The 135,270-nt window shown below is 39.6% G+C and overlaps 6 protein-coding genes across 17 annotated transcripts; 2 read left to right on the forward strand and 4 right to left on the reverse strand.

Annotated features, from left to right (window-relative positions):
• Positions 1-2,573: 2,573 nt before the first annotated feature.
• Positions 2,574-12,551, reverse strand: mepcea (methylphosphate capping enzyme a). Of its 5 annotated transcripts, none has more exons than XM_040149877.1 (5): positions 12,359-12,551; positions 5,939-7,797; positions 3,630-3,848; positions 3,329-3,452; positions 2,574-3,233 (listed from the first exon to the last, which is right to left on the reverse strand). In XM_040149877.1, exons 1-5 carry the CDS (start codon positions 12,474-12,476, stop codon positions 3,199-3,201), a joined length of 2,355 nt encoding a protein of 784 aa, XP_040005811.1. In that variant the 5' UTR covers positions 12,477-12,551; the 3' UTR covers positions 2,574-3,198. The 5 variants fall into 5 exon arrangements, with proteins under 5 accessions (XP_040005811.1, XP_040005813.1, XP_040005812.1 ...); XM_040149879.1 differs by lacking the exon at positions 12,359-12,551 and adding an exon at positions 8,703-8,881; XM_040149878.1 differs by lacking the exon at positions 12,359-12,551 and adding an exon at positions 8,550-8,659.
• Positions 8,375-47,382, forward strand: LOC120802267 (serine/threonine-protein kinase PAK 3). Of its 3 annotated transcripts, none has more exons than XM_040149885.1 (18): positions 8,375-8,455; positions 9,683-9,754; positions 9,859-9,942; positions 35,056-35,249; positions 35,370-35,470; positions 36,895-37,048; positions 37,153-37,190; positions 40,077-40,139; positions 41,616-41,768; positions 41,856-42,030; positions 42,656-42,719; positions 44,099-44,147; positions 44,245-44,357; positions 45,476-45,593; positions 45,784-45,883; positions 46,113-46,309; positions 46,458-46,595; positions 47,219-47,382. In XM_040149885.1, exons 4-18 carry the CDS (start codon positions 35,078-35,080, stop codon positions 47,306-47,308), a joined length of 1,725 nt encoding a protein of 574 aa, XP_040005819.1. In that variant the 5' UTR covers positions 8,375-8,455; positions 9,683-9,754; positions 9,859-9,942; positions 35,056-35,077; the 3' UTR covers positions 47,309-47,382. The 3 variants fall into 3 exon arrangements, with proteins under 3 accessions (XP_040005819.1, XP_040005817.1, XP_040005818.1); XM_040149883.1 differs by lacking the exon at positions 8,375-8,455 and adding an exon at positions 8,623-8,719; XM_040149884.1 differs by lacking the exons at positions 8,375-8,455; positions 9,683-9,754; positions 9,859-9,942 and adding an exon at positions 21,558-21,727.
• A 4,832-nt stretch (positions 47,383-52,214) lies between these two features.
• Positions 52,215-64,884, reverse strand: LOC120803100 (calpain-5-like). Its single transcript, XM_040151433.1, has 13 exons — positions 64,693-64,884; positions 61,546-61,727; positions 61,226-61,357; positions 59,088-59,296; positions 58,617-58,809; positions 58,336-58,526; positions 57,920-57,997; positions 57,629-57,824; positions 57,412-57,534; positions 54,787-54,989; positions 54,111-54,232; positions 53,860-53,996; positions 52,215-53,117 (listed from the first exon to the last, which is right to left on the reverse strand). Exons 2-13 carry the CDS (start codon positions 61,708-61,710, stop codon positions 52,935-52,937), a joined length of 1,932 nt encoding a protein of 643 aa, XP_040007367.1. The 5' UTR covers positions 61,711-61,727; positions 64,693-64,884; the 3' UTR covers positions 52,215-52,934.
• A 7,934-nt stretch (positions 64,885-72,818) lies between these two features.
• LOC120802940 (neuronal migration protein doublecortin-like) lies at positions 72,819-99,374 on the reverse strand. Of its 3 annotated transcripts, XM_040151127.1 has the most exons (7): positions 99,186-99,370; positions 94,578-95,003; positions 91,105-91,445; positions 80,861-80,963; positions 77,563-77,652; positions 74,231-74,328; positions 72,819-74,107 (listed from the first exon to the last, which is right to left on the reverse strand). In XM_040151127.1, exons 2-7 carry the CDS (start codon positions 94,939-94,941, stop codon positions 74,051-74,053), a joined length of 1,053 nt encoding a protein of 350 aa, XP_040007061.1. In that variant the 5' UTR covers positions 94,942-95,003; positions 99,186-99,370; the 3' UTR covers positions 72,819-74,050. The 3 variants fall into 3 exon arrangements, with proteins under 3 accessions (XP_040007061.1, XP_040007060.1, XP_040007062.1); XM_040151126.1 differs by lacking the exons at positions 72,819-74,107; positions 74,231-74,328; positions 77,563-77,652 and adding an exon at positions 79,135-79,422 and having other exon boundaries at positions 99,186-99,374; XM_040151128.1 differs by lacking the exons at positions 72,819-74,107; positions 74,231-74,328; positions 77,563-77,652 and adding an exon at positions 79,135-79,365 and having other exon boundaries at positions 99,186-99,372.
• A 9,113-nt stretch (positions 99,375-108,487) lies between these two features.
• LOC120802819 (transmembrane protein 47-like) lies at positions 108,488-116,331 on the forward strand. The gene is made up of 3 exons (XM_040150988.1): positions 108,488-108,813; positions 111,530-111,670; positions 115,320-116,331. The coding sequence occupies exons 1-3, from the start codon at positions 108,597-108,599 to the stop codon at positions 115,499-115,501; spliced, it is 540 nt and encodes a 179-aa protein (XP_040006922.1). The 5' UTR covers positions 108,488-108,596; the 3' UTR covers positions 115,502-116,331.
• Positions 116,332-120,840: 4,509 nt separating this feature from the next.
• On the reverse strand, positions 120,841-132,769 carry il13ra2 (interleukin 13 receptor, alpha 2). Of its 4 annotated transcripts, none has more exons than XM_040151180.1 (11): positions 132,671-132,769; positions 132,253-132,351; positions 131,601-131,752; positions 129,832-129,988; positions 129,606-129,726; positions 128,504-128,688; positions 128,154-128,305; positions 126,969-127,113; positions 122,904-123,021; positions 122,748-122,806; positions 120,841-122,630 (listed from the first exon to the last, which is right to left on the reverse strand). In XM_040151180.1, the coding sequence occupies exons 1-11, from the start codon at positions 132,753-132,755 to the stop codon at positions 122,542-122,544; spliced, it is 1,362 nt and encodes a 453-aa protein (XP_040007114.1). In that variant the 5' UTR covers positions 132,756-132,769; the 3' UTR covers positions 120,841-122,541. The 4 variants fall into 4 exon arrangements, with proteins under 4 accessions (XP_040007114.1, XP_040007113.1, XP_040007115.1 ...); XM_040151179.1 differs by having other exon boundaries at positions 126,969-127,116; XM_040151181.1 differs by lacking the exon at positions 122,748-122,806 and having other exon boundaries at positions 126,969-127,116.
• Between the last annotated feature and the right edge of the window lie 2,501 nt (positions 132,770-135,270).

A 135,270-nucleotide genomic window follows, 5' to 3' on the forward strand; every position in this document is an offset into this window, starting at 1 on the left:
TTATACAGCACTGTCTATGACAACATGGAATTTCACATTTTCAGCAAAGACATGCTTTAGCTTGAATACCTGGACTTACAAGTCAGGCCTACTGGGTTCAAATCTGTAAGATACCGCTGCTGAGACAGTGAGGTGCAATCTTCAACATTGGTGGCAAAACACAAATTAGCTTTAAACAAATCATTTTTCCAAATAAAATGCTTATTATGCGACCCGCAAAAAGAAAAATGTTTGTTAATAAAGCAAAAAGCAAAATGCCCTTGAAATTACAGCAGTGGGCTGATCTAAGCCTGAGAATCCGATTGTCTTAGCTTAGGAGAAAGGTGTGATTTCGTGCGCCGTGTGTGTTGGGCCAACTCAGGATGAGGCCAATTCACTTTCAATTCAAAATGTAACCTGAAACTTCATTTCATAGGTTAATCAGTGTTCCACAACTTGTTGTTATAAAAAGTCTGATGGAAAAAGTAGGCAAGTTTTTCTCGATTTTGAAGAATTTTAAAATGTCTATAATGTGTCAAATTAAGTGAAATAAGAGTGCCTTAACACAAACACTCCTTTCAAACAGTTTATAAAAAAATAAAGAGCTAATCTAACAATCCATGTGCCTGCCAGGACAGAACAAAGCAAACACATCAGAACTTTGCAATGTACATGTTCATTTGTTGTTACAGAGCTGGATTAGCGATCAGTTTAAGGACGAAAACTCTGACCTGTGACTCACTCGCAAATTGGCAGCAAACATTTGAAAACAAGAAGAAAACAAATCCACTGGAAAATGACAAAAGCAGTTATGAACAGTAAAACAAAATTTTCAAACTTATTTACATTGATCATGTACTAAAATAGAGACATACATCACCCCTCATCTCCCACCCTAGGAAGCTCTAACCATTCACAAAAAAAGGAAGATTTTCTGTCCCAGCCACTTCAAATATATGAGCGATGCTCAGTGCACACCAATAAAGATACAATCACAAAGACTGACTACCTGTAACTCATAACTGTCCTCATTAGGCCAAAGACTAAGATGATGATGGCATATTTTGTCAAATTCAGGAGCAAAATACCCATAAAATGTTTTGGCAGCGCTTCAATACAAACAGCATATTAATATTCAAATTTGGTAAAAAGTCATATGGATATATTCCAGTCCTTTTAGTAACAATCCATTTTCTACAAATGCAAATTTTTGTTCAGCCTCTCTGAAGCTGAGTGTAACTCAGGAGCAATCTGAGCTGAGTCTGGCATCCACAAAAGCACCAGAGTACTTTAAATGATTCTGATGCTGTTTGAACTAATGCCTGTCCAGTAGTGACGATCAGACCACGCAAAACTATGCATGTGCCAGATTTATACAGCACTGAAGACACTGTATCAACTCCCTTCCAACAGGCGTCTGCCTTCAATTTTACTCTCAATCATATTCTCAGTCAGCACCTAATGTAGGACATTGTAAACAACACATAAGGTAGGGCTATGGCTTAACTGTCATAAAAAAAAAAGGAAGAAATAGATCACTGCACGCTACAGATCTACTTTGCAAAATAGTCCTTGTGGTCTCTGTGCTGAATTATCTTGAGCTGAGCCCAACACCCGGGCATCATCGCTGCTCAAATGTGCCCCCTACCATTAGGATGGAGCATCAAAAAGGCTTGAAGAACCCATGAAGTGATCTGTTGCCTGCTAAATGGTAAAAGTTTACACACAGAACAGCCCAAACTACTGTTATTGAAAATGTGGACGTGATTTTTCAACTTGCACTTGGGGATTAAAAACAGATGCCATACCAAGTATTCTTTTTCCCGATGACAGTAAGTGTTGTTGAACCAAATGTTGCCTCCATGTAAAGTGAAAGAATCTGATATTTGATGCCTGTATCGTTATTCAACATGGCAGTTTTTAAAGGGAATGGCTATCACTATGGCCACGGACTTACCAATTTGCCCTTCATTACTTTTATACAGCTCCTTTCACTTAAGCTGCTCAAAAGTTTGTATTGTGTGGGTAATCTGATGCTGAGAAAGACAACACATTTATAACATGGACTGGGTTAACATTCGGCATTTCACAGGACATTTGTCGTTTCGGCTGTTTTGAGTGCACGTTTCTGATTGTGCATCATTATCTTTATCACTTAGACAAGCCACTTTTCACAGGTCTTCACCTTGTGAAATTTGGCAGCTTTTGGTATTATCCATTTCAAAATGTGGAGTTATAGATTTGGTCAGCTGTGTAACAGATTAAAGTTCGTTCAGCTCTTAGGCCCATTTCGCAAAATAATGACAAAACAAACTAGACACTAGGGTTGGGAGATGGGACAAATAAATCAGCTATTACTGATACAGTGACTCACTGACACTGGCTGATGGACTTTGGCTGTTTTTAAAAATCATCAAAATATCTGCATTTATATGTCTGCTGCCACAGGATTCAAAGCTTCAAACATATTGCAAATATTTAACAACTAAGACAACATTTTCTATGCCATCAGTAGTCGCCATGGAGCCGAAAATATGGAGCTTCATTTACCAACAGCCTGCACAGTGTCCTTTACCTGCACTCGAGTGTGTCAGTGTAAAATCTGTTTATAATGGCTTTGTAATCCAGTGCTATACTGCAGGTTTGCAGTGAGCTAATTTGGTGAAAACGCCAGATATTGCCAGTTAAAGTGGTAACAGAGGCCAATTAGAAAAGTTTGCCTTATCCCCCAACCCTAATATGTATAATGTATGGTGATGTGGTGGCACAGAAAAACAACTTATGAAAATAAAGATATATGGCCAAAGGTATTCAAACACGTGTTATGGCCGTGCATCAAACTGCGGCATCATTAGCGCTAGGATAGTCCAAGGAACTGATCAAATGAGCACATCTTCCACAGTCTGGCCAAACTATGATGTCTGGCTCCAGGTTATACACTGTAAACTCCTATCTGAGTTCACTCCGTACTTTTTTAAGAATTTGTAGTCACAGAAAATTCTGATAGGTGCCTCTTCTTGACAGATCTCATCTTTAAAAAAAATTTATTCCACTTTTGGTCCCATTTCTCCTTTCTGAATTTCATCTTCAGGGTCTGAAAAGCTGGATTAACTGTTAAGGATTCACAATGATTCCTTGCAGTCCAGGGCAGCTGGCTGGCTTGTATGTATGGTGGTGGTTTAGGCTACTCACATTCAACAATCTTCAAGGCAGGAGCGGTCATTTGTGAAATAAGTAGATTGGCCTCTGAAAACCTGTTATGATGGAAAGAAAAGTTGAACATGGCATCAAGCTACAATGGTGAATAACAAGTAGGTCATAAACTTGCACTGGCAAATTACTGAGTTACCTCTTATTGAACATTTGGGGGCCCCAAGGAACTCGAAACTGGTGAAGCCCACCTCAGTTATAAGGTATGATGAAAACTGGTCAGGTCTGAGGCGGATGCTGTTATAATTCCTGCTAATATTATCCTGCCAGAGGAGAGAGAAAAAAATATTTCTTATATTTCAGTTAAACTACAAAGCTTTTATAAAAAAAAAAAAAAAAAAAAAAAAAATTCACTGAATGCTGCCATTATCCAGGCACATTTGCTTTGTTACAGAAGTCAGGGTTTGCATCACAACAGCCCTGTCATCTCAGTTTCTTACAGTCAGCTTCTTCCTCCTCACATAGGACTCCCACGGCTGAGGCTCGAGGATGAACATGCCTCCAGGACGGAGATGTCTGTAGACTCTCTTGAAGAGCCGCTTGAGGCCACTGTCTCCCCAGTTCAGGTGAACCCATTTGGTAAGGCTCAGGCACAGGATCACGTCATACTCTGGCCGCTGAGTCAGAAGCAGATTATCATTCTCCAGTACATAATTGGCCTAAAGGAGAGAAGAGGTGCGATGAGGAAAACACGGCCTTGACAGGATGAACACTGTTGAGCAATTCAACGCTATGGCTGTCATAAAGTAAAGACTATTTCTGAAACACAAACACATTAGGGTATGGCCACAGGTGTCAATCTGGAAAGGGAAAATCTCATTTGAATGGTATTCATGAAAACGTCTTGAATTAAGTTTTGGGTCTATTGGACAGCAGAGTGAAGTGATGCACAGGTCCATCCACTGATCTGCAATTCATCGTTAAATTTTCCTATCTGGCAAGTTTCAGGTAACAATGAGAAACCATATTGTTGGTAAACAGTAAACAATAAAAAAAATGAAGTCCATGAGACTGTGATGCTACACGTAAGATTTTTTAAATGCATCCTATAATTACATGTTATATAAAAAAGATTTAGAAGGAAGAAATTAAGTAACACCTGCTATATTAAATAAAAAAAGCTGCCCTTCAGCTTTTCCACACAGCTTTTTCTTTCAAATCCATCTTGTATTGTGCAGACTGAGGGGGCTCATGCGTTTGTCTTGAGGCCTTTCACCGATTTACAGGATAAACTCTGTGCTACACTGCCGTTATCTCTATTGCTCAAAGCAAGGGGGGGGGCAGTTATCGATTTCATTCAGATATACTACAGTTTCCACATCTAACCAACTCATGTAGTTGTCTACACAAAGCCCGCAGGCACAAGGCCAGTGGATTGAAAAAACTTCCTTAGAAACAAGAATAATAAAACCCTTAATTAGAAACCTTTACGGTGGTAAAAGAAAAGCTGCCAGAATATTTGAGAATTTCTCAATTATGGGTGGCAAGACAAAAGCTGATGCCATTAGAATAGACATCCATCTTGTGAAAAGACTGCTTCCTCTTTGCTGTTTCCATCTTTTAGTTCCTAACATCACCAGTATCTTCAGAGATTGGGGAGCCTTTAGTTGGAAAAAAATGCATACACCAAGGTTGGCAACACACAAAAATCTAAAGGTGACAAACTAAAGGGAATTCCAGTGAGGATAAACTTGTTAGCATAAATGAATTGACTCAGAAAATGAAAAGGGTGCAGATGCTTCCTCATTAGAGGATGTAACTATAAGAGATGCTGAACATGTTTGCTTTATATATTATTAGTACCTCTCCCACAGAGGTTATGTTTTCATCCATGCCTGTTTGTTGGTTCTTTTGTCAGCAGGATTACACAAAAAAAATACTGAAATGACTTGCACCAAACTTGCTGGAGGGATGGGGCATGGGCCAGGGAAGAACCCATAAATTTTGGGGCAGATCTGGATCATTTACTATGAATTTAAATTTTCTACTGAGTACCATTCTAGTTAATATATTGTTTTCTTAACCTATACAGAGGGGAGAAACCTTTTTAGAAACTCAGCACTTTGTCTTTTTGACAGAGCGCTGGGTATTTTTTGATAACAAGAAAACAGGAACTGTGGCCGATGCCCTGAAAGATCTATATGACTGATCCATCCAATTTTGGAGGCTTATAACTACAACTAAGACCTAATGACAATTATTTAAAAAAATGAAATCTATAAGACCCTGATAAATCAGTTAACCCTTAATTTTAATAACAGTTATACTTAGTTTCAATGTTAACTTGTCATTCCATTCAAAGCTTCTACTCACTTTCCTGGTAAGTTAATACCATATGCATATTGTATAGATAAGCTGTATGGTGCAGGCTGCACACTATAATGATACAGACTGTGCTGTTACAGTGCTATCCATAATTTAGACACAAGACAGTTATCATCATTCAGTTCCAGGGAGAATAAGTGGGCCAAAAATTCTATGAAGTACTCTGGTGAAGTCAGTGAGAACTCAGAGTTTCCCCTAACATGTAGCTGTTTTCATAAAAGGTCTGTTTGAGTGTGTTTAAGAGCTAGTTTCCTTACATAATGCTGTTTTAATTGTATACATATATGATGCAGACATAATGCAGGCAGTGCCTCACTGTGAAATACAGAATTTGATTTTACTTTCATCTAGGCTCCCAAGATGCAATAATATGGTAACCTCATACACAGTGCAACAGATGTTCACGCATTGAAAGCTGTCTTACCTTGATGAAGGACACATTTGAGGGGAACTCCCCAGGTTGTGTGGTGGATGTCTCTGTTAGTGGAGGTGCAGCAATGGGTCCCCTGGAGATCCGTAGGGACATAGGAAAAGAGCAGCTCACAGAGTGATCAGCAGGGGGTGAATCACAATCTTCCTGCTCCATTTCCTCTGTTTTGCTGTCCTGCCTCTGGGTCCCTGCCTCATCTGTGTGACACGAGTCATTGTCATTTACAGCCTCTGCAGGGCTACTTTCTCCTTTCACTGGTTTCCCATTTTCATCCCTGATCTCAGCTTCATTGTGCTTCTTTTCTGAGCCTTTGTGACTCTCACTTCCATTCCTCTCCTCCTGTTTAGAGCTCGTTTTCTCCTGCATTGCACGCCTGGCCTCTTGGGTCTGCAGCTCAGACAGATAATGTCTGATGTTCTTTCGGGCTGCATGTACCAGACCACTGTCAATATCCAGGCCCAATATGCGAGCAGGTCTTAGCATTTTGGCAATATAAAGTGTTAGGTGGCCTGAGTTGCATCCCAAATCCAGTACGTCTTTACCTTCAAACCATTCTGGACGAAGCACACGCACCCTCGGGTCTTCACTAGCGCCTGGGTTGCGGTAGCCATAATACTTGTTGTAGTTCCCATACTGGAACTTCTTCTTCTGTTGCTCCTTCACCTGGTTGTGGGGCTGCTGGTGCTGGCGGCCTCCTGTGCCTTGTTTAGGACCACATCTTGGTGTGTGGAAAGACTGAGAATTTCTCTGTCCCCCTGTACCAAAACTTCTGTCTCCACATCCTGACTTTCCAGTGGGGGTAGAATGGGTCACAGGGGCCTCCATTTTGCCAGAATTGCGCCTACGCTTGCGTCTGCTTGTGTGCTGGTTTGGTCCTCCCAATATGGAGGAAGTGGAATCCTCCATTGATACAGATGTCATCTCCTCCTTGCAGCTGCCTGAGTTGTCAGCTGAGTGCTCATGGGAATCCCCTGTGACACTGGACAAACTGCTGGAGTCTTTGGAGACATCTAGTGCAGAACATGAGGCTAACACACCTGGAAGCGGTGTGGAGGTGACAGTTTTAACCTCGTTTTTTCCTGATTCCGAGAGGTTGATCTGTGTGGTTGAGATCCCACCACCTCCACCACTTCCTCCTCCTCCTCCATGGTGTCTGTTGCGGTGTCTCTTCCTGCCACCACTCTTGTAGGGAGACACCAAAAAACTACTGTCTGCTATCCCGCTGTTCAGGTTCAGTGGATCTGTGATGTCTCTGGGGATAAGGATCTCCACAGGGTCTCGACTCTTCGCTGGCAGTGGGGAGGATTTGGGCGTCTCTGCATTCAGTGCCCTGTTGACCTCCTCATCCAGCAGGCTGTTGAGATTCAGTGGGTCAAAAATGTTCCCACCCAGAAGGAAGTTGGTAGGCAGGACGGAGTCACTCTCAGAATTGGCCCTTCGTCTCCTCTTGCCAGATGTCGGATGCTTGAAACCAGAGTTTGCTGTGTTGCGCCGTTTTGTTAGCTTTGTTTGTTGCTGTTGTTTGGAATGATGAAAGCTGTTCCTGCGATTGATGTTATTCTCGTTCCCTCTGGTTCTCTGTCCAGCATCATCTGAGTGGGTAAGTGTGTCAGTTGTACTGGTGTGTTTAGGTGAGGCTTCAGTGCCCGGGACAGGACAGGCAGCTGCAAAGTCAGGGGTGGCTGCAGTACCCTCCACCATTACAGATATATTACTGTAACCTCCAGTACAGTCTGAGAGCTGCAGAGAAGAAGTTGAGCTGGCCTGTGGACTGCCAGTTTTTACAGTATCCTCATCAACGGACATCTCTTTTGGTTTCAAGAGCTGATGCAGACATGGAAATTTTTCTAGATCTGAAAGTCACAGAGAACATCAGTTAAATGAAAACATTTGAAATAATCTACTGAATAGTAAAAATACTTTCAGGTATGGTTAACAGAATAACCTGAATTCAGCAACTATGTTGCTGCAATATCACACACTTGGAACTGCAAACTCAAGTCACTCATACCAGCCTAAGTTGGCCAGCATTACTACTACGTTATGCTTCTGAGATCCTGAAACCTAAGTCCAGGGACCTGGGGGCAACTCAAAAAAAAAAAGGGTCAGCTGAAATTTATGTCACGGTCAATCACTTTGTATTTTCAGACGGGGATGTCCAAGATAACCCTTTACTTTCAATGCCATTTCCATATTATTTATTTTCAATTTATAGTGTTGCACTTACAACTAAAGTCTCACTTTAATGTAGAGTCTCAAGGACTACACCATGATCAGACTGAGGATTTGACACCTAAAGCGTGTCTACTCTAGGGGTTACTGCCCTCGAAAGTTTGGGAGTCTCTGTGTTGGACAGTTATCTAGTTAGCAAGCTAGCTCATAGCTTCTCTATCGCGGGCCAGAAGACTGAAACGTCGCGTAAACGTTCTGCTCCACTCTGGCCAAAAAGCGTTGTTGGACAAACAGTCAAGTACCCACCTCGATACGCTGCTGCCTGAACCCCCTAAAACCGTGAGTCATATTCATGAAACTGATACTATCTCCCAGATGGCCACCTATTCGCGTACAGTCAACAGTGTAGTCATCATCAAAATAACAGTCTCACCTCGCAGTTCTCCCCGCCTCCGGCCGGACTGTCACTACCCCGCACTCCCTCGACTCGAGCTAACGTTAGCGTAGCTAGCACACAAGTGTCCCTACATCAATACAGCGGTGGCAAGCGACACAAACACGCAGGAAAACACGGCGCGGATTTTACATGGCACTCTGTCCGCGGTAAGGGCTCCTCTGTCCTCCAAACTGTCTTGTCGGCTCCTTCAGTCAACTCCTAGTCGCGCAGTGTCAAGCAGGTTGGTGAATAAATTATTCCACTCGCTGGTAGAGTCGGCATGGCGGCGCATCCGGGCTCTGAGCTGTAGCCCAAGATGACTGGGGCGGAGATATCTGACTGGTGCCAACAAGTTAGTGAGGAGGATCCCGTCTCTAGGATATTATAATGAGCCTGACTCAGTCTCATGCTGGTTAACATAATGGCTGCAACTACCCACTGTCTTCCTTATTAGTAAATAAAATATTGTTAGAATGAATAAATTAATCGTTCAGTTGGATTGTTTGGTCAGAGGATTCCCATCACAAGTTCTGAACAACAGTCCATAACTGAGGCTACTACAATATAAGACGGAGAAAAGCTGCAAATGCTCCCATTTCGAGACACTGGAATCTGGTGAATGTTGATTCATTGATAAATTGCTTAAACAATCAAAATTGTTGATAATTAATTTTATGATATCGATTAATCAACAAATCGTTCCAGTACTAACTCTGGTGTTACAGTATCCACAATATACATTTTTTTTTTTCAGTTTTCATTACAGGGTAACACATTACTGACAAGCATTAGCATTTCCTTTTTGAATATTGTAATCACTATATTGCAAGACTTTCTTGTCTGCAGCCAGGTCCTTCACGGCACTATACACATACAGATTTTCATATACTGATATATTATTTTTTTTAAATTTGTGATTATCTAACAAACAGGAACATTACACTGAGATGTTCCACAGTGTTTATTCACAAATGCAATGTGCAGAAAATGACTAAGGACTAGACTTTTATGTTTCAGAGTGCATTTTGAGCAGCCGTAATGAAACAGAATGATTGCAGCCTATTGCAGTTATATTAAGGAGACTAAATGTATCTTAATCTTTTTTACACTTTTGTCTTCTCTCTTCACAGATGGAGGAGTGACCTACTGGAGGTACCTTGGAGCGTGGAGGCATACAATGTGAATGCAGCTTCAAGCTCATGGTAAGGTTGTTCACAAAATCTTTGCCAAATTTGGGATGTTGCTATATGTCAGTTTTAAACTCAAAGACTTCTTGGTTATTATCTTTTTTACTACGGCATCGCAGCCGTGGCAACGGTCCACAAACCAGTTGTTGGTGCTTTGGTTTGATGACACCTTCACAGTCAACTTCATGGCCACAAACTGCAAGGTAGGCTTCTACATCCTATCATTGCTCCCCTGACCAGTATCTAGAGTAAGCCTGAAATTAGAGCTCTGAATGTGAACTAAGAGAAGATTCTGCTGAGGTAGCAGGGCAGCCTCTTGTCACTTCCATTTCTACATAATTGGGGTTTTTCAGCACAACAGCTGTTGCAGGGTTCGATAAAGGCCAGTGTTTAGCCCTCGGGTTGAAGATATACAGTGGTCCTGGTTTTGGGGCTGGTTAGTGCCGCTGAAACCAAACAAATTCTCTAGATGACTTAGGGCTTTTATACTATGACCCACCTGTCTCTGGATCATCCTCATGCTTTGAATCTTAACATCCTTGTTTTGAGGAATGAAAGTTTTACACCTTAAAGGTATAGATATAAATATCATTGAATACGCGTAAGTTATCAGAGTGAGGTTTTACAAGAAGAACTGGTGAAGATCTGCAAATAATCCCTAAAGTGTAAACAAAAGTATATAACTAAAGTTTTACATATGCAATTTCATGATATTTAGTTTTATTATGTTTCTTTCTTTGGGAACACACTTCAGACCAGTGCCACAAAAAGCACAAGTCATGTCCAATATAACATGCTGTATACCCTGAATGTTTTTGGCTTTGTTTTGGCTCCAAATTATGACATGAGGTTGGTTCACCATGATAAATGCCTTGTGATGAGTGACTTGTGCAACATGTTGATGAAATAGTTCAGTTATGTCAGCAATACTGTCTTTCTCTCTTCAATAGGTACAACTTAATATCGAATATAAGCTAATGATTTGTAGAAAATACATTTTGCGAGTACACTTACATTTTAGAGCATTTTATTGACAAAAGTAAACATCTAATACGTTTAAAATCCTCTGAATTCCCTCTCATTGTAAAAATGTGACCCATCCACTCCAACTCAAAGTATGAAATTGCGTGGCTGTACCCCACTTTTCCATGTAAGTCACATGCACAGTTGCTCCACTGTTTCCGGCACCTACTCCTTAAAGTAAATCTCAGATCAAGGTAGGTGGCTTTGCAATGAAGTAATTACATTTGGACTTTTTTCTGTTAGTTTGTGTTTTTCCTCAATGCTCCTTAGTGAATCTGGGACACACTCATTAACGAGATATTGTGCTGAAGGTGGTCAGGGGGGACATCAGAATTTACTGGAGATTTTAGAAGTCCTCCAAATAACCACTAGGGGGAGACAAGATATGAGTTTAACAATATGCAGTACACCATAGGTTGTATGTACAGTTGTAGAAATACACCTTAGCAGTGTTTCAGTTCTCTCTCTCCCTCCTTTTCTTTAGTCTTTTCTTTTTAATCATACTGTTTGGTTGTAGTCATAAAGATTTGATGATTGCATCGATGCAAATCCAAACTAAAAATGTTGCTGTTCAGCTTTCCAAAGACGTTGGTTTATTCTGGAATAAAAGAGATGAAGGAATACATTTCTTTTTAGAAAGTAATATTGGGTCATGAGAAATTCTCACATTGTGGTTGGCATGATTAATGAGTCAAAACAACAGAGCGGCCTCATTCCACCCAGAAAGAGGCTCCAGCCCTAGAAATCTGCAGCTGTGACAACAGGAATGTTTATGTTTTTAGGTAAAAGATGCCTCCAGTGAAAAGAAAGGAAAACACTACCAACCCTCAAGGAATCTGGCAAGGGTTTGTTTTGAAAAGCTAATGGAATCTGAAAGATATTTTTATGCAGTTTCTTTATTGACACTGTTCTCTGGAATTTTTGGTGTAGCAGGTTTATCCATATTATCAGAGGTTTCATAATCACTGTAAACTGAAAAATAGCTTTACCAGGGCCAGGAACACTGGGGAAAATCTAAAGTTGTTGCTGCAATATATTCTTGCTTTTTTAACAACACTTCAGTAAGTACTCTAGCAGCTTTTACTCTAGCTTTTACCTACTAACGTGGAAACCCAGTATGTATATCCACTTAAATCTGAGATTTATGCATATTAAAAAACATTTTAAGGATGTAACCACCCGATGGCATTTACATTTAAGGGTATAATTAAATATAAAAATCATACGACCTCTTATTCACTCAAAAATGACAGCAATCATGCTAACATCATAAAATTTTGTGGTGTTTAAAGCAAAAGCCTCAAATATTTTGTCTTCACCCATAATGCTCTACTAAAATGATAATCTTGAGTCACTTATTCTTGGAGGCTAATAAAAGATGACCTGGAACTGTTAAATATGGATAAGAAAACTGTGTTGATGCGCCTTTTTTTTTTTTTTTTTTTTTTCAACAGGATCCTTAGACTTGATATTCTCTGCTGTTGAACTGACAGCATGCTCCTATTTGGGTTCCAAATCAGTGCCACATACTCTGTTGGGTAAATGAGTAACCCCATCTCTAATCTTTATAGAAGGGGAAAATAGGAGAGAGGGTACCTGTTCCCCCGCCTCTGTCGCCCTCTTTTCTCATGTTAATTGGGGTGCGGTCCTCGATCCCGGACACCATCTGCCCTTCCTCAGGGTTTGGGCCCCAGGCACTCCAGACGTGTCCCATTGTTTGTGTGTGTCCAAGCAGAAAGTGGTGAGTACACACGGTTCTTGTGGCCCAAAAGGCTCCTCTATCAAGAGCACGAGCCTGCTGTTCATTAGCCTAGATGTGACAGAGCTCGCGTGCCCTGTGCGCAGCAATGTCAGGGCGACCCATCGTTTGTTCTGCTGTGAGTCCAGTTCAGATTTAATGTGTGATCTCACTGGAAGCAACCGTTGGGATCACTCGACAGGTCAACATGCCATTTCAAGTGTCTTTTTTTATCAGTACATTTTTACAAACTATCGTCATTACCATTACTTTTTACACTAAAATGAAATACAAAAATCACAAAAACAATGTAAACAAGGTTTATATTAGTGTAATAAGACAATTAAAAAGATTTGTTAATATCCATTATCCACTAAATGGTTGTCAGGGTCATAGATCCTTCATACACTGAACTGAAGGTAGTGGATGTGGAGCCTTCCTTGAGCTAATTAGTATAGTTTTGTTGACATGCATCATCCCCCTTGAGCTTAGTCAAAATTGGGTTTTTGAGATGTGACAGATGGATGAATCAACTGAAGGATAGAGTACTGCAGTCTCCCTTTCTCAGATTCATTCTTGTGGGGGGAGGGGATGATAAAATGACAGATCAAAATGTCATTTGCATTCTTGGGAAGAATAATTGCAGGCGTGCCATGATAACCTTTGATGTAATTAATTTGATTGCAATTCTGCAGATACTGAAAAAAAAGTTATTGACTAATCAATGTAGCAAATATTCAGAGTTAAATGATGTAAATTAGGATACAAATGTGCTCCCTAAGACCTGTGCAGAACATGCTGTTAGCTGCATAAAATTAAACCAGCAATAACTAAAAAGAAACATGTTTTGGTTAGGCTCAACACATCTTTGTCGAAAATGCCACCTCTTTACAGCTTCAGGATTATATTTTGTTTTATTTGGTTTTTCGTCGCAAAGGTGTGTTTGCCATTTCTGACCTATCTACGAATCCTCATGTGAACTGACAAGTTGCCCTACCAGTTACCCAACAACACTGACGAGCAGATTACGACTTTCCATCGGGCCTGCCCCCTTCATTTTCAAAGCAACATGCTGCTGGCTGCATTGAGATTAGTTATTGAACTGTCCAAGCAAAGGGAAACAAGGCCGCTTCAGAGGCACAGCACACAATAAGCCAGCTGTCAGTGGGAGGGGCTTGTTCAGACCAGTCTTGTCATGGATAGTATTTTTGTGTGTTGTGTTGCCCTCTGAGAGCCTATAGGTGCTCCTGCACGAGGCCGCCATGCACTGATTGATATTGACACAAGGCTTGATGGCGGACAGGCAAGTGAGCAGAGTTAAACAGTGCAGCAGTGTATGTTCAACACAGGATTGTCAGTAACGGTGATGTGAATATTGATACTCTGTGGTTAGTGAATACCAACTACGGAAGGTAACATTTGAACTGTGAGTTTTTGCAATCAACACTGTTGCAGATAACGACAACGTTAATAATAAGTTATATAAATAATAAGCATTGTTAGTGACATTGTGCTAAAAAATATTTTTGTGTCCGGAGATCTTGAATTGTGCTACGTTTAGCTGTACTGTATGTACAACTGGATTACTGACCACTGGCCATTAAGATTGTGATGACGTTCAAACCAACCTATCCTTTTCAGTGATACTTGTATAACAACTGAATAATAACCAATCTATAGGCAGACAAACGCTTCTCTCTAATCCCCAGAGGCCACTCATTTGCCTCCCCACACCTGTTTAACATTCAAAGGTGTGTCTCTGAGTGTCTTGTTAGCAGCATTAGAGCTGATGCCCTTGGTTAGTGTTTCAAATTACTTGACTGTGTGATTTCACACTACTGTCCTGAATGATACCCCTGTGCTGTTATGCTGCACTAAAACTGGAATAATATAGAACCAGAGTTGTGTGATTTTAGACAGTTCAGACATTCAGAAACCTGTATATATAGACGCTTACTGGCTTGTCTTACATCGCACATCTGGATTATAAAGAGGTCAACACAATTTAAGACCAATGTACTATTTATACGATCTTATAATGGCCTTTTTTACGTTTTATTTTGTTATCGGTTTCAAAATTTAGTTTAGTCCCCCCGATTATTACAGTCACCTGAGTGCTAAACGCCATTTTAAATGAATTAATAGATTCATATTTAATCAGCATGACTGATGGCTGACATATTTGTCGTTTTAAATGTATAATACAACCCCAATCAACTTTGTTTCACACGATAATAATATCAAACAATTTGGAGCTGCCCCATTTTAAAGTCCAATATAATTTAAGTGTAACATGGATTTGTATATTGTACATTCCACTGTCACACAAATTACATAATTAAAATCCCCAAATCCCTCTTAAGAAAGGATTTACCAGACTGGGTTACGATCCAGAGGTTATAGCATGTTAAATGATAAAAGTTGCATTGTAAGGATCTGAATACCACTCAAATGTTTAACAGCAGGATGAGACTGCACATCACTTCAGAAGAATAAAAACGAAGGTGCAGTTATGAAATGTATTTGTAGTACAGCAATTACCATCAACTGTGTCCAGGTTTCATACACATTTCTATAATTGTGCAGTTTATCTTGAATCATTTCCCTGGATGTGATACTACCCTGAGTGCAAATAAAACATGATTTTGATATCAATGTATTTTTTTCAGCAGAAATATCGCACATTGGTTTAGCATCACAGGTCATCATGTCTTAGATTTACAGGGAAACTACTATACCCAGTTCACATTAAACACATACCCGTACATACCTCACAGTCATCAGATAGAGCAGTCTATGATACTGCAAAATGTAAATAAGACCGCCCTCAACACCACCCTCATTGTGGGTAACCACAGATTAGCAGTGTGGGGAAAGAGGAGTTGTATTTGTTGACATGAACTAGCATTTATGATCCAAAAGATATGGTAGCAGGAGTCAGATGATATGCTCCCTCTCGGCCTTAGCACCGTCTTTGAGTAAGCATGTGGAAACATGTAACATAGCCTGAATTTAAAATCTTGGCAAAACAGCCAAGGTGTTAAGTGCACATTAAACTGCAATGTAATCTGTAATTACTGTGCTCGGCTGACAGTGCTTACATTACTACTGAGCATTTTTCCTTTCTGAAAAATGGCGAATAGACTTGATGAGCTCTTATAAGACGTGTTACCTATGAATAGGTTACCCATAATCAGTAGGATAGAGGCCTACTAACCTCAGTTATGTTGGTTGGGGGCTAATCTCTACTGAGCAAGCACATACAAAAAGTGAGTTTTTTCCATTTGTGAATGTAGCTGTAGCATGAGTGTGCGTGACCCATTATCTTTTACATGCCAAGTTACCAGCAGAGGGTTTACAGAAGTTAATCTGATGTGGTAAAATGAAGAGCATTTAATACACTGTCCATACCAGCCCTCTCGCTTCTGTTTTATCCACAGGCATCAGCACACTTAGACAAATACCATATGATGCTGTATAGGCTTTATGTTGCTGGAGTATTTTTTCAATATATTATCAAATCATTTTAACAATCAAAACAGCTGTCAAACAACATTTTGATTGCAACAAGTAATTGGAAAAATGTGGATAAGGTGTTTTAAAAGCTAAAATCTTTTGGTTCAGTTTTTGTTTATGCCGAACAGCACTTGATTTAAATGTGCTTGAGTCTCAATATTACTGCTATTATCACTGCAAAATATCAACTGTAATAAAACAATATAACTTGCACACTTCAAATCATAGCCTTTTTATAGGATACAGTGCAAAAAAATGTATATTTGATTTCAGTGACATTATTGTTTTTTAAAAACACTGGAAATTTGTGGTAGAGTCTCATAATAGAAAGACCCGCTCTGAGTAAACCACTGTTTCCTGTCATTCTTGTCATATTATTCTTGAATTTAGTATGAGAAACAGTATCACTTGCGACTCGGACATATTAAACCAGCAGAAAACAGACTTATTATAACAGTGTGTTTTCCTAAATTGCACGACCTGATGTCAGCATAGACTAAAAGAAAATTGCTTAGTTGTTGTGACAAGATGCACGCATATTCAGGCACAAGTAAGAAGAGAGATATTTTATTGATGCCCATAGCAGAAAGTGAAGTTTAGTTCAGTGGGATTCGCCCACACACTTCATCTCCTCTCGTATATCATCATTTCCTGCGAGGCTTGCAAGTCTCTCTGAAGCTTCCCTCTACCTCTGCTCCCATGGCACAGTGAGCGCTACAATAATATGATAATCTAAACCATGATTTGATATGGTTTATACGGTAGTGATTGACCAGTGCTATTATTATTTGATTCTAAACCAAATGACCTATCTTCTCAAATTTCTTCCTTCCATTTTGCAGAATGATACATTCTTCTCGGACTGATGAGGAAGGATCATCAGAAAATGCTGCACACAAGCAGCGATGAAATTTCACTCTCATATTGCAAACAAAAATTGTATAATGTGGTTGTTGATGGAATATATGGCTGGCCATCCCGAGTTGATAAACCAAAGGGATTCTTGAGCAGTTCCAAGTAGATACATTTGGATTGCTTCATTGCCATATAATGAGAAAACTGGTTTTGCACATTGTAGCAAGGCATGATATATCCTTTTCCCCAGAAGGCAAAACCTTCAAACATCCAAAGAACCAATAAAAGGTGCCCAAATCTTTGAATCCCTTATACTAATAAAAATATGATACAAAATAAACACAAACAAGACAAGTGGACTGCAGCCATGCTAGAAGCTCTGTGGGGCTATACTAAGGCACGCTGATGCTTTGAACAAAATGGAAAAATCAGCATGCTAACATGCTCACAATGACAATGCTAACATGCCGATGTTAGCAGGTGTAATGTTCACACTCTAAGTTAGCATTTTAGAGTGCTAACATTTGCACTAAATACAAAGTGCAGCTGAGGCTGATGGGAATTGGTTTTGGAGGTATTTTAAACCAAGTAATGGGCAAATTTAATCCCTAACGGCAATCTATCAAATAGTTGTTGAGATATTTCACTTAAAAACATAATCATCCAGGAAACATGAGTATCTGTTTTACATTTTGTGCCAATCTATCCAGTACATGTGGAGATATTTTGTTAGATTAGTGAAAGTACTGACCTGTTGGTGGCGCTAGCGGAAAAGTCGGGGAGTGACCAAAGTCATTAGGAATCATCTCCTGGCCACCATGAATATCTGTGCCAAATTTCCTTGCAATTTATCAAATTGGATGTGGAGATATATCAGTTAAAAAACAAAAATGTCAACTTCACAGTGGTGTTACAGAGGTGGTGTTCATCATCTGTGGACCACGAACATCTATACAAAATTTAATGCAAATTCATTCTCAATAGATGTTGTGACATTTCAGTCTGGAACAACACTGTGAACAGAGAAACCAACATAGCATGGCTCAAAAACAAATTTTATTTGACTAGATTAGTATTTTCCCTACTCTACCTTTGCATAATGCTCATGTTATGAAAATAGATGTAATACATGCTTGTTTGTAATTTTCTATATAAATCTTGATTCCACATTGATGAAAATAATTTTAACACCAACATGTAGTAAAAGTAACATTTCTTTGTTAAGTGAATTATGGGTTGCAGTGGAATAACAAGGCTTCTTTAAATTACAGCCAGTTAACTGTAAACTCTGATGAACATAAGATTACAACACTGTTTTTTAGGAACCTACTTGATTATGTTACTGTTGAGATTAGAAGTCAGGATATATGAAGGTTTTACAGATATGTGATTTACTGTATATAGATTTCATTAAGAAAGCAAATTTTCCTGACTTTGCCCATAACACTTGTAAATTCCAGACAGGGCTTATTACAAAATGTCACCACAGAGTTGTGCCCTGCCTCCGAGGATATTTATAGGATTGATTACATAAACCTGATCACTGACAGCAGCCTATGGATACTAGTAAATTATGCTCCTCCTCACTGCAGCTGCAGGTTGTCCTGTCAGCTCCTGATCTGAGCTATTACTTCCAAGCTTTAGGAAATCATCTCCCTCAAGTATTACTTGGCTAAGTTTATAAATAATTATCACATATTTAGCAGAATGTGAAATGGAGAAAATATTGCATAAAACCAGGGAGACATACATATTTCTGTCTGTTGTGTTAGTCTTTAATTAGGACATTTTATGCATTCTTATCTATGGTGATTTATAGTGAGGGAGCAGGTATGGGTTCAGCACTTCTAAAGGACACGACAACAACACACACGGTTGGGAAGGGACATGCACTGGCTGTAGTAGAAAGTCTGTGACCTTTCTAATCATTGTTGCCATCCCAGTTTTTCAGAGTACTACACGCCTGCTCTTCTCACGGAACAGACAAAGCATGTTAATCCAGTTGAGAGGTATGAACTTTTGTTCATTTCACCTGTTGAATCTGTTTGAATCTACAAAAATGAAGGCAAATAGAATCATTTGGAGCCTGTACATCAGTGCAGTCATGTAAGAAGGTGGTTATGTATGTGTTTCTTTGTTGGGTGGTGGGTCCAGATTCTGGCCAGGGCCACATAAATGTTAGGGCCGACCCTGTTGATTGGCTAAAAGAGGCTGACATGAAGTGCACGACGTGACAGATGGGTTACAGTTAGTAAACTAACAGCCCTTTATAATTTTGGAAGAAAACTCATTATATGATGACATTCACTCTGTGATTGACAGCATAAACACAGTTGACCATAAGCACAAAGCTGTGGTTGCTTCAGTCCATGGAAAAAAAAAAAGCCTTGGATATTTGAGAATACAAAAACCAGGAATTGATCAATGCTGTTTCCGGTTGGGGGAGCAGGGTTTCTTGGTGGTTCGCACTGTCACCTCAAGGGGTAAGTTCCTCTTGCTGGAGTTAGCCTTTTTCTGTGTTTGTATGGATTTTCTTTGAATCCAAAGACAGCTACTCTAAAAATTTCACGCTTGAGAGTTTTTGTCTGTCCATGTGTCGGACCTGTGACCTGTTTAGGGTATTTCATCTCCATCAACCGGATACCTAGTGGGACAGCCCAACTGATTCTGACAATTCGTAATTACAATCACGTGTGGGGGAGTCATAAACATAGAAAATGAATGAGGTAGTGGTTGCTGCTGTTTTACTTGTGGGAGGATTGGATTGGCAAAGTAAAAAAATATAGATGTCCAGAAATGATAACATTTAAGAGGCCAATTTTATCCAAGTATTCTATTCATGTTTTAAAGGCTCTGTCATGCAATAGGAGTTGTGTTGTTCCCAATCCAAGAGCATTTTGACATTGTTCTGTATTAATTGTGCCTCACTGCGTCTATGTAACTGTACAGTGATGCTTAGTGTCTGCTGTCAGGAGCCAGAGTAAGACCTCCTCTCTGTTTCAAAATGTTTGTGTGGCGCTGCTGAACTAAATTCACATTTGCATTTCTCTTTCTCATGTTGGCAGGGTTTAATCTGGTTTTCATATGTAGCCTGCAAAGCTGGAGAAAACTGTCAAGAACGATGTGCATGGGATTATTCCTAATTTTGAAGCATATAAAACGCCCAAGACTTCAGAAAGTTTCATATGATGGTTACCAAAAAAATGTAATTCAATTAAAAAACTACAAATTTCAGACAGTTACCGGCATTTATTGTATACTATATTCCAAATAATTTCAAAGCTCAATTTTTTTCACAAAAATATAATTGTGATTTATTTTATAAAATCACAAAGTCCACCTTCTGATGTAAATAGAGGATTATCAAGGGACGTTGTCTTCTTATAATCATCAGGTTCTCAGTTTGAGTGAGCACTGTCACAGAACAGCCATATTAATCCCCGAGAAGGAATCGACATTACAGGGGTTGTCAGGACAACCAGCCATGATTCACAGAGCCTCTGATAGGCCTCCACCTTGGGCTAGAAGCACTAGCCATGAGACTGAGCAGATGCTGTGACAGTCAGCCAATCACAGGTGAGGTAGAGGAAAAAGATGACATCATAGGCAAATTAGGGCAAATACAGTGAATATTTTGGTTGTCGTCCCTGCCAGCTTATGAACCTTTCGCACACTTTTATACTCACTTTCATACTAAAAGGAAATCTGTTGGTGTTTGGCTGATAAATCTTAAAATTCAGGAAACAATTTGGCTTTCTCCAGGTTTTCTCCAGGTTTTCTCCCTAATTTTTCTAAAAAGTTGATATCATACCAGCCCTGATTTAAAAAAAAAAACAAAAATTACAAAACTAAACAAAAAAGATCTGGTGTTATAGAAGCTGTGGTTTGCAAACTCTTCAGCATCTTAAGAAATAGATGAAAGGCACTTGGGTGGGTCTCACTCAATATCAATAGCAATTAACTTGTAGAAAAGAAAACCTTACACCTATCGCCAGAATTGGCAGAGGTTTATTGTTTCTGTTTATTTTGAGGTCTAAGATAATTCTGAAAGGAAAGAATCCCCTTTTCCTACACAAAATAAAAGTGTACTGTTCTGTGTATGAAAGCCAAATATCAACGTTCGGTAGGTGTTTGTGATACATTAGAGTAATATGCAGGGAGCTTAATCACATTTAATCACATTTCAACCTGTGATTAGTTGTTTACCGCTCTTGTACTCAGGACTGTTGTTCTTTTGCGGCAAATTATTATCATATTTTATGATATTTCATTAACAGATGCTTATTTATATGTTATATGCTTTTTCTTTCATGCAGTCTATACATAGTGAAACTATAACTGTTTTAGAGGACCCAGTGCATAAAACACAAAGCCCGTTCTTGTTAAATTCGCGGTTTCTGTGTCAAGTTTTACCAGCCCGCCTGAGGTACTAAGAGCTACAGAAAGCTAGACCACTGCCCTCCAAGTCTGCAAAAGGGAAGCTCTTGATCGGGACACAGGGTTCGTCCCTCCTGGCCCCTCTCACTCAGCAGGTTTGGTCTGTCAAACGGCAAACCAATTTGGTCTCGCCGCTGGCTGCCTCCTCCCCCAGACCCGCTGCCCGTGTTAATATTCAGCCTCTCGGCCAATGAGCAGCGCGGGGCCGGATGACATCACGGGCTAGGGAACAGTGGGCAGCCAGTGAAGCATCCAGCCTGCCGAACAAGCTTTCTTTTAGGGTCAGGAACTGGTCTGACAAGAGAATGGCAATCCTGCCTTTAAACTGTCGTTAGGACTACACGGCCGACGATGAATCTGCCACAGCCCCAGGCCCAAAGGCGAAACACCGAGCAAGAGAATGTGAAGACATATTTCAGGTAATTCCCTCTCTGTGTATGCAATGGGGGATGTGGAGGGGGAGGCAGAGGAGGGAGGAGAAGCTAGGAAGAGGAGGGGGGAGGCTGTGTATGTAGGGGTGCTTTGTAGCCTTTTTTTTTCTTCTACCATTCTGCATTCTGCCCTGCTAAGGAGGCAGCGGTTTCATCAGCAGTCCGTCCGTGAGGGCGCGATGGAAACGGATGCCTGCATCAGATGGGCTGGACATGTTTTGTATGATCATATCCCCCCCGCTGCATCACATCATCTCTGTATGTACTCCCTTGTGGCTCACAAATAGCATCTTTATTGATGGGGAGGTGTTAGAATCAATGGTGGCGTTTGTACAGGCCTTGTGTGTGTGTGTGTGTGTGTGTGTGTGTGTGTGTGTGTGTGTGTGTGTGTGTGTGTGTTTGTGTTTGTGTGTGTGTGTGTGTGTGTGTGTGTGTGTCAGTCCTGGAGAAATGCAGCAGCTGCAGTGGCAACACTGGAACAAAAAAGAAGCAATGCTATTTTGGGTCTGTAGACCCGAGGCTGAGGGATGGATCTGAGCTGTATATGCTGTGGATGGGGTGGGGGTGATGGATGGTTAATATGCTGATGGATGTTCTTTTGTCATCTCTGCACTGTCTCACTTATGGTCTTTCTAGGGAAGGTTTCATGAAGAAATGGCTTTTATTTCCATTTCTGTATTTCAGTGATCACACACACACACACACACACACAGAGCATAGACGTGTCTCTGTCTCCTGGCTTTAACATGGATGTGTGTAGCAGTTTCATGGCGGCTGTAGTGACAGGGAGATATACAACATCTGGTCACCTGACTTCATTGGGGATCGGAGTGGGGGTGGGGGCCGGTCCTGTGAAAGCTGAGCTATTCTGCCTGGGATTCTTCCACAGCCATCGGTGGTGGAGGAGGATGGAAGGGCTGGCTACAGTATGAGGTGAATGTGTGTCTCCCCATCACATCCGCTCATTTAGATTGTGCTGTCAGAGCTAACACACAGGGAGCGAGAGATCTCCTCTCCCAGGAAGCGCAGTCATCCTCCGGTTTGTGAGAAGCAGGGCCTGATGGGAGACCTGTTGTCTGGCTGTCGTGTGAAGAGGGATGTTAGGGAGTCATGTCAGTGATCGAGGGAGGGTGAGATGATAGTAGAGGGGAATTGGGGGATGGGATATTGAAGGTGCTACTCCCCTCAAACATTCGCCTGTTATACTGATATTGATACATGCTCTTCCGATCACCACTAATCTATCTGTCAAAACATGCACACCATCCTTCTTTCACTGTGTTCATCCCAGGGCGTCCTGTGCCTACTGCTCTATTTTTTGCATGGAAATATTAAGTGGCTAAAACATAAACTGTCCCTAACTGCCACCATCATGGCCCCTCCTTTGTCCTTTTTCACTTTAAGAGCATCATTTGATGAACTAAACTGTTGTTTTTACTTAAAACTCATTGGGAATTTTGTCAGTGCATAAAATAGTTTGTGCTAGTACAGCACATGACACAGCACTGGTCTTGGCAGAAAAGACACCAGGCCTACAGTAGTAATCTAATGCAGTGTCACAATCAGACAATCAGACAGAAATGCTGTGATATACCATTAGAGTAGAAGTGTTTGATATACAAACGCCCTGCCGTTCCACTGATCTGTGAAACTGTCGCTGGATAATTGGCCTCCACTCTGGGCCTTAGACGCAATGCTCCAAATGCCACACACATTATATATTTATCACACCTTTATTTACACAGGTCTGTTAAAAGCTTTGTATTTTCTATGTCTATATGGGTTTGTGCAGGGCTGCTTACCATCACTTGAAAGAATTCATACTATTGTCTCTGCATAGGTTTCATGCACCTCATGAAAATTTTATATGTGTGAAGACAAAACACAGACAGAAGCTGTTGCCAGTCAAAATGTGATGATGTGACTGGTCTGATAGACTGTGCATTCTGTATTCCTAAAAATAAAAGTAAAACTGCACCTTTCAGTATTCCATTTACAGTGTAGACATGTATTCTGAGGCAAAATCCAAGTTTATTGTAGCTTAGCTTTGACGCAAGTGTTATCACAACTGATGATCGACTAACCAAAACTACCATTGATTTTATTTTTATTAATCATATAATTTCAGCGAACAAGCAGCATTAGATAGAATGGCCCTGCGAAAATGAAGGGAGGGAAACATGGAGAAATGAAATAATTTAATCATCACAGGAAAGAAATACATAGTCTACACTTAGATTGTTATTTACAGTAGCTTTCTTTGAAGACTCTGTAATAGACAAGGGTGTGACTTTTCCTCCTACATTTTGCATAAATAATGAATGATTTTCCCTTAGCTTGATTTGTCAGGCAGGCATTTTGCAATACTATAAAAGGTATTGTTGAGGAGCTTACCAGAGCCTTCCTATCTCTTAGGATCATGGATAAATGTACTAGTAGATTTTTAATTTTCATTTGTTTTATTTATGTTTTTTAAACGATCATCTGCCCAGAGAGGTGAATAAAATTAAAGAGTTATTATCTAATCTGCCACCACATGTAACCATAATTTGTCCTGCACCTTTATTTAACATGGTCATAGAAGACAGATAATAAAAGTAGCAATCATTTTGTGCACTGAAACAATGTAAAACATTTCTTTTTTCAGTACGTCTGCCTGTTTGTCTCCTTGTGTATTAGTGTGCCGTTCTGGGCTTCCCCATGTTTTCCGTTGGCTAGTGTAACCCAACACACACAGCTTCTCTTACCTCACCTCAGCTAACAAAAGCAATAGACACAGGACCTCATCTTGGCCTGTAGCCGGCTAACTGGGCCCGCTGAAATATGATAGTAGGACACACACACGCAGACATACACATACAAGTAGGCCTCCATCTGTTGAGGACTTAGTCTGGGTGAGTTATGTTGCTATTGTTAAGTGGAGTTATCGTTAAGGACTCTTGTTGACAGTTTAGAAATGTGTAGTGGTCTCATGTGGGGTGTTTGTATGTGTATGCATGTGTTTAAGGGCATAGCTGTCTAGAGCGGAGCAGTAGTCTTGTGGTAGGTGTGTCAGGGCTACAGTCTGTGTGTTGTGGATTAGCATGTAGGATTGGAAGCCATCTGGCCATTTTGTCTCAGAAAGGGGAGGGGGGGAGTAAGTGAGAGAGATGGCTGGAGAGAGACAGGGGGAGAGAGAGAGAGAGAGAGAGAGAAAGAGACAGAGAGAGACAGAGGAAACACTCACACACTGACACATTGACACAGCTCCCTCCGTAATCCCCCTTCTTGATGTCTGTTGCTACTTAGAATAGGGTTGCTTGTCTGTGTGTTTATCTGTCGTCTGCTTGTGTGCATTGCAAATATAGATAGTCCTTGTGTGACTCGTACTGTTTCTGATGTATCAAACTCGAATTACAAACGGGGCTTCAATATAGGCAAAGGCATGTCTTGAAAAATGAGAAATCTCGGATTTGAGATTCCAGAAAGTAAGAGGTGTTAAAGCCTTTACAGTAAGATGATGCAATGGGTGAAGACGTTCCAGATGGAGAGAGACTGTGGGGCATCAAAAGATGAAAGGTTACAGAGGAGGACAGGGTTCAGGTGGTTTAAGAGATTACTAAGTTTCACTGTGTCAAGAGTTTGTAGAGAGTTGCAGATGGGCATCTGAACTTGAGTTTGTTTGAAGATGAACAGGTTTCACAATGTAAGATGTTGGAGGCTATCACGCGGGAAGAGTTTTCAGGGAATGAAAAGACTGCTGATGGCCTCAGATGTGCTTTACAATGTGACTGTTTCATTTATTCTTTAAAAACAATTGCTTTAACTGTAATAAATTCACATTTTGGACCTCTTGTGATGGATTTCTCTTCTGTTATGTATACGCTGTATTTCTCGAGGTTAGAACTTCACATATGTTCCAGCAGCATTATCTAAATTGTTGGGGAGACTTTAATTTCAACTGGGGTTTGAATGCAGCAAACCTTGTGTTTGATTAGGTCTGTCAGTCACATAAAACGATTATATATCAAAGATAGTCCATGAATTACTGAAGTCACAGTTTTGATTCAGCTTTATAGAAAAGCTGTAGCTATAACCACATGGTCCAAGTTTTGTAACTCCAGGTAGAAGGGAATTACTCATCTGTCACAAATAAATAACACCTTTTAACTGAAGATCATCCACAGCACTGCTGACAAAAAGTAGATTCAACCCAGAATAACCTGGAGGTGTTCAGTTTCTTTTCACAGCTAGTTGCCGTGAAGTATTGACACAAATATTGACACAAATATTAGTCTCATGGCAGCATTTATGCAAAGTCATAATGGAGTTATATAAGTCTGGCAGGGCAGAGGTTATTAAAATTTAATTCAAAGACAGTTGTAATTGTGAGAGAACAGTAAGATAATATTATGTACAGTATAATTGTAGAACATGCCACAGAGCCAGGCTTTTTAGATACACGTGGAGACACACAAATTAAGTTTTCCTCAAACATGAAAGATTTTCCACAAAATCTCAAAACAGTATGTTAACTGACCTTGCATGCATACAAACATTATACATTCCTGGAGAAAATGCAGTAGAGAGGGACAACATGTACACACCCTCATGCCCTACAGTGGGTTTGTTTTAACCCTTTCAACTTGACTCAGAGAAGGTGCACCAGCTGGTATGGCAGGAGGTAATCCACTCCCCTCTCTGCCCCCAGCTGGCACTCAAACATGCCCACCCATGCCACACTAATACAAAAAAAAAGGTTTTTTTTGAATTGAAAAAAAAAAGCATACATTACAAAATGAGCTTACCTGTGCTTGGTGCTCAAATCTTTATTGGACGGGGAGCGGTCAAAGTATAGTTTGGTCCAAGAGTTAATTGTAGTACGTCTTTGCTCGTCTTTTGATAATATGAAACCAAACCTAGTAGGTCTGTCTGACGGCTTACAATTTCTCATGCAATGCAAGTTCAAGGAAACTCAGAGATTCGCACAGTGAGGGAGAACGGCTGGGAACGGCTGAAAACCTGTCAGTCGTATCAACCACAGGGAACCATCAGTGTCTCTGTTTTGTCATCGTCAAAACTGAAGGCTCGTTACTTCCAGTGTATTAATTCCATTCATGTATTCAAAGTCACCAACATACAACCTTGAGAGTAAGTTGGAATGTCAAAAGTGTTGGGCATGTTCAAGGTTTTAGGCATCGCTGTGGACTAGGCGCATAATTTTTATTTGCACTGTCTTTGGGTTTTCCTTCTGTTTTCTTGACGTCTCCACTACCAACCATCACATTAAGAAAACAGACCATAAAAAAAGCTACCAAGCTGTTGAGTTGGTGACAGAAACCAATAGACCAAGCCAAGAGCAACCACAACCACCTCTGCATCAATCTTGTGTCTATATTTTAGACCTGAGAGAATGCTCGTTCATGATTACAATTTCTTAAATCTTGAACATAAGTGCAGGAGTAGAACCTTAATGCAAAAATACATCAAAATACTTCATATTTCAAGATGGACTATCAAATGTGCTTAGAAATAAGGCATCTCATTCTGTCAGGCAGATTAGAAAAGCTATCATAACGTAGTAGTATAATAAATTGGCTCTGTCAGGCAGGAAATACCCATCAAAATAAACTACTGGTTATGGAAATGTACTTTGAATAAATTCAGGCCTTGTCTCAAAACAGACAACCAGCCATATAAATTAGCTTAAAAATAATGTATCTAATTTTATCAATAGCTTTTGTCCACTTGACAGAATGAGCTACCATATTTTTAAGCACATTTATACTACTGGTAGTCCTTTTTTATGGAAATTCCCCACCTGACAGAATAAACTGCTTCACTTTAAAGCACTTTTATTCCACTGGTAGCTCATCCAGAGAGAGCAGCAGCTCAACTGTCAGAACACGGTGCACAGCAGTTTTGTCAGCTGTGACTGTTATATAGTGTTATCTCTTGCTTTTACTTTAATATTGTTTACTTTTGCTGCTAACGTATCATTGCTAAAAAAGGAGTGTGCCCACAGCAATTCAAATTACCTCGGAAAACACTTACCAAAACTATTATTTTGAGATGTTGATACAAAAATCTTTTGAAAGTGAGAAAACCAATGTGACAGGTTTAAGACATGAGGGCGAAAAAAGTGTCTGTCTGATATGAGAGAGCAGCACTGGGGCGGGTTCACCAGAACCTGATATTAAATGACAGAGCGAACTCTCAGGCCCCCACAGCAGGGGGGTTTGGGAAAGGATGATGCCTTTTAAAATGAGACTCGTGGTGGATTGTAGTCTGTGGGGAATAAATGGGTCCTGAGTGTGGCCTAACCTGCCTTTTTCTGCTTTGTTTCGATTATGAGAAATGTTATCGCACACCCTGTGAGCAGAGGGTTACCTAATAGTAAGTAAGTCAACCAGGGAGATATTGTGCGGTAAGACCACTGAATCCTTTGAATCTGGGAGAGTAGGCTAATTAGTGTGACCAACTGAAGAGAAAATAAGGCAGGTTTTTATCACCATGCTTTTTCAATCTCATTAGTGTTGTTGCTGATTAGCATTGGACAAGATCAATGTAGAATTTTAACAGTCAAACAAAAGCTGGATTGCAGTCATCTAATTTAGATTAAATGAGAATTGGATCATAAAATAATGGGTAATTTTAAAGCGGATTACTGATAAAACAACGTCTCAACTCAAACTGCTCAACCTGAGATATGTGGTGGATTAGGTTCTGTGCAGTTTAGGACCTTCATTTGTCTTTCATCTTTATATCCATGATAGACAATTCAAGTTTTGTAACTGCTGTATGACCCAGTTTAATTGCAGTGCAATTTTTGTGTAATATTTGCAAGGAAATTGAACAGTAATGCACAGTATAATAAGAATAAAAGGTGAAAAAAGTCACCAGTATGCATAAGCTCTAATAACACTGGGTTATCCAGACTTGCCTAGACAATCCAGAAAAAAAACTGATGGAAGCAAAACAAGATCACAGACAGACATCTGGGTGGTGGCTAATAATAGATCACTGGTTACTGATTAGGGACGTTTATACACTGTGCTGTGTGTAAAAAAAAAAAAAAAGGACTGGATAACATCACAACAATTGCTTGAATAAAATGAAATGTTTGTTATCAGGTTTTGTCTAGAAAAAAATCTAGGAAAATACACTGTATGTGAACTGATCTAATGGATGGACATTTAATGTGGAAGAGCAACTTTTGCATCCATTTAGGTTTGCCTTTGATATTGTGTAATCGTGCTCTAGTTGGCATATTATGAACGGGTATAAGCCTTTTATACCAACACGATTAAAAGATGTGCATGTTCAACATTTTCATGGCTTTTCCCCAAGGCATGTGTATCAGCTAAAAATAGAAGCTGGAACAAAAACTTTGATTTTGAATTTTTTGTTGAGTAATGAAACACATGATTCCACTGCTGAGAGGCGATTAACAAGCAATGAAAGAAACGATTTTGCTGTCTGTGAAAGGGGACAACAACTGCATGTTCAACCACCATTAATATGTTATTGAGTTTATATATATATATAATTATATATTATATATGTGTGTGTATATGTTTATTGAAAGAGAGAGATGTTTATTAAAAACCTTTGCAAAATTGTAGCAAAAATGTTTCTAAAATGCAGCTTTCCCCGTGAAAATTATAACAGCAACATCTGTACTTAAGGTGAGCTGAGCAAAATGTATTTTTGTAAGTTCTGGAGTTGAGAATAAACCTACACATCCCTGTTTCACCTGCCACCTGTTCTAAGAAAACAAATGAGGTAGTTGTGACTTGTCCCTTTCATGAACCAACCATTGGCAGCTGTATGCAAAGCAGAGATACTGAGTTTTGCAGGAGGGGGACCAAACCAAAGAGGTGGAGCCCCATCAGACAAAAGCTGCTATGGGAGAATTTTTTTATAGCACAGCAACCACAGTCACAGTCAACAGTTCTATGCTACAGTTGCCAGTGTTCTTGATGTTTTGGAAATTTCAGGTTTAATGTGTGTTTTCTGTGTTTGTCATACTTTATGGTATCACAGTGTCACTAATCTACAGATTAAGTATCAACCAGTGACATTTTTCACAGATAGTCACCTGGATTTCTGATATTGACTTATTCTATGTTCACTTTTTGAGCTTTAGAGGTGCTTGCATGCATCTTGTATCGATCTTCTAGTATATTTATTTATACTTAAGCAAAGTCCAGGTCTATGGCTGGATGCAAACTCTGGTACATGCCGGGGTGGGATCAAAAGTCCAAAGAAGTAAAATGCTTAGTCAAATGTTATTACAGTATTCTCAAAAAGACCCTTTTGCCTTATATTTAATTTAGATATTTTTATAAACTAAACAAAAACTAAAAAACTAAAAAAACCCACACATTTTCCTTGAGGATGCCGTGGCATGTTTGACCACTTGAGGTTTTGATCTTGTGACCATACATTCTACTCATGTCCCTTTCAGTGCCCTTTTAACAGAATTGAACACCAAACTCCTCCTCCTCCTCCTCCTCGCTCTCCCTCCATTTGAAATTAAAGGGGGATGGCACTGCGTGGCGTCTACACTGTGGCTTTGTGTGTTTTATTCTGACCTTGACAGGCCAGCCATGTGAGAGACGAATGTTTGTGCAGTAACATGTTGACATCTGTGTGTCGTCAGCCTCCAGTGCTTTAACATCTGGGCGAAGTGTCAGTTTTTTGTTGTGTTTTCAGATTTCCTTTGTGTTGGTGTGTGTGTTTTGTGTTATATGATGGTTGTCAAGTGAACTGATCTTGTCTTTCTGTCTCAGTGGTTATAAAAACACTCTACAGTGGTCAGTAAAATCAAGATAAAGAAGATAACAATGGTAAACTTTGGAGAATCCCCCCTTCCTCCTTATCCTTTGAATGTCCTCTAGCTGTCCATCCCATCCAAGTAATCAGCATCCTTCAAAGAAGCACAGCCAGAGCTAAAGCCAAGTCAAACAGAGAGTGTGTCCTAATCAGGGGCATGAAGAGCCAGATTTATGGAGCCCTCCCCCCACTGCAAAGGCCATTACTGGGCCGCCATTGGCTCAAGATTAGAGTCTCTTCCTGTGTTAGCCATTCAAATTCAGCATTAATGTTTGAAAGAGCAGAGAAAAGGCCTGCTCTTCATGGATAGATTAATATTTTATGGAAGACAAATGTGCAAACATCCCCAGTTATATCTGAGTACAGTTGGTGTGTCTTTGGTGGTTCGGTGTGTTTTTTGGACACTTGAACATTCTTATAATGCTGTCAAAATGTCACGTCCTACCAAAGCAAGCCAAGCAGAACGAAGTTAGGGGCTGTAATTTCTGGCAAATTAGCATCTTTTGGATCAGTGTTACAGCTGCAGTTTTCCAAGTTTACATTTACGCTATAAAAAAATCCAGCAACTCATGAATGGTAGAAATGCTCTCTTTTTTTCCCTTGTCTGCTGGAGTAGTTTAGCCTCATATAAGACCATATACAGTTTCAGGCAAAAGGCAGACATAGAGTTGATTTATGATGTAGAGAGACTAGCCTATGTGTGTTTCAGAAATAGGAGCTGCTTGTTTCAGGGACAGTGCAGTCACTGACTGCTTGCCTGCTCGTCAGTCTGCACGGTAAATAGGTCAGTGTTTTATGTGAGTGAAGAATCAGTAATGTCTGGGCCTCCATGAATTTGCCATCTTTAGCCGTCTGACTGCTCCGGAGCCGGCAGTCAGGTGATTAGCCAAAAGCCACACAGCAGTGAGGACCAGAGTTAGAGATTTATAATATAGAAAATCATTCGGTTCCTTGTGGTTTCCGCTTGTATTTTTCAGCTGTTGGCACAGACTCTCTCTGTTGCTTGATATAGAAATGACCGCAGACGCTGAAGAGTTTTTCGGCCTACATCATTCAGCCACGCTGCTCTCCAATGGCAGTTGTTCACTGAAATTATCATATTTATGAGCATGCGCTAGACCTTCACTGTTTTATGTGAGTGTATTTCGGGTTGCATGGTCCCAAGGAAGACACGAGAGTCCATGAAGCAAAGGAGTACAGTATGAAACACCCGAGAAACCTAAAGATAATATCAGTTTCATATTTAAAGGACTCAAAACCCCTTGTCACGTCGTCATTATTTGGTGTTGCAGCCACTGATTTTTTTTTTTCCACTGTATTTGCTGGCCAGACCTGTGACCTGATTGATTAGCTCCCAGTTACTGTTGTCCAGTTCTTCTTGTGCCACTTGCACATGTTAGTGAATACACTTCTGTGCATAACTATGAAAGCTGTATGACAAACTGTACCTGGCAGCAATGTGTTCACAAGATTATGTTTATGGATTAACAGAGGCATCAGTCACAGCTGCATTAGTCTCAACAGGACAGAACCACGTGTATGTGCCTTTGTAATGAACTCTAGACGAGGTGGATATATGTAGGGGATTACGAATGACATTTGAATGCTTTTTAATGCAGTTGAAAAGCTGAAACAGTTACAGTAGGTGTCTTTCTCTCAGTGAATAATCTGCTATGATTTCTGGGGATATGAATATATTTTTTTTATTTTTTAAAGTTCACATTGGCTTAAAATATGATATGCTGTGAGCTACCTGGTATCAGCTAATAAAGGTTACATTTTATTTCATTGTTATTTTGTTGATCATGTAGCCTCAATCCATAACTGGCGTTTTAAATGAACCCTTAAAGAGCATTTTGAAGCCATTGTTTGCCAGCACGGTGAAAATAGAAGGCTCAACTCTTGCTCAAATGGTCAGTTCTATACAGCATACCCTAACCTTAGCCCAGGTGGTGCAGTATTAAGCCGTATAGCTAAATAATCCCTATGATCCTTTAACTAAATTTGGGCTCATTTTGTCAGCTGGCACACACTGTAAGGCTTCCCACAAGTACCCACAATATCTCCCTTGTTGCCTTCACAATTTCCTGTTGCTTTTCTCCTCTCAGGTGTTATGACAGCCATGTTGTCTTGTCAGCAACTCCCTGTTGCTATAGCCTGTCAACTTTGTGACATTCCTTTATACACTCCGGAGTTCTGCCGGGTTTTGTTGTTGCTGACACGCCTAACCTAAAACCTAAGAGAACCTGTTTGCTGCAGGTGTCTAGACTCTCACCTGGAACTCACCCAGCATGGGAGAAACTGCCAGCAGGCTCAGCCCCACCGCCAGTACTATATCACATACCAGCCAGGAAATACACCGGGAAAACAATCGTAAAAATTTATTAGTACATTAAGACCATAAAGTGTTTCTCTGTAGCTGTCTGGTTATGTAAAAATAGCGCGTGCCCTCCAGCTAAGATAGGTCAACATCTAACTTTTATTATTATAGTTAACCAAGCTGTCAGGAGTGAGTCACCTTTTCATAAATCTGTCCTGGGAAGGAATAAATCAGTAGTTTCTCATGGGTACAGCTGATGTAATCAGTGAGGCTTTTTTTCACATGTTTATTTTTATCATGCTACACACTTCACTGTTGATGTCACTCTCTTGCTTGTTCAGTATATAACTTGTGCCCACCATTTGCTGCATCTTTAGACTTAGATAGGACAAAAAAATGCATCTACAACAAGCTCTGATACTGAAGGAAAGCACTGTACGGGCAGCTATCTAACAAATAATTTCCTGCAGTGATTATGGAATTGTTTATCTAGTTGAAAAGACCACAGTGCATTTTCTCTGTTAAATTCTCTTGTTAAGTGAAGCAAAATTCTTCTTATTCTCATCATACGAGAGCAGAGGATTGTCAAATATTTTGTCGTCTGGTTCATGAATATAACATTAAAAACAGCCTAATTAGGCATTATTTCGTATTTGTTATACTATCCGAGGGATAAAAAAATGTTAGATTAGATGATACACTGCTCAGCTGTTTTGGAGTCCAAATCGTACATAAACCTGTAGTTATCCAGTAGTTAATAAGGAAAAGACAGAATCTACGTTAAATAGCTTGGACAGGTTATCAATTGCCTATAAAGACGTTTATCAAAGAAGAGGACAGTAATTAAAATACCCATCAGTTAATGATTGCGTTGTTTTGTATTGGACATACAGTATAACAAGATCTATAGTCATAAAGTCACTGCAGAGCTGTAGAGACAGTGAATGCGTTCTGAGACATTCTGAGTATTGGTTCTGGTTGTCCTGTTCAAACAGGTTCCTGAGGAAATTAAACATTACTGACAAACATGTTTCACAAAAGGGCAAGTATCTTTTTCAAGATTTGAGGCAGCAGAAGGGAAAGCACAGAAGTCTTGTGTAATAATGCCATTACTGTAGACACATCTGACTAAATCATGGCTTCTTGTCATGTCACATCGTTCTGCTAATCTAATTACCTTCATTCAAAACCAGCTCTTTTGGAAAGTTAACAAAGAGTCGGGTGTAACCAGCCAGATTTTGTCTTGTGCAGGCAATGGTTATGTAAAATTGTAAAGGCCACTGTGAAGGCACATGTGTAGTTTGTCAGAGGAAGCGCGCGCTGTGTAAGAGCCAAGGAGGGCTCTTTGTTTGCTAATGTAGGTCTACACTAAGGGGGCGGCCTGGATGGCCCGCTTTCTGGGACGGTTGTGCTGCACATCACATGATGGGCTTGGCCTCAGGGTGAGGCAGTGAGGAAGTCTAAGATGTTAGTGGGATGTGGAGATAGAAGATGAGAGGATGAGTCATTGGAACGTTTACTCTTGCCAGTCTCTTTTAGAATCAACCTCTAGTTACCGTTTTTGCAGCTGAACAGACCCACTGGACATCAGACTCCACCTCTGTTCCAAATAGCCTCCATTTAAATAGCAAAGGGGAACACGATACGTATATAGTTTTTTTTTTTTTTTTTTTTAAACATCACAATGATAACCTTTAAATGTAAATAATATCTAAATCTGCTGTGCAATGTATCAGAAATGTTAGCAGAGGACTTAATTTTAGTAGCTTCTCTGTATTATATCATCGTAGATTTAATATCTTAGTGTTTTTGGATTGTTGGTCTGGGAAAGCAAGCATCTGAAAACGTTATCCTGGGGTTTGGGTTTTCTTATGGCCAATTTCACCATATTTTCTAAGCTTTTATAGATTATATTATAGTTATAGAATATGTATTTTGCTGTTGACAAAAACATTTCAATAAGCAGCAGAAAAACAAACGTGTGTTTTTCAGTTAAGTCCTTTGATATTATTGTATTTTCCACAATTGACAGGACTAAGCACTTGTCCAAATTCAAGGTCGGTATGTTTGGGGCATCCAGAGGGATTTTGTAACTTTCCTCACCTGTCACCGTCCCTGCTGATCTATAATCAGACTTTTTAACACTGAGCTCGTCCATCTGTCTCATTTTCTCTCATAGGACATTGTGAGTGCCACTAAAGATGTCTGATAGTGTTGATATTGAAGAGAAACCACCAGCCCCCCCCTTGAGAATGAACAGTAGTTCCCGAGACTCTTCGTCATTGAATCACGCCTCTAAACCACTTCCAATGGCTCCCGAAGAGAAAAACAAGAAGGTCCGCCTGCGCTCCATCTTCCCCGGGGGAGATAAGAGTGAGTATCCGTCGGCACGTCATTTCAACACTTTGATTGATTTATTTGCAATTTCCTACATTTGCTACGTGTAAAATATTACAAATCAGCCTGTAATCAGTTTCTGTTGGTCTCCTGTAGCAAACAAGAAGAAGGAGAAGGAACGTCCTGAGATATCCCTACCCTCAGACTTTGAACACACCATTCATGTTGGCTTTGATGCTGTAACAGGAGAATTCACAGTGAGTATCTCTTTCACCTGACAGTCAGCCATATTAAAAGGGATTGATATGCTTCTATAATTCTCCTCCAATGGCAAAGACCCAGGCACAAATTTCTAAAATCACAATTCCCTGAAGTGATAGAGTCAACTATTAATATTTTCCTCCACATGAAGTTGGTAATACAAGTGACTTGATTGACAATCACTCTATCTCCCCAGTCAGATGAAACCTGCACTGGAATCCTTTTAGCATTTCTTGGTAAATTACATTTTAGCTGCAGTTTCACTTTGCAGTGGATGTTTTAGTCTTGCACAAGCCTGGATAAACAATACCACGACATAGTACTTCCTTATGCTTTTATTTTCTCTGTTTGATATTTTTTACATTAAATTGACCGCGTGTTTTTGTCAAGTATTCATAGAGAAGATCGCAAAGTGTTTAAACTTTCTTGTTTTTATGCTTTATACGAACCCCAACCATCAGACACTCTAACCAGATATACTTTAGTAAATCAGGAAGAAATAAAACAATCTCAACATCTTTTTGACACAATCTATTGAGTGGTTCAATGCAACAGCCCAGAAGCAAGATTTATAAAACTTTTAATGTTCGATGTTTTTAACTTGAGCCCCTATTAAGTGGTGATTATTCAGTGTATTGCATTACATGCAGTATATTGAAAGATGCACTGTAGTTTAAATTTAGTTCTTACTCTATACTGTAGGGGAGGTTGTTGCAGTGTAAGTGCATTATATTGTATAAGTGTTGATGATAGTAATCAGTTACCCTTGAAGGGATCATCAGTAATGAGAAAAAGAATCAACATCATACAATAAACAATAAAATCACATAAACAGATATTCATGTACTTTAAAATGATTTTAATTTGGTAATAAAAATAACCATAAGGTAACACATGAATCCGAAATGGTTCCAAAATACCAGGAAAATTCTGTAACACAAATGTCTCGTCTTCTTCATTTAGCCAGACAGACAGGAATGTTTTTTGTTTCAAATAAAATAACAATTGAGCGCTTTACGACTTATCATTTCCCTCTAAAACCACCTGTACACTAAGGAATATGTACTCTAATCTATTTGACTTCCAAATGTGCAGCACTCAGTCCGTGACATCAGTAACAAATAGTTCCTTGTTCATTTGATAAGGTGTGTGTCTGTGACACATAGAGCCCCGTTAAGGCCGTTTTAAACGAGACCACTCTGGTTCTTTTATGGTTTTCTGGGAGGATACTGTAAAGCTGTAAAAATATGCAAAAGTTTACAAAGATGGCATGAACGAAACGCTGCATCCGTATCTGGCTGTGAGTGAAGGACTATTAACAACCCACGCTCTTTCCTCAAGACGAAACTTGCATATCGTAGCTTAAATGTTACATTTCACTTTAGAACTTGTAAAATTGGATCTCTGTCTATTTGTAAAGGGAATCCCAGAGCAGTGGGCGCGGCTCCTACAGACCTCGAACATCACCAAGCTGGAGCAGAAGAAGAACCCACAGGCCGTGTTGGACGTCCTAAAGTTCTATGACTCCAAAGAGACCGTCAACAACCAGAAATACATGAGCTTTACCTCTGGAGGTAAGCAACACCGGAATACTGATACCATGAAATAAGTTACCAATGAAAAAGACAAAAACATCTCATATTTATGTTAATGTCTCATGTTTTCTTTCTTGTTACAGACAAGTCGGCACATGGGTACATAGCAGCAAACACTCTGGTGAGTTGTTTTCTATCTAAAACTTACTTCGGTAAGTGTTGGTTATTTTTGTAAGCTTAAATCATATGTTTCATGATTTTTAAGAATATTTGTTAATAATTAAAAAAAAAAAATACCATACAATGATAATCTGACGAAATAAGTATATGCCAGTTAATAGTGCCTAACTACGATCATAGTTAGTTACTATTAACAACTGTGTTGTTAATGCTGCACTGCATATATTTTCCTCTTTAGACTGTCTGGTTGTTATTGTAAAAACTTTACAGTTACAAATCAACCCACTCGCTGGTTCTTAGCCATGCACCATCTCTCCCATATTTCATTGCTTTGGAAACTCTCTGAACTCTAAGTAATATATGGAGGGAAATTTATTTCTTTATGATTTAAACACTGTATCCATGTAAGAATTTAACAGGTAAGTTGCAGTATTATGTGGCTGTATTTCATCGTGTTGAACCTCAGAGCAGTTATACTAACTTTGTCTGGGAGTTTTTTGGGATCGACTGTGTTGCTCTCAAGCACATTCATTTCACAAAGACGTCTCCCTGTAATGGGCAAAATGTTTGTGTTCCCCTCTGGAGGCTCACCGTTCTGACTATGCGGCACAATCCCCTGAATTCTGCATACATGCCAGTCAGTTTTGCAGCTTGTGCACGGAAACGGTGACTGATGTGAGAGCTACTGCTGCTCATTGTTTATTTTTCCAATCTACTTAACCAGATTTTGAAATACCCATAGACAGGCTTCACTGTGGGCTCAACTGCATCTAGAAGGACTCCCGCTGTGCTGACCTCATTCCTGGCTTTGACCAGAGTAGTCTATGCTTTGAATGCCACGGCCTGTACACACTCAGCCGGGTGAAAAAGTGGAATCCAAGTCTGTTCAGTGGGATTCGCTGCCCCAGGCAAACTACACTGGGATCACTTCATGCAGGGCCATTGCTTGAAAGAGGTCTTTGCCAGTGACGAGCAAGCGGGTGTGGCAGTGAGTCTAAAAGGTTGTACGAGCCCAGTGAGGGTATTTGAGAGCATCTCAGCCTTGGACTGTTACAGCGGTCCACGGCTGCAGAGGTGGCTCAGCTATTGGCTAAGGTGCCACAGATTATATCTTAAGATTGGGTCACATTATCCGAGACAAACAGATCTGCAGGAGAGGTGCCTGTAACTGGTTTATAGAAGCAAACAGTCTCTTTTCTCAGAGGAACAGAAACCATCCTGAGCTACCTGATCCTCTCACATCGGCGGTGTTCTAAGATCAATTTTGTTGCCTCTTTATCGCTGCTTTAAGTGATCGGTAACTTGGTCTTTGTTTTTCTGTCCGAGCGTGACATGTGAGGAGTTTCCCATGTTAGGTCATCAGTTACGTCATGTGTTTGACAAACACCGAAGCTAAAAATCCAAGACCTCCTATTTGGTAGGAGAACTAAGCAGAAAAGCTCAAACGACAGCACTCATCTGTCAGCCAACAAAGACAGCCAGGCCACTGTTCATATAACTACGTTCACGGCATTGACAGTTTGTTTATCAGAGTGTGAGCTTTACCTCACATTGTACTTGATGTGTCATCTCTTGTGTGCTGTAGAAATTATTCCTCAACTCCACAAGAACCTGAGAATCTAGCATGGTTGCTGCATGGATGCTACAATTATGAGAAATGTCTCACGCAGTTTGGGTATTCTCACACAATACATGTGTGCCTTTGTAAACAGAGGAACAGCTGAATAATGATATGAAATGTATTTACAACACCTTAACAGTGTTGGGGAAATCAAGTCAGTATTGAGGTTTATATACTGTAGCAGTTTGGTATAATTTGTCGTTTCAAATATTTGATAATTCCGTCAGGTCTAAAAGCCCCATGGCTCTGACAGTCCAGTCATTGGTTTTCAGCTTCCAAATGTTCAGAAGTAAAAAACAACTGTAAGGACATGTTTAAGATACAAATCAATAAAATTTGCCATGCAAGCTGTAATGTTTTATTTGTTCATATTTGTCATTATTGTGATTTTGAATGCAAATGATTTTATAGTCTAATGGAAAACAGTATTAATCTGTTCAGACAAATGAAAGCAGTCACTTCATTTTCATCAGTGTTATGAAGCCAGTCTGTGACTGTTCCCTTTTATCAACAGAGAAACCATTTTCCTGTCTGAGTAACTGTTACGCCGAAGTATCTAAAACAAATATAAACAACACAAACACAGCAAACTTTCCTCACGTGGAATCCTGTGTTAATAAATAGGCATTTAACTTTTAAATTTTGAGCTTGTAGTCAGAGTGATTAGCACAAGATTGGTTTCAAATAATATAATAATGCAAGGTAACCTTGAAAACTGAATTGTTAGTTAAATCAAACTTAGTGATGTAAAGTTTCTAACAAAGGGTGGGCCAAAAAGTGCTTCACAAAGCAACACAAATACCGAGGAAAAGAGAGCTAATCCTAAATTTGAACACATCCGCCTTGTCAGTGGATGTGCTTATGTGTATGCTATGACAATAATTGAGTTGCAATCTCATAATAACCGCTGGATTGCATCTTTATCATGTGATGAGGAAATTCGAAAAACAGATGCAGGCAGATTAGATTGTCCCTATTGTAGCGTCCAAATAAAAGGTGACTAGAAGAACATTTTATAGAAGAAACTGTAAAGTGGAGAGGAAAGTAGGTTCTACGCTTGTGCAAGGAGAGTCCTCAGGTGGCATGATTTGTCTCTATCATGTCCTCTCCTCATGCTGTGTGTTAGAGGGACAATGTGTGGACTTTAATGTCCATCCCTCAGTAGCGGACCCCTGCCCTCCCCCCCTCCCCTGAAGTCCTCTTACTCTTAAACATTGTGTGGGTTTGTTTTGAGTAAATCCTCCCGTTCTCAACCTTCACATTCAGAACCGACTGCTGTCATCTGGGCCTCCTGTCAGCCTTAGAACCTGCAGCGCATTATTTGACAAGGTAACTCCTCCATATTACTTTCCACATGATGTATCTCTGCATTGGCTTTGAAGCTAAATTCCACTATTTGATCTCCTGATTTTGAAAATGCCACCTGGCTAATGCAAAATGCCTACAAATATTTGATTTTAGAGGCATCATCACTCTCTGTATTGAAATTTCATGGGCGTTATGATTGGATCTATTAGTTTAGGATCTCATAAATGTATTTATTTACTTCCACAAGAGCACCTCTTATCTTTTTTTGGACCGTGTCTGAAATGGCAGGGCAGGGGCGCATGCCACAGAGGGTTGTGATGACTGTCAAATTGCATGTATGAGCTCATATTCCTTACAATTCGATCCATATTGCCAATTATGTGCCTGTAACTTCATCACCATTGTAGACATTACCGCATGGCTCTGTAGAAAAAAAAACACATGGCACTGCTTACAGTTAGCCAGACACTCATTTCTGCACTGCAGTCTTGGCTCAGCCCTCCTTGGAGCAGGTCAGAGGCCCAGTATGTCTGAGTGAAGGACTGGGACTTTCCTTCAGCCAGACCCTTTCCTTTTAGTCACTAGAACTAAGCTGCACTAATTCATTTATGCATGAAGAAACTGGAAATGGATGAAATGTTTCCATTCCATAAGAGGCAGACGATCCAAGGCTAGCAGAGTTTTGGATGGGGGGAAATAAAGGCTGAGCATTTGGCATAATAAATATGTCTGAGGCATAATAATCATGCTTGTTAAAAGGTATCTTCCATATCAAGAGGATGTCTACAGTTCATCACTCTTTTGCACATACCTGCAATGTTGCAGCATGTTTTCTCCTATGGCAAAGGTGAATATAGAACAGTTTGTTCCTACTTAAAAATTCATTCTCATGATTGGTCCATGGCGCACCTGACCCCACCCCCTCAACTTTAAAACCCTCAATGAACTGCACTAAACGGCAACTCACGCTAACGTTTGTCTCTTTAGCTTTCACTTGACTCATAATGCTTTCCTCCACTATTAACAGAATTTAAGCTGATTCATTTTTGTTTTTGTTTTTTTTTTACACAAAATGTCACATGTACTATTCCAGCGTAGGGTATCACCACAAATTAACTGTATTTTGTTTATGTTGATCACACATGCTCCTTTTTCTGGCCACTTTTGACTTACGTGTTTATGTATATGGTGCATTCTTCATCTACAATAATCTGGATCTGTAATAGTGAATGATTGACACGATTTAAAAATTAATTCACCATCACTAGAGTGTGTATGAAAGACAGAGTCCTGTTTAACCTCAACTGGCCAGAACTCCAACTCTGTGCATGGCTGGTTTGGGGTTTGCAGGCTCTTTACTGAGGAAACAACTCATCAAAGAGAAAATAATAATTTTGTTTAATTTGGGGAAAAATTAGCGGATCTGCATCTTCTGTTTTTATGCCATGCTGCTGCGTGGCACATGCATCCAGACTCACTTACATCTCTACCCTCCAGGGTGCCAAAACATCATCAGAGCCCCCAATTGCTCCACCTGTATCAGAGGAGGAGGACGAGGAGGAAGAGGAGGAGGAGGAGGAGGAGGAAGATGAGGATGATGACGACGAATTGCCCCCGGTCATTGCACCTCGACCTGAGCACACCAAATCTGTGAGTTTATAGGGTGCGATTGGTGAAATCCTTCCGCTGCAAATGCATCTCCCTCTGCATTTCCATGACTCCTTTCTCCTCTTGCAGATCTACACACGCTCTGTCATGGACCCACCAAAGCCTCCCACCCCTGTGAAAGAAGTGTTGACTCCTCCGGAGTCGCAGGTCCAGCCGGAGAACACGTCCAACACAATGTATCGCCACACTGACCGCCAGAGGAAGAAGTCCAAAATGACAGATGAGGAGATTCTGGAGAGACTCAGTATGTGTCTTCAGAGCCACACGTTTTTATGTTTATCAGGACAGAGTGTTAGAAAGTTAGAAAGTCCAAATTAGATTTACTCTGTTCATTTATTTGTTTAGTTTTATTTTGATTTTGATTATTTTCAGAATGATCACAATCACCCAAAAATTGTAGAACGAAATCTCTTTCCAGGTTCAAATCCACACATGCCCAAAAACAACACTGAGGACATGACTTCAGTGTCCCTGATGTGTATCTGTGTGTGCTTGTCGATTTGTGGTTGTGTGTGTAACTTTATCAAATAATTCACTGTGTGGTAATTCAGAAGACAGGCTAGATATTCGATTTCCACTGGTGGTTTTCCACACATTACTTCCAGTGCACCAATTCTGTGTATTTAGAAGGATTATGCCCAAAAAAAAGAAAAAAAAATACAGGGACAAAGAAGTACTTTACCAGCATGCACCATGAAGTAGAGATGCATGTATTTAGAGCAGCCGCACTTTGAGGCAAGGTATGTCTGAAAAAGAAAGGCAGAAAAGGTTCTGCAGTGATGTTTTCTTTGTTTTTGTGTGAAGGCTGTCATGACGGTGTGTGCCCACACAAGCTCAAACATCATATATCTGTTTTCTCTCTGACTCAGGGAGTATTGTTAGCGTGGGGGATCCCAAAAAGAAGTACACACGCTTCGAGAAAATAGGACAAGGGTAAGTCCGTCCGTGATCATCAGCCAGTCGTCACGGTTATTGAAATAGAGCAATTTCAGGAGCAGTCAGTCTCACCAGGAGAGATGGAGCTATAGTGACCATTTCAGAGAGGCAGAGGGAGAGTTAGGTTAAATGACTGTAAGAAAAATAAGTACAGAGGAAATGAGAACTGTATCCTAAAATTGGCCAAGGGCCAGATTAGCTCAGCCATCTCTCTCTCTCTCTCCTTCCTTGTCTGTTTTTTAAGGCTGCTTCTTTTCTGTCACTCTCCCTTTTCACTACACATCTCCACACATGTCAACTCTGTGATTCTTAACTGTTTTAACATGCTCACTATTTCAACATTTGATCAGGAAGCCTTAACAGTAGATAACTGTCGATTTACTCTCCAGCGGGTTGTCTTTAACTTATTATTAAGCTGACAGCAGGAAAAGGAGAGAAAGAGGAAAAACTAGAGGCTTAAATGAAAGTTTCTGTACCATGAATACAAAAAAACAAAACAAAAAAACAAATAAGGTCAGAATGACTGCATATCTTTCCCTTGACCAACTATTGGAAACCATAAATTCCATGTGGATCCAGTATTTGTGCTCATCACTGCTAAGGTAATTCAATATAAATTAAGTTTCCATGGTGACATGAGCACATACAGTATGTTAATGAAGAACCAAAAAAAGAACTAAAAATCTGCAAGCCTCTGGCATTGAGTGTGACTGTTTTACACTGTGGTGTCACTGTGGTAATTTAGTATTTCATGGCATCATAAGGACTTAATTTTAGCTCGTGATATTTTAATATCCAAGGAATAAAGGCATTTAGCCAAGCCAACATGCTAACCCGTCCACTCAATCCAACCACGTCCTTCTATCACAGCAGAGTTCAGTTTCTCCTCTTAAGTTAAATCAAGTTATAATAGGCCAGTATGTGGTCTGAATATTAAATAACTAATCTGATGCATGTAATGTAAAATTGTTCTTGCAAAAATATAAAATTGTTCTTTCTCTAGATTAATCTGTAGAAACTAGATATATAAGTTGATCGCACTGTGTCTTTCTAAGCCTGTCTGAGAAAAAATTAGCATTTCTGTAGCTCCTGTAGTGGCAGCACAAAAACATGATCACCATAATTTTGTTGAAGTATATGCAGTAAGTCTCTTGAAACTTTTCATTAAAGTAGTCAATTTTCACTGCTACCTTACACTCTATAGACAAAATAGTAATCACATAATAACACCATTTGGTTTTGGTTCAAATCAGAGCTGTTGAATTGTGAATTTGTTGGATTTGATTACACTTCCTTATGATTATCGATGTCTATGGGTAATTTTAAAACACTTGAATGACCATTAACGTGATTTTGATCGTGCATTTTTTTTACAGAGCATCGGGCACTGTGTACACTGCCATCGACATAGCAACTGGCCAAGAGGTACAACATTCTCTAATTGTATATTATTCCTTTTTCCTTACTAAGCCACCAGGCTTACGCTTGTTCTGAGCTACAAATTCCTTGTCTGTGTTCTCAGGTGGCCATTAAGCAGATGAACCTGCAGCAGCAGCCCAAGAAAGAGCTGATCATCAATGAGATCTTGGTGATGAGGGAAAACAAGAACTCCAACATCGTGAACTACTTGGACAGGTCAGTTTTCACGATAACATGGACATAAAATTTGCTGCCACTGTATAAACCTGATGCTGAGGTCAAGACCGGTTATGGTTATTTTTGTTAAAGAATGTCATACTTCTGATCGCCAAAAAACCAAAGTGACGTCTTTAGATTGCTAGTTTAGTCCAACCAACAGTCCTAAAGACAATCAGTTTCCTGTCATATATAGTCGAGAGAAAAGCAGCTAATCCTCACATTGGAGAAGCTGAGACCAGCAAATGTTTTTGCATTAATGGAGCCACAAAGTTATTGTTAATACATTTTCTAGACTTCTAATTGACAAATTGTTTTAGCACTTGTAGTTTTACACATTATCTTTCTCCTGAACATATGGGAAATACAAGGGCCATACAAAGACCTCATAACACATTAGCAGGTATATGGCACTTTGTGATCATTTTTTCGTTTTCTAAGATGGTTAAAGGTTCTAACACAACTCACACAGCTGTATGAATGTATCTGATGTCATCTTGCTAATAGCAACTGAGCTGTAGTCAGAAGCTAAATGAGGTCAATGCCTGCTGTTACCATGATGACATTAAGGGATCCTCCGTGCCTTCTTTTCAGGTCTTCTTCTTCTTCCTCAACCGCTTCTTTTTCCTTTTCCCTTTTAATGGTAGTCGGCATTCATCTTAAGGTGCATCGCTGCCACCTACTGTGAGAAACTCAAATAAGAATTAAACTACGCAACCATTCGGTGTTGTAGTTTGGACCAGCATCCGGTCCACTCAGCTCTGGTTTCATTACAACTGTCCTGCTATTTTTTACGTCCGGCAGTAACATGCTTGAGTACCTTCTACCGCATGTGTCGTAACCTCAATCATCAAGCACACAGTGCACCTCAAACTGTAAAGACGTGTATGTGTGTTCTTCTTCTTGGGAAGTTATGTTCTCATTGTGTCACATTCAGAAAAGGATTCTCAGTTTGAATTATTGATCATTTACTGATTAACTATAGAGTGATTAGAATTTTTTAGGCTATCAAAGCAACAGCTGAACTGAAAACTACATTATGAAATGCATGCCACACTAGTTCAGAATCACGAGAATTATTCATTTTCCCTCGATTTTTCTTTCTCTCCTCTGTTTAGTTACCTGGTGGGAGATGAGCTATGGGTGGTGATGGAGTATTTGGCCGGTGGCTCGTTGACAGATGTAGTAACTGAGACCTGCATGGACGAGGGCCAGATTGCTGCGGTCTGCAGAGAGGTAAGAAGCCAAGTTTAGACATAAGCGATGCCGCCCACTACTTCTGTAGCTATGATGAGCTGACCCTTAAATTCAGGTGGGCAGGTACAAAAACGTGAACTCTTCGCAAGCCTGTGCTTAGTATAGGCTTCCCTTTGCATGTGTGGGTGTCGATCAGATATATTTTTAGCTTTTCTCTACCTCTTCATAGTGTCTTCAAGCTCTGGACTTCCTACACTCCAACCAGGTGATCCACAGAGATATAAAAAGCGACAACATCCTCTTGGGTATGGATGGATCCGTCAAGCTTAGTAAGTCTTTGCTTTTTTGACAGGAAATCTGAATTGGTTTTTAGTGTGGAAGAATTAAAGTAAAATGCACCATTAATGACAGACGAATGGTTAAGATTCAGTTTAAGAGACATGCTTTTGTGTTAAATGAAAGACCACTTGAATAAAATATGGGTAATTACAAAGGAAAAATGTAAGACTAAATGTTCACCACAATACTGCACCGTTCTCCCTCTGTCTCCCTCTGCAGCCGACTTTGGCTTCTGTGCCCAGATCACTCCGGAGCAAAACAAGCGCAGCACGATGGTGGGAACGCCCTACTGGATGGCACCAGAGGTGGTGACTCGAAAGGCTTACGGCCCAAAAGTGGATATCTGGTCTCTGGGAATCATGGCGATAGAGATGGTGGAGGGAGAACCGCCCTACCTGAATGAGAATCCACTCAGGGTAAAACACAAACTGCAGCCACAACACAGGACTCATGACGTTAGCTCCCTGGTGGTCATACAGTATGCGTGGATTTGAAAGATTCAGATTTTTTTTTTTCTATTGTGCCCGCATTTGATAATCTGTTTGACCACATCCATCTTTCCAGGCGCTGTACCTGATAGCTACCAATGGGACTCCAGAGCTGCAGAACCCAGAGAGGCTGTCATCTGTGTTCAGAGACTTCCTCAACCGCTGTCTGGAGATGGACGTGGACCGCAGAGGCTCTGCCAAGGAGCTGCTACAGGTAAAACTGAGACTCACTCCCAAACATGCAGGCATGTACACACAGTTTTACCACATGTAATATCTTGTACATCGACTACTACTTTACCATGTGGGTGATGTGGCATCAACCTGATAGTATTTTGATTTAAAACTAAATGTAGAACTGAAAATGGAAATGGAGGATATCAAAGGACAGAGGGGAAAATTGGACACTCATAGCCTCAAAACAATCTTATTATTTAAACATTTTTGAATCAAACTTCAAAATTTCATTAATCTTTCCTCTTCAGGGCCTTCAGGATTTTTCAGAACCATCTAGCATAATGCAGATGTCCATAAAACCAAAGAACAATAACAAAAATTGTATCCTAATCTAATTTAATGAAATTTATGTAAACATTAATAATTTAGTCATGTGTAAATGCACAAACACTGTTGAATAATGTTACTTCCTGGAATTGCTAATTAATAATGATAAAGATGGGTGCTCATCAAGATTTTATCTTTATCATCTTTGCCATCTTCTGCTCTCATCATGTGCTGCAGATGTTACCAAATCATTTCTAAATGTCAACTTTTTATAATTCTAATTCTGCACCTCTCTTTGGCTTCACATCTACATATCCTTTCTGTCCTCTACAGCATTCCTTCCTCAAGCTCGCGAAGCCTCTCTCCAGCCTGACGCCTCTGATTGTAGCCGCGAAGGAAGCCATAAAGAACAGCAGTCGCTAGGGAGTGCCCTCTGTCCACACCCAAGGCTGAAGACCTGCCTGCGTTGTGTGCATTCATGGGGGCAGGAACTTGGGTGTATGGGTGGTGGGTTACGTGACAGTGACAGCACAAGGGAGGGGGGGGGGTTGTGTGACTTACAGTGACAGCACAAGGACAAAAGACCCCCAGACCTCACATGTAGGACGGACATCTGGCCTTGCAGCCTCTCGGCCCATGCTGCTGAAAAGACCTTGCCTCTTCGTTTACTTCTCCAGCACTCTGTACATGTAGAGCAGTCCCTCACAAGTATGTGTGTGTGTTTGGGCGCGTGTATGTGCGTGTGTGCAAACTGTGCTCATCTCTTTGTGTCATATGTCTTGTTTGGGAGGCAGTAGCTCCCCAAACCCAACAAAAAAAAAAAAAAAAAAAATAGGGTGAAAAAATTGAAAAGAAAGTGTACTCAGTTTCAAGAAGAAACTTCTGGAATGAAGGGAGACACTAACAAAACTGAAGAGCCCTTGATTCCTTCCCTGGCCAGCTGTAGGCTTGGTTCTCTTTCCTCTAGTCCCTCCACGGAGCACGATCAGGCCACACCTGCAATTGCAGTGACCAGCTGATGTGAGAGAGTGACTCTGGACCCAACCTTTGCCTGCATGCCTATGGCTCTGTGCAGAAACCTTGCTACTCCTCTGCAGATTGTCACATCTCAAAGCGGTGGATTTGTGTGTGTGTGTGTGTGTGTGTGTGTGTGTGTGTGTGTGTGTGTGTGTGTGTGTGTGTGTCTGTGTGTGCGCGTGCGTGCGTGTGTGTGTGTTTGTGAATGAATGTGTGTAGGGGTGCAGCTACAGGGGAAAAAGTCAGGAATAATTTCACATGACCTATGCCAGTTTTAAACATCCTTCAATATTCTGCTTCATGTCAGTGGAGAGATACAGGTCCCGTGTTTCATTTGAGCCAACTTCTTTCAGACAGTCTCTTTCATAGAAATCACTGGAGTTCATGAAGGTTAGCGGCATGTAAATCACTGCTTTTCTTTCCAAAACATGCTACATACTATCAGACTCAATGTTCTGACTATTTAAAATATTGAAAAACTGTTGGTGCAGAGTTTCCCTGCATAAAATGTTGAATTCAACCAAAATTGTAATGCAGCGTCAATCTATAATGTTACTCAGCTGCAGATCAAACATGCGAATATTAAATTTTAAATACATAATACACATAATTTCTTCTCTGTTTCAAGAGGCAACTATTACATATTCGATTGTAAGGATTGTCATATTTGTGATGTAGTGACAGACACACGATTACACTGATATAAATCAACATTTCGGACTGAAAAATCTCTGTACTCCATGCGGCAGAACAACTACAGACTAAAATAGTGCAGAGTCGGTTTCATTACCAATGCAAGCATTTTATCTGCTAATTAGATTATTTAAAAATGCGTGTACACATACACTATGGCCTTCATTGTGTACAAACATCTCAAATAGGATTATCCATACTAGTATTTGTGGATTTCTTTTTTCTTTTCATGTTGTACCATGTTGTAAATAAATTGGGTAGACAACTGAACCTCTATCTTAATTAATGTCAGTGCCTTCTTTTTATTTCATCTGACAAAGTATGAAATAGAAGGAAAGGCAAATTGATAAGAGAGTCAATAGAAATATTCATGTTTTCATTGAAATATTTATATTTGGTGATGGTTAGTCCTTTTTAAGGTGCTGGCAGACAGTGGACAGTGTGTAATCCTAAATCCCAACATTTCACATTTTAAAAAATGAGCTATTTTTTTATGACAAACAGAAGGTCATGTAATTATTTACCTACAGTGAGTTGGAGGTTCAGTGCCACACTCTATTGCAGTTTCCCGGGATGTCCCCAGCATCCTTGTGTCCTTACACCTTAAGTGGGAAATAAAAATAAAAAAACACTGCAAACATAAAATACACTAAATAAATAAATAAATAAATGTATTCAATCCAAAAGGATCAATCAAAACAACAATCTGCAACAAGATGTTTAGGGAGATAGAAATTTTCCTCATCGTGTAATTTATCCATTATTTAAACACCTATTTGTGGTGACTGTTTAAATAACTATGTCAAATGATTACGAGAGACATGAAAGCTGTAAGGTATGAGCAGAAATGAAAAATGCAGATGAAAGAGGTTGTTTCATTCGCTTAGTCGTTCATTCCTCTATTTTCCAGGAGTATGAGCGTGAGGCATTAGCACATCTTGTGGTCTTATCATCCTAAATTGCAGAATACATTATATGTCTGTGACTGTACATGTTTGGACTGAATGCCAGCAAAATCCGGGCCTACCTTTCCAGGTGTACATGCTGAATATTCAACAACATGTCTGATAAGGCACAGGGCACCAGCTGTCCTCCTTACCCACCTGCCCCCTCCCTCTTCTTCTCCTTTGGTATTTCAGTGTGTGTGTGTGTGTGTGTGTGTGTGTGTGTGTGTGTGTGTGTGTGTGTGTGTGTGTGTGTGTGTGTGTGTGTGTGTGTGTGTGTGTGTGTGTGTGTGTGTGTGTGTGTGTGTGTGTGTGTGTGTGTGTGTGTGTGTGTGTGTGTGTGTGTGTGTGTGTGTGTGTGTGTGTGTGTGTGTGTGTGTGTGTGTGTGTGTGTGTGTGTGTGTGTGTGTGTGTGTGTGTGTGTGTGTGTGTGTGTGTGTGTGTGTGTGTGTGTGTGTGTGTGTGTGTGTGTGTGTGTGTGTGTGTGTGTGTGTGTGTGTGTGTGTGTGTGTGTGTGTGTGTGTGTGTGTGTGTGTGTGTGTGTGTGTGTGTGTGTGTGTGTGTGTGTGTGTGTGTGTGTGTGTGTGTGTGTGTGTGTGTGTGTGTGTGTGTGTGTGTGTGTGTGTGTGTGTGTGTGTGTGTGTGTGTGTGTGTGTGTGTGTGTGTGTGTGTGTGTGTGTGTGTGTGTGTGTGTGTGTGTGTGTGTGTGTGTGTGTGTGTGTGTGTGTGTGTGTGTGTGTGTGTGTGTGTGTGTGTGTGTGTGTGTGTGTGTGTGTGTGTGTGTGTGTGTGTGTGTGTGTGTGTGTGTGTGTGTGTGTGTGTGTGTGTGTGTGTGTGTGTGTGTGTGTGTGTGTGTGTGTGTGTGTGTGTGTGTGTGTGTGTGTGTGTGTGTGTGTGTGTGTGTGTGTGTGTGTGTGTGTGTGTGTGTGTGTGTGTGTGTGTGTGTGTGTGTGTGTGTGTGTGTGTGTGTGTGTGTGTGTGTGTGTGTGTGTGTGTGTGTGTGTGTGTGTGTGTGTGTGTGTGTGTGTGTGTGTGTGTGTGTGTGTGTGTGTGTGTGTGTGTGTGTGTGTGTGTGTGTGTGTGTGTGTGTGTGTGTGTGTGTGTGTGTGTGTGTGTGTGTGTGTGTGTGTGTGTGTGTGTGTGTGTGTGTGTGTGTGTGTGTGTGTGTGTGTGTGTGTGTGTGTGTGTGTGTGTGTGTGTGTGTGTGTGTGTGTGTGTGTGTGTGTGTGTGTGTGTGTGTGTGTGTGTGTGTGTGTGTGTGTGTGTGTGTGTGTGTGTGTGTGTGTGTGTGTGTGTGTGTGTGTGTGTGTGTGTGTGTGTGTGTGTGTGTGTGTGTGTGTGTGTGTGTGTGTGTGTGTGTGTGTGTGTGTGTGTGTGTGTGTGTGTGTGTGTGTGTGTGTGTGTGTGTGTGTGTGTGTGTGTGTGTGTGTGTGTGTGTGTGTGTGTGTGTGTGTGTGTGTGTGTGTGTGTGTGTGTGTGTGTGTGTGTGTGTGTGTGTGTGTGTGTGTGTGTGTGTGTGTGTGTGTGTGTGTGTGTGTGTGTGTGTGTGTGTGTGTGTGTGTGTGTGTTCGTGTGTGTGTGTGTGTGTGTGTGTGTGTGTGTGTGTGTGTGTGTGTGTGTGTGTGTGTGTGTGTGTGTGTGTGTGTGTGTGTGTGTGTGTGTGTGTGTGTGTGTGTGTGTGTGTGTGTGTGTGCGTGAGTGTGTGTGTGTGTTTGTGTGTGTTAGGAGGCTACCTCAATCTGCACTAGAAGATGCCTCACTCGTGTTGTCCACCTTGACTTTGAGGTGCAGGGTAGCTGCTTAGTCACATTGTACCTCCATTGTACAGCAAATGTACAGATGATGAAGGAGTGATGTTAGACAGGAGGATGCAACAGAATTCATGCATGTAAAACGAACTATACACTGTATCTCATCTTCAAATAGGTTAAGATTGTTAGGATATGTATGTATGTATGTAAATATGACGGGAAAACCCCCCTTTTTTCAGAATTATGTAACTTAAAATGACAATATTCAGGTTGCTCTATGGTATGTATCAATAAATGTTTTGCACCCTGGAAATCAAAAAAGAGAAAAACAAACACACACACTGTCTCTGCACTCCTGGATCCAGCTCTCCTGTTTGGGCTTTATCGGACACTCCTTCATCTGGAGAGTGAGCCGATGAATGCCGCACTCTGCGTGTGGGACCACACAGTCTGTCCTGAGTACCACTGCTGAGTGTTAGTACATGTATGTATGTGTGCGGTAGGTGTGGGTGGCCTGTCAGGAAGCTTCGCCGGCCCTAGGACGTTTGGCTTCTGCCCCATGTACAGGTCTGAACTATGAGCACAAAGGTGAATTTTGGGACAAGAGACACCGCTGACGTGCCCCTTTTCTGTGGTTGCGCCTGTACATTCCTATCTTCTGAATGTGTAAACCTGTACACGTGGTGTGAAAATTCCTCTATTAATGTGTATCAAGAGAATGGAACAAAGACAAAAATGTTACTTTTTAAATTATTATCATTATTATTATTATTATTATTACTCTTATTATTGTCTAGCTTTGTAAAACTGCTGATCCATCTGGCATACCTCAGCAGGCCTTTCCCCATCTTTGAAAACGGACAAATGATTGACGGGGAAATGAGGTTTTGGATAAACTATTTTTAATTGTGGTTGAAGCAATAGACTTTTTGAACTTTGAATTGTGCATGGCTGTGTCTTGAGTGTAAAAAAAACAAAATATTGCAGTTTGGGAACTGGACTGAAATAAAAAGAGGAAGAAAACCAGAGCTGTGACAATGCTTGTAGGCTGCCATGATTCTTAGGTTGATTTTACTTTAATTTGTTATGTCTTTCAGGGTTTTGCATTTTGTTAATATACAATGAGAATGAAACATGATGATATGAACTGATGAAACAAAGGAACAGAATATGCATCAAAGAAAGAGATGAAACATGAATTAAGAGTTGCACATATAGTAAATCTTTGTATAACTATGACTATATAGTTCATAATTTTGATAATTGTTTGGTGGGACTTGAATGACTAATTACTGTGATATTACACACAGCATCTATAGTGTAACAAAAGAGGTGAAGAATGATATCTTCACAAGCAACTTGCAAAAATGTCATTATAAAAATGTTTTATAAGTTAAACAAAAATTACTTGAAAAGTAACAAGTGTAATTAAAAGATGAAAACATTTGGATAAAAATTAACCAAAAGGAAGTGACATTCAGTCTGTCTAATAGTGACCTGCTCATAATAGTGTAGAAAACAGGTCGTACTGCTGTCGGTTTTAGTGCTCTGATGATGGCACATGTCAAGTAAGTTCCACAAAATTGTTCCCCGCGTAGCTCAGCACTGAAAATGATTCAGCTCTCTCTTAGGTCACTGAGAAGGTCACATGGCGGTCAGCTGAGTCGAAGTGACGATCCTCAGGGCGATGCTACCGGGCATCTCGTCAGCCATCTTCCGACCTTGCTTCCTCAGCTGAAGTCTCTGAGGGTCAGTGGTGTCCTTCACCCACCCGGACAGCACCACTTGGCCCATAAACTCGTCTTTCACTGGGTTACTGTTCCACACCTAGGGAAAACCAGTCAGTTTTAAACACAGGTAAGAATTTTACCGTCCCATTTTACAAAATGATCATATGTAGGGCTTCTGGCAAAGCGTTGGTGACTCTGATTTGATCATGTTGAGTTCAGGCAATCATGATGTCCCCTGCTCTCAATTATAGCAGACAGTCAATGGCCAATATTGAGCATACTTGAATATTAAAAACACATTCAAAAAAAAAAAACGAATTGTGTTGAAAAATGAAATGAATGTGAATGAATTGCCACATCATTTAAGCCACTGCTGTTTATATAGTAACGCTCATGCACTAGTTGTATTACAGGAATTGTTTGTTTGCCTTTTTAGTGTTTTGAGACTTCAATAAACAAAACCTGCAAAAAGATGATAACAAACAAAATTAGCTTTTCATCAGAATATTAGGGGCATCTTAGCAAGTTACTGATAATATGTATAGTGGTATAAATCTGAATTTTATGATTTTAAAATCTTCAGGTATATTTAAGGTTTATGCACCTCAACAGGCTGTGAAAATTCTCCTTCCTCTTATGCTTTCAAAACCCTATAAAAACCCACTGAATCGTTGAAAAGTGCCTTGTCCTTGAGCTTAAAACAAGGCTATTTTTCTGAGACTGAAAAGTTTTCATTTTGGGGATCCATGGTTCCCGCAGGACAGTAACCAACAATCCCTTAGCACTGCCAGTTACTGAGATTAATTACAGTCATCAGGACCAGACAGATGCCATCTTACCTCCACAGTTATGGGCTTTCTGGGCTTCTTCCTGTAGAAAATGGCGCTGCTTGCAAATTCTGGTTGCAAGGTGTCCTTCTTGATGGTGGACTGCACTGACTGGCCCTCACAGGATATGATCACGTAGGGGTCTGCACCTGTATGAAAACATGTAAACATATGTCTCAGTAAACTAAATTGGTGGAATGAAGACTTTTCATACTGATTAGTAGATTTGAGGTTGAAGTCAAGCTTGTGGGACATCCCCTAACCTCCTCTGCTGTCCTGGCTCTGCAGACCCTCAGCTCCATGGACATAAATGTGAGTCACAGCTTGTGGGTATCCTAGGAATGAACTCCAGCATCTTACTCTTGGCTTATCCTCTGTCAGCTCCCTGTGAAGGTAGAGGAGAATTAAAGGGGGAGAAGCTGATTTCCTATATCCTCATACCCTGACTTAGATCTCGCTATTGGAAAATTGAAAGACTAGAGAAGTGACATTATGTCTGTGTTTCACTGACTCAACACTAGTTGCACAAGCATGCTTGGATGACCTGTATGTCAGCATGATGTGATCCTGTGTTTAGATTAGCCAACAAGAACATCAGAATCAAAACAAAATTAGGCAAAACAAAATCTTTGGCCAAGAAAAGCAGTGGGAGAGTGGTGCTGATTTAATGTGAATGGACCATAAACAGCCATTATGGTTACATTTTCTAGTCTCCACTCTCCAAAAGACTCATTTGTGTGCTTTTCTTGGATATTATCCATCCATCAGTGTCTGAAATGAACAGTCAGAGAACAGCTACGTTTTCTAACTTTCCCCTAAGTGTCTCTTAAGACCGGATAATTGTACGATATGTGAACATTACATTTTCTGTCTGCCAACATTAAGCACAGCCATGCTGCTGATTTCCACTGACTTTACAGTGTTGTCACAGTTGCATACCTGCACCCTGAGTCCACATCAGTAAACACTCGGATCATGTAATCCCCCAGACTCTGAGGCTTGAAAGTGGTGGGGATGATGACGTAGCGGCCCTGTGGCAGCATGCATCTCATAAACACTGTCCGAGCGTTGATGTAGGTGGACGTCACTACACACGGTTGTGTCACGATGTCGTGCATCCGATACTTCCTGTTCAGTTCCACCTGGAAAAGGAAAATCACCTTGGCTTTATTTAGTGTTCATTTACTAAATAAAGTGCTCATTTACTTTGCTCATCAGGTATAAAGTCTGGCAAGTGTTTTTGGCAATGAGTGTATTTACATGTGCACCAATATCTTGATTGTGACTGGGTTTTGCAGTATCCTGGTTATGTGTTTGCCAATGTAAACATCTTATCCTGGTTTTGTAAAAAAAAAAAAAAAAAATCTGGATTTGCTGCAATACCTTGGGTGCTCCAATAGACATGTAAAAACCTTTTTCAGAAATCTGACTATTTTTGTTTGTACAAAACTTAGTTGGGATGAGGATGAGATGGTGAGAACTCAAGACACAGCTGCACACAGATGAACAGAAACCTCGATGCTATTAGAATTATGTAAACAGGAAAATGAGCAACCAGGTTTCTCATGCTCCCTGTAAACCCAAATATAAAACTCAAAAGTGGGATACTAGCTCCTATGAAATATGAACACCATCATTGTGGTAAGATTAGTTTAGGCTTGATGGACTGTGTGTGTTGCTAAATCTCATGATACATCACGTTACTCTTTTGACTTTTATAAAGCCCACTGGCATCTTAAAGAAGCACTCCTCAAATTTTCTGTACAGCATAATGTATGCTTAACACACAATACATATACGTATAATACATACACAATATTCAAAATTAAATTTTAAAGGTTTAAACATTATCTAGAGGAGTAGTCATTTGCTGTTTCCTGCCTACGCGTATTCTTCTCCCCCCTGGTGGTAGAATAGTGATTAAAGATTTAATTAATTACATGGTGAGCTTGAATTATTTCAGGGTTATTGTAAGTTCCGAGTAATACACTTAATTTACTGGTAAGAGGAGTGGTGTGGTGATCAGTCGAGGAAACAGGAAATCCTGTTGGACATGTTCCAGGGTTACGCTGCATATCCCTCTTGCTTGAGCAGCTGACATAATAATCATGGTCCTCAAACTCAGTGCTCCCAAAGAGTGGCTGGGGAACACTCAGAGGCTCACTGACATGTACGCATTTATTTATTTATTTATTGTAGATTAAAAGTCTTAAAACTTTCGATTTGATAAAACTACCCGATATGACTAAAAGTCTTCTTTTTACCTAGGACACACCACTGAAACAGAAAAATAAGAAGAGACACAAAGATGGCCACGTAAAACAGAGACTGTGGACATGGTGTCTGGAGTCCATCACATAAAGGAGGAGGATACATCTCTTGCACGATGACCACAGATGACAATGGTTAAATTCAGGCTGAGGTTTCTAGCTCGCAGCAGTAAAACAGGCCATGTGCACTAAACTGTGTTTTTCAGTTACAGGCCCCGTGCCTTGTGGCACCGGCAATTATTGCTGTCCAGGACTTGCTCCATTGGCAGCGCTTCTGTCAGCATGATAGGAACGTATAGCGTGATTTTGAACTTTGCCAGATTTCTGACAATTTAATCACACTACGGGAAATGTGATATCAGTTTTTTGCCGCATGCGGTTACATGGCCTCATGTGAATAAAACACTCTAATCCATGCATATAAGATAAAATCTTGTCTGGCATTTTTTACAGCTGCTTTAAAAGAGAACCGCATTGGCTTTGCAATTTGAAAATCAGTTAAAAACATTTGAGTTACTTAGTCTTCATGAATGTTGCTCTCTGTTGTATAATCCCACCTATCAACATGTTATGCTTTTTTTTGTTAAGTTGTGGTTTCAAATATGTACAGTAATATTGTAACTCAGAAATAATGTAAATGCATGGCAAAAAAAAAATCCTCCAGCAACATGAGATTTCTGTAATGGTTGCACAAGCACACTACTAGCACACAGGCGGCTGAACAGCCTGCACCTTACTGAAAGTTTAGGAAAAAAAGCCACCAAATGTGTTGTTTCCAATCTGTTTTCAGCTTGAAACAATCAACTAAAGTACGAACATTCTCTGTGTTTAATCATGCATGATTTAGCCACTTGTTGAAATGGTGTGTTTTGGTTCTGATAAACCTATCGAGTAATGTCTGCCTGTCATAAAAACACCCAACAGCTCTTCGCTGTTGGCTCAGCAAATGAGTAGAAAAGTCAAATGAAAACAAATTTTTTGATCAAGACGAAAGCCAAAATGTGATGGAATGACCCTGCCTTCCCTCAAGATAAACTACCATTTGACTAAGGTCCTCGACCCAGACGTACACAATGTCATCTGTAATTAATTAATCCCAGTTAGCCCTGATCTCTGTGTAGTGTTTCACAAACCTCTTTCCAATTTTTTTACTGTTATTTGCCCCTGGTTTATGAGTCTTTTGATGCTTATTTTGCAATTCTTTTTTTTTATAAACACTTAGTTATCCAATTATAAAATGTTCAGCAGATCAATAAAGTATAGTGGATGGTGGAAATTGTAGACTATATGTTACCTTAAAGACACCAAAGCCAATGGTTAGATTTTCTCCTTGACCAACTTTTCTATGGATCTTCATGTCTCTCTGCTGCAAGGAGATTAGAACTTCATCGGCCTCCTTCGTAACATTAAACAAATACTGCAAAAGAAGAAGAAAAGGAGTGAATATACAGATATACATGCGCATGAACACAAATGATGTGAAGAGAGAGTGTATCCAGAGCATGCAGTACCTGTGGGTTCTGCAGGAATGTCTGCCTGTGGTTAGCGCAGCCACCACAGCGGTTTAACAGTGGCTCTGCGTGTTTGGTCCAGCTCCCAAAGTGCACAACCTCATGCCATGTCTTATGGATACTTATCAGCGAAGTATTGATGAGACGGCAAACATCTGCATCTGTGAAGAACTTACACCAGTCTGTGAATGACATCCTGTGAATGCAAACAGGACATACATTATTACAGTCTGAAGGAGGAGATAAACTCCACAGCTGGACCATTGGAATTGGGCAAACGTAATCACTTACCAGAACTCTCCATCATCCTCCACGGTGATGCCAAGGTTGGCCCTCTCCATATCACCAACCTTCGACCATTCCTCAGAGCTGAGAAACAACAAGCAAAGCAACTGGTTAATGCACTTGTGAATTGCTTCAAGATACAAATAAATAGTTTTAAAGTTATAATCCACACAAAAACCAAATTTTTAGTCATAAAATGGGGCTATAAAAGTTTGTATTTGTTTTTTCACAGAATAGATGCTGCTATTGAAATACAATGTAACTACTATGACTATAAGCTGACGAAAGGCCACTGCCCTTGAAGGAACAAACAACCGACTTTTTACTGTAACTTTTTAAGCCAGCAGGAAATGGGTGTTCCATTTTATCACCTGTAATGGAAAAAAACAGTGTAGAATAAATGAACTTTAACCACCTCTCACCTGTCACTCCAGGCTCCTTTCCACTCAGTCTTGCCCCATGGGTTCCTCATGCGGATCATAGGGAGGGTTTCATTCTCAAAGTAAGCCAGTAGCCCGTGACCCAAACGCACCTTCTTCACTGCAGTTACAGAGTATGCATGGCCTTTCACCAGCCCGTTTGCCATCTTGAGCTCAATTTCATGAGGCTGTGCCTGATGAAATTGCAAAAACAAGTAGTCCACTATGGCCAGTTTCTCTCAAGTATAGAGACAAAGAAGTGAACATTCAGAAACAGATCAAACCTTAATGGAGCAGCTGATGATTCCTCCTCGGTCATAGACCTTTAGAAGATCCTCAAACAGCTGGTCTTGTTTTGTCTGTTCTTTATAGTAGGCTCCTGCCTCCAGGTTGATGGCTTCAGCCACAGCTCCACTGAAATCCACCACGGCATCGCCAGTGTTTCCCCCTTCCAGTGACTCGTAGCAGGCAGAGAGCCTGGACACAGAGGAAGCAGAGCAATCACAAGCTTAGTTAAAATATTATATAATATTATTATATTTAAGAATACAGTTGAGCACAAGAATGGATTTGTAATTTGTAATACATACTAACATATTGCCAATAGGATGTTTTTGTTGTGATTTATTATATTTTCAAATAATGATAATCATTTGTAACACATGGACATATTTTTCTTTAATAATATTACCAATATGTAAATATGAAAAAAGAAAATGTCTGCATAAGGGACAGTCTGGTTTAAGTTCACTGACTTGGCATAGGCTTTCTCCAGCAGAGCACTCCAGAATTCATTGTTGGATTTTGAATGACAGTAGATGAGTTCCCCATGGATTGTAGGCAGCCGGTCATCCACCACAACGTCCATCCACTTTCCAAACAACCAGAACTGAAAGTGGAAGATTCCCGCATAGTTCTCCGGCTGTTTGGGATCCCACTCCTGCTCCTTCCAGTCAGGAATTACCTGGTAACACACAAACACAACAGAGCAAATATCAGTGGGACTAATGAGTCATTTTCAGTTGAAGCAGCATTGTGCAGCTAAATGAACTGGCACAAGGCTCTTGATGTAATGTAACTGAGCGATTTTAACAAAATGTCTACACATACAGCAGTCACAGCAATGGCATCAATCCAAAAGGACATACAGTATCACAATTTGGCAATAAATGTTCTGAATTTTTTTTCATATCTTTGCACATAACAATATATTGAGTGTATAATACAACATTTAGAGCAAAGTAGAAGAGCTCTGGATATCAGCATTTTTACACGGTATACATATACATATATATTTCAAAAATACAGTCAGAACCCATGGGTCTACTATTAAATGCTGCTGATGTTCATTTCTCCCAAAAAATTAAATATTACACAAAGGATGAATGTAGGTGTAACATATTTATTATAGATCTATTTTCCCCAAGTTTTTACATACTCCCTATTATTTAAAAAATAGCAATGTTTACAGAAAATAGAATATACAGACACGATTGTAAATAATGTTAATCCAATCATCAGTTGAAGGTATTTGTGGTTTTAACAGCTTTGTTGTGATGGCCTCCCTGCTTTAAGCTCAAAATACTGTAAACAAGTCGCGGATGCAAAAGTTTGTTTGCCTTAGCTAATAAAACACGTTGGGAACTTTTAACCAGAAAGATCTAATTAAGGGATAAGACAAATATGTGACAGCGGACAGCTTCCAAAGACGCACTCTGGCTCTAACAGTTAGAGTTTGTACGGTCAGTTCTCTGAACAGAGGTGGGAAAAACCAGAACATAAAGTTTGTGGCTGACATTTGATTCTTCATTGTTAGGTTCTCTAGTTTCCCTTCCATTATTTTCAAGTTGCCCTCTTTTCCCAAATTCTTGTTTGATATGTACACTCATTTGGCATTTCATTAGGTACAACTCTACAACACTCCTGCAATAAATCCTACCCTCCTGAAGGTTATAATGTTCAGTTTGTGTTGAAACTTTCTCAAAGAGTTGTTGATTCAACTTTATGGCCAGTTTGGAGGCTGCAGATTGTGGTGCTGCTGAACTGTATTGCATTATACTGACGGTTGTTTCTATTATTTTATCCGTCCCAACTATAACAACAAGGGTAGGCTAAATAACAGAAACACCTCTCTGTATAATGTATTACACACAACACAATTTAACAGCACCACAAACTACATCCTCCAGAATTCTCACACAGTTGAATCAACACCTCTTTGAGATAGTTTGAAGAAAAACTGAACATTACAACCTTCATGAAGGGAGGATTTATTCCAAGGCTATTGAAAAAGGCCACATTAGTTTTAGCTTGGTGTACCTAATAAACTGCCAACTGAGTGTATGGTTCGAGTTTATATTTTGTTGGAGGCTCCTTTGAAATTTTAAAATAGGTTTATCTGGTTCGTAACTTATTTCTAATTCTAAGCATCTACAACAGTTTTCACAAACTGTTTTCTAAACAGTTTAGTTTATTAATCTCACACAGGGTCAACAGCAATTTTAGATGTAGATGTTAATGTAAAAGTATTAAAGTATTATTTTAAATTCATGGAAATGTCACAACACGGTAGCTTATCTGATACCATCCACCGGCAAAGACAATTTGACTCATTGTTATAAATCATTTTGCCAAAGGAATTCGGTTTTGCTGTCGATCATGAGTGACCCCCCCCCCCCCCCCCCTCAGGTGAAGACCTGTGCTGTCCTGATTTGAACTGTGTGTCAGCTGGTTACATGTTTCAAGCCTAATCCTCTACGCAACTTCTGCTGTACCTGCAGTTTGTTCTATGCTCAACAGAGCTACAGCACCTAATCCTTATTAATATTTGGTTACCGACAGCAAATACACCAACCCCCTTAACTCACAGAGTAAATAAGCCAAGTTAACTCACTTTCTTCCAGAGGTCTGGCTTCAAAGCCAGACAGGAGCAGGCAGCAACAAACCAGCAGTTCCCCACAACTCCCTGGTTCAGGTCGTGGGAGCTGATGCCCTCCACAAACAGATGGGGCTCACTGCTTATCTCCTACAACAGAAAAATTAACGGGATGGACTCAATGAACTTTACTCTAAAAAATTTGTAGAAGACTTTCCCATAGAAACGAAATAAAAAATAAATTATTAATATAGAACACTATATTCTTTTTTTGCAGCAATAATTGCATTCGCTGATGGATGCTAGTGATGGACCACTAAAACAGCTGAGTAACTCACCCCTGGTCGTTTCCACTCCACAATACCAGGAGGGGGTTTCCTAAAATACAGCGAAGCATTGGTGGCTGGAAATTCTGGATCCTCAAACAGTGTCTTGTCCTTGATACAGTTCCTTTTCAGGTCAGCGTAGTGCTGGTTTTTGTATGGGACAGCAGAGGAGAACATGGTCCAAATGCTGTGAGCTGCAGATTGATGACAGACACCAGATGTTTTCAGACTTTTTATAGTGTTTAGTAGTAAAATATGTGGGCAGGATCTCCCCCTGACCTATGACAGGGATCATTTCTGGACAATGTCTGTTGGAGTGGATCCTATAAATCTCTGCACTACTTCATTCCCACATTAAAAGCAGACTGCCCTTTGACTCAGAGTCCCTCTGGAAAGTTTTAGTTTTGATGATGATGATACAGATATAAAATGTTGTTTACGGCATTGTAAAAAACAAAAAATTAATCTTTACATAGACTGGACTGGGAATACAGTATGTGATGCGGTTTTATGTGGAAAGAGCAGACAGGTGGAAAGTTAAATTTGTAAAGGCATCTCACCAGAGGTCATTTGATGTAGATTTATATTTAAAAGCCTGGTTTGCTGCAATTCCATGAGGGACAGAGGAAATTCACTCATGTCTTTTAAATTTTACTTTTTGGTCCATCAAGAACAACAGGAAAACAAATTAATTACATGTATTTCATCATTGACAGCAGGCAAGAAAGGCTGCCAAAGTATGTGTGATTGGCACTTCATGGGTCAGTTTTGACCTAAACTGTATTTCAAGAACAGCATGAAAAGTTTTTAAGGCCAGACTGTGCATGAAAAAGATTTTCTATATTTATGAAAGAAACAGCATAGCAGTGATGATCTATCGATCAACACTGCTATGGGGGAATGATGACATTATAACCCTTGATCCTTTGTCCCCTCACACCAACCCTTTAGTGCTGCCTTTGGACAATATGAGTCAAATGGATACATCTTGATATTTTATTTTTTGCCAGGAATAACCCATTACAGCATACCAAATCTCTTTTACTGGAAACATTTCTAAATTGCAAGAACGTTTGCTCTTCACAAAAAGTACCAACAAACACAACTTCCATCTTTCTCAAGTAAAACGATAAGTAATGAAATGTCTGGAACTGTAAGAGCACAAAGGTGAAAAGTTAAAGCCAGAGAAATCAGGATGTAATTCTGTTTATACTACCATCAGAAGTTTTAGAACATCTCCCTTTTTCCACTTGTTACTGAAATGTACAGTGTAATGTTTCAGTGCATTCTGAAATAAAAGCATAGAACAAATAAATAATAAAGATTTAATTAACAAAAAAATTAATCATGGGATCTTAAATCCTAAATTTAATCAAAATTTATGTCTCATTCAGCAGCTGAACACACTCGTGTTCTCTCGACAATGGAGATGAAACATTGTTTGGAAAGTTTGATCCCAGCATTGTTGCAGAAGTTCCCGCAAATGTGTTGCACTTGCAGGTTGCTCTGCTTTCCCCTTCTGTCCAGTTCATACCAAACCAGCTCCATGGGGTTTAAGTCTGGAGACGGTGCTGGTCTTCCCTCGTGTAAAGCCACCGTCTGGTTCTTTTCTTCTGCTGTTTTGGGCCATTATCTTGCCGAAGGATGAACCCCTGACCAACCAGTCTGTCCTCCTGTTACTTGCCTTTTTCTCTCCATCCTGACTTCAATATACAGTACTACATCCTGCAGTACAGTGTTGTCCTAATAATGCATCAGAGGGTGTAGTAACACAGTTTGTTCCAACATCACCTTTGTACAGACAGACGGTTTCTAAGTAATCAATAAAAGTTGAGGAACCCAGAAATTTGTTTGCATTAATTCTCAAGGCTTCATTTACATCCATCGCCGCAGGAAAGCTGTACATTTCTTATACTTTGAAAAAGGCCTGTTTTCTATTAAATTTACAGGATCTTTCAGTTTATGGTGACCTAAACTTTTTTTTACATTGGTAACTTTTCATTTAAGGTTATTCACTGGACTTGAACTGCTTAAACTGCAATAAAAACTGGAAAAATGGGGGTGTTCTAAAACTTTTGACCAGTAGTGTTTGCAGGTTGTAATACTTAATGTGCTGTAAATTAGAAAAAATATTAGATATACCTCTGTAACTTTAGAAAACTAAAGCAAAAAAGAAACAATAAAGGCCCCCTGCACCGATCGGAGGGGAGCAGACAGTTGTTCTTTCCTGCTCCACAACAAGGAAGTTTCCAGGTGTATTACCCGCCTATATCGCCCTCCCACACACCAGTGGCCTAGTTTTTAAAGTGCATTGTTAGAGCCACACCCGGGTTGTTTGTTCTATAATATATTGGATTTTATTACCTCCCAGTTGTATTGTTTTACTCCAGAATGTGACATTAGGATGAAGGAGTGTTATATCTCCGGATGTCATAGCTACCAGATTTTTTTTGATTGAGAGAATGAAACATTCTGTGGCTCTGGTAAGGGACAAGGTTGTGAGCCTGTTTATACTTGTGCGTGAATGTTATCTGTTTGAGAGTTCCCAGCTAATGTTGTCAGACAGGTTATTTTTGGTCAGTTATTTGCTGTTCTTTAGTGGACCGTGAGTGTAGTACAGGTCTGTAAAACGTTTGCTTCATACACTATTTGATATTATATTCTCTGTTTAACCGGCGTAATTTGTGTAAAAGTGACAACAGTTCACATTCTACACATTCCTGTCATACATGCCAGTACACGGTGGTTATGTTAAAACTGTCTTATTCTTTTTCCATGTTGTCATATGCCACAGACATGTTTAAATGTTTCATATTTTAAGGAGTTTGTACTGATTTGTACCCAGGAAAACCTATTTGTAAAGCATTAAATGGACACAGACAAGTGTAAAATATAACCTTTAGAAACATTAATGTAAATCAATACATATCATTAATAATGAAGAACAGGCATAAAGGTTTGAGGCAAGAAAGTTACTTGAGAAACTAAAGATGTATTGAAGTATTGAAGTGATGTTAAATAATCAAATAAAATATAGTAAATTACATACAGTTAATCCCATAAAATTATAGTGAAGCTAAATATATAAGAATGTTAAAACTGAATTAAAGAGACTAAGCGTAAGCTTGTAGTATTTAAAATGCTAAAAGCAACACTCACCTTTGCAGTGATGAGATCAAACACATTCAAAGTCCTGTTAAGATCCTGTGAGATGAGCTAGTTAGTCAGTCCCACCTTTCTGTTATAACATCCATCATGTAAACAAGGTGTCTGTGACACCTTTCTCAAAACCAAATCCAGTTTCTTGAGTTTCTCTGGCTATGAGGACTTCCCCAGAAACATTCATTCAAACACAAACACTGCCGGAAAACTGGTCTGACGGCACCTCTCTTCAGCAGGAGGTGTTATGCAAAGGCTGATATGGCGATTGCAAGGGGGGAGGGAAAGAGAGACTGAAACTGAACACCTTTTACCTCCCACCACCTTGCAATTCATAGGTGAAGCAAGTGAAAACTTGCCCTGTTCTTTTACAGTTGCAACAAAAAACTTCCATATAATGTAATATTTGCCTCACTGTATGTACTGTATCACATTTATCTTTGTTAAATCGTTTGTTGTGTTTTGTTTTTTGCGTCATCAATAAAAACAATCTTCCAGTTATTACAAGGTCAGTCAAATTAAACAAACATAACTAATGAACCATGTTAAATCCTGATACTTTCAGTGAACTGTGGTGATAAGACAAACTGACAGGCACTCAGCAGTCTGGACTCAGCTTTTAAGGAGCACAAGTAGCAGTGTGACTTCCTCACAGACAGACACAAATCTCACCCGGATAATTCCAGCTTTAAACTGAGGGCAAAAGAGGCAGTCTGAGAAGAATGCTTGGGGGAAGCCAACAGTAATAAGGTAAATTGGTGCAGGAGTTAAGAAGGCAGGCTGATGAAGAAACTGGAGAAATTTCTACAAAAAAAGTAAATCTTTTGGATCAGAAGTGATAGGAGCAAAAGTTCATAAGAAAAGGGTGTTTCGGGGGGGCAAAAGTATTTGGACAGTGACACAATTTTTGTAGTTTTGCCTCTGTAATCCACAATGGATTTTAAACAAAGTCATCAAGATTGGATTGCAGTGTAGACTGTCAGCTTTAATTCAAGGGGTTTAACAAAAGTATCACATGAACCGTGTGTACATAGTCCCTCATTTTCAGAGGCTCAAAACTAATTAGACAATTGACTGACAGTTTCATGGCCTGGTTTGGCCTGTTCCCTCATTATTTCATGACAAATTAAGCAGATAAAAGGTCTGGAGTCGATTCCAAGTGTTGAATTTGCAGTGTCACATAGTGTATGACATGAACATATCCTGAGACCCAGGGGGAAAAAAAAGTTTTTTAATTTAGATTTTTTTCTCACATAAATTAAGTGTCAGGGTGGTAAAAAATACATTGCAAAGAAAAAAAAAGTAAAAATTTAATTTACTTAAATTTTACAACATGTCCACTGTAGCGGACAACAGGATTTCATTGTTCTCAAGTGTGAAAGATATTAAAGCTGACTATGTGTGTAGAAAGATCCACTAGAATCATCTAATAAAATACAATAATACATCCAAAACAAATGGCAAATTTAGATTTTCCATTCTTTTGTATAAACTTTACCATTTCATCTCAACCTTTTGTGATTTTTATCAGACATTTGATTCCATATGGTATTTCATGGGGCACTTTGACTTTTTGGAGACACAGAGGAACATGTTGCACTTTTTGCATCCCACAAAGGTTTTGCTTTTGCATCCAGGCATTCTGCATCTGGAAGCATTTAGAATGTTGAGCATTTAGGGAAAAAGGGATTGCACCATATTTCCTTATGCTCTCATCTGTACGGGGCTTCATTTTCTTGATTTCCGGAGAGATTTCTTTGTCACTGGAGTCAGGGTCATCTTGTTGATATAACTATGCCTGGGATATCAGTTCCTCAGCCAAGAGTAGCTTGAACTCCATGAATTGGGCGTTTTTCTTTGCAGGTGGTTGCAAGGCCTGGCTATCTTGTCAGGATTGAATCCATGAATCGGTGATTGCCAAATCGTCAAAGTAAAGGATGGTACAAACAGTGCAGTTCTTTGTGAAGCTGCACATTCTGTAGCTGAGCAAGCGATCGCACATCACATTTTTGCTCAGGACCTTGTTAGCAGTGAAGTGGGATCTCTTCACTGGAATTCGATTCTTCTGAATTGTTGCTGGAGCAGGCAGAGGAGTCTCCAGAAACTTGATGGCGGTAAAACACCAGTCAACGTACACCAGCGTTCCTCTGGAAACCATCTCAGTCAAACACAGGACTGCATTTGCACCTGTGCCCATTTGCTGGTTTTGAATGAATGTGTTCTTTCCATGGTAGATTTCAAAGTCCAACAGAAGGCCACTTGGAGTTGCGAGAACAAATACCTTTAATCCTGTTGGATTTGGTTTGCTGGGAAAATATTTAAGAACTGGACACAGGCCTGTGAAGGGAACTTTTTGTTCGTTGATGCAGACCTTTGCTGGCCTGGCTATACTGAGGCAACCTTGGAGCAGTCTCTTCAGGAGTGGTCTAACTTTCCAAAGCAGATTATTTTTCTTCTCATCTTCTGTCATATCCAGAACATTGACCACTTTCAGCAAAGATCTGGTCTTGTAAAAATGATCTTGTGTCATTGAGTCAGCTATAATCGGGACTCTAGTTTTTTGCAGCCCAATGCATTTTTTTTCTTGGATATCCAAGGCATGCCATGTACACTGAGATTCCTAAAAAGGTCTTGATCTCTTCTGGCATTGTGTTCAAGCTGCAGCCTGAATCCTGTACCATGCTCTGGCTGGTGAAGACAGACAGATCCTGAATTAGTTGGTCATCAATGTACTGCTGGAAGTACTGCAGTGGGCTCCAGCCTCTATTGCTTTGGGCAGAATCATCTGGTGTAATTCCTCATTCTTTCAACACAGGCATGAACCTTAGGAGAAAGATAAAGGACAATCAATTTAGCACAATTAACATGACAATTAAAAATTTTAAAGAGTTAATCTAAGAACACTTTTGGACCTGGTTTAATACATACATCCTGCCAATGAATGTGTTCATATTTTTTCCCCGTTTATTGTTAGATGAGGTTCAAAAATAAAATGTTGAGGAGCATTTCTTGGAGGTAATCATTTTTGCACTGATTAAAAACCTCAAAACCCTATATGCTGGTTTTGGCCCACGACGGCACACTTCATCCAGCTCTGCGTCTTGGTTCACCTCATCTGGCTCCTCCTCATCTAAGTCCTCTGAGCTTTCACTCTCTCCTGTGTCATTCTTTCTGATTTGCTGGAAGGTGAGGGAGTGGTAACTGCTGACATTACAAAAACTTAAATAAAAAGTGACATGAAATAAGAGTGTTATTGTGAATAATGACAGTATGAAATAAAAAAGATTGAAAAAATGAAAATGCATTAAATGAAAATGAAGTCATAAAACTGTTAAATGATTCTCTTAAATTATATCATAATAACGTTTATTGGTTGACATATTTTGGTGGGATTTTGTTAGACAGTTTATTTATATTGTTATTCATTTTAATAATATCTCATTTATTTATTTGATACTGAACACTTTGGGCCTCTTCATTTGCTCATTTAATTTAAAGTACCTTAGGTCAATGGGTCCACTCAGCGGGGTCTGAGGATAGCAACGTCAGTCGGTTGGCCTATTGTGCCAACAGATTGATCCACAGAAACATATCTCATTGACTGCTGGCCTGAGTTTATGGGGTCTGCTGTGGATATTCACAATCCCCTGAGAATGAATCCTTTTATTGACCTCCTGATATTTCATCTCACCGTCACACAAAAAATTCTACATGCACACGAGAAACATAAATTGTAAAACACATATTTCTATGACATTTATTCATGCCCCCTTGAGGATGAACCTTTTCCACTTTAGGACAACCCATGAGATTCAGCACTATTTTAAAATAAAATATCAAGGCCAAAGATGTACTTATACACAAAATATCTCATAGACTGATAAGGCACAGTGAAATTAAATTAGCTTGGTATGATTATGCATTAATGACCTCGTATCCCCACCATCCTGAGGATGAACTTCACATTTTCAACCATGGCACTAAGGCTTCATATGTTGCACAATTACTGTGTCACTATGTTGTACACTCCAGTGCTCCAGTGCTTTGGTAATATGGGGTGTAAGGAGCAGGACAGCCTGTGGGGCTCTTAGCAGAGATTTAGACTTTTCATTGTGTTATTACAAAAGCAACAGCTTCAGCTTTCTGCCCGTACTCCAACAGAGATCTGTCCAATGCTGATACATATCAGGATTAGACTATTCCCTTGTCATCTTTTCTAAAAACCTCTCATCCACCCAGAGACACACCTTTGTGATTTATGATGTATACTGTGTTTGAATTTGATTAGAACAGGAGAGGTCAAAGAGAAATGTCTGTCCTATAAGGCTGCAGACTGTCCAGACAATATTTGTAAGCGTGAAAAAATTTCTCGCAAAGAACAGAAGGGGACTTGAACCCTTAATGTCGTCAAGATGTGAAATCTGAAATGGATCCAGAGAGTTAGAGGGGAAGAACAGAGTATTTGGACGAAGGGTACATTCCCTGGCACAAAATAAATAGTAGGGGGGGAAAAAAAAGCAAGCCCACAATGTCAACTGAGCTGCTCAGGATTTTCTATCTTAATGTCATCAGAGATTAGAGTATTGATCACAAATATTGATTCAACTGTACTGTGCTAAACCTCAGGAATTACAAATATGAATTCTTAAATTATGTACTTCTACCATACCTCTTTATGAGAAGTGTTATTCTACCATTGGCTTGAATTTAACAGTGTTTCCTCATATTGACCACATATCTATATGTCTCGTAAATGATGATTTTTTTTTTTTTTTTTGGCAGAATGGGTACTACTACATGCTTGCTTGCTTGAGTGATATTTAATAATAATTCTGTGTTTGAAACCAGAGAATGAAAGGACCGAATTTAATGCTTAAGATGGAGAATTTCTTGCTAAATCTCAGCTGGTAGCAACACATATAACAGTCAAACTATGGGACAACAGGTAGTCTCGCTTCTGTTTAAACTTTAAGGTGCAAATTTGGAAATATGACATTTGGCTGCTGAAATTTTAAAGATTTAAAATTCTTAAGAAACAGGCTTGTGGCCTTACATAACCTAGAATGTTCGCCATTCTATTTCCTTTTTATCTTGTCTTTTCTTGTTTTTGGCAGAATCCCAGAGTTGATTTAAGTGGAGACAAGAAAGTATATTTTAGTGGAGCTTCCCCCAGATATGACTACTCGTTATGGAAAAATGCCAAATTACAGTACACACACATTGTAGCCAGCAGATGGCAGGACATTCGTAAAGGTAAATGTGTCTTTGTATGTGTTGCTAAAACTGGCATCTGTATGTCCATACTTGAGTCTCGCGGCAGGGGCCGCCAGACCTAAACTGCTGTACTCAAACTTCAGCATGTCAGATCCAGTGTCATGTTATTGCAGTGAGAACAGGGGGCTTTCTCCAGCACAGTACAACAATAAAATGTGCAGTCATGTTCCAGAAAGTTTGTAATAAATCTACATTAAAATGCTGCATATTTAATATAATTAATATTGTATCGCATCGTATGATGTTAAACCGTATGATGTTAAACCACCAGATTGTTTTCAGGGCTCATTAATTAATTCATGGATTTTGTTTATCTGAACTGTTACTTGGCATGATATACAGTATAAGTGAAACTGTGATCATTATAGATGAACATTACTCTTATATTCCACATCCTAGATACATGTATGGATTATTGGGTGGCTGTAGGAATAATGTTGGTAAAAACTGTCCACACTATTTGTGATGCTGACAATAACTACAGGACCATGTGGGGAACTGGTTCCCAAAATTAAGATCTAATGCAGTTTAATTTTCTGAGAAATGTTTGTCCTAATGGTTTACATTGATATGGCATTATATGGAGCAGTCATTCATATCATGTTTCATTGATCCATATACCATATTTTATTAATAAAAACTGGATAAAACCTGGGCCACATACTATATCCCCCACAAGTATTTGGCTCTACAAGCAGCTTACAAATGTTGTGATTTAAATTAGCTTGCCAATAGTTAGAAATTTTGATAACAGAGACGAGACAGCATGACACATCATGTCTCAACATGATCATTCACTATCATGTTCTAATTAAAAAATTGGTAATGTTAACGGGTCACTTATTGTTTGACATGTTGGGCCACTACTGATAATGTGAGAGACAGATTTCCTGTTCCCATGGTGACAAAGATGGTTTTGTAGTGATCTACACATGAAGAGAATACTATTTTTAACTCAAAAATCTTCTATGTCTTTAAATGACTCAGGAAATAGGTGTGAACAGCAAAGTACTGTTGCAGTGATATGAGAAAAACAAGACTTTAAAATGTGTTTGACTTTGTAGATCAGAAAAGAAAACAATCTTTAAGTCAAGACCAGAGGGGTGAAATACAACTGTTTTAATTGCAAAAGGATACCGGTTAATACATTGAATGAAGCACTGAAACAAGCCACTGTGACATTGCAAAATACCACTAAAAAAAGGACATTGTAAATTCTAAGAAAAAAAAAAAAAATTCATTCATTCAATCTGAAAGGCATACATATGAAAGAGAACAGGGAGCGTATTTACACCATGATAAAGTGTCCTGTAACTCTGCAAAACAAAATGCGTTCGGAGGCTTCCTCATTCAAGACATTTAAAAATGTTTTACAAACAGCTGTTAAAGAACAAGCCTTCGATGTCCCATTTAATTTATTTTATCAAAAGACAGTAATCTTAAAAAAAAAGAAAAAAAAAAAAAAGGCACCACTGTAGGCGATGAATTCACACCATCCATCTTATATGGTGGCGGCCGGTTTACACAAGACAACCAACATTTTCTGTTAATGTTTAATATGCTGTAGCGCTGTAGTAAGCTGTAGAAAAATCAAGGAAACGACCATTATTAGCATGTAAGGTTATACAGAACCGATAGCTTGAGAAAAATGACAACAAATGGGGCATCTGTACAAAATGGAGGGAAATGTGAGGTGTCCCTGCTGTTTCATTAGCTGATAGTATTAGCTATTGTGCTGGTGTGACAGCGCTCCCTGCAGGAGAAAGGTGTGGTCCACAGCACCAGATTTTTTTGTAATAGATTTTCTTCAGCATTAAGTGGCTGATGAAAACAGCTATTTAAAGCTTTTCCAGAGGGCGGACACCGGATCACTCCTAACACGTACAACTTTCAAAACTGTCACGTCATCACATTAGAATAACTGCATGGAAATTTCAGTTTTAGTTCATTTCTCATTACGCTATTGGGTATAAAATGCCAATCTCTAAACAAAAGAAAACAGATTTTTTTTTAACTATTCTTTAATCCGAATGCATAGATGTTAATTTAAAGGATGCTACACGTGCAGCATTTTTATCAATACATTGAAAACATCATTGTGGTCACGCATTGTAATGCTGGCAAGTAGACAATAAAGTGTCTGTTGCTGTGATGAATAAGTTGCTCCCTGCTTTGTGCTTCGGTGTTGTCCAATTTAGAGATTCTCAAGTTTGATTCCCTGCAAAATCTGAGAAAACTCTTTCCAGTAGATTTGTAAGACATACGTTACAAGTCATGACTACAGAAAAAGAAATATGGCGTAGAAAGTTGCACACAGAGGCTTGAAAAAAGTACTAGTGTTTAGAGCTCACGTGAGCAAGTTAAAACTATTTAAAAAACCTAGAGAAGTACCCTTGATATAAATTAATACACTTTATAAAATTTAAAACCCACACATGGATTTAGACAACCGTTATGTTTTCATCTCCCTTGTATCTGATAACTACGCTGAGCCATGCAAAATTGGAGAAATCCCAATAAAGTTTAGCGCCCTGACAACACTAATTCCCTCAGAAGAGCATGATTTAACCTTGACATTATTTTGGTGTGTTAAGTAACATGCGTAAATTTCCAGGTGTGCTTCCTCCAGAATATTTAAAGAATTTTACAACTAATAAAATTACATATTTTTCCCCTTTCTATAAGTCTTCATCTAAAATCATACTTTGGCTTTGAGACCTTTATTTATCTTTGAATTTCACACACTGAACTATAAACAACACCACTATTTGTGGTGAAGTAGTGATAAAGTGGCCTAAAAGGGAATTATTTAGAGTTGGTTCAATAAAACTGTATGCTGTATGTGTGTTGGCTTTTTTCTTTTTTTCTTCTTTTTTTTTCCTTTTTTTTTTCTTTTTTTTTTTAAAAAGGGTCTAATTGTTTTTCCTTTGGTTGTTTTATGCACGGTTAGGTCCTTCAAATCAGCTTTTTACATGTCCAAAGTTTCATAATCATTCACCAATATCATGCACTGCAGTTTGTGAGGATCTAAAACACAGAGAGTATATACCATGTATAGCCTACTGTCTATGTAGAGGGTCAAAATAGAGGAAACACCAACATGAAGATTTCCCGTGAGGGCCATGTGAGATGCTTTTTCTCTGCCTTGTGTCTGATTGGACAAGATGAATTCCAATTATTGCCAACATATGGATTTTGAAGCCTCCATGTTTATGGTGGTTTAAATAGCATCATTTTACACAATTGTGGCTTTATAATTTCTCATATAAATTCAGTTGAGAACATGAATTCACATCGAGGAGGCTTGAGCTTCTGACCAATAATCCTCTTCAGTCAGGAGCTGCATCCCGCACATCCTCACCCTCTGTGGTGGGACTTCATTTTGGTTGCCTCTTTACTTTGACCATACCCTGTATTATGTTGAGCAAATGTTAGACAGATACTTTAGTGACGTTATGGAAGCACAGCAATGGACATTGGGCAGAGATGTTATGATGGATAGCTATACACAGTATTTACAGCGGGTTAAAAAGACTTTCTGTGGCTTAGCAGACTTCCTCTGACAAGGAACCATTACCTTTCACACCATTAACCGTAGGGCAGAAGGACAGGAGAACATGGAGGAACGTCACAAATACAAGTGATACAAAAGTTGAGTCAGTTCTGACTAACACCCCTAAAAATATCCATTTGCTGCTTGGAATTCTGTGACTGAAATATTAAAGTCAGTGTGCATCATTCAACAAAATGTCTGAGACCAAAGTGAAATTTTTACACAGTGAAGTCTGTGGGTCAGTGAACTGTGTACCCCTTTTGAGAAATAGTGGCTAACCTCCACCTAAAAACATGTCTGAGCATGAGTGAGCTGATTGTTACAAAGTGGTCGAAACTCATTTTAAAAAAAAGTTTGTGTTATTCTCAAGCAGCAAATGGTGTCATAGCCCTGGTGGCTAAGGCCTTAAAAAGACACAAAGAGTGGTTCTCCTAGACAACAGGTGGCACTGTGAGTGAAGGTGGAAAGCAGCAGAGGTATAAAAACTTCTGTGTTTCAGGCCAAAAAGGAGGCAGGCTGCAGGAGGACAGTCTACATCGATTCGCCGAGAGAGTCATCATCATCCAGAGATAAGGGCAGGTAGAGATCCTGGGGAAAAAAGGCGGAGCAAAAATCACGTATGTATTCACAGTTAAGGGCATAAAATGACGCATTTGGAGAAAAACAGGGCAACAAGATGAAAGGGCAGGAGAGGGAGAGATGTCCAAGTACCTTCTGCTTGTTGTTGAGGCCTGGACTGGTGGGGGTGGAGGTGGGGGAATGCTTAGAAATCGGGGTGGAGAGCTGGCTGCTGGAGCCCGTCCCGTTGGCTGAGAGAGCCCACAGTTCAGAGAAGAGAGGGGAGGAAAAAGAGGGAGCGATAGGAGAGGAGGAGGGAAACGGGACAAAAAGAGGTAAGCAGAGTAGTGGATTAGAAAGTGTGCAAGAGAGGCCTGAACCTCTTTCCTTGGCTCTGAAGAAAAGTCATTCCTAAACTGTGGCCTCATTTGGCTACAGTGTAGAGGGACGTTTTCTACGAGCTGTTTGTTAGATGACATTTTATTCACTCACTCTGCGTCCTGCCACGTTGCTAGGATGCCCTCTGAGTGGAACATTGTATTTATATCTAAGAGCGGTGCGATGTGGTGTAGTTGTGTCTTTTAAGTGATTTAAAAAGAGTTTTTTGTCCGTAAGAGAAGAAAAGAATTTAAAAAGGACTATGAGACAGATGGCCAGTGTAAATTTGCGCCAATGAGTGTTGAAAACGCAATGTGGATAAAGCTTTATTGTTATACAACTTAATGCCACTGGCTTCATTTCACCACTCAGACAGATAAACAGACTCACAAATGTAGACTTTAACAAGCTGTTTAAACACTTTAAAGGACAAACCCATACAAAACAGAAAAATTACACATCTTATTATCTTGGGATCTTAAAATCGGTATATCTAAACATGAGCAGATCTCCTACAGGGTAGTTGTTTCATTTAGAGACCAAATAGGGGCAGAGTAACCCTTTCTCTATATATCAGCAAAGTTGCCCACACCATCTAGGTTTTGTCCTTTGATTTCTGCATTTGAGAGATTTATTCATCCTCTGTAGAAAATTCATTCCAGCATGGTGATGTTAAATTGAAGATCACTGTGTTTAAATGTGGGCTTTCATTCCAGGATCATGCCAAACACATTTTCAATGCACTCAACTCATTAAACCCGGTGCCACCTAAGACTGGCTGGTTTTTTCGATGCCCGAAGCTGAAGAATGTGCAGGTAAGCAGGTTAACTGCACTGTAAATCAGACATATATTTTAGACTGATATACTTTGCTGTATAATGTGATTGTGCACTTCAAGGCATATGCAAAACCTATTGCTGAGCTGTTTGCCAATAAAAGGCCTACATAGAAGCTGTTAACCAACTAGAGACAAGAGAAGCATGCAGATGGCAATATACAGTACTTTTAGTACAGTAGTTTTTTCATGTTCGATTAAGTAGGTAGAATTTCAGTAATATAACGTAAACAGATTCTCTGGCAGATCCTCAAATCTGTCGAGATATCTCTATTTAAATAGTAATCCCAGTATTAAATAAAATAATCAAACTTTTTGTTGTGTTATGCAGGCTCTGTGTAGATAGTCCCTAAATTCATGCTGGGTAAGGTTTAAACTGAAACAGGCAATAAATAGATGAATATAGTTGGCTTTATATGGTTTTTTTTAGTTTTACAGCTTTTAATTTATATGTTAAGGCATCACCATGATAAAGCAGTTGCACAAACTCGCAAAAAAGCAAGGAACGAATTACTAAGTCTCATCTAATTACTGTATTTAGATGTTTTTTACTTATCGTTTTTGTGATGTATGATGTAAATCTGATGTTGTCATGCAAGCTGAAGATGAATTTCTACAATCGTGCAAACAAAGGTGGACAATAAAGTTGTTTTTTTGTTTTTTGTTTTTTTTAAATCTAAGGTCCAAAAAGATTGGTTTCAGCATCACACACACCAACAGCAATAGGTGTAGAACATGAAGAAACATAACATTTGGAAAATGTTTCTGGAATTAGTAAATACTAATCCCAGTTAAAATAGGCAAGTCACATACATTTCCTCCTCTACGACCCCATTATCTCTCTGCTGACCCCTCAGGTAATACAGAGTTGGTTAATGCTCAACAGTTTACTGCCTCCCCAGCATGTTGGCCAATCATCTGCTGTCTTAAAGACCAGGCATCCCCCATCGATGATCAATAAAATATTCAAGACCGCTGAAGGACCGAGGGAACCTGCAGTGCTGGAGACCCCACCACCACCCAACACCTACCGCGTACAGTGGCGTGAAACATGAACTGTGGACTACCTGCTGCCACCCCACTGCCAACGGTGAGAGCATCATCTCTCTGCATTTACCTCACAGGCTTTCAGAGAAAAAACTCTATGTGGGTTTGCCATCATGGTATATAGCAATAATCAGCAGGAGAATTATTAGTTTAAAATATCTAACACATCTAACATCTAACAACTGCATAATTTGAACCTGTTATGTGAAACATAGGAAAAAGAATTTGCTATCTCTCTGAGTGTTTTTGTTTTCTAATGTTAAAGAAAACAGCTTTTCTTGTCATGCATGCACCCGATTGGATTTTTTGCACCAACTGTTCAGTCAACTAAAGGTGCAGCTGGATAAACTCAGACAGCATAGTAAGAGAGGTATAGCAGTGTTTTCCAGTGTTAAAAGCTGCTGTTAACATAAAAGATTCAAGCGTGAGCAGGCACCAGTCTCTCTGTTATGTTCTATTGGCTACTGAATATTATTAAATGTTAAAATCCCCGATTGTGAAACAAACAGCTAAAAGCTGTTTACACTGTCTTTGTTTACTTTTCATGTTTTATTCATGGTTTAGAAAAAAAGAATGTGTATTGCCAACATTATAATAATCTCATCAGATTACCCTTGATAAACAAAGGCTGGATTTATACTGTCCCCCTTCTCATGTATTAGAGGGTTTTTAGAAGGTGTTGTAGTGAGATTACGGCTCTGATGTCGCTTGGACCCCCCAGTAAAAAACAGTCCGACATCAGCTCTCTAGGCACAGCTTGACAACACGGAGAGGAACCACAATTTTAAGTCCCTCTGTGCATTTCTTCAAATTCCAAACAAGATGGAGATTATATTACCAGCTCTGAAAGTTGCCCATTGGGAGACAGCTTGACTGGTATTTGTAGCTATATTTTCTACCATACACAATCAATCCTGACGGAGAAATCCATCATTATGCCCGCTATTCTCTTGAGAGAAAGGTCTGAAGTCAAGGTCAGCTACAGACGAGCACCACTGGATCTGTTTGGGATTTAGTGTCTAAGACCACAACCCCAGGAGCTGATCACCACATCACTCTGCTTTCATATTTTATGTTGTATTTGAGTTCATTTCCTGCAACAGCATTAGCTTAGTTCTATTTTCCACCAGCTCTCTGTTTTAATTTATAGAACAATGCAAGGTCAGTTTCTTCTCTAGGTTAAACAGGAAGCGTTACAGTGCAGGTAAGATAATAATGGGCTCACTCGACTCAGCAGGAGACTTGCTGCGCTTGATCGGACCAGGACTCTTTGCTGAACCACGCTGAGCTTTGGGTCCCTTCATCACCCTGCATTCTGAAAAAAGCACAGAGAAAGTTAGAAATCATCACTTTTTCTCCAAACTGAATGGGTGAGCTGCATGTGCTCATGTGCAGTGGTGTAGCTCTGTCCAAAATATGAGTTGATATGAATGAAAGTAATAGTAACAGTAATAGTAGTAGTTGTAGTAGTAGTAATAATAGTAATAATAATATTACAATGAATGTAATAATAAAAAACTAGTCAAAGCTCTACCTAGATACCACATGACTAGATAAGGGTAAGTGATAAAATGTGGAATTTTCCTCTCATTTGGATTAACTGACCACTCAAATAATGATTTTGACTCTGATGCTACCCTGAAAATAAAATAAAATGGGTATATGTTTTGAAAGGGGCATGCATACTTTAAATAAAATCTTTTCCTTCTGCAATAATAAAAAACATGTTTTAGCAAACAGTCTTAATGACTGCATGTTGACTTGTCATATTGATTGGTGGAAATAAAATGTAAAACAAGAAGGCACAGTGAACATCCTTGTATGGGTGAGTGTGTTTAGACAACATTTAACATTTAAGGGGTTTGGCTTCCTTTGTTAAATGAAATGTTTTTATTAGAAAAAAAAACATGTTTATTATCCTTAAAGTATCATCATAGTATCATTCTGGTAATGGTACAGAAACTCAGGTATTGGAAATGGTTTTCAATATAAATTATCTGATCTTTATATTCCTGCATTCACTGGCCATGATTGAAGAGTGATATCTGTTGCTTTTAAATTCATGTAAATGTATAGTGGTTAGCAATTGTATAAATCATTTAAAAATGTATGTTGTATATTCTGGGTCACTGTATTAATCAGGGTAGACAGACTCCAGACACGGCTACTCCTCCCTCTGCATCTTTCCCTCTGTTTGTACTGTCAAGCTCTCTCTTTCCTCCCTGGCCCTCTTTTCCACTTTTGATGCTAATTATACTATCTGTCCTCCCTCCGTCTCCTGGGATCGCACCATGTCTGTCTTCTCTCTCTTAACCTTCACACACTACTCGATACAGACGTACATTCATGTGCTATTGTTTGCAAGGTGTGCCACCATGCCTTTGACAATACTTCAAACTGGCAGCTTGTCTAGTCTACTCAGTGGTTTCAAAATAGCCCTGAGTGTATCGACACAGATTCCCTCTCAGCTTCAACTGATGCTGTCGCTGCATAAAGAGAGTTGCTGGTGCACACGTGCTCCTCTCTGTCTGCATGGCCATCTGCATATTCTTGCATTTAACATAATGAGTGTGAATAATAACCACAGGGGATTTAAATCTATTTTGGTAATTCTGCCAAACCAAGCTTAAAACCAGTAACAGAAGAAAAGAGAAAAATAAATTCAAAGTTCATCTCCTGCCTAGAAAAAGTACCACTAATACAGAGAAAACATTTCATTGTATCTGTCTCAGATTTTTGCATATATAGAATCTTAACTATTATTCATCATATTATTTATTATATCAGAATTGCCATCCAAAACATCAGGATTTGACCATAAATCATCCAGGGTCATAAGTGTTATGGATACACAGTTGTCGTAATGTAATGTGATGTATAACAGACAGGGCTCTCTCCTCCTCTACTCCACTGAGGCCTCCTGAGTGATGTCTGGATTCTTGGACCGTCAGCCATTTTATTTTGGATTGCCCCAAGGTTATTATAGATGGAATGAAACAATTTAGCTTTGGTTCCATGGGGGGGCATGCTGAAAGGAAAGGACCAAGATCATTATAAATGAACTGGCATCTCCATCCGACATGATCTGACAAGGAAGGAAGGAGAAGAGAAGGGATGGAGGGAACATGATGACAAATCAGCCCTGTACTGTATCAGTGCTGCGTAAAGATTAAAAGACATTTATATGATACTGAATGTATTGAGGAGGGGCATTAGGTGGAAGTAGGCCGTTTAAAATAGGGTTTCCATGTCTGCGGGGAGCAGAAGGACCCAGTAGGAGGATTGGTTTCACATTTTCTCTCCTCGACCTCTCAGCAGTATCAGCACCAACAGATCACCTGGCCTAAACCTGTCACCGGACAGATTAATGGCTCTTCATCTCTACCTTTTCCTCTCCCTGCTGCCAGCTGTAGATAACAGACTTCTCTCTCTGACTTCCTCTCTTTTGTTGGCCTCCCTCTCACATACATAATTTTTCTCCTCACAATAAACACGCACATAGGCTATGTATGTGAACATAACTTCTTTTACAGAAAAAATCCAATATGGTAAATCTAAAGAGTCCCTAATGGGAAACTGGCATATTAAATGACACCCCAGGAACTATTTAGCCCTCACTCCACTGTATGTGGACATTTTTATTTTATATATACACAATACATGATACATTTTTTGTAATCAAGTGCAATGCTGGAGACCAGGGGTAGAATTCCAGAAACACTGAATTTATCTTAAATTGAGTGTTAAGGATTTTTCTAAGCCTTCAAGTTTCCCTCCCTTATTTTCTAAAATCCCTATTCTAAATATCTAATAATCAGGTGTATCTCATAGTATTATGTTTAAACAGAAGGGATGGGATTTCAGAGTAAGAAAGTCTCATCAATACAGTGAGAGTCCCAAATATTGGGAAAACTAACCCTCTGTGACTGCACAAATTTAAATCTCATGACAAATACAACCATAACATTAGTATATAAATTTAATTCAATGTACTGTATAGTTTGCACTTTCAGTGACTTACGGTAAAAACATGAGCCAAAATTCCTCAGGATGCAGTCCATTAACAACTATCATTAAAATCAATAATGTCAACTTCAAATACAAAAGCATAAGTATTTACACCTGTGAACAGCCATGGAGGGACAAAACAGCATCAGATTACTATTCAATAAAATGGTCAACTGTTTGACATACTCTACAATTTAATAGACTTCCTTCAAAAAATAACATAAATGGTGCAGAAGTATGTGAAGAAATTTGTGCGTATCATTTGCAGTTATATGATTTATAAATCTTTTCACTGCTAAAATGATTAACTGTCTTTTGGTTGTTACTACTGCACGTTACGACTAATTATTATACAGCTCATCCTCCATGTTTTCCATGGTTTTACAATAATATTGCACAAGATGTGCAGTTGACTGTCTGACAAAATGTGTTTTATGTACAGTAAATATACTGTTATTAGCCTCTGCTTGTTGTATTCTATGATGTAAAATACAGACTAAAGCTGTTATGCTCACCGTTCTCATCCAGGGAGAAGTCATCCTGGGCATAGCGGAATTTTTCTGGTCCACATGCAATGAAGACATCGTCATCACCAAAGAAATCTTGAAGGCAGGTAACCTATGATGCCAGAAGACAGAATTCTTGAGACCCTTAATAATCTGCCATCAACTGGTGTCATAACAAGACAAAGAGTCTACATGCTGGCGGGTCTGTGAGGCTTTACTTAGCCGCAGCAGTGCTTTGAGCTAACATCAGCATGCAAACATGCTTAGAATAACAATGCTAACATGCTGATGCTAAGCAACTATAATGTTTACCACTTTCACCACCTCAGTTTTGTGCGTTAGCATGTTAACGTTTGATTGTTTAGCACTAAACACAAAGTACAACTGAGGCTCATGGGAAAGTCATTACTTTTTCAATTAAGTATTAGACAAATTAGAGTAACCTGATGATGGTACTAGATCAAAGTTAAAGGATCACCAAAGTTATAACATCCTGTGGAGAATATGTACTGGTTTCACCAAATTTCATGGCAATCAGTCCACCACCACAGATGTTGTGGCGCTAGAGAGGAAGTCAGTTGATCACCAAAGTCATTGGAATTCATCATCAGTTGACTGGATGTGCCTGTACAAACCTTCATGGAAATCCATCAAATAGTTATTGAGATATTTCAGTCTGAACCAAAGCAACGGACAGATGCCGTTAGCATGGCTAAAGATTTCAGTGTTTTAAATGCTAATTGATGCCTTTACACTCCTTACTCAGAGTTACAGAAACCAAGAGTCATTTCCAAGAAGGAATTATCTGTTCATATCCATCTGATTATATTCATGCTGTTATTATTCATAATTTAATGATGTGAATTTGAAATGATTCAGGACTAATTAAATTTTTTTATCCATATAGACATTTACAGCATGAAGAATTGCAGATGGCCGTGCAGAGGAAGCTCCATGGATGATGTACTCACAGGTTTGATGACAGAAATGAAAGTTTTAGATACTGACTCCATTTAGTTTAAAAAAAAAAAAAAAAAAAAAACTCTGTAAACACACAACCTTATGTGTATGAATTCACTGTGTAAAAATAAGGTTGTGGTTGTCAGCCAGCAGAAGGATTTAAGTCAGCTTCAGGTGTAGTAGTAGGCCGCCTTTGTCTTTTACTTGTCATGTTAACATGCCTTTAGCTACAGTTGGTGCATGTAACAACACACACACACACACACACACACACACACACACACACACAAATGGCACAAAAAAAAAAAAAAAACCCAAACAGAGGATAATGTTCAACTTTGCTGTAATGTTTAAATGATTCAACTTCCTTCCCCAGGGACCTTTCACTCTATAGCAGCTGTTGACACAATATGGCCTACTTAGCGGACAGATGTCTTTGGGCCACACCTTCTCCTCTGCTCTCCTTTATACAGCTAAGGCATGCCTATTAAAGCCATTCAAGCTTAAAGCTGTGTTTCCCCTTGGCTGTTAGTTTTTTTTGTTTTTGTTTTTTTGCCTTCCTGTTGCATACGTCATTTGCTCATTTCAGTTTGCCTTTTCAACACCTGTTGAAATTTCTCCAATTATTGGCTCAAGACATACGAACTAACAGATGCGTGGCTCTGACTTTTTTAGCAGGCCTAATTTTTGGGCTTTGCTTACATTCCTAAAAACAGAGACTCTCACAGACTAAATCTGTAGGTTTCTCTGAGCGATCCATCTCTTAAAAGATGATCCTTTGTTGGGAGGTTTGCCAGAATAGTCAAGATGCATCATGGTTTGTGATCATGGTGCTTTGTGAAACACATCCAAAGTATGAGCTGCAGATAATTTGGGAACACCACACCCCAGCAGCTGCCATGTTGGTTCTCTGTCCTGCTAGACAAGCTAAAAGTGTGCGGTGGTGACTCGGTGGCGTGGCATCCAACAGCTGTACCCTCTCCGTGTTCCACAAGATTCCCCGGATACAGGCCTAGCAGATCCCCACTGAGGTACAGAGATGGTGCTTTGGCTCCCGGGATCAAAGTCTAATTGGTTTTTCAGCAAAGGCTAATTTACAGGCTGCACATTTGGGTTTTCTTCTGTGTTTATTATCAAGAGATTAGATACATGTTACTTTCATTAGGTTAAACTGTTGTGCAGCACGTGGAAGTTAATCATAAGATGGAAGCATTAGGAAGGGCTCTTTTTCCCCCAAGACTGGCGAGTGGAGGAGAGGTGACGGAAATGGGCCGGAATGGGGCGAGAGGGTAGAGACTAGTCCATGTTTTAATAGCTTTTAAGAACAGAGCTGATTAAAAGGATAAAGTGTTTATCCAACAGACTGCTACCTTAATCTCTCTTAGCAGAATCTCCATTAGAAATGGAGATTCAGTTCTCTCTGTTGGTTTCTGATTGCCAAACAGGCAGTACTAGTTTATTTCTGGACAGTCAATGTTTCCAAGCACTGACCTAAGAGGACATTTAAATATAAATACCGCAAAACAAAGATGTTGCATGGGTGATTTACACATTAAAAATGATCAGAAATCTGGATTTTAGGGAACTTGATGCATTGTTTGCTTTCAAACCCCATAATGTTTTCCTTTCTCATATCTGGGACTGAAACAGAAGGAAAATAACTCACACTTTGAACTGTATTGTAAGTTTAGGTGTCTCCAGATCAGCAGATTACCCGCGAATAACCGGGGTTAATTCCCATTTATAAAGAAAGCATCCACCCTTCTTACGAGTCCTTAGCAAAAATACTAAATCTTGCTTATGAATTCTACCAATCCAGTTCCCTACACTTTAGATCCATATTATCTGTACTGTTACAATGCAAATCTCTGACCAGTCCTCTATGGCCACAAACATTTCATATACAGTGTGTATCAAATGTCCTGCAGACTATCTAACAATCACCCAAACCTGGCCCGCATGTACGCAAACTTCTGATTAATAACATTATCATCAGGTATTGTTTTTCCTCTCACGTGGGATGCCAATCACGGGTTCCTGTAATCCTCAATGAATTTTGACATCTATCTACAGTTGATAGAAATACTGTGGCAAACCGCTTTGCTTTGCAAGCAATCAGATCGCAAGTAAAATGTCAGAGTCTCTTTGAAACATGGCTGCAGTAAGGAAAGGGCATGCCAGCTTGGGAACATTTGGATATAGGTTAAGAAGCATCCTCTCTCAATTTGAAAAGGTCAGTCAGCTGCATTAACCAGAGCCAGCTGGCAATAATATCTAGGAGAAGGACAATATGACATGACATGACGCCATTCAATTTAGATTACCAGATGTTATACTGCATATTTACGTACTGCACATGCAATGAACGCATTAGAATCAGTGTGTATATATTCATTTATGTGCTTATTGGAAGAAGGCGAGTGGGGTTTTCTGAGAAACTGGCTCCTTCCAGACTCCAGGTGCTTTCCACCCCCTGTCCCACCAAGCCCCAAGCCCATCCCTAATCTCTGCCTCACCAGCTGTCAGGACCACATGAACAAAAAAAAACAAAAAAAACCCAAAATTACCTACGCAACCAGCAGCTACACAGGGATCCACCAACTACAACAACTGAATTATTCAGAGTTTCTTTAGACAGACTCTGACCAATCATCAACAGGCTACCGACGTGTTACACATGGTAATTATTTAAATTGAGTGAGCTGTAATTCTGCTCTTCTAGTTGAGAAGATAGTAGTTGACAAGTTAGTGTAATTTCTTTAGTTTGTCTCTGTGGTGCTAATTGATATTTTTTTCATTTCTGAAAAAAAACAAACAAAAAAAAACAAACAGAAAACGTCTGCCAATTACCTCAGCTGTGAGATGTGATATTTTTCACATTTTATGTACTATTCATTCATCAAACTGCAAGGTAACAAGTTATTTGAGACAACAGAGACATTCAGCACAACGTACAGTATCACTTCTATGAACGTTTATATAATAAATGTACTATACGATGATACCCATTTTCTCCAGCATCATAAAATATGACCAAATAAGACATGTTGCAAAAAAGATAACAGTAATATAACCATTATCCTACTCTTTTGCTTGAAGAGAGTTAACATTTCACTATAAACGAGAAAACTCTAATCAGAACAACATGTAGAGTACCACAACCACAGCCAGCCAGAGTTTGAACAACAACAGTCATTATAATCTGGGCTGAGCGATGCCTCAAGTTTTCTGTCTAATATGTGGATTGATATATATATTTGTGACAGAAATCATGTCAGGTGCAACTAAAATTATTTTTCTGCTTTTGTGTAAAGCAGCAGCAAACATCTTTAAACAAAGCTCAGGTGTCTTTTGTCTTCTACACACAGCTGGCCTGTCTTACTTCAGCTCATCCTTTCAGCATCACAGCTAGAGCAGAAATGAAAGTGGCTGGTGAGTCCCAGGTCAGATTACTCTCTGACTCCATACTGCCATGTTAATTTATCTCTGTGCAGATGTCAAGCTATTTAATTCTGCTTTATGCCATTTTGACTTCCTTTTGTGACCTGGGTGGCTCATCTAATCTGTAATTATCTGACAAAGAGTAAAGACTTACCATCAGTGTTAAATGAGTTAGCAAATGGCCAGTCAGTAGAATCAATCTTATTCCTCCATAGAAATCAGCTGGAAATGCTACTGTTGTATTTAAAAACAAAATAAATAAGTCTTTAGTGGTGGTGTACACTGCAGCATTTTTCTATTTTACTGTGCTCTCTTTTTTTGTTAGCACAGAATATGAGCCTGGGTTAGGTGTAAGGCAGAGCACTTAACACAAGATTGAGCAAAGTAGAATGGCAAAAAAGGACAAAACAAATCACAATGTGAGCAAATCAGTTTTCATTAAATATCATATAGTGTAGTCTCAGCATTACTGACCTATGTGAGAGGAAACTGAAATATAGAAAAGATAATGGCTGAAAAAGAGCCAGTTAGACCTTGCTTTGCAACCCATGGGGAAACTCCCACACTATTTCCTTCACTCTAGGCACACAGACCTGATCAATATTGGCGCATCTGCACTGAGTGGAATATTCCTCCAAAAACACACACAGTGTCTCCATTTTGTCCATTTCAGATCAGTGTATCACAGACAACACAAAAACACTAAAAAAAAAAAATCATATGAAGGTTGTCAACTTTTGTATCAACAGCTAAGTAGATGGATACAGTATAATTGCCAGAGAAAAATCAGATGCAGTAAATGAAAATATAAAGAAAGCCAATATTTGAGCATCAACAACACTTTGCAGGGATTCATCTCTCTCTAACAATGATTTTTATAGCCAGTTGCCTTTCTGACCTGTCTGTGACCTTGGTGCACCAGCACAGTGTGTGTGCTACAGTAGGTGCTCCAGATGCATTTGGAGCACAGATGCGGCAGTTAGATAGCGATATCCGCACAGTCATGGGGACCAGCTGGTGTCTGATGTTGTTTTAACCCCACCCCTCGCCAATCCCGAGGAAGCAGGCTTTCCATTTGGCTGACTGATGTGGCCTTAGCATTATGAAACTGTGCTTCCCTCCTACCCCCCAGGTCATGCTCCCTTGTTGATGCGGTGTTAGTGCAGGAACGAGGGGCTGTGAGGGGATTCAGGCACAGAAGACGGATACAGGCTTCAATGCCTGCTCAAGATGCTTCATCATGGGGACCACGCCCTTCTATCAGCCTGATTGTCTACCTCTACCTCTCTACTGTTGAATGCTTTGTGTCAATGTGTGGGCATGCATGTGGGAGTGATATGTGGCTGTGGTGAGTTGTGTTGACGGTTGAGGAACACAGAGCAGGCAGGTAAGACCCAACGTAAAGAGCACATTCAGCGTATTGCAGCCATTGTCACAAACTGAATCCATCACAGCAGAGCTTATTGCCATGACAACTGCTTCTGCAGCATGGCAAAGCAGGCAGACTGCAAGAGCACTGATAACCAGGGAAAAGCAGGCTTTTCTTCCTTATTAGCGGATATATTTTAGTCGTTAAGAAGCCCTGAACCTATGCCTGTATCCGTCTCCTTTTCAGTGAATAATTTCTTACCATAAGGTATTAACTTTTAAAGCGAATTGGAATCTTTTGTTCTCTGACAATAACAGTGTGACCTTGTGCCTGAAGCATGCCTGAAGCATCAATTTCTTTTCTTCTTTAGCTCTTTGTTGACATTTTTTTAATTTTTAAAAAAAAGGACTTAAATGGAAACCTTAACTCTAACGGATTTGAGTGCCCATTGTTCTGTCCTGGTTTAAAGAGCCCTCTGCAATCCTGCAGACACGTCAAGGTAATTCATAAGGACAACTCGCACAGCAACACAATGTACCGTAGATATATTTCAAAAATGATATTTTCATTTGGCATCCATTAGATGAAAACCTTCCCAAAGTGCAATTCAGATGAACAAGTACTGGAGCTTAAATGCAAATCAGAACTATTCTCCTATGCAAACACCTCTATCAAAGAGGAATGAATACAAAATGGCTGCCAGCAATTAAATAAACACTCTCTGATTTAATGTAGGATTTAGAAGCAGTGAGGACAAATCAAGAAATGTACTTTTTGGGGGGGGGCACAGGCAATAATTACTCCCCATCAGCAAAAATAAAATGATCCTAATTTGCTCTGAGAATGGAAAATGACTCCTGAATCCACTGGCCCCACCCTTTCTGATTGAAGTGAAAAGCACAAGCATTTGAGGGGAAAATGGGAGTGATTTTGTTCACAAAACTGACAAAGAGGGGTGGGCAGCCTGTCTTTAGAGTCTACACAGCACTCAGGAGAAGAGGAAAATAAAGCATGAATAGTAGCCATTTTAAAAATGCTAGAGAACTCAACCTGAGCCACCTTTTAGTCAATTACAAACAAATCTTTCAAAACTACACATATGCCCACACACTACAGTATAGTCCATCATGCTTCTAATTCACACCCAATGATGGAATGTATACAGGTAAAAATAAACATGACATGTGTTTTTTTAAAACCAAAGGCTTGCATTGATAGTAAACTCTCACACCCACTACAGGATGTGGTATCTGACAGACCGGTCCACACCAGCTGGGCTCTCTTTGTGCCTGGGATGTGGTCTCCTAGCAACCAGTCCCAGCAGCTATCGCAATGGAATGGGAAGAAGAGGATCAGCGCAGAGTCAGGGAGGGGCGGGCACTGCATCAATATTGCTTCTACCATATCACCTCCACCACAGAGCAGCTGCAGTGTGCCTCTGCACACAAAGACACCGCAATAATGTGTGCAGCATTTCTCATTATTTCTGTGCATTGCAATGAAACTGGGAGTTCCCAGGCATGAGTCAGAAATCGGTAGTCATTAATTATGAAATAATTAATCTATATCTACAGTGATGACAACAGAATCAATATGCTCTGATTGGGACAGCTACCACATGGTGGATATTAATTTCATTTTGTGAAAACACATCATCATTAAAAATGCATAGCATGGCAAAAAATTCTTAGCAAGACATGAAGAAGAAGAAGAATCAAACCTAACCATAGCCTGACCAAAAAGATAAATACACAAAAATATAACAACAACTGCAATATCCCATAAGGTGACAACAATCTCCAAACATCTGAGCCAGTGTTTCTGTAGGAAAACCAGCATAGGACCTGGGGAAACCAGACTGCACCCCAGGGAGAGCGCATTAAAATCAAATTCCCTCATCTATCATTTCAGTGCACCTCCCCTCCTCCAAGACACATGTGATTTGGGCTTTATTAATACAGAGGGAAAAAAAGAAGTACAACACCTAAAGGAGCTCAGCAGGGCACGATTCTCAGTCAATCTGTAATGAATAATAGAGAAAAAAAAAGGTCCCCACACAAGGATTAGTGAACATTTAACCATATCAAAGAGAGGACTGAGGAACAGATGTCCACATGCATATCCACACATGCTTTCATGCTTGCTCCTCATCCACGCCTCTGTTAATTTACTGTGATTCACAATAGTCTGGAAAACACAGGTATTTGATCTATGCAGCAAATTACAGGTGTGACAGACGTGAGTTTCTAAATCATTAAGAAAAGATAGTTCAGTGCCTGTATTTATCTGCAAAAGTTCACTCCCTACTGCAGAGAAAAAAAAATATGAACAGATTTTGACACTGCACACTAATCCAAACTTTCTTGTTGGACCACACCACCCACTCAAATTTTATTCATTACTTTTATTAAGTAGCACACATGTTGATACAAGCCATATAGTAGACAGTTCATCTCACAGACCTTTCCACAACCTTCTGGGCAGGTGACCCTGCATGGTGGCTGTGGTTGTCCCTCAAATTTGCTCCATTAAAGCGCAAACATGAATAAAACATTATGTCCTTTTAGCTTAGCCCGTTTGTTGAAGAAACAATAGTCTTCCCCTGGGATCGACTCTTAGCCAAAGTTAAAGCTTATTGTGTGCGTCATACAGATAATTTCATTAGCTTTCACCATTCTTGTGCTTTTGTTCCAGCTGATTTTATAGCTGTGTCCAAATTCCATTCCACATATTAGTTCTATACACTATATATTCTGCTAATCTTCATGGTAAACTTGTATTGGAAGTACTAGCCTATACAAGAAATGAATGTACTTTATTATGTCAGTGTGGAACTGTGGCACAGCTTATATGACTTTTGACAAGACAACTATTGGATGCAGTCTTTCAAATCGGCTATTAATTGTGTTAAAAGCAAAGCATGTGAGAGTGTTTTCTTGCCTTTACAGATGTAAAGGAAGTACCTCCAGATTGACTGAGGCTATATACTATCCATATGGAGAATATTTATCTCAAAACTGGACCTAAGTCAGAGTCAAAGAGAAAGTTATGTAGGAATCCCAGAAATGAAAAATATATATAAATTACGTAGCACTACTAACTAGCCAACCAGGGTGGACCTAGTTAGCTATTAAAATGCACACTAGGATGTGTGTTTCAGTATTTCCTGTGAAATAAGGAATCTCAGATGTGCAGCTTAAATGTTGACAATTGCCAGTGTTGCCAATAAGGTCAATATGCAATTTTTGCTAGTAATGAAATCAAAACCTTGATCGTAATTTTATTTTATTTTTTATTTTATTTTTTTAATTCAGGAGACACCATATTACCTTTAATCTCACACTTTAGTGTATATAACAGAGGTTTGATGTGATTGCATGTCTTTACTGCCCACGCTGAGCCAGTTCTTTGCTGGGGTGCTAAGGACACTTTATTCTGTGGCTTCTGTTTCATGGAACAAGACATCTCTGTATTTCAAACCTCAACAACATAAGCATCATCTCTCAGGGGGAATTTATGCTGGCAAACCAGATGTGCCCACGTCTTTGACAGATGGACTGTCTCTAGGACTGTCCGATGACAGGAAGCCTATTCTTTTTTTGAAAAATGTTTTACCCTCAACCTCAGATGTGTTCTGAGCAAGTTACCAGAGTAAATTAAGTTTAGTTGATATTAGTTTTGGTGTGTATGTTATGTTAAAAATATAGGTTTTCTAAATCCATATTCTCACCCTTTACTAGAATACCAATATGCAACATCCTAGATACAGTCACAAAGGGGACAAAATGATCAAACACAACAACACAGGGCTTGGCCCTTTGTAAAATACCATAATGGGTTGAAGAAAGAATTTCCCAGGACTTTTGAGCTTCACAATCACAGATGGACTCAAAAATACCAGTGGCCTAAAAACTAACTCCACAACAAAGGCCAGTGGACAGGATACTAATGACCTGAGCCACAAGACAGGGGAATATGTTGTGTCAGATTGAAAGTCAGAATAAAGACTGTAGACAATGAAGGTCATTGTGTACACAGGTTGTTCTCATGGATGCTCAAGGTTCTCATGGACCTGCCGTGTCATCGTTGACTGAGGGTAGGAGGGGATATTTTGTGCTATACCAACTTTTTTTTTGCATTTCAAAGCAAATCATTTGGTTTCCTGCTTTCCTTTGATCTTGATGATAACTGCCTGGGTGTGGGTGGATGTATGAATGACAAACTGTCCTCAGTCCAGACCACAGATTTTCCTATTATGTAGCTTTCCTTACATTATGTTCTATACCACCTTTATTCCAGGTAATCCTAGAATAGAAGGATCCTATCCTGCGTTCAGCAAAACACAAAAAGACAGCATGGTGTATTTGAATTTAGATGGTTAAAGTTTTTAATATACATATTTTGACCCAATTCCCTGAGGTTTTCGACTGCCTTTACCTGAGAGTGTGATGTAAACTGGCCAGTGGCTGAAAGCGAGACATACCTGCTTGCCGTCAAGTGTGTAGATCCTCTTGACCACACCACTTTCAAGTTTAATGGCCTCTGTGATGTCAGTGAGGACCTGCTCGAAGGAGTGCGCTGTTTTCTTGTTGAGCAGGACGCGCACAGCTTTGCGTGGCTTCACACCACTGCGCATCACCGTCACAAGTTTGGGTCGAATAAAGTCCTTGGTCTCTCTGGGCTCGCTTGCAGCCTTGGCAGCTAAGGACTGCATGTTCTTCTGGCTTGCTGAGGCCTTTACATTCACGGACCAGTTAGGGTTGACATTCTTTGTGTAGTCAACCTTCTTGTAGAAGTTCTCTGATGCACAAACATAGCTTTCCCCTGTGATGGCAAAAAAATAACAATAAATTAAAAAAAAAAAAAAAAAAAAAAATGGGTTAGGGTGTTGTAACACATTCAGCTATTTAACTCTGACACCTGAGAATCCCAGAGGTATTCACACGGAAACATTTGAGCATGCATGAACTCAAATTGTGAGATGTCAAGACCAGTGGGAGAAATTATCTCTAGGCTTTTACGTCTTGGATTTCATCTCATATTGATCTAATGTTACAACTAAAAATCCTTTTACCCTGTAGAAAAACATAGTGCATACTGCAGATGGTGTCAGTTTTATTTGCTGATGTTGCAGAGAATGAAAATGGTTCACAGCAATGCTTTCCAGACTGTTTCTTGAAAGACATGTTGCTAGCAAGTTTTTTTCAAATGTTATTTTTGATCTTAAATTCCATTCAACCCCAGTCTATTGAGGTAGCAGCTTGAGTCTCAGGATTGGATAACTCAAAACCTAAATTACAGTATCTGGTTGGATGGATACCACTGGGATCAATGGGAATATGTGTCTTTTGTGATTTGGAAAAATATTCTACAAAATAATCTACAAAATCTCTTCTGAGAACTGAAACAAACTCAGCGTTTCATATTAGCTATTTTAGAGTCTAAAAATATGTATACAATGAGTGCATTTCATTAAATGATTCCATGATGAACAAATGACACCAGAAATATATGGTGTTATTTTGTGATCATGAATTATTATGCATAGTAACTCGCACTTGCATGTCTTTGTCTGGTGTTGAAGGAAAAATACGAAGAGCTAAAACTTCAAGGATCTCCCATGAGACCACAGGACAGATCAGTCCAATAAAACCTGCATTTCCCCGCACACTGACGGTAATGACAATAAAGTAGAGGTATGTCTTCATACTTCAAAGATTAATTTTGTTTAGAATTTAAAACATGTTTCCCTTGGCTTGGTTAGATTTAGATTACGACAACCTCCAGCATCCTTCCAGATAAAGCCTGACTGATTTCATTGTTGGGGGATTTCAGTCAAATAGGGACCAAGCATACTTTTACCAATTTAAAAAAAAAAAAAAAAACAGCCTCATCACAAATCTACTTTTCCTAAATTGGCCCATCCTACCTCCAACTCTCTAAATAATCTTCCATTTTCATTGTCATTTATTGAGTTCCAGTTTTTACAGCAGATTTTGCTGTTGCTTAGTGAGGGAGGGGAGCTAAAGTAAAGACAAAATGCTGCAGGCGGAGAGAGATAAAGAGACATTTAGGCAAAAGGGGAATCCAGAAGGCAACAATTAGGCCAAATGTGGAGAAATTACGGCAAAGACAAAAGGCACAAAACAGGATTACACTGTGCAGAAGAGATTGAGCAATTAATTATAGCCCACAAGAGGAAGCACAATGAAATGCCCCACCACCACCACCCCCCACAGTGCTTACTGTGCAGCCCCTTCTTTACTGCACTCACCACACACACACACACACACACACACACACACACACACACACACACACACACACACACACACAGACAGAGATGCGCAGACGCACGCGCGCGCACACGCACACACACACACACACACACACACACACACACACACACACACACACACACACACACACACACACACACACACCTATCTTTCCTAAGCAGCTCAAGTAGCAGAAATGATCACCCGGTTTGGGACAAATTAAGCTCCAATTGACCTTCTAGCTTTACCCCAAACTCACTCTGTCTAACACTCCTCGTAAAAGTAATGTTTTCAAGCAAGTAGATCAGGACTTAAAGTTGGGTCATTTAATTAGATCTTGAAATTATTCCTGAGAAACATCTGATTGTTTAAAATGACTCAGGATTTGCCAAGGTCAAACTGAATTCAATGAATTTTGTTGTCCTCTAGAAAAATAACTTCAGCATCAGTGTTATGAACTTCTTAAATACATGCTTTATGTTGCTGCATCTGAGCAAAGGTTTCACTGATACATGGCTTTCCCCTAAGCAGGCCAGTGCATGGATCATCCTGTTGGGTGCTGGGAAAACACTTCATTCAATTACCAGGGAGGTTTCCAAATCATCTTTGGCAACTTACACAACAAGAATCTGTAATCACTTCTTGTTCTGATCAGCCCACCAATGCCAAATATAGACTATATCAAACACCAACAGCCATGATGGCAGCTGCTCGTGAAGCTGGTAATACCGATCAGCTTCCCAAGCAGTAAGAGTATGAAATATGTCATGATTTAAAATAGCTTGACCACTGAATCAGTGTTTTTATTTTTATAAATAAAATACCAAAATGGTTGATTGGGATTTCCACCCATTGTCACTATGAATACTGATAGAGATGCTTGACAGTAAGAACTCCATTCCATATTGTGACTGGAGGTTTCTTTTAAGAATTAGATCCTAAAGCTGTCCATTAAAGACTCATTTATCCCATGCTGAGCTGCAGAGAGCTGCCTTTACAGCTCAGTATGAACCATTCTGAGAGTCTAAGCTAAAATATCCTAAAACTGAGACCACTAAGCCCCATTAAGACCATGGCGGAAGACCTGCTTTCAGCAGAAAATCTTCAAAAACTGAACCATGAAATACAATTTAATATGAGTAGCTTGGGATAGAACATGCCAAGAAATGTTTTGCGAATGTGCGTGTTTAAAGATTTCGTTTTTTTTATATAAACTTTCAATATGTTTCGTCAAATTTGTTTTGTCTACTTTGCATTTAAGTCAGAAAAAAAAAAAAAAAAAAAAAAAAAAAAAGGGTTTCACTTTTAAAGAATGAAACTGAAACTTACAAAAGGCCAACAGTTTAGAAAAGTGACCATGTCACTCAACTGCCCTAAATTAATTCTTCAGATTAGAAGTTGCTACATCATATGAGGGAATACAGGAGTCTAGACCAAACACATAAGACTTCTAATCTCAGAAAACTGTATGTGTTTTGCTTCTAAATCTTGTCAGCACAGAAACTGACTTGATCTTCTTTAACACGGTGGCCTATTATGTCCCAGTTTGATCTTGCTACTGCAACTCTACTGGGGAACAAATAAACTGATAATCCAAATGACCCAGCATCCCATGAAGGAGATGTATTAAATCAGATAGAACAAGTGCTTGGTGGGTCCTGCTAAAACAAACGCTTACCTTCCTCTAGCTCATCCAAGGTGGTGATCTTACGTGAGCCATCAATAGTGAAGATGAAGCGGACACCCTGTGGCAAGTTGATGTGGTCGGAGAGCGAGCGTGTGAGGTCAGCCAGGAGGGAGTCAAAGGTGCGAAATCGGTCATTGGCCACAGCGTACACAATGCCCTTGAAGTAGCGATCTCCATTGCGGTAGAAGCGCACCTTTTTGGCTTTCTTCTCACTGGTGAGGGTCTGCAGAGTGCGTGTGCGGTAGAAGCTGCAGTGGGCGCTGTGGGTAGGGCTGGGGAGTCCATTCAAGCGCCCGCCCCGTGGGGTACGGGATGCCTTGTCTCGCTCGTCAAAATGTCCAAAATCTAGCTCCATGATGACTGAAAGTTGTGATGATCCGGACAAATGTGCGGTGGTGGTGACCAGCTCCGAAGAGTCTAGGAAAAGGGAGAAAACAATGTGTGTAATTTATCACAAAGCAAATACAGCTCCTGGTAAAGTAGCCATTAGAAACAAGCATATTATGTCTGATTACCCATTCTAATCTATAGTATATTATGACCATATTGCTATCATTGACCAAAAAAAAAAAAAAAAAAAATGTTGTGCCCCTGAGGACATTAATTACTCACCCTTATAATCATTATGAGTGTTTAGTACAAACAGACATTTATTTTCATTTCTTTTCAAAAGCAGAGGAGACACCAAAATTCTGTGATTTTGTACTTAAATACCATATGCACAAATCTGCCATGATGGTAATGGTTTCATCTGCATAAAGGTAGACAATGAATGAAACAATCATTTTGCCAAAGGAGGAGCCACTGGGTCCTAAAGCCAATGAGTAGGGGACCCGCCCACCGTGGAAATACCATAGGTACCAGTCAGCGTGGGATGGGGTGGAGCTGACATCAGTCGCACCAAAAGGTACATGGACAATAGAGGCTTGCATGATTTATAGGGGGAGATTATTTACAGTTATGGATGGAAGATGAGAGAGCCTCTTAGGGATCTCATGATACATATGTGGGTACTGTATGAGGCACTTCTACTTTCTGTCAGGAGGTGAAAGAAAATTAAATTAACTGGGGGTTTTTTTGGCAAAGATTTAATGATAAGAATATTATAAAAACACTGTAAGGTTATAGTTTGTTAAACTGTAAAGAAATTGCACATTAAAAAAGGTGGATTTATTGTTATACAGAACATATCCATAAATGGCTTGGACCCACCCTGCTGTGGATCAAAAAATTCAATTCATGAATTAAAGTAGGGTTACAATCCAGTGTCTCATCGGCTTTGGCTAAACTGCTGTGTGAGGCTTATAGCACATATATGTCATGTCTCTGTCACTTCTTCTGTATTCCGCCTACATACACCTGTGAACTGCTGTCTCACTTAGTCAGATGAATCAGTAACTGGCACATGGCCAGCTAATATAGTTCAAGGGCACCGTCTGTAAAATCATCCTTTGATAGAGCATTTGGTATCTACTTGATTGTTGGTTTACACATCTGAAATCAATTAAGCCCCAAAAATCACAGGGAAGCAATGAAAGAATATGAGCTAATAATTATGTGTCCAATGTGATCAATCTGGGATCTAAGTGATAACCTACAATGTGGTAAAGGTGATCTTTTTAAATGTATATGTATGTGTGTGTCATCCAAAACCTGACTGCCGGGTAGCGGCACAATTCATATGAGGGATGTTTGACATAATCAATATAATCATAATAATGTTTTCATACCAATATGTTAGTATTTTTACAAGTAATATAAGTATTCAATATCACATGGTCAAAGTTACAAATTGTTGTCTCATTGCTTAAAATTATGTGATTTTTAGAACACAGAAATCCTGGGTATGGGTATCAGAATCTATAACAATATTTGATGCAAGACTAAGCTCTGTGTACAATACTACCTTTCAAAACCTTGTGATCTGTAATACACCGAAGGGTTTAAGATCTCAGTTATGGCTGTAGTACATGTACGCCGTTCAGTAGAAATAATGGATTCTCAGGAGTGTTTAATATTTAAATGGAGACAGTGTTACAGTAAGGGAGTTTAAGTGTTATCCTGGATTTCTACTGAAATTTATGTTTTACATTATGACTGGATTTGAATCTTAGTTGAAGCTTTTATTATTTAAAAACAAAATGTCAACCTTTTTTTCTCCAAGAATAGTGGGGATTTGAATGTTCTTGGGAATTATGCAAATGATGCACCTGTTAAACCATTAAACAATAAACCACTTATGCTATGACATGGACTGGCATAAGGCTGGAGCAGCTTTCACATTTAAAGACTGGTCTTTTCCTGTTAACCTTCCATCTGAAGACTACAACTCAGTCCTTAAACGCAACAAAAACTCATTGAGCCATATATTTAAAATTGAAAACTGTTAAATACCCATAAAAACACCGACACACACCCACATAAAAAGAGGATGTTATCTGTGCCCAGTTTAAAGCCCTGCTTCATTGACATGAGCTCCTTATTCATGCAGTTATCTCTACAAATTCACAAGCAGAAATAACATGTCAGAATAAGGCAAAGGTGGCGTGTCACTTGTTCTTCTCTTATATGTCTTGATCAGCCTGCAGGACCACACAATATTTACTGAAAGGTCACAGCTCTTTGAACACCACTCAAATCTAAGTGGCTTACTAACAACCCACACAGACTGTGTCTTTTAGGATACTTAAAAAAACATGTTTTAAAACGAGACAAGGTTGATGTTTCGGGTCTGAAACGTCACAATTTCGCATATTCTGTCACTGACGAAAAAATGTTTCAATTTTGCACAGTTTTGTAACAATTTTCTACCACACCGTCAATCAGTATTATCATTCATCGACTGAGTGGAAATGAATCATATTGATATTAACATAAAAAATTGTGTTATTGTTTTTGTAAAATTTGAAAACTAAGTTGTTTCACTTCTTGTTTCGCATGGCTGGGAGGCTTTTGTCTGATGTATACATAACAGAACACTGTTCATGGCTTTGTGTACAGCTTAAACTATTAGTGCATAATCAATTAGTCCATATAAATTGACAGGTACCTATTTTGATAATCAATTAATTGTTGCACTCATTTGTCCAGCAATTTTTCAGCTCCTCCGACAGGACGATTTGTTCTTTTCTCTGTTTTATATCAGTGTAAACTTGAATATCTTTAGGTTTTTGGTCTGTTTGTCTGACAAAATAAGGCATCTGAAGACATCACCATGCTCTCTGGGAAATTATAACAGACACTTCATTTCTTCTCTGATATTTTATTGACTAGTCAAGTAATCTGGAAAATAATCATCTGATTAATCAATAAGGAAAATATATACTTTAAAAATCTGCTGTAACCTTTATTGCCTCTTTCACCATTGTTTCATGCATGGAAACCATTGAATTGAATATTGTCTAATAATGCTCATTTGCTCACTGAATCTTTCTTCATTATCCTCCATGGTTTAAAGCCCTATGTGTTACTTGTGCATGTATAGTACTGTACAGACAATCATATTGACAAACATAGGCCATTATAAAACGGAAGAGAGACATGCTGCCGCCACCCATCCATGTGGTGGGGCCCTCCAATCCTCAGCTAACCCCTGGTTGTGCTGCTGCTGACTGGGGTTTTATGACAGGCACACTGATAGGGGTGGGACTTCTGTAGAATGTCTGCTCCTCAGCTGACAAAGGCCAGGTTTCAAGCCCATCTGCTGCACTAATGGGCAGAGCTAACTGTGACCCTTCCCCAGTGGAGCATCAACTAGGACAGTCCATTGTCTCAAACAGGGTGCCTGCCTTCAGAGTGACATCACCATCACTGCTGCTGCTTTTTGGAGGAGCAGCTGGCTTGTTCTCCAGCACCAGTCCATAAAGTATTCCTTCTCAGTGAAGATTTTCCTCAGAGCCAGAGGACCATCAAAGATTTCCAGTAATGAGCTATGCGACATGACACACTTTACATCATGATCATCTCTCTTTATGGTTGATTGATAACACTGCAGACTTATCAATAGCTGCAAGAAAATCACTGCCACAGCAAAATGCATGCATTTTTCCAAATTAAATCCAGACCCAAACATTAAGCAGCACTGCAGTAACATTGTGTGGCATCACTGATATTTTGGCTGGTTCTGTTCTCCTGACTGAGCCACCCACACAACACACCGACGACTGCACACTCCTGACAAACCAGCACCACATTGCGACTCCGCAGTCATCCCCATCAACGCCGATCCACCTACAACGTCTATCTATCGCAGCATGCCACGCAGAGCTGGTTTTAAATCACAGTCACAACGGGAAGAAGAAAAGTTTCATGATACTACACTTCTCATTTAAGATAGATGAGTGTGGCCACATGGCAGGGAGCAGCGGCATAAAATGCAAGTTTTTCCTCGGGAGAAAAAAAAAAGGGGGAGGGGGTATGCGCACACCTTCTCACAATCCACCTGCTCAAACGCAGACCTGAAAACCTAAAATCCTGCCTTCCACACAGAAATACAATGTCATCTCAATTCGCCCATTCCCGAGTCCACACCATTCCAACTCAACGTCTCCCTTTATCAGAAAAGGTCTGTGGATCATCCCCACCCAGTAGCAGACTCACCTGCGTCGCTGCTTGCGGAGTGAAGGGAGTGTGTGTGCGGAGCGGATGGAAGCGTGTGAGTCGATGCTGCAGGATAGAAGCACGCCGTCTCTCCCCTCGCCTTTGTCTGCTTCAGTCTGAGAGCCGAGCCGCTGCCTGCCTCACTGGAGGAGCCACTGGGTCCTAAAGCCAACGAGCAGTGGACCCGCCCACAGTGGAAATACTGTAGGTACCGGTCAGCGTGGGCTGGGGTGGAGCTGACATCGGTTTCATCATAGGTGCGGTGGACGGTGGGAGCTTGCTTGAGAGTGCTTGAGATTTTTTTTACACTTATATATGAAACATGAGAGAGAGAGATCTCCTCATACATATGTGGGTAATGTATTCACTTCTTGCACTTCTACTTTCTGTCGGTGAAAGTAAATTTTCTCCTATTGAATTTCTCTAAGAAGTGCTGATTTCGGCTCCTGATTTCTACTTTCTTATCACCCTAGAAGATTGTGGCTTTCCGCGTGTGTCCATGCAATCAACTGAGTCAAAATCATCACAAGTGTGGCCCTTTGAGACAAACCACAGTTTGATGCTTTCGGTCTGTTGGACCCTTTGTTGGTAGAAGATTAAAGCTTGAATACCTCAGTTCTTGTGTTTGCCTTCCCTTTCTGCTTCCCTTAAAGGAGTATTTCATTGTCAAGCATCCACACACTTAGTATTTGAAGACTGAAAGAAACATATTCCCCCCTACTGTCTCACTGTTGCATTTGACAGAACGACACACTGTAGCCTGAAAATATTTCTCACAGCTTCAAAGAAAAGTTACCGCATTCTATCTAGCAATTTCACGTGTTTGCACAAATGTCTGATGACGATAATGACAACCAATCACCAAGGGAACAAATGTATGATTTTGCATCAACTTATCATGCACTTTGTATGAAAGATACACCAAGGTGATGTTACCACAAGATATGGATGTCATTTTAAAGAAATAGGAGGGAACTGTCACATTGAGGAAACCAAAACACCACCTTACTATATTGGTCACTATTTCACAGTGATGTCATATTGAATTACAAGATGGGGATGTAAGCTTTTCTCGGCCTTGTGGCTCTGTAACCGTTTTGATTAAAAAGGCTGTGTGCAACTTATTGTAGTGCGGTATTGATTTCACTGAAAGCTCTGTCAGGCTACTGGGCGCTTCATAGTCAGTGTTATACATCGGGGAAAGGTGAGATGTAGAGCTCCAGAGGTGTCACATGATACTCCCAACAGGCTAAAATGTGCCAAGGAAAATACAAAAACGTAACATCAGACCAAACATCCCCAAACAAATGAACTCCACTGTTATGAAGTTCCTTGAACAGTAATGACTTCTGGGCCTCAAAACTGGGCCACAGTAAAAATGTATAAGGTTGCATGATGTTCATCTTTCGTCATAATGCTTCGGGCAAATACAAGAGGGCAGTGTGTGTTTTTTTCCACAAACCTTGCGATACTGATATATTATATTTCAGTGAACATGCACACGGAGAGTCTTAACAGGAAATGGTTTCTGATATACTTTGTGATGCAAAAAATAACTTTGTAAGCCTACTATGTTATGAATTTCTTATTTATTCCTCTGATTCTCGAAATACAAAAGGTTAGTTTCAGAGGACACAGATCTTCATACCCCTAAAGTTGCATTCTTTATACCCTAATCGGCTGATATTGGCTCTCAGATCTTGGATTATTTTCTTCATAAACCCCATTACATGTTGGATTCAGAATTACGACCAAGCATCCCAAACATCCATAACTCTCAGTGCATCTCGTTGATTGAAAATGAGTGTCAGATTCTGTTTTACACAAATAATATCAGACCTCGCAGAGTCAGAATTAGATTTAAAATCCATGCCAGAGGTGTGAGGACATTGACAAGGCCTGAGATTAAGATCAGTAAAGATGATTTATACTGTGGCCAACGTTCAATAATTAATTGTTCTGCTTTGACACTGAAGACATTGCTCAGTAGCGCACTGCTTTAAATGAGAAGGCCAATGGATAACAGGTCTCTGTTTTTAAAGACCCAACAAAAGGAGTTGACTCTTTTCACAGCAGGCTGTCCTCCCTTTGTCGTCTATTCCTCTCCCCTCAGGCAGAAAAGCTTCACTTTAAAACTCAGCTGTTGTCACATTCTGGAGCCTCTCCTTTGCATGTCAAGCATAACTCTAATTCACTCTGATCACTGGCTGCTCCACACCTCCCTCCGTGAGCTCCCCCCAAGGGCTGCTGCCCACTGCCTGTAGTCTGACAGAGGGGAGAGGGAAGAAAGTGTCAGAGCAGGAGGTGGTTTATTAGGGTGGGGCCATATGGGAAGAGGAGCAGATTTGGATACTTGGCTCTCAGTTGGGTGCTGTGTCACATAGTGCCTCATGCCAAAAGTGAACATGTACTCAGCGACTTTCCAAATCTGGTCACACAATTACTTATTTGGCTTTGAAGCTGTCACTAAAATGCTTTGTTAGAATCAGAGGCATTTTTCTGACTGTCTGACTTGAATGTGATTTTTTTTAAAAAGAAGGCCTCTAAATATCTGTTAATATATTGCTTGGTCACACAGACAGTTAAAATGTCTCTTACCAACCAAGAGTGAATGTGACACCCCTAAATACAGTTTTTGGAGGAAGTGTTTCAAACTGAATTCATTGGATATCATCTGTCTCATTGCCTAATCATGTTTCACTAGTGTTTTGCCTACAAAAACAATGGAAATGTAGACATCCTAATTACGCACAATAAAACATGATACAGTTTAAAGTACACTATATTACCGTGCCAAAATGTAGCCTAATATAAGTACATATGAGTACAACCAGTCCTGGGCTGACAAATTAACTATGTCACAATTTATCAGTGTAAACACAGAGCTTTCAGATGAACAGTCCACATATACGCACATTTTCTTCAAACCTTTTGTACATCTTTTAATGAGGTATAATATAAAGAGAGAAGGATGTTACTTCTGGCACTTTAAATAAGTATGCCAGTGAATAAAAGTCCCAAAGTGCTGAAATTATTCAAGATGAGCAAGCTGACATGACCTCAACATGCTTTCATGCATCATTACTGTCAAATAAAAATCCCCATAATAACGGACAATCTGAAGTTATTTAAATTCTGCCTCGCAAGTGTTGGGATGTTAGGTGGAGCAGCTTAGTCACAATTTTCCTTCCTGTTACTGATAACTATAGCTTTTAATGCCTATCCTTCAGACTGAAGGTACTGAATTTAAAACTGTATAAGTCAGGTAAGCCAGGGTTTCCGGGGCAACAGGCACATGTTAAATAATGTACCATTTCAGTTTCCTCTTATACTGACATCAGTTTCAATTTAATGACATGTAAAACATTGTAAAATGTAGATCAACCCAAAATGTTTACTACATGATGTGAATCTTCAATTTTCCAAGTTAGTAGAATAACATTTTTTGAATGTGTCGTCTGGTGGCCATCCTAGTTTGCCTGCTGTGTAAACAGATACTGTGGATTTATTCACAATAGCATTTGCCTATCTCTCTGCCACTCAACCATATGCAAAATTTCCCATTCCCAATTTGTTCTGTATAAATCTGAATGGACATATACCCAGTTTCAGTGTGCATGTTTAGATAAGGTGTCTCTGAATCAGCAAACTGGTACACACAGCAATGTACAGTGACATTTGCAGTAAGAGTGCTGTGCTGGCTGTCAATATGACAAGGCTAGGTGGACTGCAGGATAAGCATAAGCGGTTCACAGCTGGTGTCTGGGGGAAACACGAGAGAGGGGTGGAGGAGGCCAGCCAGCGAGGGGAGGGGTCCGGTGGCAATAGAGGGGGGTTTTGCAGCCATGACGACTGATGGAGGAGGAAGTAAACAGATGTCCACAAGCTGGCAGACAGGCGCAGAGTGGCCGAGCCACTGAGAGACAGGTGGACATCCAGGAACACAGTGGGACTGCAAAGTGACTGTGAAGCCAAGCACTGCTTTGTACGTAGAACGCAAACACTGGAGTCTCTCACAAGATAAATCTGTCATTGTACAATTTAGTGAATTTACTAACTGTGTATCCCAGTTAGTGGAATTGTGGCAACCACTGTGACACCAAATTAAAGGTTTTTGTTCATTGTTTTAGTGGCACATTAATCAAGCTCATGAAATGAAATGTGAATGTGACTTCATATGTTGTTGCCCACTACATCAAAGTAACTATTGAAACAGTCTCACGTAAAAGTGCTGATGACCCCAAAAACATAGAAGACCAAACACAGCTTTTGAATCGTTTTCATTACCCTTATTGCTGTCTCTTCCAATTTGTTGTAAGCTGAAATCATGAAATGATGAGACAGTGATGATGATGCAGTGAGAAAGTCTTCATCACAGCAGTCAAAATTAATACATCATCATCCACTCTTGTTCTTAAAACCCACTTCAGCTTTTTCTAGACTCACTGCTGCAGCGGTAGTCTCAGGAATAGACTTGAAACTGGAAAGCCATCGGTTTAAATCCCCTAGAAAGCTGATAAATCTGAATGCAGGAAGTGAAGGAGACATGCTGTTGCCTTCCTAAACACTAACTGTCAACATGACCTTGAGCAAGGCACTTCAAAACCAGCTGCTCTGGTGTACTTGTAAGATGGAACTGGCTTGGAGGACACAATGAAATACTCACTGAAGGGGAAAAAATGCAAGTGAAATGGCAACAATGGAACAGGTTGAGGTTTCAAGGTGACTTTGAGCAAACCCTATGTACACTGATGGCTGTGATGTTCAGGAGATAGCAGCATCAATGCGATGCCACATGTCTTCAGTAATGTGTGACTAGGTTACAGGACAAGGAGGGACAGTGATGAGCTATAAAGGGGACACGGTCCAGAGAGGATGAATGGCTCAGTGTGCTATTGGCGTGCCTCTAAATGGGCCACCAGGGGGGAGACAGGCTAAACATGTGCGTGGAAGTCAATGAATGAATGGATTAGTTAATTAGTTTATAAATTAATGTATGAAAATGTGGGTAACGTGTTAATCTGTAGTCTGTCAAAATATGGAGATCACAGTAACAAGTGGTTTCACACAAAACTTTTAAAAAAATATTTAAAAGCGTCTAGGTGTGTCAGTCACACTAACATCCCGAAAGCCATGTGGCTAGCACTGATTGACTGTTGGTCCAAACTGAAATGTCTAAATAATTAAAGTCTGAATACAGAACTGTGTACAGACATTCCCCAGAGGATGAATCCTAATCACGTTGGTGATCCCGTGACTTTTCTGGTGCTACCCTGAGGTTGATATGTTTGGTTTTGAGGGAAATTTCTCAACAACTATTTGATGGATTGCCATGAAATTTGGTACACACATTTATGTCCTCCTCAGAAAAAAGTACAAGTACCTCAAAATTGTACTCAAGTACATTACTTGAGTAAATGTCCTTATTTACTTTCTACCACTGACTCTTCATTTGGCACCATCATGAGGTCAAAATTGCAATTCCCATCAGCCTCAGCTGTACTTTGTGTTTAGCGGTAATTAGCAAATGTTAGCATGCAAAGATGCTGACCTAATATGGTGAACAGTGTAAACATTACACCTGCTTAACACCAGCATTTTAGAATTGTCTTCATGGCATGTTAGCATGCTGATGTAAGCATTTAGCTCAAATCACTGCTGTGCCCATAAATAAACAGCATGGCCGTACGCTTGAGTCTTGTTTTACTCAAAAAGGGAAGAAGAATCACCTAACATGTAAAACAGTTTAAATTACATCTCTACACGCAGTCTGACCACAGCGTGACTCATGATGGGGTCATGGTGGTGTTACAGTAAAGACAGAGATGAGCAGGGCAGACCTCCGTAGTAATGGTAGCATCATTAAACAAGGCCTCATCTGTTACCATGGAAGCTTATTCATAGCCGGAAAAACCTTGAGAGGCTTATTCTGAGCCTAATCAGCTGCAGCCTCTCCAGGAAGACCACAATGAGCAATAGAGGATGACATCATGTGATGTGTAGTTTGTGAAGAAGCTTTTTCATCCTCAGAGACACTATATGTCTTTCGTCTTTATCATTAAACTTATGCTGAATCAAAGATGTGTCATCATTGTGTGTGTTTGCTTTTTTATATACTCTACCCCTTTCGTATTTTCTAATCACCTCGTTCTCCTTATGTCTTTGTTACATGGTGGATGAAATGAAACCGGTTTGTAGGTGGACCGCTCAGTGGATAAGTTAGAATTAGGGAGAGATGATCCAAAAAAGTAAAACATGACCTGGATTTCCTTTATGCTCCCTCAAATCACCATGTAGGGAGTCACCATTGTGCAATCCCAAGTAGCTTTGTCTGCTCGGCAGATTTTCTAATGAGGGGGCTTTTGGAGGAGGATGACAGAGCGCTCTGGCTGTTCTGTCAGGGAGGAGGGGCATTTAAAGGAAATGAGCAATGCTCTGTCCATGGATACCCCTAATACTAGATCCCCCCTACCCAGATGTCCTGCTGGCAGCCTGGTAGTACCATTAGGACTGAGAAGGGTGACATTAGTCTGAAACTCTCATTATGTCAGATACACTGAAAACCTCTAATCTAGGCACCAAATGATAGGGATAGAATTAAAACAGACTGGGCAAGAAAGCAGCAGAGGTGTAATTCAAAGTACTCAAATCAGTTTTGTTTGTACTTTACACTGGGGAACTTTATTTAGAGAGCAAATTCTGTGCTCAGAATATTTACTTGTACTGAATTGCTTAAAGCAACAATCCATTCTGTTTCCATATAAATCAGTATCTATGTTCCAACCTTCTCTTTTGTTTGCTATAACACAAAACAGACTCAGTGACACTCAGTGTCTGTCAGGATGGACTTTCCTAGAAAAAATCAACATCATGTGCCTTCCTAAAAAGAAAATAGATTTAAATATTTCAAAGTAAGTCAGGTAACACTCAGGGTAGGGGAGCATAGAAACTCATCAGTAAAACTCAGATATGCCACCAAAATTAAAGTTCTTTAGGTTCTTGTGAATTATCCCTTTACACCTGCAATATAACTTATAAAGGGTTTTGAAGTATATGATATTCTCCTCTTTACAGAGAAAAAAGGGTAAAAGAGGAAAAAGGAGACAGATATCCAAACAAATTAGATCACGTTAACTGGTTGTCCCTCTCGTCATCATGTTAGTAATGTGAGTCAGATGCATGAGACGTTTTGGAGAAAATGTATGTAGTGCCCAAAAAACTTGTCATTTTTTATGGAATCAAGGAGGGAATTAGTAACTTTGACTGCATCCAGGTGAAAACAGGAGATAAGTACACAATGTTTGGCAGCCAATTTGATACTAAGGATACTGTGGGTTGCTTGTACTGTTTTTGTCTTTAGGTGGTTGACATGGATTGTGTTGGAAAAAGCCACAGAGACACTTCATAAGCATCATCAAACACATGAAGACTGAATATAAGTGGTTCAGGAAGGGGGTCTGGATTGTCTCCCACTCATCTGATTATCCATGTTTGCTCCTGCAACTTTTTAGTTCACCAGAAAATCGAAATATTGGAGTGAAATGAAATTTGGAGTGAATGAAAACCCTCAGGAATATTAGACCACATTGTAGTCAAATCTAGTCTAATTTTATACTTGTCATTTCATTTAGGGGATTTATTGGGTGTTTAAAATACTGTAGCTGTTCATAGGAGATATCAAACCCAACATATGTTTGGGCATGGATCGAATGTTTTTTTCCCCAAAGGAGGTGAAAATATCAGTGAGCTCGGCCTACACACTCGCTGGGTTACGAAAACCAAAACAGGATTAACAGAAAAGACCAACAAGCTAATAGACAGTTCTACTGTTACAATGTCACAACAATTTTCATCAAGCACTGGATTTTTTCCATGTCTTTTCTGGTCAATATGTCAATATAAATGCTGCCACTGATCCTGCTGAAACTCATATTTACTGCTAATGATTACACAAATCACGGCATCATGGTAATAGGTAGTAGAAGGTGAAATAGTGTTGTTGTTTTCTGGGTATTAGTACCCAAAATGTTGCATGCCTGCCACCTGCTGGACCATTGCCACATTACAACATCTATTCCAACCCTCAGTTTTTAGACAATGACACTAAAGGGATATTTCACAATGTTTGTGAGTCACACTCCAACCAGAGAGTCTATAAAGACAGAGGTAATGTCCATACATGGGTTTAAAAAAAAAAATGTTATTTAATCTGGACCGACCCTTTAATTCCACACTGCATTATTGTCTAAACTGAGATGGTGGAAATGAATCTTTGCACCTTATTTGGTCTTCTTATACATTTTGTTATATATACAGTATTTTTGTTGCATGAATCTGAATCACATGCTACTACTAAGTACACGTAGTGACAATACCTGCAATAAGTTTGTTTTACAGTGGTAAACGTGAGTTACTTTGAGACTGATAATTGGGGTAGAGCACGTATAATGTAATTTCATGATTGATTAGGTCTTTATCTTTATGCTCACTTTATGTGATGTGCTACTTTGAATGCAGACTCTGTTTAGGTGTGATTTGGTATGATTGTTGTTGCTCCAGTCTTATTCTATACTATGTACATTGTGCTGTATAATATGTCTTTCTGCATTTAAATGCTCTGACCTTTTTGTATATGTGTATGCGGAAAACTTTGTTGAATTTGTTACTCTTTTAACTGACTTAATTTGCAAACCCTCTAAAAACACGCAGCTTTTTTCAAAGAGGTAGTGGTTTCCCATACGTGGCTTTCAAAATAAAAGCACCGAAATTGACACTTTCTGGGTCTGGTTGAGCGGGACCGCTAGTCACCCACTGAAGGAGGGACATCAGCCTGTACCCGCTCCATGTAACACTGAAATCAAAGCCAAAAAATATAACTTCAATTTGGGATTTCTTTTACCCATTGTTTTATGGGCTATTGTTTTTATTTTGAGCTTGTGCAGTAACAAATGGGAACCAAAATCATTATTAATAGTTTGAAACCGTAGCCATACTGAGTGCAGCAAAACAAATATACTGTCATTTTAAACTCTGTGCTGTCTTGTTTTAAATTTTTGGCAGTCAATATAAAACCACACAGGCTTACATTATAATCATGAATAATCACTAAAGAATACTAGGATAATACTATATTGGCAATGTAATAATAAATTCTAAACGTGCAATGTATTACATTGTGGAAGAGGATTGAAGCCACATGGCAAAAAAACAAATTTTATTTCTTTATTCCTTCTTCGCCCGGCCCAGCACAGGACCACTTATTTTGAAAACCCGACCTAACCGGATGTCTCCTGTTAAACTCTTCCAGCTGGACGCACACGAAAGCAGTGTAGGCTATGGTGGGAGAAGACGCACACGGACCTCCAGCGAGCTCATTTCACAGTGACTGACCTGTTATCTTTTAAAGAGAAGATGTCTGTGAACGAGGTGTATGTGTTCCGACCCTTCAAGCTGATCGCGCTGCTGTGCGTCTTTCTTGCGCTGTGTTTGGACGTGGTGGCTCTGCTGAGCCCAGCCTGGGTCACAGCGGAGCACTTCTCCCTTTCTCTGTGGGAGTCCTGCTCCCAGTCCGAGGCACGGCACCCGACGGAGGAGGCTCAGTGGAGCTGCTTCTCCACCCTCACATCTGGTAGGAATCATCATCTGTTTTTGTTTTTGCATCTTTTGGTTTATGTTCAAAGTGTGTTGTTATTTGTAACTTTTTGTTATTGCGGTTAGGATGGTGTGCTTTTTTGTTTTTGTTTTGTTTGTTTGTTTGCTTGTTTTTTTTTTTTGGCGAACCCATTGTGAAAAACTACTGTAGATTCCAACCTGTTGTTGCACAGTGTAGGATGATGTTGGGAAAAAAATGTGCTATATGGTTTAGAAAGCTTAGATGTACCAAGAATGTAACACTGTATTTAAGAACTTTTTTTGGGGGGGGGTAACTCTTTTCCAGTTGGTATAACAGACAATGCGCAACTTACTGGTAATTATGCCTTGTGTTGAAACTCTGTAAGTTGTGGAGATGGTTTTAAACTGGCATCCTATCAGTGGCTTGCTTTCAGGATCTGTTATTATGGCTACAAAGAGGCTGCGCGTCCACTGTCTGAGATAAACAAAGAGGAATATTTGTTGAACTGTGCAAACCACCAGACTGGCAGCTCTGGCCATCACCTCCCAGGCAGAGTTTGTTTTAGTTGGCCTGTTGGTCTCTGTCCAGGAGCTGAGGCATTCATGATTTCCTGTGCTGCCGATAAATTTCTTCTCTTCATACCAGAGCAGTGACGCAGTGTCACCATGACAAAGACATTGTGATGCTTAGCTCAGCCAGCATGGTTTGACCGATTCACGAGCGAGCACGAGACCATGTTGATTTAGTAATAATTATCACTGTTTTTGTCATTACTGTGATTGATAAATCAGTCCTCAAAGAGCAGGTGAATCATTGGTACATTTAAAAGTTGATTGATCGACCACATAAGCGACACTGGTGCTTAAACAGAATTTCTTGGTCAATTCAATGTCGGTTTCCAAGATAAGGATGAGAAATAACAGGGAAAAAAGATCACATGCTATGGAAACATAAACATAACCTTTGGCAAGCAAAGAGTTAACACACTCCAACCACCAGAGGGGTCGTGTATGAAGAGACACACCAAGCATCTTCCCCGCCATCCACTTCACCCGGCCTGGACCCACCAGGTTGCCTTTTGTCAAGCACGGAAGCCACATGACAGGAGTTGTTTACGCCCCCGACCCCCTTCCTTTCCCCACCAGGGGAGGAAATCCGTATTAAATGTACCAGATTTCCCAGCATTTGGCTGGTGACTGGTACAGTAGGTCGGCTTAGCTGGAGCTTCATCCCCATTAAACATACAGTAGCTGACTGTTGAAATAGTAACATAAAAGACCAGAGGGCCGAAAGCAAACCGTACAGAATTAAATATAATTCTGATGAAAATATAGTAATTTTGCCCTAACTGGTTGCCAAAAGTCCGATTCTTGCTGTTGATGCATTTTAACAGGAGTGAGCGTCTTTTGCTGCAAAGCTGCCACCATCACAGACACAAACATGCATAGCTACAAAGAGGGAAAAACAGGCTTGCGGTGACTGACTGCTCTCTGATATTGTGGAATGTGTTGGGGTGAATAGGAGGCGGGTTTGTCGTGTTGAGTGTCTGCAGAGCTCATTAAAGCAACAGTGAAGGGACGTGTTAGGGTTAAAGGTGTAGTTCACCAAAAGGCAAAGCGGATTTATCATGCACATATTTTCATTTTCTCAGTGAGTGATAGAAAAATATGCTTGTGATGTGAGTACACCGTTTTTCTTCTCTTTGAAGAGAAGGGGTTTTTTCTTAGTTATAACCAAAATTATAACAACTTAATGGACCAAAGAAAAAAGAGTATTTCCTGAAGGATGAATCAAACCGGGTTCAGATGTGTCATTGTCGAAACGTTGCTTTTTACCATCCTGAAGACTAATGAATCATGAGCCCAGAGAGACACGCCCAGCAAAGATTGTTCACTGAACTTGTTAGCTCCATCAAATGCAAATTTTCCTTTTGAGTTGAGTCTTTTGAGATTTGGCTTTCTCCTGACATCGACAAGTGGGACATCAGAGAGGGAATACTCAATGCAGACAGGAATGGAAGAATTAAACAATTTCTTCTGCATACATTTCTGGTTTCAGACTCTTATCAGTGATTTTCTGAATATAGAGTTTTAAAATGTGCCGTTTTAACAACAGAGTGTTGTGTGAAGCGATGAGTTTTTCTTTTCCTGCAGGAGCAACTGCAGTTTGTTTGAGATAAATAGAATAAATGTGCTGTTAAAAAGCCACCGTGGCTGAACCGACATGGAAAAGGCTGGCAGCCACAAGCACAAACTGAAATATTCTTCAACTATCAACTTGTACTGAAGCTCAGAAATATATGGAGATTTACTTTTGTTCTACTTTGCCTTCAAAATACCATACATGAAATATGAAAAATAATGATAGTATTTCAATGGATACAGCTGTGGTTTGAATATCTTCATCTGAAAATAGTTTGATACAAACTATAGCTCTGTAAACATGCCCAATGACCTGTAATAACAAGTAATTCAGTTACATTCTCGATATTTCATCTAATTACTGTGACTACTGAGTTACTAATAAGGTTCTTGTTGAGCGTATTCCAGATGGAGCCTGTGTGTCAGGCAGGTTTGGGTTCGTTCTGCTTCATTCACTTCACTCTGTGGGATTAGCTCCTGTTTTGTGTTTGTCAGCACAGCTCTTCAATTCAACAGTGCTGCCCTGTGAATCAAGCTTTTGTTGTTGAGTGGGATGCTCCACTCTAACCTGCGTTTGTCCCGTCCTGCAGACTGGCAGATTGCCACCCTGGTGCTTCTGGTGGCCGGCGCCGTGGCAACTCTGGTGGCCTTTTTGGTGGCCTTTATTTCCCTCTGCCGGGGGACACAGAGACGGCACTACCGCACCGTGGCTGTGTTCCTCTTCACTGCAGGTATGTCTTTCTTTTCTTTACCATCACCTCCCCAACGCAACTTCTTAAATCATTAAACTTTTTCACCTTGTATGAATATTTATCCACTGCTCCAAAACATTTTACTCTTGTATATTTTAGAAACAGAAAGACGGTACATCTGCATTTACCACATCCGCAGATTCCATATAGACAGTGGTTTTTTTTTTTTTTTTTCCAGTGCTTACATTAAATAAAAGGATGCAGTTGAGTTCATTTTTTTCTGTGGTGTCGAGTCTGGGGAGCTGCTGGCTCATGCGCCAAGAAAAAGTAGCCGCAGAATTTGTAGACTTACCAACACGGTGAAGTCACTGAGTGAAAAAAAAAAAGACAGACTCCTCACCCAGCACTGCCTCACAGCTGGACTGCACGTCTCCTACATGCTTTGTGAGAAGGTCCTTCCGCTGAAACCAAATCTTGACAATGGTGGGGGAGCATCTATCTATAAATCATATAATTAAAATGAAGGTTTAGCAGTAAGAAGACATTGCTCCATATACTATACAGGCGTTGTAATGACTGACTCACAGCCTGTGCTTACTTCTCTTCAACAGCAGTGAGGAAACACTAACCACTTACCGCTACTTAACTCGTGCCCAGTTCCAGTTTTGTCGGTTTCCAAAATAAAATTGGATTATATAAAAAACAGACTTCCTGTTATGTATCACAAGTAATGTTCCTCCTCCCGCAGTTATATATCATGCCTGTAGACTAAACTTAAAAGAATAGTTTGATGTTTTGGTTAATCATACACTTACTACGTTTTTTGCCATGAGAGGATTGATACCTCTCTTATTTACCCGTTTGGTATGTAGAATGTTCAGCTTTAGAGGAACTGATAGGCAGATTTTTTTTTTTTTTTACCTTTGGACAAAGCTGTTTCCCTCTGTTTCTAGTCTTTGTGCTCCGTAGCACATATTGCACAGACAGACATGAGAGTCTCTACAAGAAAGTGAATAAGCATATTTCCTAAAAAAGGCATAAACCAGTTCTTTAACATTTGTCTGATAACTTTTAATATCCTCCTCAGTCCCAAATTCAATTGCGTTGTGTCAATCGTTTCAAAGCCACGGTATGTGGAAAGACACTGTTAAGTTTATTTTGATGTCTACATAAGGTTTCTGTTATTGCAAAATATGTCTGTCCAAGGAGTACACATTACCGTAAAAAATCGCCATAAAATAATGGACGATACATCTAGTATTTTACATTTGGTGTATTTCATAGATTTGACAGAATGGGGTGAACAAACAAATAGATAATAATATATAATGTTGTCAAACTGTGTGGAAAAATGTTTAATCTACCTTTGAAGGAAATGTAATGGATTTGTTTTTCTAGTTCTGTCCCTGAAAACATCAGTCACAAAGGACCAGTGTGCTCAGTTGATTTAATAGTTATGTCTTTGACTGTTAGCCATTTACTGAAAAGCGTGGGAGTGCAGTGTTATCCTTTCCTGTGTGTAATTGCCTTAAGAGCCTTGCGAGAATAACGTCTCCATACAGGCACACAGGCCTCAGCAGAGCAGCAGCAGAAGGGTTGGTTGTTAAATGCCCCTTGGCAGCACTGTGACTGTGTGGTATTTATTTTCTGTCCAGAAATATGACCTCAGCGGGCTGTGAGCTCGGTCTGGGCTCCATCAACACCGCCACATTCTTGGACTGCCATCGGTCCTCCTGCACGCCCAGTGCTCCGTCCTGTAGGAAAGGTGGAGCCATAGTAACACAAAGTCCTTTCCTCAAAGGTCACCGAGCATGTATGAAAAGGAACTGCTGTGAGAGTAGACCCCAGTATGCCTTTGATGATACACATGCACGTACTCTCACAATGACACCATCACATTTACCACCGGTAGTTCATGGTCCTGAAGGACTTAAAGAAAAAATCGCTTCATAATGATGGTGGCAACAAAGTCATTTTCCTTTTGTGATTTCAAGGGCAAAGGAATAATGACGATTGTTAGGAAATAATTTCACAACTCAAAAAGTAAATGCGGAAATGAGCTGTTTAAGTCAGTAACTGTCAGGGGGGAAAAAAAAAAGGCCACTTCAAAAGAGTCATTGCTTCCCACTGAATAAGAAACCCACAGGGAGATTGGCATACAAAGATTGTTATCTTTGAAAAGTGTTCTTGTCTTTTTTTTTACGGAGATGTCAGACCAGGCGAGATATAGAAATACATTTTATGCTTAAAACATATCCTGCTCAAATGAAATGCATCAAGGCTAAATAATTTCACTATCGTTTAATACATAACATTTGTTTTAAAAGCATCACGAGTCAAAAGTATTAAATAAATCAAATCTTTTGGTTCCATTTATCTAGAGGTTCAGCAAAGTAATAAACACTGTTGTACTAAGAAGTCACGCTAAATGTAAATAGTACAGGGCTCAACGACAGAGGTTTGGAATTGCATAAACCTGTTTTGACATACACCTTTTTTCATGTACAGGCTCCTAAAAGCACTCAGAATCTTCATTGTTACTCTTGTCATGGTAAATCTGTATAGCCTTGTTTTGATAAAATAATCTGAAGCAGCAGAAACACTGACTTGCAGAAGATCATCACTTTATATAACCATTCCCTGGTTACCGTAAGTGACTCTCAGGTCTCTTTGCAGACGCTGTAAATACACCTTCCTTCTCTCTTTTTAACCCTTCAGCCTCTTTTCATAACCAGCCACGATCACATCACATTTCTGCATTGACAGCGGTGTGTTAGCTGTCAGGTCTGTGTTTTGACATTAGCAAGGCCATTAGCATCTCCTATTTTTGACTTGAATGGTGCATTTTTCATGGATTAAATGGCTTCTCATTAAGATGTTAATCAGAACAAATGTAAAGAATTGATTGAAAAGAACTGTTTTTTTAATCTTTAAACGATTGCGTTCAGAATTGGACAAAAGCATTTAAGAAGGTGGAAAGAAGAAAATAAGACGTTAACAAATAAAGAGTACAGTAGCTTCAGTTATAGAGCTTATGGTTTTTGCAACAGTAATGTAATATGGTGGCAGCCGTTGTAGTAGTAGAATAGCAGTAGTAACGATCTTTCAATATGTGCAGTGAAATGTGGAGTTGACAGGATGTGCTAAAAGGCTAATGTGCAATAATAATAAATACAAGTTAACAAAAATAAGGATTAGAAAAAAAGGCATACATAAAAGAAAATAAATATATAAATATAAATATATATTTATATTTATATTTATATATGATGATTAATGACATTGCTGTGTTGTGAGTAGTGTTGGTAGCAGAGGTGCAGCAATTGTAGTACTGGTAATAGAAATAGAAGTGGAAGTATTATAGTGGTGTGTTGATGGTAGTAATTAGGCCTGCCACTAACGATTATTTTCATATTTGATTAATGTTCAGATTATTTTTCTGTTAATCGATTAATCATTTGGTCCGTAAAATTTACAGTCATGTAAGGCAAGAAAAAGCAGCACATCTTTGCAATTAAGAAGCTAGAACTAGTGTTGGAATCAATTAAATGACTAAGTGCTTCAGCTCTGATTGGAAGTCAGGAAATAATAAAAAAACTGTGAGAGGGGAAGTGCAGAGCTCTTCCTGTATGATTTTAAATATGTAATTAATAACAATATCTTATGTCTAACTCTCTTCTGGTTCTAGTGGTCCTGCAGGCCTGCGCTCTGGTCCTCTACCCAATCAAGTTCATCGATGGAACGGTTCTCCAGACCTACCACGAGTTCAATTGGGGCTATGGGCTTGGCTGGGGAGCCACCATCTTCATGTTGGGTGGAGGGATCCTCTTCTGCCTGCGGACGGACATGTACGAGGATGCAATGTACTGAGTCCTTTGTCAACCCACGCTGCTGGAAATACACACATAAACAAACACACACACACACACACAAATTCCCGTATAGGAGGCGTGTTACTTTCCTTCACTCTGCACATGGCCAATGCATATGTGAGCACAGACCCTGTTTCTCCTTTTCTCTTGCTGTCTTGCTCTGTTATTTTTAGACAGGTTGTGAATGCCTAATTTAGGCCAGGGCTGTTTGAATAGCCCCCACACCACCACCACCACACACCACACACACACACACACACACACACACACACACACACACACACACTCAGCTAGTGGGTCCCTCAGCCCTGCCAGTATCAGCGGTGAGGTGGCAAAGATAAAGCACAGAGAGCTTTCTGGACAGGCACGAGCCTCCGATGCTGGACGTTTCCACTGTACGTTGACCTGGGTCTCCATTGTCAGAGAAACAGGACAGTAGATTCTGAGCACAGATGTGATTGTGCAGTGGCTGAACATTGAAAGGAACTGACTTATCTCCAAATTTCGTTTTTTATTCTTTTTGTAGCATTTCACGAGGACAAGCTTTTTGTTAATGTATTTATGGCATCATTTCCCTCTTTTTAAATATTGAAAACCTGAACTTGTCCCTCCATGTTTTCTAGCTGAAACATAGTATCTAGTAAAGCTAAGCCTTCTGATATTAGAAGTGTAAATTAGTCAGCTTTGATATATGCTGGAGCTATCGAGTGTTTGTAGTTTGTTTGGAAACTCACACTAGTTTGTCTCAAAGGAAAAATGTAAATGTGTACAAAGTATTTCTACATGAATGAAAATCCAGAATAAACAGCTGTAGTTTTGGGAGTTTTAGGAGTGTGAATTATTGTTGAAAAAAAAGTTGTTTCCAGTGCTATGAAGGGGCAACCATAGAAACTGATCTTTGAAAGTATTTTGAGAGGGGAGCATCAGAACCCCCCCCCCTCGGCCGGACACAAATGAGACAAAATTGCAAAACATTTTCGTTATCCAGAGCACACATTCCACGGAGGAAGCCACACCAGGCTGTTTTAAGAGGTATCACAAGGTTGCTTGCTTGCAGTTGACGTATCCATGTCATGTAAATAGGTGGGACATTTTTACTATGCTGTCATAGTATTTCCTTGCAATGGATAAATGTGCTTGACGGCTTAAGTTTATTGTTGTGTTTATTAAACATTAAAGCAGGGCATCAACACATTATAGCCACTATTACAATATGATGACTTCATTCTTTTTAACCTTATAGTTTGCAGATCAGTAGATGGCTTAAGGCTGTTCATTTTAAGAATTTTTCTAAGTGTGTTTAAAAAAATCATTTCCCTGGGTGTTTTGTGTAAAACAGAAGGCGCTGCCACAGTTGAGCAGCCTGGTGTGAAGTCTCCCTGTACACGCTCATTTTTTTTTTTTTTTTTTACTCAACAGAGTTCAAACTGCAACAGCTGGTTAAAGAATCTTTTTCGAAAGGGATAAAGGATTTTCACAGCTGCAGCAGTGTGAAAACTCCCCCAGCTGCAGACAATATTTACACCTCTATCGACAGGGAAAAAGACAAAACACTTTACCATGTGAACCTGATGCTTGGCTCCTGTGAGTAGTGTAATTGTGTGTTGAGTGTCTGAGGTTCCAGGTCAATGGTTGTCTTATAATAGCAGTGACCTTGCGGGAATCTTTGAAATGTGATTTAATAGTCAAAGGTGGTGTGGTTACACGACAGGGTGACAGAGAGGGTTCACATGATACGGTTCCTAAAGGATGCCACAGATTTGATCACATAACTTTCTTGCTCCACATACAGTTCTTGTAAAGTATTTCATCTTTAGTTAAACATTAGAAACACAAAGTGAAATATGTTTTGACAGTGAGGGCATTTGGTACTTGAAACAAGTGGAACATTGACTCGGTACATTTTTAAAAAATGAATGTATTCTGCTGTAGGAGAATGTTTTAAAGCTTTCAGGATACAGGTCCACCTTGACTAGATCACTTGATCCACATAATCTGCTAATCAAAAAAAAATCAATGTTTCCCAATGCAAGTTTTCGTTTCTTTTATTTGGAGGGAAGAGAGTTTTAAATTATGCCTTCTCTAATTTTGGGTGTGTTGTAAAGGTCAAAGGTCAAAATGTCACTGGGTCTTAATTCCCAGCATTCCACCCACACAGTTAATGCTTTTTCTGCATTGCATGCCTCTGCATTGTGAAGAGGTATATTGGCATTGATCACGTTTTACAGTAAATATAATAATTTTTCCAAGTGAGCAGTCTCTGTTTATTTGGTGCACTTGCATGAGCACCATGTTTGACCACACCCACATTATTAACTCAAAAGTCTTCCCCCACCTAGTGATCAGACTCCAAAATATCTGGTGCTTTGAGGCTGTGAGAGCTCCAGTACGTCTGAGCTGAAACAACATCCTAGAGTGGTTGTAATGATTTATACAAACTGTTTATCAAAAGTTTATAGAATATTATTTTTATGCTTGTGCAGCTCAGGACAATTCTGTGCCCCTGCAGCTGCTGCCAAATTCTCTTCTCTCATCTCTGAATACCTTTGATATGACTACAGCTTTTATCACTACTGCAATCTCATGCAATGGATTGTATCAGTAGTGAAGTTAGTATGGCCTTTGGAGAGAAGCCTGACCCCTGGGTGCAGTAACCAGCCAGGCCCTGCACACTTTCACTCTGCAGGGACAGATTCCAGTTACTGAGCCTGGGGGACAGCGACAAACACGGGCTCTGACACCTTGTTGCCTGCAGAGGGAAATTATTGTTTTAGAGATACGATTATTCACAGATTCACTGATAAGCCAAAAAAATGATGAATGCCAACCTGAAGTTGTCCAGCTCCTCGTGTGATCCTCAGCAGTGAAAGTCTTCTGCAGACTAGGGTCAGCAGACTACTGAGGCAGATAAGTGGAATGAAAAGTAACATCTGGGCTATACATTACCCTCCTACCCATCCTCCGTCAAGCTTGGCTCCACCAAAATTACAGATTAACTTCAAAAAAGTACTCACTCCTCCTCCACTATCAGCTTCTGCTGCCCTGCACTCCCCTGGGTCCTGATAACCGGCAACACCGTGCATGGAAAACCTGGTTTGAATACAACAGTCAAGTTACATGAATAACATCTGTGTGCCTCCGCTGAATAATTCTATCACTCAGTGAGCTGCATACCATCCATTATCTTCCGTTTTGTCATGCAGCAAGGGTGCTTCATTTGGATGAGACACACAGCAGCTTCCATTCACCCATTATACAAAAATGAGAAATATGCATGGGAGTGTGTGTTTGTGCAAGCTTTATTAGAGCTTGTCTCATTTATGTCTTATTATTATTATTATGAGCCAAATTAAGTAAGCGAGAGACACAGCTACCCATAGACACACATTTGCACGTGGACAGTCCAGTATGGACAATGCGACCTGGTGTGGGAAGCAGTCAGCTGCTTAGCTGACCTTGTGGATGTCAATGAATGTTGGATCAAACACTAAAAAAGTAGTCAGCCGTCAGCCTGGAGTCAGATGGTTACTTTCCCAACATGAAAGAAAATATCATGTAGTGGAAAGTCGATGTTTAAAGTACACTTGCACTACAAGCTGTTTAGTTTGGTGACATCGATATGTGTTGTATAATGTAAACAGAATAGTTTAGTCTGTGTTAATCCAGGGCCAGGATGATACCTGCACACTGAATCGCAGCTACCTTAGGCTTTATTGGCAATGTTTAAATCCAACTCTGGTCTTCCTCGGGCAAATAGCCACACATAAAGCTAATGAGAGATCCTGCTTATAACAACATGACAAGTGGCATCACAACCACCTCATCAAATTTCCATATGCCAGAACGTCCAAATCAAAAGTTAAATGAAAAATATTAGTAAGAAAAGGGGTTTAATTCACTCTCATTCAGATATGTTTTAATATATTCAATAATTCAATCTGTAGGACACAATAGAATCTATTGAAAATATCAAAAACACTTATTTCATTTATGGACATGGTTGGTGCTATAGATTATCTGGACACTAGAGGGCATCGTGAGCATAACAAAAATAAAGTGTCACCTATTCCTAACTATATATAGTATACACTCAAAAGCTGGCTATCTACATAAAACATTATAACGGATTATTTTACCATACATACTGGTATTGTGCCATGTGCCTGTGACGGCCCCTGCCCAGCTTGTCAGTGTGTGTATGCGCTTCTGTCTTAAGTGTCAGAGGAGCCTGATTGTGGGGCCCAGTCAGACCCGGAGCACTTGGGCCCAGGGCTCCTGGGATATAAAAGGCCTAACCTTCAGCGTGGCCCTCTCTCTTGGCCCTGCCTGCAACCCCTTTTTGTTCTGTTTGGACTTTGTTTTGGTTATACACCTTACAACACCTCTCACTACATTTTATTGTATTTGTTACAATTAATACTTTAATTTGTTGGCTTTTGTGTCTGTTCCGTTTTGTTATCGGTTATGACATACCATGTATGTATCAATAAAAAGGGAAAATTGGTAAAATACAAGAGTCTTGGATTGTGCGTCAGAGGCTTCACTTATCATTTGTTTTGCCTTATACAGTTATTTGTGTGTCACTACAAGTAAGATGTCACAGTTGAAAGATACTGTTATTTGGATATGAACAATATTTATATTCCATCATTTCTGGTTCTTTCCAAATGCAGAGCAGATTATTCACATCAGAGGAGGTGTTCACTTTTAAAAAATGAAAGAAATCTGTATGTAGCGATGTATACCTACATAAAACAGATTTTTAAAAATTTTATTAAAAATGCAGCTGTGATGGATACATATGAAAATACAGCACATTTTAGATTTTCTTCCATAACTAATGTAGAAGTTGCAGCAAGCCTCCTAGATGTACTTTGTGATTTGTCCTAGATGTACTAAGTTGGAGCCTCCTAGATGTACTTTGTGATAAAATAATTCTTAGAAATACATTGTTTGACTTGCAGGTTGAAAGGTTGTAAAAATAATCTGATTCTGTGAAAATGCAGTATATTTAAAACAATCTGATAAGACAACTGCGAAAGCATTATGTACTAAGTGCAGCAGTGATATTTTCCGTTGTGCCTGACTGGTTTTATGTTATGAAAGCTCAATCTGATAAATTTCCCCCAGACTGTTTTGCCAATTGGAGTTTGTATAAGTAACAGCTAGTTCAGTTGATATGATCAATTTCAGTCATCCTCCCACTTTGCTCTGACTAACACACTTTAATTTGAGACAGACCCTCTCATAGTCTTTGTACCCAATTAATATTTTCTGACAAACCTTCTTGAAATAATTTGCAATACTACAGCTCACAGTACCTTCAACAATAGACTTTATTTGAAATAAGCCATAAAGTGAAACAGAAAAAAAGCACCCAAAAAAAACAAAAAACCCACTCATATCCATCGGCTTTTCTGTCATTTTGCGTAACCTTTTATAATACAGGCCACCACATACATAGTGATTTTGCTGTATGAATCAGGTACCAATAAAATACTTGCTGGTTCCCACAGTTTCTTTTCCTGGGACCCCATGTTAAAAAAATACTTCTCCTTTCTACTAAAATGCCTAAATGTTCCAATAGTCTTGCTTTCTTCCGCTGTACTTACATTTAGGTTCCAGTAGGAAAAGTAAAGTGAGTTTTTCATTTTCTACAACCTATGAACACACATCAAATGTTGCCCATGAAATACTGAGGTAAAGTGCATCAAACAGCCAAATATCCCATTAAACAGTAATCCGTGTGAAATACAGTCTTTCATGATCTTTCCATAATAGGCAGTATTATAGTAAATATAGTAAATATAAAAGGTTGTCATCATTCACAACCCCTTAATTCATAACAGTAGTTGAACCACAGGTTGAAATTATTTTGATGAGGATGGTTAATACAAAACATTAAATGTTGTGTTGCCTCTCAGACTCCATGAATACAAATAGTAAAAAATAGTCTCACGTGATATGAATCCGTGAAAGCTGCATATGATATGTTCATTTTCTGCATTTCCTTTATTTCTTATTTTTTTCTAAGATGCTAAGAACAGACAGATAGTCAGCTATCTGGATGTCATGCAAACATGTTCTGATTAAAAAAGACACTTTTTTATTAAGCATAGAGCTCATTAAAAAGAAACGACAACAATCAACTCTACTATTGAATACAACTAAATTTTCCAAAGTTAAAGGAGGCGCATTTGGTGTAATATTTGATGTACTTGAGGCATTTTAGGATATCTGACCAACAACAAATGCTTTAACAGTTACAAAAACCTTGTTTTACATTCACGTAGAGTTATAATTCATACGCTTCAAGACGGAAAAAAAAAAAAAAAACTGGCAAGTTGTGGCATTAAAACACCCTGACACACTCATTTCTTCTGCATTAACCCATTTAAAGAAATATGGTATATCCCTCTCAGTTGCACAGTAAATTATGCTGGTTTTTGAAAGACTTCACTGGCTTGAAGTGTGCAGTAAAGACATAGTACAAAACCATTTTCACAGACCATTTATACCTTTGTACTGGGTTTAGACATGTTAAAATCTTCGTTGTCTGAACTACAAGGCAAGAGTTAAGGCAAAAAGTAAACAATTAAACAAAAAATCATTAAGCAGTATATATATGTGTGTGTGTATAATATATATATATATATATATATACACACACACACACACGCACACACACACACATATGGACCCATGCTGACCAATCAACTGTCAAGAGATCTGGAAAAATAGTGAAACATCACAAAGTAATTCTCAAAGATTAAGTAATTGTTCCTGAACACAACATCTACAAAATATTCTCTGCTGACTAACTCAGCTGGCAGATGTGGTAGCAAAAAGTAAACAACCAATTATAAAAAATAGAACCCCTTCCATAAGCATTACATTTCCAGTTAACATGACATCTCAGAGTAGTTCATATAAATTTAAACATTTGCATAAAAATGTAAAGAAAAAGGGCAAGCACGGTACAGCATGTTGGAATAATATAATACAGTTTGTAAGTTCTAAATTTTTTTCTTAAATAACTCACTTTAGTATCTTCAGTAACATATTAACAGTGGTAACAATCTCAGGTGATGACTGTATGGCATCTTTGTGATTTTCAGTCAGAGACCCTGAAAAACAAAAGAGATGGAGTGAAACGATAAAAATCCTGTCAGTTTGCTCTTCCAGAGCCATGAATGTGCAGGCTTTCTTGTCTTTTTAGGCCCCCCCCATTGTAAGAACTGAACTTCTTGCAAAAGGAGAGGTGAGCAGAGAGTCTGGCTTCTTCTCTTGTCTAGATCTCCTCCTAGAATGGAAGCACAGTTTGGAGGGAGCTTACCATCTAATATCATTGTCTATCTCAATGTATGTGCATAATATACTGTATATGTGTATGTACTCACACTTTGAGCACTGCCCCCAAACACAGAGACATCACCAGTGTGGCAATGATGGCAACGGCAATATAGACATAGGCTGGTGCCATGTCCCATTCTGGTTTAGATGCGACTACTTTCATTTCTAAAACAAAGGTAAAAAAAACACACACACACACACACACACACACACACACACACACACACACACAAGAAGCCAGGTTTATTTACACATCTCTACATCTATCAATGAACCTCACAAAGACAAGTCGACTAAAATCTGCATATAGAACAATAAATCAGCAGAATTAGCAGAAGATCCATATTTGGACATTTGATAAATCGATGTTGTACTTTGGACACATTTTTGTTATGTAAGCGCTGTACTACAGCATTTTGTAATGGAAATTCTAAAAATGCTTATGAGGGTAAAGTGATGACTTTCAGAATCGACGTTAAGATCACACCCCTAGCAACGTTCTCTGGCACCGTCTAAAAACTAAGGGGACTATGCATACCCAGGACTACAATTTACAAATTCTTTACATTCAAGTATGCTTGAGGTCAGAGCCAAAACAACATAACATCTGTCCAAATATTTGCAGACTAAGTAAACTAACCTCAAAGACTGAAATCAGATTGAATTCCAGCTTCCCAATATGATCAATTTGGTTTTGCAGAACAACAACAAGTTTTACAAGAATGATAGATGTCTGGAGATCATCAAAAGCAGATTTTTACACTGCACTTAGGCATGCATGAGAGCTGATAGAATAAAAAAATAAATAAAACAGACATTGCAATGTTCAGTTGAAAAGTGAATATTATTTCAGGGAGCCTAATATTGATCCTCAAGGAGCACCTTTATCAACCATCTGGAATACAAAGAGGGAGACTTACACCAGCACAGTTTGATCAAAATTTTTATTCTGTGAAAATGACGAGTTTTATTTATGAACCTGAAGGTACAGATACTTAGAGATATTGGGATTATTATTATTATCATCATTAACAAACATGAAGTCAGTGAAGTATAAATAAACTGGCAAGAGATTTGGCAAGTAATTAACCATTAAACATCCACACAAAAAACAAAAAACCCAAAGAATACGTTGTTTCAGTATTGGTGGACATCCCAAAGGAGGTTGATTTTAACAAGCATGAAGACAGCAGTGTCTGAGACCCATTTCAACACATCCTGCAGCTGAACTAGGCAGTCTGTGGCCTATAACTATTTACCTTCTAATGGGCAAAAATGAACTGTTGTGCCCCATTGTCTTCCCACACTGTGTATAAACCCTGTTGCCTTCAAGCTGCCTTTAAGAGCCTGTAAAGAACAGTGCACACAGCCAATTACAACCGGCAGCTCCATCATATTTTATTTTGAGCCCAAGAAATCAACTAGTACGCCTACATTCTCAGAAAAAGCTAGATCGTATGTGTCAAATCAGTGCCTTAAAAGGTACAGTTATGTAACCCGTGACTAAAATGTCCTTTTATAATAAAACTCCAAAATAGGCGATTAACAAAAAAAAAATACTCTCTTGTTTCCTTTTTTTTCACAGTTTAGGAATGCTACTTTCCTTGTGCCATGCAATCTATGTTGTGGCCAACTCCCTTTACCTATTGGGTGTAAACACAAGGATACAGACAGACAATATTCGTCACCAGTAGTGCAACAAAGGCAGAATTTTCTCCTGTGCCTCAGTCAGTGTGCTACCTTAAATAACTTCGGTGACTGTGCCTTTACTTAAGGCAATATTTGTACATATTTGGAAGCTAAACTTATTACCTTCCTGGCTCATGAGGACTCATTATTCTTATTATGGTACATCTGTGAAAAATTTACTTTTCAGTATAAAAATGCACTTTTTCAGTACAAAATGACAACAATCTAAGTCCAAAAATGTAATGCAACTCTCGACTTAATCTCAAATAATAGAGATTTTTCAACTAGATTTTCATACACCTACAAGACAGAGCTTTAAGATAATGCAGGACCCACTTGGTGCTTATCCATTTGGGTGATGTTGTCTAAGTGTAAGGTGTAAATTTCCAAACAAATTTGAAATGAATCTAATTACCACAAATAAATTGACACAAAGTGCAACTGAGGTGTTTCAGGCCACTCGAGGTCTTTACTTTTATATCACTGGATACACTATGTTTCCTTTCATCTTCATTTTTTTCAGGATGTTGTCAATACCGTACAGTATGAATCCTAAATAGAAGAGAATCCGTCACCCTGCCATACAAAGGACTAGACCTTAGCGGCATCTGTGGCTGTAAAAAAAAAAAAAAAAAAGAGGACAAATTAAAAAAAATCAGCACAAATTATGATTAATGTTTGCTTGACTTAGCAGTTATCATGTTATTCTGACACATCTGGCTGAAGTTTTATGAATTACCTATTGAATTGCATAACACGTTAGAATGAGATTTCATTCATTGTCAGTGCATATGTATTTCCATAGCTCTTGGGATCAGAAAATCTTTAAAAATGAAAACATTTTGACTTAGATCGTTACTTCATCAAACAAAATCCTCTTTGACACTGAAAATGGTATGGAGAAAGATAAACTCCAATAAAGTCTAATGTAATAATTTCAATTGGAGTTGACATTAGAATAGAAGGATAGCGATTTTATGAAATGAATAATGATAAAAATGCAAATTAAACTTACTACGATGAAGACGTCAGGATCTTCCAGATGGGAATCCATTTAGTTACCGTGACTCATGAAGACTTGTTGACTTAATGGCTTTAAATTAAAAAGTTGCGTTACAGCTTAGTATGTAATTCCGTTACCCACTGGAAACACACTTTGAATAAATCCTTCAAGAATGATTAAATACACATTTCTCATGAATTTAAACTCATGATTAGGGATGTCCCAATCAAGTTCTTTTTTTAAGCCCCCAGTCCCGATCCAAATCCTTTAATCCTGGGTATTAGATTTGATCGATTAGTATTTATGGTAGTTACATGTTGATTAAATAAACTATGTGTCTGACAAATGGAAATAACCCAGCTGTATTTGATCCCACACACTTTTTTATTTTTATTTATTTTATTTTATTTTATTTTTTTTTTTAATGGGCTTCTTGATCCAAATACTACGGAGCCCCCCAGGGATCACGTTGTAGAAAAAAAAAAACATCTAGACGAGAGTCGGCGGATAGGTTGTGGGTCTTTGGGCCCTCAGTTTTGTCTTGAGTGAGTGAAAAGCGTGCTCAGTTGGGTTGAATTCAGGTGACTGGCCAGGCCATTGAAGGATACTCGATTCCTTTGGCTCGAGAAGCTCTCGGGCGGCTCTCGCAGGGTGTTTGGGGCCAAGATCCGTCTGTACTGTGAAGCACCGTCCGGTAGGTTTTGCAGCATCTGGCTTGAATCTGAGCAGATAGCGCGGCCCCACGCAGCCGGAGGAGTGCGCGCACTAGTACACCGAGCGCGGGGATTGGCGAACCCGGGAGCGGGCGCGCACCCAGCTACAAGGAAAAAAACTACCCGACGCCGTGATGGTTTCCAACGCAAAGTGCTGTTAACCCTCCCTCCCAAGCACTCTTTGACGGGGAGCGCGCCACAGCGCACAGCGTCCCGCCGGCAAGGTTGCTCACTTGAACCGTCCACAGAGACGCTCAGCGCCGGGCACAAATGAGAAACAGCTGCCTGAATGTTTTCCCCATCGCTTTCCTAACAATCGTTAGCATCGGAGTTTAATGAACCTGCGCTCTTCCGTGCTGCCCGAGGAGTTGAGACACTAGCAGGCTGAGGTGGGGGAAAACGCCGGAATCGGATTTTGATCGCTGTTATTTTAACTGATACTGATCCAATAAAAACGTGTCGGGATCGGCAACAACACCGATCCTTAGCATCGCCTCGGGACATCTCTACTCACGATGTTATGAAAACTCAAGTTAAGATTTTTCACATCTCTAGGTCTGTGGACTACAGATGACAAACACGCTATTTGTCACTGTCTGGTGACCCGGCTTCATGCTAGAAATGATCCGTTCAGGTGTAATTTGTTTTTATTAACAGAATACCTGCGTGTTTTAATGCAGTGTTGTAGTAAACTGAAACAACATTACCTGGGCGGCAGGTCGGACGACTCCACTCACTCCAAAAGCTTTTGTCTGCGCAGTACTTGTGCAATTTAGACCGCACCCTGAAGCAGTCTCTCCCATGGTTGTGGATTAGGGGCAGGGTCAGGCTCGTCCGTTTGGTTAAAATCAGCTGCTGTCAATCAGAAAAGTAAGTAGAGAAAGGATATTAATAAAAAGTTAGAGAGTTCATGCTCAGGGCCCAAACAGGCTTAAAGCTGCACCAGTAGTCACTTGTTCATAGAGAGAGGGAATCAGACAAACCCGGAGAGAATTAATATTCTGCAGCGCTACAGGGCTTTTAGTATCTTGTAGCACATTGTTTTTGTTTAGCACATTTGGATCAGTCTACCCGCTCCCCTCATCAACTCAGTTTCTAACAGCGTCAGGCAGCTGTTTATAGCTCTGATAAACCTCTTATAAACTACCTAGCCAGCACCAAACTGCACAGAGACTGTTAGGGAATTATCTATTGGGTCACACAGGTCAAGCATGGGCCTTGAGGTCTCAGGCTAAACAGCAGCAAATCTTTCTGAAAGGCACAATGTCCTCTCTCCTTGAGACACTGAGCAGCTGTCTGAGGTCATTTGGGGAAAACAGAGCCATTCTGATAAAAGTGAGGCAGCATTGCTGTATGAGCCAAGGTCAATTGAGATGGCTGTTTTTGCCGGCCTAGACGCCATAGATTGGGGTCTGCTAGAATCCACGGGCATGGCCAGATAACAGTGGCTCCAGACCAGGATGTAATGACGTTACGTACTCCGACTTACGAAGACATTCAAAAAGTAAGCTGTGGGTTGACTCTTATAATCCGCTGCTATCCTCACTGACAAGAAAAATTTGGTCTTGACACGTAACTTGTCTACTAACGGCACACGGTGGAATGCAATGGATAATTGGAGTCGTGACAGATCATTAGAGAGGGAATAAAGCCAATGACTGGAGTCAGATAGGTAGTTGAGCTAATTTCAACACAGAAATTCTTGTAATGTTCTTGGAAATAAGAGGAAATGAAAATGAAAAATTATAAGGTGCACGAGTTTTGAAGAAGATGCTCTTGCCGTTTTACATTTTAATTTTGTGTAGCTTATTATTCGACTCTTCTTGGTATGCTTATACAACTCTCACAGCAGCCTAATCCTGTTTACTGCAGGTGGCTCTGCAATGCTTTACCGTTGCAATTTTTCCATCAGGCGCTTCTTGTCTGTGTTCCACCTCCCATTCTAGGCAGTGTCCAGGAATCCTCCCGAGAGGACTCTCCCACTGTATTTCCATCGTGTCTGGACCTGTTTGCAGATGCAGCTTCTCTGTGGTTCCAGGCTTCACTGCAGAAATATTCAAAAAAGGGACAAGCAAATACAGAAATTAAATAAAACTTAATTTAAACAAACAGCAGATTTTCGTGAGATCACAGTGAAGCAAGTAATGACCACCAACACATGAGGGAAACAATTACAATACCGTCACTGAGCAGCCAGTGCTTATTATGATTGCACAACTCCAGAAGGTAAACACGCATGTACCATGGTTTTGGATTTGCAAGGAGATGAATGTTGGTTTCAGGGGCCCTTCAAGAGAGGAACCATTTATGCAGAAGTTGATATCACTGTAATCAGGGAGAGCTTTCCCTGTGAAGTTGCAACCACTCCTGACTCCACCTGAAATTATGTACTGTGGGCATTCCTCTGCCTGTTCCAGGTCCTTGTGCCTGGGGAAGAGACAGACCAGATTGCACACTGCTTACACTGCTTAACTATATCTATTCATCCAGACAGTTGCCTATGGTTTGCGGTGCTCAGTAGCACTTGACTTTAGACATATAGTTAGGTACATAAGTGTTTTGACAGCGACACAATTTTTTTTGTAATTTTGCCTATGTACACCACCACAGTTGATTTGAAATTAAGCCATCAAGATGTGATTGAAGTGCAGACTTTCAGCTTCAATTCAAGGGTTTATACAAGGGGCTGTTTTTCAAGTGCTAGGTGTTTACACGTGCTTGTCTTATCCATTAATATTGGTTTCTTTCTGTGCACATCTAGACAACTGTTATTATTATGCGTGTAATTGTACAACGACTTTAAGAGAGACTGCCAAAGCCGTGCACTTGTCCTGCGCTGAATTTCACATGGCTGATCTGCCTCAAGAAAAACTGCATATGTGCTTGTATCCCCAAAACAAATTAAGGGAAAAAGCAGAACTAAGAAGAGCTGCAGGCTTCATCATCACACTGAAACTACTTGATTGGATAACCAAATCATGTTAAAACGAATAAAGGGAAGAAATCCATTTTATCCTTTTAATCCATTTTACTTCAATGACTTATACAGTTATTGCATAATATCTTTGGTTTTATTGCCTCCTGTCTGTACGAAATTTCAAGGCCTTCCATCAAATACTGTAGTTATAGACAGAGACATTTCACTTTGAACCTAAATATGTCAGCTTGCTGGTGGCTCTAGAGGAAAAGTCACGGGATCACCAAAGGCACTAGGATGAATTTCTGTGCTAAATTTCATGGGAATCCATCCATTAGTAGTGGAGATATTTAGCTCTGGATCGAGTTAGCTACTGGATGCTGCTGACATGGCTAAAGAAATTGTCTTTGTTGGACACATGACACACCAGAAATATAGATATTGCTGAGAGTTGGCTGGCATCTGTGGGTTTCTTCTCCAATTGCACTCCATCCTCTCCATGTTACTGAACACACAGATAAAATGCTCGACCTTGATACCGCCAACACCTAGAAGTAGAAAGATCAACGTCAATTCATACATTTTCCAAAACAGCCAGGATCTTATCACTATATTTTTTTTTACTACACATCTGTAAAACCTCAATGACTGACCTGTGTTGGGAGGTTTCTGGACCAGTTCGGTGTAAGTCGTACTCTTGATCATAGTACCGTTGGTGCAGGGTCCACTCAGCAAGGTGTACACTCTCACTCTAATGTCCTTCATCAGATCAAACTGGGTACTGTACGACCTCTTAGGCGTCCTGATGGCCTGTCAAATCAGAAAAACAAATTTGTTTTACAGTTAATAGTTTAAATTTAGGTGTATTTACATTGTTACAGCTATCAACAGAGAAGCCTATAGAAACATTTCCGTGACATATATTGTTCTGGGAAAACTGAAACTGTGTGCTTGCATTCAAAGCTGATTATTGTTGTCAGTCAGTCCTGTTTGAAAAAAAAAAAAAAAGTGATGCCTCAGTTGGCATCTTGAAAAGGTCTTGTCCTCAATCCAACAATAAATGCACCTTTCAAAACATGAGGCTGAGACTGGGCTGGGCTGTGTAAAAATTATATTGATTTTCTTTGTCAAAGTTAAGCTTTGATAGCTGTTGTGGGTCATAGTCACAGTCATTATTATATCATCACTCATCACATATATGATCATTGTATTACGTATTGCTCACTCCCAGTTATCTGTCATGTTTCTCACATTCTGCCAGTTCTGTGTTTTCATTATTACTAACTGTCATGTCATTTCGGACCAGGACACTCCCCTCCGCCCATCTTCCACCTTCTCCACCCCTGCACACTCCTGCTCTCATTGACCTAATCCTCTACTCTGTATATATACCTCCCTGGTTCCACTCAGAGGATCTGTGAGCTCATTGCCGAGCTCTCCAGACCGTAGGCTGTATATCTGCCTGATTGCTGTTGCTGGCTGTTTGCCTGCCTTCTTGAATGCAATTCTCCTGGCCACCCCTTGCCTGACATGTTTGTTTGCCTTGTTTTGAACATTCCAGTAAATATTTAACTCTTTTCCAGCCTTGATTCCATTGAGCTTTTGGGTCTTGAGTTTCTTAGGATGTGATATTTATCATTATCTCAGTAACCTGACTCTTTCCTATGTCAGATACTAGTATCCCTTGGAAACATTACTGCATCTGTATTGCTCTATGACTGATCCATGATTCAGACATCTGCCCCCACCTCATACGAATAAAATAATAGTGAAAAAAAGGAGAGCCTTAACAGCTTTTTCTTTTGGGGCTCTTCAAGAATCAACTGCCCTCATGTCTTCCGAAGAAAACATTTTTATGATACATAATTTCAAACAAGTAAGTAAGAAAACAGTGTCTCCTTAGCTAAATCAGTGACTCCACACTGTAAAGTCCCATAACTGAAAGCATGCAGTATTTTAGCTAGAGTGATGTGGCAGATTTCAATTTTGTCAAGATATGAAAACCAACTTTTTTCACACACACATCCCTGTTTCACACAAATTTACACATTTAATCAGGGTTGTTCGAAGTGGAGCAAGTTCCACAGAGATATCAAAAATGGAAGTCCATCCAGTCCATTTTATGGTCCTTTGAGGAGCCTGTTTGTCTACCTAATCCGAGCAGAAAAGTGTCATCTGTGCAGGGTTATACACAGTATCCTCCTAAGGTAACAACCATCATGTCAAGATTATCATAGTTTTTCATTTATGTTATCAGTTATCATACACATATTGTTTACTGTTATGGCTACATGAACATATTTTGGAGAAGTATTCACAATAGAAAATTTTACAGCTGTTAAATCTTTATTTATATGCCTGGATCCCATACCATGCCTGAAAAGACTTTATGTATGATTTGAATAAAATGACAAGCACTTACAGTCCAACTCTCCCTGTATGTGTTGAAGTACTCCAGCTGATAAAATTCTGGGCACTCTTTCATTTCGATTAAGATGGCTGGGGGGCTCCATGTAATCTCAAGATGTCCAAGATGACCGAGGTCTACTATCAAAAGGTCCTCAGGAGGATCCACTGCAAGTGAAGAGGTTGTTTATTTACAGAGGATGTGTCTATAGCAAAAGCCTTAAAGAATGAATGTTTATGCCCAGTCAGACCCCCGACTCTCTTCTGGTCAACAGCATAATACCATCCAGTGCAAATTCTCAACATGTATTACTTTTAAATTAACCGAATATCGGAATCAGAGCCCAACAAAAAAAGCATATTATACCCTTATGTTGCCGGGTAAGTGAATTGATGCTCGGATAATCTACCCCCTCGTTTTTTGGCCCAAGATGATGTCTTTTTACTTCCAACCTCCAAGCACACAGTTACATCGACACTGGCCACCATCCCGTGTCACTGCCGAGCCATTTATTTATTGTGCGACCCATGAAACGCATTTAACTTCGTTGCACTCGGTTACATTAAAGAATGATTTCGTTTTTCGGAGTTGAATTGATTCGAGGATAAAGAAATGAATGGCAGCGGATCGATCAGTGAACAATTGAAGCACACAAATCTGGACCAACCTGCAAGTTCATTCAAGTGTGTGCAAGTTACCAGGAGCAGCATCAGTGTAGCTTGATGAGTCACCGAGAAATTACTTGCCATCACGTTTCTAGCCGAGACTGAAAAAAACAAATGGAGTGAAGAAGGTGCAAAAACGGCAAATCAGAATCAGCTCACTTTAAATTCGACCGTTAAATTGTAATCTAAACTGGTTTAAAAAGATGGTACAAAAAAAAAAAAAAAAAAGCAATAAAACAAAATTAAAAAAAAAACAACAAAAAAAAAAAACGCATCACAGAAAATGCCCTAAAGATTTCCCAAAGACGTTGGGACTGACTTTTCCCCTGTGGTAAGTAATAGAAATGTTCTATTAGATCAAGCAATGCTAAACGAAATATAGCCGTCAGACTTGCAGACGAATGTATAATTAGCCAGTACCTGAAAGCAAGTGGGAGCGTTTTCCTTCTGTAGCAGGTTCAGGCAAAGTTGAGGAGACTGACACAGTGTGGGTGGACTGACCCATTTGTAAGCTCACACGCTCATGTGGAAGGCAAACTTCAAAAACCTGACTAAGACGGCCCCCCCCCCACCCCTGCACTGTTGGGTTTCTTAGTAATCGGGAAAAATAAATTCACTGAGTCGGTGACTACTTATGCAATAATCGCACTGGTATTTGTATGGTGTCAGTATTAGTATGGTGAACTGGGGGGGGGGTCTACTATCAGAGCCAACGTTGGCTTTTTTTACACTACAGTCGTTATTTCGTGTTGGCTCTTGCCCTGTCACTGCGACCTTTGGATGATTAAAAACTCCACCGAAATTCTCTTCACGTTTGGCCCCAACTGCCATAGGCTGTACAATCATAAAAATCCGATTTGTCACAGTTATTTTGTTGTTGTTTTTTTTTCCCCCCGTTTTTTTGTCACGTGATAAAATACCGTTTCATCTGATCATGTAAAAACACTTGCTCGAAGTGTCTGACCCAGGGGATTTACGACTTTCAGCCAGAGGAGGTCAGTGAAACAAAGTTTTTCAGGTTGGAGTTAGATTACTCTTTGAAGTGCTTTTATCTGCATTTGCTCCATTTACCCAAAATGAGGAAAGTCCATTTCTCTTGTACTGATCTAACCACCCCATGAAATATCCAGACAAACAGTCACTGGCAGAAACAAGGACATGACTCCTCAGTGGCTTCCCAACTGCAAACTTTTAATTGTTTTAGTCAGGATGCATATTGAACCTGGATCGCTGTGATGGTGGATGAGTTCTTTGAACAGGGCTTTAGGCTAAAATTTAGGAGGTAGCTTCAGTGGTGCAAAGTAACTATGTACGTTTACTCAAGTACTGCACCTAAGTACAATTTTGAGGTACTTGTACTTTACTTGAGTATTTCCATGTTATGCTACTTCCAACTTCCAGTTATAAAGATGCTAAAAAAACTTCACCTTGTGCATCAGAATATTAACTTTGATTGATTTTCAAAACTATTTGAAGTATCAAATTCTGTTCTTCACACACTAAACTGAAACATAAAGCTTCTTAAAACAGAAGCACAAGGCAACTCTAATTGAACTAAGGCCAAATAACAAGCACAATAACGAGTCTGCAGGCTGACTCCAAACCATAAGTTGATTTATTGCAAATAAGGCAGAAGTTTTGAACCTCAATCTGATCTTTATAGCCTGATGAAAATGTCGTTTGTTTAGATAAACTTGTGGCTTGGAGTCAATGTATCAGTTGTTCTCTGTAACACATACAAACAGGTTAAACTAAGCATGCAAATCCATGTGGTTCTGTATCTCTGGTTTGAATTCTGATTAATGCCTATTTAGGATAGTTCTTTAAAGTGTTAAGAGGCCCAGCCTTTGAAGCTTACTTTTGAGACGGTGTTTGAATTTGATAATGATGTAATCTATGTGCTATTGTAGTTTATTCAATGGTGATGATGATGTGAAGAGGATGAAGGATACTCCGCTGACACCGTCTTGGTCGCGTATAAAGGTCTATTACAAAGAAGTACAGCGTCAAATCAAGCACCTGCAGGTCTGCTTGTGAGAGGGTATGAAGCCAATGAACCACTCTGAAAATCAGCCTTGGTCACTAACTCTTAAATAGGGCAGTGGTTTTCCTGAAAAACGTCACTAAGATATGGCTTTAGCATTACCTCACTTTTCAGACAGCAACGCACCTTCTGAGGACCTTTGACCGAGGGCCTTGGACCTAGATCTCTATTTAAACACATAAATTCAGTTCTACATATGTGACCATACACCTCACTATATTAAAAGGCTAAAGTCTGTGGATGTGTATGAGGAAGTGTGGATGTTTTTTAATGGAATGAAAGACATGGTTTATATTTTGTTTTTCCTCAGCATAGAGTAAAAAATGTGACATCATAAAAAAATGTTGCCAATATATTGACAATAGAGATATAGATATAGAGTATGTGGATAAAGAGATAAAGATAAAGAGAACTCATAGTTGTCAGCTGACTGCAAGTTTAGACAGGCAAACAAAACCAGTGACAGTGGACGAATTCTCGTAATTTTACTTCTGCACATTACCACAATGGATTTTAAACTAAGCCATCAGTTGGACTCAATATCACTGAAATGTAGACTTTCAGCTTCAATTCAAAGGGCTTAACAAAAACAGTACATTAACAGTATAAGAATTACAGCCATTTTTATACATAGTCCCTCATTTTCAGAGCCTCAAAAGTCATTGGACAATTGACAACTGATCAGCTTCATGGCCTGGTTTGGCCTGTTACCTTGTTATTTCAGGACAAATTAAGCACATAAAAGGTCTAGAGTTGAGTCCAAGTGTTGAATTTGTATGGTAGCTGTTCATGGGAACTCTCAATATGCGAACCAAAGAGGTGTCGAGGCAAATTAAGGAGGCCATCATTAGGCTGAAGAAACAAAACAAACCTATCAGAGAAGATAGCAGAAACTTTGGGAGTGGTCAAATCAACAATTTGGCACATTCTTAAAAAGAAGAATGCACTGATGAGCTCAGCAAGACCAAAAGTCCTG

This window comes from Xiphias gladius, chromosome 17 (assembly GCF_016859285.1).
Source record: "Xiphias gladius isolate SHS-SW01 ecotype Sanya breed wild chromosome 17, ASM1685928v1, whole genome shotgun sequence".
NCBI classification, from domain to species: domain Eukaryota; kingdom Metazoa; phylum Chordata; class Actinopteri; order Istiophoriformes; family Xiphiidae; genus Xiphias; species Xiphias gladius.

Bases quoted from the DNA above. Each gene is read 5' to 3' on its own strand.
- mepcea (XM_040149877.1), bottom strand. From the start codon at position 12,476: ATGGGACACGTCTGGAGTGCCTGGGGCCCAAACCCTGAGGAAGGGCAG. The intron at 3,453-3,629 runs GTAAGAAACTGA...CTCCTCTGGCAG, and splicing joins TGAGGAGGAAGAAGCTGACT to GATAATATTAGCAGGAATTA. The intron at 3,234-3,328 runs GTAACTCAGTAA...CCATCATAACAG, and splicing joins CCCCAAATGTTCAATAAGAG to GTTTTCAGAGGCCAATCTAC.
- LOC120802267 (XM_040149885.1), top strand. From the start codon at position 35,078: ATGTCTGATAGTGTTGATATTGAAGAGAAACCACCAGCCCCCCCCTTG. The intron at 37,191-40,076 runs GTGAGTTGTTTT...CTTCACATTCAG, and splicing joins ACATAGCAGCAAACACTCTG to AACCGACTGCTGTCATCTGG. The intron at 44,148-44,244 runs GTACAACATTCT...CTGTGTTCTCAG, and splicing joins ACATAGCAACTGGCCAAGAG to GTGGCCATTAAGCAGATGAA.
- LOC120803100 (XM_040151433.1), bottom strand. From the start codon at position 61,710: ATGTTCTCCTCTGCTGTCCCATACAAAAACCAGCACTACGCTGACCTG. The intron at 58,527-58,616 runs GTTTGATCTGTT...CAATTTCATCAG, and splicing joins TCATCAGCTGCTCCATTAAG to GCACAGCCTCATGAAATTGA. The intron at 57,535-57,628 runs GTACTGCATGCT...CTTCTTTTGCAG, and splicing joins CATTCCTGCAGAACCCACAG to TATTTGTTTAATGTTACGAA.
- LOC120802940 (XM_040151126.1), bottom strand. From the start codon at position 94,941: ATGGAGCTAGATTTTGGACATTTTGACGAGCGAGACAAGGCATCCCGT. The intron at 91,446-94,577 runs GTAAGCGTTTGT...TTGCCATCACAG, and splicing joins CTTGGATGAGCTAGAGGAAG to GGGAAAGCTATGTTTGTGCA. The intron at 80,964-91,104 runs GTATGTCTCGCT...CTGGCATCATAG, and splicing joins ACACACTTGACGGCAAGCAG to GTTACCTGCCTTCAAGATTT.
- LOC120802819 (XM_040150988.1), top strand. From the start codon at position 108,597: ATGTCTGTGAACGAGGTGTATGTGTTCCGACCCTTCAAGCTGATCGCG. The intron at 108,814-111,529 runs GTAGGAATCATC...CCCGTCCTGCAG, and splicing joins CTTCTCCACCCTCACATCTG to ACTGGCAGATTGCCACCCTG. The intron at 111,671-115,319 runs GTATGTCTTTCT...TTCTGGTTCTAG, and splicing joins TGTGTTCCTCTTCACTGCAG to TGGTCCTGCAGGCCTGCGCT.
- il13ra2 (XM_040151179.1), bottom strand. From the start codon at position 132,755: ATGGGTCAGTCCACCCACACTGTGTCAGTCTCCTCAACTTTGCCTGAA. The intron at 128,689-129,605 runs GTGTGTCATGTG...TCTCTTCCCCAG, and splicing joins CAGCAATATCTATATTTCTG to GCACAAGGACCTGGAACAGG. The intron at 123,022-126,968 runs GTAATGTTGTTT...CCTTTGTTTTAG, and splicing joins TCGTCCGACCTGCCGCCCAG to AAATGAAAGTAGTCGCATCT.